The sequence below is a fragment of the Halichoeres trimaculatus genome, unplaced genomic scaffold (genome assembly GCF_033239565.1).
Source record: "Halichoeres trimaculatus isolate MK-OKI-2021-1 unplaced genomic scaffold, fHalTri1.1 fHalTri1_scaffold_13, whole genome shotgun sequence".
NCBI classification, from domain to species: domain Eukaryota; kingdom Metazoa; phylum Chordata; class Actinopteri; order Labriformes; family Labridae; genus Halichoeres; species Halichoeres trimaculatus.
In genome coordinates, this window is record NW_027437191.1 from 11,758,170 (window position 1) to 11,902,348 (window position 144,179).

Consider the following 144,179-nt stretch of genomic DNA (forward strand, 5'->3'; position numbering starts at 1 on the left):
CTCTTTTGACCACCAGGGTCCCCATACAACAGCTGGGCGACACTGCGTCCACATTATTTGAGCGTGACACAACAATCACAAACAATGGAGGCAATAGTAATATAATTATAGTAGTATGACGCAATAGTCATCGTTGTACCAGGGAGAAACTTGACGGGACACCGTTTTTGTTTAAAAATTTTGCATTTTGCAGTTTTTGTTTAAAAATGCCGGATTGCTCTCATCCTCTTATGTCCCGTCTTTTTTTGGGCATCGTGCTCATGATTCATTGATGAGGACATTGTCTGATGTTACGGTCCCGACCTCTGGTGTGACGAGTGTGTGTATCTGAGTGTGTGTGCGTGCGCCAGGTGTGTGGGTTTTTTCCTCCCTCTTCCCAGGTGATTGGGGGTTACGGCGTCCACCAATCAGGAGCGGAGCTCGACCTAGAGGAAGGTTTCATAAGGCCGGCTGGAGTTTGGAGCGGGAGCGGCTGATCTGCAGTGGTCTGTCACCCGCAAGGACCGTCTGAGCTCGGCTCTTTAGGATACCTTGTCTGATTTGTCGCCTCCTAAGTTTTGTTGTAAAATTATTCGTTAACCCGATTCAATTTGTTAAATAAACTTCAGTTTGACTTTCCTTACTGTCATTCTTTCATTAAACATTCCTTATTTGCCTTAACACCTGGCTTATGTTACTCCCTTTACCCTTTTAAGAGCTCTGGCGGTAACATCTGACCAATCAGTAGCCGGCAATCGATGATGTCATCTTTTAGTATCGACTCAGCTCACTTGGAACCGGAGTGGAGTAGGTACCAAAACTAGCTTGTTTTAGGAGCTACCAGGCCAGTGAAAACATGCTGCAAACCAAGAAGGGCCGAGTAGAGTAGGGCCAAGGCGTGCTAGTGGAAAAGGGCCAATAGATGCCTCCTATTAGCTCTCTCAGCTAACAGGAATAATTTTATTTTAACTCAAATTTATCAATAAAGCATCACAGCTTGTTTTGTTTTCGATGATAGAGGGGTACTTTTAAGTTGTTTTCTATATACAAATGTTCATAAATGAAGTCTTAAAAATAAAACCCATAGATTTGTGTCACCTAGTGTATCTAGGGCAAGGTAACAGCCAAAGCAGCACTCTGACTGGAACTCATGACGTTACAACAACCTGAACACCACTGCTACAAATCTGGGAGTTGTATTTAATCAGGATTTGTCCTTTCACTCCAACATTCAACTAAAGACTCTCCAGCTCTTCAGGGTATCCTAAAGCTTGCACACTATGGCTGGTGTGCTGTTGTCACTGGTTACCTTGTAGTGAAAGAGGAAGAGGCCACAGAAGAGGCTGTACAGGTCAGCTGTGAGCAGAGACAGATTAACTGATGCAGCACTCGTCTTCTTCATCACCACGGGCATGAAGCTGTACAGGCTGAACATGAAGGCACTGAAACCCACATAGAAGAGACCTGCACACATGCACACACGCACACACACAAAAAGAGAGCAGTGTTCAGGGTGGATTTCTCTCTGGGTATTACTACCTGTGCACCTGCATGCTCACCTATCTGCCAGTCCCAGGGGACTTTCAGCAGCTCCTTGTGCTCCATGATGGCCCTGCAACATCACACAGACCCATGTTCAGAGCACACAGGACTCTTTGACATGCTCATTTCTATGGATCAGAATTCAAACCCACAGCTGGATGCCGCTGAAGAAGGATCCAAACAGACCCATCATGCCGAGGAACTCAACCCGACTCAAGTTCTTCACGATGAACTCCTCACAGACGTTTGAGATCCCGTACAGAGTGGCCCCTCCCAGAACCAGCAGATCTCCAAACAACTTCTGCTCTCCTGCACAGACGAGGAAGGTCAGAGAGGATGAGGAGGGTCGGGAGTATGACAAACAGCCGGACACGCGTTCACAGAAACTCACCGAGGCCCTGCTGTCGACCCAGCAGGATGTCAGCTCCCACCATGCAGCCGACTCCCAGCAGACACAATCCTGCACCCACAAAGTGAACGGCCTTATACCTCACCAAGAGGAAGAACCAGGAGAGCAGCAGGACCACCGGGATCACAAAGCAGTCCAGCAGCTGGGACCACAGACAGACAGATGGAGCACAACAAGCTTACTTATTTAGGGTTTAAGCCGAAGTGGAACCAAGGTCAAGAGACATCAATTGTCCAAAACAGGGGTGTCCAAACTTTTTCAGGTGGCCACATTTAAGTTTGTGGAAATGACCAAGGGCGAGCAGCTCCTCCTAACACATTTATTAACCCTTTAAGTAAATCAGTCACTAAGTGCGATCAAACACCCTTGTGTCATCATTACAGACTATGAAATCCAACCTCCTTGTTACCAGATAATATGTGATGATAAACATCAGCAAATTCTGGTTCTGACCAAGGAAAATGTTCTCCATTAGGGGGCGATATGAGTAAAATATGTCAGGATGTTTTTATGGCAGGATCTGGAAGTGGATTTTATCATGATTGTTCATCATGTTGAGACGTTTTTTTTTTTACCTGCAGCCAACATTTTTAGCCCCAAACATTTCATATCTTGCATTTTCTGCATCATTTGATAACTTTAACCCCTAAATTCCACAGCATGCACCCAGCGGAGCGCCATGGTCTTGCTCCATATTGTCAAAACTCACTAGAAGCAGCGCGATGTGCCGCTCAATTCGGAGGGGGAGGGCTGGTCCTCAGAGAGTCACAGGCTCTCGTATGAATAGGGATATCACATGATCACCATCCACTCCCATAACTTTTGATATGTCGGTCCACACCTTTTCCTTTCTGCCTGTATCCTTATAAAAAGGATGTTTGGGATCATACAGAATGTTGAACTTCTCCACTTCCAAGATCAGCTTCTCTTCATCCATGCCGTTGTGCTGTGTCTAGGACCCTCTGACCGACTGTTTACCTGATGCACGTGCCTTCAGATGTGACGTATTTATAACATATGGGGGAAATTTACGTTCGAGAGTTCGTTCATTATGTTTTATTTGGAATCTTCCGGGTACTTCACACAGTGACTTCCTGTCTAGTGCTTTCTTAGTGACAGCAAATTTACGAGATTTGGAAGCTGCCACGCATAGAAGACCTGAAGCGTATTTCTTGCGCCTGGGCGCTGTGCGTGCTGTGGAATTTAGGGGTTAGTTGTGTCCTCTGATGTGTTTTTTTGAACTCTGGATGTTCAAGGTGAACATTTTTAATCCTGACAAATTCTTTTAAACATTTCAGCTTTAAGAGTTGTTGGGTTTCTGCAGAGTGTACAGAGCTTTATTCAAGTAGTCCAAATATAGTTAAGTGAGACGTTACGAGACACAGAAAAAATAAATGTACAAAGAATTAAGAATGTGATTAATGTCTGACCTGTACACTGGACAGAGTGGTGTACTGGTAAGCTTTGAGGACCAAATAGTTTGCCTCAATGTCTATTAAACCCAGGATCATGTATTTCCACCAGCGCTGCTTCAGGATGGCCAGCAGGTTTCCCTCACCTGGTTAAAGACAGAGATGGTGACACAGGGAACATCACAACAGAGCAGTTTCAACACGATCAACAAAGCACAGTGGACACATGACTGCAATAAGAATCTAAAGAGCTGAAACACACATCATCCCAAAACCATTCCTGCCTCCTGGTCTGGCGCAAGAATGTCATCCATTGCTGCCACATCATCAACAAAACAAACATTACACAGTCCTTCACAGCATGCTGCCTGAGGAAGAACACATCAGATCACTGAGTCTGATGTGCGTGGTTCATAAATGCTGTGTTGATCTGAACCAACCATTAAAATTCTTCTTTGTGGAGCCTGGTGTCTCTGGAGAGAAAACATCCTCCTTCTGTCGTGGATATAAAAACTACAGTTGTGTGGTGGAATCCAAGGATGTGTAAAGAGAGCACAATTACTTAATATTCACCTTTTTAAGATTTGTTTTTTTGTTGCAACAAACACACAGGTCGGGATGTCCCGATCTGATACACTGATCAATATGGCTACTTTTGGAGGATCGGATAGCTGAGCCGGCCCTCACTAATTTGGTGCCCTTGGCAAGATTTCATCTGGTGCCTCTTGTATTCCAGCACCAAAAACAATTTTTACATACTAAAATAAAACTATCATACAGCGCTACATTTTAGTGACTTTATTTTCATAAACAAAAAACCTGCAAATGAACACTTTTATCAAAATCAAATAAATACACAATAATAAAAAAAACAGTAAAATATCAGGAACTGAAATACAAAGATCTATAAATACAAATTGAAGATTTGAAAATATGTATATCACAAGAACCTATAACAAAATACAATGAACAAGAAATCAAGCTAGTCACATATACAGTGGGAAAATAACTATTAATCGCGTCAACTTTTTTCTCAGCACATTTATTTCCAAAGATGCATTTCAAACAAAATTTCTACCAGACATTGGTATTAACTCAAATAATCCACACATGAAGAGAAATCACAACGTTCAGGTCTACAAATAATGATTATGTGGAATTAAGTGCGATAACACAGGAAAAAAAAGTATTGAACACGCTAACTGAGACTCATCTAATACTTAGTGGAGAAGCCTTTGTTTGCAATGACAGCTTCCAGAAGCTTCTTGTATGATTTAACTAATGGCCCACACTGCTCAGGTGTGATTTTGGCCCATTCCTCTGCAGAGATTGTCTTTAAATCTTGAATATTCTTTGGTGACCTCTGGTGAACCCTTTTCTTTAGTTCTTTCCACAAATGTTCAATTGGATTTAAGTCAGGTGATTGACTAGGCCATTTTAACAGGTTGATTTTCTTTTTTTGAAACCATTTGAGAGTCAACTTTGCTGTGTGCTTTGGATCGTTGTCCTGCTGGAAGGTCCAGCCACGTCTCATCTTCATCATCCTGGTGGATGGCCGCAGATTCATATCAAGAATTTCCCCATACATGGCTCCATTCATTGCTCCATCAATTATATGAAGTTTGCCAATACCATGAGAAACAACCCCATGCCATGATGCTTCCACCTCCAAACTTCACTGTTGGTTTAGTGTTTTTTGGGTGATGTGCAGTGACATTTCTCCTCCAAACATGGTATGTAGAATGATAGCCCAAAAGTTCAATTTTGGTCTCATCTGACCAGACAACATTCTCCCAGTATTCTACTGGCTTGTCAAAATGCTGTTTCACAAACTTTAAACCAGCTTTAACATGCCTTTTCTTGAGGAATGGAGTCTTGTGGGCTGAGTGTCCATAGAGGCCATGGTGGTGGAGTGCATTGCCTATTGTTTTCTCTGTAACAATCGTACCTGCTGCTTCCAAGTCTACTTTTTTCCTGTGGTATCGTACTTAATTCTCATCATTATTAATGGACCTGAACATTGTGATCTTTTCATGTGTGGATTATTTGAGGTAAAACCAATGTCATGTAGACATTTCGTTTGAATTGCATATGTGGAAATAAATGTAATGAGAAAAAAGTTGAAGCGTTCAATACTTATTTTCCCCACTGTATGTAACGTGATGGGGACCAATCCACCAGTTTTCACATACCTTTAGCACCTTCACGCTTTATGGCTTCTGTAAATCAAACCAAATTGCAAACATATCCGCTGTGTGGGACTGCTTCTCTTTGGAAAGCAATGATAGTAAAACAGCATCTTGCACCATTTGTAAAGCGAGTGTTCCTCAAGGAGGTACCAACAGGGGTCACTTAAATACAACAAATATGATTTGTGTTTTGCAATGGAATATCAGGCAAAGGTATTGTATCCGCAAAACATATTGTGAAAGAACTGGATCAGATCGGATTGGAAGTCAAAAAATCTGTTTGGGGGCATTCCTAGTAGACATTACCTTGTCGGACAGCCAGTGTGGTGGTGTAGACCAGGAACAGCAGGATGTAGTTGAGGAAGCTCTGGAACACGGGTGTGTTAGCATGGAAGTCATCAGCAAGGTATTTACTAGTCAGACCAATGGCACAGATCAACAGAGACAGAATCTGACCCATAGCCAGGGTCACCAGCAGGTCCCTGAACACACCAAAACACAGTGAGGAGGACAGATCAGTGTGATGAGTGTGTATCTGCTGACTGTGCCATCCATCATACTTAAACCTAGAAAATTCTTTTTTTCATCACTTGGGGGCAGTGTAGGCAATGAATATGACATGTAAACATACATACATACAGTATATTACTCTGAATTAACCAGGCTATGATATAAATATGAGGGGTGAGGAGTGGAAGTTTCAGATCATCACACATCCAATTATATAAATAAATAAATAAAAAATCCTGCATGATTGGATGAATGTGATTTGATTCCATAGTGGTCCCCGTGTGATAATTATTTTGGTTTTGTTTTCTTTCTCCTGCAGGTATGTGAGTGGCAGGCGGTGTGGCTGGCTTATCCTCTCAGCAGCAGACGAGGCACTCCTGGCTCTTCTTGCCTATATAAGCCTGGTCTTCACTCCACTACTCTTCCAGATAATTTTTTTTTGTTCGGTTGTTTCGCTTAGTGATTTTTCCCTTTGAGTAATAGTGCTGTTTCCTGCTGTGTACTTGTGGTGCTGCTTTGTTCTTACCTGTCTTTCTTGTACTCGGGTACTCCAGTGTGCCTCTCTGTCTCTACAGCTACTTTGCCTGAGTTTCCTGCGTCTCTCTGAGGATTTCTCTTCCAACCAGCCAGATCCCTGCCTAAACTGCCTGCTCCTTCTAAAACATTGAACTGATTTTTTTTCTTATGTATGCCTGCATCAGTGTCTGCTTTGGGGTTCAGTTGAACGAAAACCCTTACATTACATCTAAACAAACCAAGTAAAATCATCATATCTTGACTGTGTTCTTTGACTAGCCTAAGCATTAGCAGGTGTAACCTAATTTTTATATCTGCATCCAAATATTTTTTTATTTCATTGAATTAATATTATTATTACATTATGGCTAGGCGCCGCCCTTTTGGCTATGGCTGCCTTTTGCAGCAGCTCTCTCTTCTTTGTCCGTTTCTTGTAAGTGTTTCGTCTCTTTTTCGTAATCTTTGTATTTGGAGTGGATCATTACTTTGTATGGCTCACTTGTTGGTCATGGACACTAAACTTTTTGTGGCTTCAGTGATATTTTTACTACTTTTTCTCCTGAGTTTGTCTGGAGATCCTACATGTAACCATGGCTGCATTGTTTACATGTGAACTCAGCTGTTAGCAGCCTGTAGCGTGTCAATGCTAACTGGTGTAAGGCCTGATGTCTTCCCACAAGGTGAGGAGGAGGAGGTGAGGACGACGTGCTGGTTCTCAGGTGTGAGCTAAGAAGTGGCGACATAGAACTGTCTGTCCATCCATCGTTATTGGGAATGAAAGATCCAATAAGATGGACAAGCTAGCTGAGCTAACCCAGCAACAGAGAGAATACCAGGAGGCTGAGTAGCATCATGCTATTCACAGACATGGCTAACGGAGCTAACATCAGACACTAACGCCACATTGGAAGAGCTTCACCCGCTGTGAACAGACAGGATCCAGGAGACAGAGACTGAACAGACTGCTGAGGAAGCTCAGTCCTGGACCCAGTGACTGGCTGAACTGGAGAATGATGGACAAGCTGTCATCATCTATTTTCTTATGGACCTTTTTGCACTTTCTGTACACTTTCTTACTTTTGTTTTCTTGATTGCTGCTGTGACTTCAGTTTTGTTGTACTTGTTACAATGACAATAAAGTTCTATTCTATTCTATTCTATTCTATTCTATTCTATTCTATTCTACTCTATTAGTACGTCAATTACTGTACTCACACTTACTGTACTAACTAGTTTAGGTTTAGTCTGTTGTTGTAGTGTCAGTAACGTTGCTCCAATTACTGCTGTGTTTGTAGCTTGTAGAAGTCTTTGTTTATTAAATTACTAAAATAAAAAAGGAAAACATTGACCAGTCATCTTTTAAAGATTTTCCCTTTCAGTGTCACAGGTGGTGGAGCCTATCTCAGCTGTCAGTGGGCGAGAGATGGGGTTCACCTGGACAGTTTACCAGCCTATCACAGAGCTGACATGTACACACAAACACACACCTAAGGACAATCAACCAATCAACCTTGTGAACATGATCTCTATATGTGTCTCCATAGTAACCAGAGAGGTTCGTTTAACAGTACTTTGGTCACTGTAATGTTTCACCTGAGTGACAGGTGAGTTTGTTTGCTCTGTCTGCCTGGTATTAATGAAGGTTTTATTCCAATAGCATTCCCCTGCTGGTGTTTGACGGTAACACACACACACACACACACACACACACACACACACACACACACACAAACACACACACACACACACACGGTGTTGATCTGGTGGTTTTATTTTCACTGATCTCAGTCAGACACCAGCCACGTCCAGCTCTGAGCTGCACACGCACAGGAGAGGCTGACGGTGTGTGTTCGTGTGTGTGTGTGTGTGTGTGTGTGTGTGTGTGTGTGTGTGTGTGTGTGTGTGTGTGTGTGTGTGTGCGTGCGCGCGCGCTTGTGATGCAGGTAGAGATGATGGAGGCTCGCGCAGACAAGCAGCCATTGTTCAGCTTGTAAACCTGCACCGAGTCGCGTGCAGGAATGCTCTCCATAAAACACACACACAAACATACACACACCCACACACACACATCTGTTGCACGTCACGCCTCGTGCAGTTGTGTGAACATGTTACAGGTTGAGAGACAAAGCAGCTGCAGCGCAGCCGCGTGCACTGAATCTAATGAAACATGTCATCATCACCACCATCATCTTCATCATCATCATCATCATCATCATCATCATCCCTGTCACCTTCATCATTATCACCATCATCATCGTCATACCTGGTGATGAGTCTGCGGAGCCGCTGCAGGAGGCTCGGCGGCGGGCTGCCCGCTCCTCTGGGAGCGCTCTCCACCGTGGAGACCACCGAGATCATCCTCACACCGTCAGAGCGAGCATGCCGAGAGAGGAGGAGAGGAGGAGGAAGGAGAGGAGGACGAGGAGGGAGACCGTGCTGGTCGCTGTGAAGCTGCTTACACACACACAGATCTGTGTGTGTATGAGTGTGTGTCTGTGTGTGTGATGTTTTCTCCTCCCCTGGTCAGACTCTCCTGGATCCACAGTCTGATCCTGAATTAATGTGTGAGGACTGGTTCGTCCGCCAGATGGCGTCCTATCACACAGTCTCCCCGTGTAAAGAAGACGTAATCGATCATACACATGGGAAAGTCATGTGACCGCAGGTTACACTGTCAGGTTCCATGAGCTCAACACAAAATTTATCAGAACAAACCTGATTATCGTCTTTTCTTGGTGACTTGGAGTGAAGCTGTTTCAGGGCCTGAAGTTTATCCCTCTAACAGCCCACTGCCACACCCCCACAGCATGTGTGTCTGCAAACTGCTCTCACATGCACTTACACACATAGAGGAAAAAATGCTGTTATTGAAGAGCTTGGTGGTAAAGCTTGGTGTTCTTCTTTTCATGGATCCATGAAAAGGATTCATCACAGCGGACCACAGGTTACTGATCTTCTGTAATACAACACATTAGCATATCAAAACAAGCTGCAGTCACGTTTGCTAAAGACCTGATAAATAAAACCTAATGTGTCTGATAGAGTTGTCTAAAGGTGTGCCCCAAGTTCCTTTTTTATCTCAATAATCTCTGTGATAATTCTGAAAATTAGAGCCCAACCGATTAATCCGGCGGGCCGATAAATCGGGCAGATTATAGCCTGTCACCGATTAATCAACAACGGCCAAAATGTAGCTGATTATAAAAATCTTTTGCTCCGCAGAGATTCTGTTCCTCCTGCTCCTGTGTGTTAATTAATGTAAGGCTACTACACAGTGTCTCACTGCCATGCAGAATTAACCTGGGCTTATAAATTCACAAGTTATTGTCTTCATTGAAATAATTTTTGAAAACGTTTCAATTTATTTTGTTGTAATTGTAAATATTGCACGTTTTGAAAGCATCTACATTGTGACTTAAAATCTAGTTTAGTCCCATGCATTAAATGGAAGATGGAACTTTTCAATAGCTAGTAATAATTTGTGTTCACATACAGTATTTATCCTGTGTATTTCAATGAATTTATTATATATATCAGCAAATATATATGATATCAGTCCATACATCGGATATTGGCCGATATATATCGGATATCGGCTTCTTTTTGCCCCCAGTATCGGTATTGGCATTGGCCCCAAAAATCCCATATTGGTCGGGCCCTCCTGAAAATGCCTTGTAATGCTTTTATGAAGATGACGTTGTTTTCTTTGGCGCTTTTACACTCTGCTTTCAAAGTTGTTCAGTCTTGTCTGCAGAATCTAAAGTTGGTCTTAAACTCTGAGAAAACCAAACTTGAGTCATTCTCAAACCCAGAGTCATCAGTGAATATTCCTGTAAGCCATAGAAAGTCCACAGCAGTTGTCACAAGCTATAAATGTTTGGGTACTTATCAACAAGGAGCTCCTGTTTAAAGCACCATATTACCAGTTAGAGCAAAACACATGCTTGTGCTTTCAGAAAGGATGAGCTCTTAGTAAAGAAACTCCCCAAAACTGCCAGTCTTAACAGTGAGAAGTGAGCTCTGTCCTCTTTCTTAAAGAAAAGCATTTCTTAGATTTATATCATAGCATTGGTGGATGAGTTTATTCACGCTAAGTTCTAAATGCTATTTCTCAGTACCTGTGGTCGGGTCGGATTTTCCCAGGAGAACACGGCCATTTATAGCACATCGACTGTCCCTGTGATGAAACAATGCCGGCTGACAAAGGATAGCTGTGAGGAAACAGATCCATGCTTTTCCCTTCTGAAGAGTATTTCTTATATATGTTTTGCTGGACTGTCAAACAGAAAAGAGACATCAGAGCAGAAGAAAGATAAACGGGCGAGTGATACAGCCCAAGCTAAAGGCTAACATAGGGGCTAAACTGTTTGTGTTAATGTTCATTCCAACCCACAGTCAGCAGTTATTCTGCAGGCATCTGTTCAAACTTGAGAGTCTATCAATAAAATGAAGAGTGAGGTTACGTTAGCTCTGCTTGGTGAGGTTGGAGTTGGTAGATGAGCGCTGGTCAGACACAGGATTCACCCAACAGGTTACTGGCACAATTCAGAGCACTGGGCTGTGAGCAAAGCACATTTAAATTCCCTTTTCATACAACACTGTATAGGTTCTTTCAAACGATGTTACCTTCATTGCTCACATACTTCCATGCATTCTTTACAACCACATTGCTGTTAACCAAATGCATCCAGCAAGGGGGGGCAGCCCAGATACTAAAGCTTATGACAACAAACTCCAAACAAAAATGGCGACTGTGGAGGAGGTATTGCTAATGTACCTCTATCACAAAAGACAGGTGGTCGGTGAGACCGTTACATATCACATAAGTTCCACAATTGTTATTTCTTCTTTGTGTCTCACTTAAGCTACAAATCGGGAAGTAACAGCAACACTATCCCCACGGTTTCTGGTGGTACTGCTCTGTACCTGGCAACTGGTACTGGTACTCAATAGTACCAATTTTCAATACTTTTTTGTGTTCATGTGATAAAGAATATTAATTTGCTTAATAATAAAATATTTTTTTGATTTAACGTATGTATTCTTCTATATTTAACCTTGCAATGCTGTGTTCATGTCCGGCATGGAAAATTGCCCACTCCCCCACAGTCACAAGGGTGCATTTAGGCACCTAAGCATGGTACCTTTTGATTTTATGTGAATCGGTACCCGGTCCTTTTGACAGAATTCAGTCTGTACCTATAGAAGTACCTAATTCAGTACCCATCCCTAGTCTGTATCCAGACCTGTACGTAGCATTGGGCATAAATTGGCCTTAACACTAGATGTGGCCAGCAACAAACTGAGTTTACAAAGTTTGACCCTTGTCACATTTCACACAAAAGCACCCCATAACTAAAAATGAATACATTACCTTGTCTTTCTGCATCCTGCAAATCAGTTTTCTTGAACAAAGAAAAGTAGTGTTAAAAAGGAGAAATGCTCTCCATTCTTTTGCTCCAAAACAAATGCACCTCTCAGCAAGAGTCACATCTTTACAGTGGGTGCTGGTGCTCAAGGGAAACGTTATTTTTTGTATCACAAAAAAACAGGACAGACTCTGGCACGGACGAGTACACGGACGAGGAGCTCCATGAAAGAAGGATGCAAAGGGAGAGAGACGAAGAGCTGGCTCGAGCACAACAAACAGGAGCATGTCCACGACTCAATGTGAACTGGTGGTGCGCTTGTGGACAGTGTTCGCCTATGGCAACAGAAGAGGAGAGTGTTTGTGATAACGATGGATAGCGATGGATGAAAAAAATATAGCCGAAATGAGCGATTTTGCAGAGATTATGTCCCGCGCTGAAGCTCCCTTGCCGTGGCCCCCGCTAAGTGCGGCTAAAATCAGCTGGATCTAAATAACTTCTGAAGGACTCCCAGCTGCACGATGTTTGTCTGAGTGAGTATATGAGCATGCACACACCTATAAATAAGGTCCAGGTGTCAAAAAAACGGAGTTGCCCTTTAATGAAGTAAGTTAAGTTCTTATGTCACAACCTTTCAGCCAGGTGTTTCATGCTTATCAACATACAGTATGAGATATTTGCTGTCTGATGCTGATTTTTTATGTCAAAGAAAGCAGGCTGTGGTGGGTTGAGGCAGGCTGTTAAGCCAAGCAGTATGCAGATCAGTATGTTTTGGAACAGGTTGGATTGGTTAAGCCTGATCGTGTTTGTGTGTCCACAGCCAACCATGCCCCCTCTTGGTAGGTGGCGTGTAAGCTGGATACTGATAGCCAAATCAGTTACATAATAGCAGCGCGACACATTGTACCCTGCTAACAAATCCAATGAAGAAGAAGTACGCGACACAGTAAACGATGGAATTAGGGCTGTCATCTTAACGTGTTAATTAGATTAATTAATTACACCGCAAATTAACGCGTTATAAAAATTAACCCAGATTAATCTGGATCCCAAAACCGCGGGGGGTTCAAAGACACACTTGTTTTCAAATGTCTAGCATTTACAAACCGTTTGTCCTACTTGGAAATAGTGGTGTTCTCGTCAGATTTTCAAATTACCGACGGTCCCTGAATGTATCACACTTGACGTCAGCAACATGCTATAAACAGGGGAGAAGCGAGAGTGATTTTTGCGAGACTGCCGTCCACATCTCGTTTATTCACACATCCTTTTTGAAAATCTGCAGAAAATCAACCGTTTGCTCTATCTCAATTCTGTAAAAAGCAGATAATTTTTCATTCTTTACTGCATTAAACCAGTCCTGAATGATTGATATTTGTTCTGTATCTAAATCTAAAGAATTCTTTGAAAATTGCCTTCCATCAGTCTGGTGTCATGTTTCAGCTTGGGGCTGCTCTGCACCAATCAGCAACAGTTTGTGTGTTCAGAGCATGTAAAACTGAAAATTCTTCACTTTTCTTTGATCCAAGACTTGAATAAAGTGTTTTTTACATAGTTCCTCACAGTTTTTAGCCTTTAGCTCTGGTTCTCCTGACTTCATAGAAGTATAGAAGTTCATATTGCAGTGAAAACCGAGTCAACATCGAGTAAAAATGTGACAGAAGCAAAAAACGTCCTAAAAATCAAATCAGCTTATCTTAGGTGCAGGACTGTGTAGATTTTGTGAAGATAGAACCATAAAACTTTTTTCATGTGTTCCTTATGCCTCAGGGTACCTAAAAATGTGTTGTATATATTTCCACCTTATTTTTAAATGTTTTTTAATGTATTTTAATGTAATTTTAATGTCCTGGAATTCAAATTCTTTATTTTGGGACTTTAAGCAAATATGAGATTAAAATGCAATTAATTAGATTAATTAATTACAAATCCTGTAATTAATTAGATAAATTTTTTTTAATCGCCTGACAGCACTAGATGGAATACATCCAGTATTTTGTCTTCTTTGTGATTGGCATGTGGCTCTTTGATTCCATGGGCAATCAAGTTTTGTTTCATAGAAGACTGTGCTGCGAGGAGAAATACAGCAGCCACTGTCGCACAGTAAGTGAAGATTCTTTTGACCAATCAATGGCCTGCAGTGTTGTAGCTCCACCTTCTGAGATTAGATCGGTTTAGTCTGGCACCCATACAAAAGGGTCCCAAAAAGTTGGGTGGTTCATTTCGGTTATTTAAGGGTCTGTCCTGATTAGTTTCACTGATTAGTCAGTGGAAATCCCACAAAATGCATGTTGTTGAAGTGATCTGTACACCCCCTGTACAGGCTGTGCCAACAGTTTTTTTTAACCAGGTTGCAAACATCTTTATTAATACTGTATAATCGGCTTTTTTGAATTGATTGTACTATATTTGGTTTCTTGTCTTGGAGCGAAAACCATCACTGTAAAGGCAGAAGAAGGTCAGCAGCTCCTGTGCTGGGTGAGGTCCAGTGAATGTTTCTATCAGTGCAGTGTGGTGTCTTTACAGAGAGACATGTAACAAGTTTCTGGTTTGAAAAATTAATCATCTTTCTCTTTTATTAAAAAAAAGGTCTGTATCTGTCATGATACTTTCTGTAATGTTCAGACACTTCAAATATGAATCTGAGTCTGTCAGGGACACACACAACAACTTTTAGTGATCACACTTTGATGCATCGAGGATTATGTTGCAAACATTTCCATTTGTTTCACAGCGGCAGGATGAATGAATCAAAAATCATTTTTGCACCTTTTTGTTATTCAGACTGTAAATAACATCAACGCAGGGCGAGGGTTAACATGAATGTCAGTCTCATCTGAAGTGAACACGCACATAACCAGACAGTGCATCAGTTTATTCAGAGCTCCATCAGTCCCACAGCACGTCTGCAGCAACACCACACATGAACACATGGACATATGAACACATGACTGTAAGCTGGAGTCCACCAAGACGAACACAGAGCCACAGAATCATCTCCTCATATTTACACTTCATTAAGTCTCTGTCTGAGCTCAGAGCAGCAGTCCGTCTGCACACAGCTGTGTGTGCTCTTTGTGTGTTCTCTGTTGTAATGTGTGTATGTGTGACTGTGTGTGCATGTGTGTGTGTGTGTCCTCAGCAGGAAGCAGCAGCTGGAGTCTGCGGGACAAACAGGACGTGAGAGGACAGAGCTCCGTCTGTCTCTGTCTGCTCGTTTCCATCGTCATGGAATGTGAGCTCGTTATGAGTCCAGAGAGTCCGCCGTGTGTGTGCATGTGTGTTTGTATGTGTGTGTCTTTCTCTGTGTGTGACAGAGATCCAGAGAGGACACTCCTTGCCACACGTCCCACACACCTGTTCATATCTGAGACAACCTGCTCCTCACTGTCCGAGTCTCTGCTGGCAGGAACTGAACCTCTGAAGGGCCCCGAACAGGTCCTCATAGGAGACGCCTCTGTGTGAGGGCAACGAGCTGAGGAAGGAGAGACACACACACACTTTACACACTCTGTTCAGGCAGACAATTACACACACTGTACTGCAACAAACAATAGACTTCACACAACCAGAGACACACATCTGCCGAGTGTCAAACAGTGCCACCTGCTGATCAAACTGTGCAGTTACTCAAATACGAACGCTGACGAAGTGAAAACAGATTTCCCAAACTCATCTTCTCTTTCCGGTCTCTCTTTTGTTCTCACTTTATATTACATTTTATCAGCCACTCCCTCCTCTCTGGTCACTCTGCATCCTGAAATATTTGTGACAGACTTTATGTTTATCTTAATGGAAGTTACTAAATGTGCGTTTCTGACATCATACTTCAACTAAGAGGGCTCACACCACCACTCTTGCGAATAAGTGTTTCCATCGCACTTTTGCGATAAACTTCGTTGTCGAAACGTATGAAAAACCACCTCGAGAGAATGTAAAATCTTTTCATTGGAATTTGAGAGTTTTTTTTATTTTGGTGTTTCCATTTCCATTTTTGTTGCGATATTTACGTTTTGTGCAATTCTGGGTGTAATGGAAAAGCAGCTACTGTTGCTTAAACTGGATTAACAAATGAAATACATATAAAAAAACACTTCTAAAAATAAACATTTTTCCCCCATCACTGCAGTGGGTTATTTGACAGACACGTCTGGACACACCACTGATGTTTTAACTTATCTTGCTTTTTACCTCAGAGCTGTCCTCCTTGTTCTTTTAGCCTAAGCACTGTCGTCACTTTTTCTCTTGTTGTTTTGTGTGTCTATAATACAAGAGTACTCACTCACTGTAAACTGCATTTACCCAAGGGTACAATAAATATTCTGAATCTGAACACTTTGATTGTATTTATCTAATATTAAGGCTGTGTTCAGTCATAAATCAGGTCTTTACCCATAGACTGTAAAAAACATGGAAGTAGTCTCGCCGACATCACCCGTCTGTTTCTGAAACGGAAAGTAAACCACATTGGCTATGGCGGCTATATTGGTAGTGAAAGGGCTTCGCCTACAGCTATAGGGCGCCGGTCGTCACATGACCCTCAGCTGTGCCTCTTATTTGGGGAGCTTGCAATTTTAATATCCTTTGAACGGTTGCATTAGAAAAAAATTCACCACCCCGTACAGTGGGAGCGGGTAGTAAAGTTAGCGACTCAGACAGGAGCCGTTTTTTGAACCAGGCTGTAAATAGGTTAATTTCTGCTTTGAAAATGGCTTTTTTTGGCTTGGTGTGAATGTGACTTCCTCTACTTCCGGAGCCAGCCTCAAGCGAACACACGAGAAAACTGCTGATTTTAGTGCTCCCGCATTGTCCCATATTCTCAGTCCAGAGGTTGCCACTTGTCTTTACCTTGTTTTTTCACCCAGCAGACTAAATAGCCTTATGTTATTTATCTTATTTTTATGATGGGATGTTGTTTGTACATGGTTGGGTTCACATTTCCCCTAGCGGAACTTCACCGTGTGAGAAAGATCACGTGATCTTTAGCACACGGCGAAGTTCTGCTCTAACGCGTTTAGACACAGAAACACGTGCGCGCATTTATACAAACACAGACATGCACGTTCCGTAAAGCGGACAGAAGAAACAACACAAGAAACATCTTCCAACGCTTCCTCCGTGAAGATGCAGCGACCCCCACCCCCCTGACAGCGACACCGCATCCCAAGTCTGTAAACCTGGGGGAAACTCTGACACTGTTACACACTATGTTGAGAGGTTAGAATCACACTAAAAAAATAAAAAGCTTTTTTTTTCAGTCACATCTACCGCAAACTAACTAAATGATGCGCTAAGTCTTACAACATGCAGATCCACTTTGGTGGTGTCTTCTTTTATTCCTCCTTAATTTTTGCAAACACAGCTGTGTTGACTCAGTCTGGATTATAGTTAATATCGCTTGTTAAAGACAGGTCACGCTGAGTTTGTAAAGTATAATTATCTACTGACAGTAAACCTGTTGATGGCTGGAACCTGTGAGCTGAGAACACGCTCTGGATTTATCAGACTCATCTCCTTGCTGGACGATATATTGTCCCACAATCATTGACGATAAACAATGTTACTGACAATATTATTCTACATCAAATTAACCACAAAGCAGCATTTATTTTCTGATGTAGCCAACTACACTTTCTGTGTCCTTGTAAATTCTCATCATCATCAGTTATTCTCAATGCTCCAAACTGAGGAAACTGTTCAGAGTTTGTGAAGATGTTTCTCCTCTCATCCATGAGGTTTCATCAGCCTCATCAGCTTCATCCCAAACTATTAACAGTCCAGTTGTCTCAGTTTGAAGCAGTTTGAAGCGTTCAAAAATACACTTTCTGTGAGCACACACCATTTTGGGCTGTTCTGTTCGTTAGTATTTTGTTGATCAAACGCTTCAGTATGTGTTGACTGTTGGAAAGAAGCCTCTGCATCTGCAGGTGCAGTTTCTTCCCCAGCTGGAAAAACTGGGTTGGGTGGTTGTGTTTAGGGATGGGTACCTTTCACATTTGAAACGATACTGATGCACGATACCCGGCAATCTATTCTTTTTTGTGTTTATGTGCTAAAAAATATCTTTTTTTTTTTCAGTTTAACATATTTATTCTTCAATATAAAACCTTGCAACGCTGTGTTCATGTCCAGCATGGAAAATCAGCTTCTCTTTCACTTGCTCACAGTCACAAGGATGTGTTTAGGTACCTAAACATGGTACCTTCTGATTTTACATGAATCGGTACCCAGTACTTTTGACAGAATTCAGTCGGTACCTACAAAAGTACCTAATTCAGTACCCATCCCTAGCTGTGATTTAGGTAAATTTCTACTACGTTAACCTGCGTTCCCCTGACGAGCTCCTGAGGCTCACTCGCTGCACTGTGTGTGTTCATGCTAGCCTGATGCTAGCAGCCCTGCCCCTCCCCAGAGACAAATATTTTGGATGACTGATGAAAGGGTTCACTCTGTTCATTCTGCAGAACAAAAGCCTTCAGGTGTTGAAAGCGATGCACAGCGTGAACTCTCTTGATATGTAGCCTGGGTGGAAGCGAGAGACGGGAAAAACAAACATGCGTGCATTTATTGTACGAATTATTGATTTATTGACTGTCATCCTAGGCCTGTTTGGAGTCAAGGCTGGGAATGAGTCTGGGGGTATGTTGAACTTGCTCCCTAGCAGAGGCTTCTGGTGTAAATTTAAAAACATGAGCTAGAGCAGAAACAGAGGCAAGTTTTTTCCTCCTCTGACTACAGGCGTTATCTGTGCTGATTTAAACTGTTACCTGTGAGTGTGTCACACTCACACAAACACACTTACATGAACTCAGTGAGTCTGATGTGCCAAGGCAGGAAGCCCAGTGTGCTGTCTACAGGACCAAACTTCACCACCAGCTCAGGGTCCGGGACATTTTTAGACTCTGAAACAGACAGGACACTTTATGAGCAGGTTGATCCGCACCCTGTAGACAAGCACACACTGCCTGCATGTTCACAGGGCTGATCGAGTTACAGGTAGTGATGAGGCACCTCGGAGCAAAGAGTCCAGCATGCTGACACTGATGTCCTGAGAGCTTCTTTCTCTGTTCTCCACAGAGCGACAGAGCTGCTGCGCCGCTTGCACGATGCTCTGCTTCCCGTCATCAGGACACAACAGCTTCACAGAGGAGCGCAGCGACAACACTACCAGGGAAAGACAGAGACAGAGTCAAAAAGATTTTCAAAATCAGTCACAGTTAAGTGAATTAAGTCATTTTCTGTATGGAAAAGAACATCTCTTCACTGACAAAAGAAACTAACCTAGGTGAAAAAAAATACAGAAGTGAATTACGAAGTAATACCCAACACATGGCCTATGATTACAATGAAATTACAACACAATGATTTTTTGAAAAACTACTAAATTATAAGACAAACATGTTTGATGCACTTTGATATCTCTGCTATCATCAAAAAGGATGATTAATGTCTGTCCCAAGATTTTTTAACGCCACTATTTCCAACTGGAGGCTGAACGTTTGATAACCCTGACCTCCAGGAGACGCTAATTTAACTTCTTCACTGCTGTTTGTGTTCACTCCTAACCGGTTGTTCCATAAACAACTAAAGTCAAGACTTGTTTCAGACAGAACATTTGTCTTAGAGTGCTCTAACATTGTGTTATTTTATCTTTTCAATAATAACCCCAAAAGACATGACTCTACTTTAATCAACTAATTTAACAGAGTTTGAAAATTCAACAAAAAGTTTAATGTGCAGACTTTTGTTCATGACATGTAAATGTATCTTTTAAAGAGAGGGTATTCCGCTTTAACATATCTTAAACGTGGATATAAAGTCATAATGCTAGATGCTCAGACTAAACGTACGTGCGTACGTTCATACGTTGAATAAAATTACATTTTTAATAGTCGACGCGTCGTATTATTGTTTTTTATTGTTGTTGTCACATTGTGAAATCAAACACTAGGAGGTAATACTCATCTGTAACTTAAGTTCACTGCATACGGCACCACGTTAACACATACTTTTATGGGAAAAGATCACTGAGTTCATAAATGAGGAACATTAATGAGGAAAGATCTCCGCGCCCCCACTGCGATGCGCACTGACGGAGGATCTACATCTCGAGTTTGGACAGTCTGACAGCTCCCGGTGTTTAGCTTTTGACAATTTGATTTAGAGAATCTCCTTCGCTCTCTGTCAGTTTTTCAGGATCTGAGTCAAAATCTAGTATCAAAACTCTTTTTAACTTTTACAATTTTTTAAAAAGAGAGGACATTTATCTGATGGAGCTCTCACTCTCAAGCTCACACTGCACTGGTAACACTCAGCGGGGAGGAGGAGGGGCGGAGTGCGCATGAGCGAAGTGGAAGTAGCGCATGGAGAGAAACGAAACTAAACACGTTGCTATGGAGAGCTGGGAGAGAGCCCGGCGGGATCATACAGAGAGCAAAGCAAACCCCAATGAGAAAATAGAAATTAAAAAACAAGCCCAAAGTCACTAATAAGTGGTCTGTCCAACACTGCAAACAACAACTTAGTTTTATTGTTACCTGCTTCATTCATTTAGACATTTATTTTGTTTTTGCTTTTTTGTATTGTTCTTATATTTTTATGTCATCAAGAATGAAATAAAGACAAACATGACACAGGGCTGAGCAATCAGAGGTGAGAACCTAACTCTGAGTAAATGCAGTGAAAATGCAACACACGGGTTGAATTTTAAAACAATCGTGATTAGTCGACTAATTGAAAAAATAATCAATAGATTATTTGACAGACATTAAAAATAATCGTTAGTTGCAGCTCTAAATCTGATCAAAATGCTCTGGTAGCACAAGATCTTTAGGATGTTTTCACATGACTTACTGTTATGATGAGGTCATCACAAAAGGACGTTCTGACTAGTTCATGACAAATTGGGGGCGGGGGCCTTAAACACAAAGGGGGGGGATTAGCTTTAAGGAGACGGCAGCTAAAAACAAAGAGTTTCAGACAGAGGCTGAAACAAGTGTTTTCTAAAACACCAGAATGAGAAAAAAAATGTATTTTTTTAGCTGTAAAAAAAGACTACAGAGATACCAGAGGGATAAAATAAAGCCTAAAAATGCTCAATACCCCCTCTTTAAAGACATGAAACCTTCTAAAACCTTTCAGTAACAAAGGATCATTAAGATCAGTTAATGTTAATAATGAGCTACTAAAATGTAAATGCCACAGAGACGGAGCTATGAGAGGCAGAAAAACAGGTGTGTTACGAATGTGACGAAACACCTGTGACAACACCAGAAGAAAGGTGCAGATGGATGAGGACAGGTGTTAGACAACAGGAGGAGGATATGAACGGTTATAAAACATTCACTTTGTCTAACCAAGTTCACAAACAAAGAGGACGCTCTATACATGCTGATAAAAGCTTTAAATGGAAAATCCAAAAATCAGGAGTCCAGAGGTGATCTACCACTGCTTTGACAAGTTAGTTTGACTTAGTTTTCAACACAAAATGCAGTCAGTAATGATACCAAGAGCTTTCAGTCGACACACTTTGATCCATTTAGGATTTTACAGCCTGTTGCACTGCTACGGGAAGAAGAAAGTGACTGAAGACATTTTGTAAATCTCTGTAACTGTTAGTCTTCTAAACCTGTAAATAAGAAATAAAAAAACATAGATAAATTTATCTAAATTAATTTTAAAGTAAAATAAAATAGAGCTGAGCTCTAAAAAAAACTCCTAAAAATTCACTCCTTGGGAAAAATCAGATAGTACTCCATTTGAGGTTGTGAAAGTATTTTTGTGAGACCGAAACCCGTGGATGTGGTTCATTTTTCAGTCGCAGATTTTGTTTCCTGGGAGAAAAAAGGACGGGAAACAAGTCTGACGCCTCCAGGGGACTCTGTTCCTGCTCTCCTACAGTCCATTCATCAGGAACGCATCGAGACAGGAAACAACGAAACAAGTAAAGGACCTGTGGGTTTGACTTCTGGTGCTTTTGTGTCCTCCTCATATCAAAACACTTCACTGCCTAGAGGTAATTTAATGCTCAGGTCCAGTGAGTGTTTACAAACAGGAAGGATGTTCTTGTACCTCAGTGTTCAAATCAATATCTGCTCTACGACTTATGGCTGTTACAGCTGCTAAAGCATTGAATGCACTGTGTAATCGGTCGATGAAGGGGTGGAAGTATTTAACATACAGATGGACTGAAATTAAACAACTACAGCTCCATCCACACCCTTTTTTTCTTGTAGGTCTCAATGAATAATATCACAGCACAGCGTTTGAACTATCTGTGATTAATGTTCACACTTTTATTTCTGCAGTGACCCACTCACTCAGGGAATCCAGGTTATATGTAATCTGTGAGTATGTTAATCTGCTTTAAGGTGACCAGGCTACATGGAAGTAATCTGCTTTGTGCCCCCCAGAGTTATTCTGGAAGCACAGCTCATTATAACAACGTGAGGGGATCAATACTTTTTCCTCCTAGACGTCTGAACCTCAAAGTTTTCAGCTGACTGACTCTGAGGAGACACTGGAGAGATTATACGTCTCATCTGATCAGGCAACACCTCAGGTTCCTCAGGGAGGGGGAGTTTCTGACGTTGCTCTGGTTAAAGGTCTGGACTAACTTGCTCAGCCTGCTTGTAGCCTGTGAATAGACACTCAGGAAATAGTTACACTCACAGTTTCACCACAAACACCTTTCTAGGGTTTGGATTACAATCATCACAATATTTTCAAACTTCTGTTCTGTTGATCTCTGATTCTTCTTCATCCACCACTATAGGCTGAGGTTGCTTCAATGTGAACTCTGTGGTTTTTCTCTTTCCCTGGAAGATAATATACACATCACTCAATGTACATGTAATTTTTTTGTGGGCACTGGGACTGTACATGGGTTGCCACTTTCAGATTACAGTGCAGACAAAACCAGGACGGCTGTGGTTTGTTTCAATTCCAATTCAACTTCCAGTGATTGTCATAAAAATAACTATTTTTTGTAAAGTAGATACTAAGGGCGCAATATCAGGCGCAAGCGCAGGCGCACCTGCCCTGCGCCGGCCTCCGCGCGGACAGGGCGTGACCAGCGCACTTTGCAAGTTTCCTGCAGTGCCAAGAGAGGCGCAGTCAAGGCTCAGAGGAGCTTAGAGGAGTGCAGAGCTGCGCGTCCACGCTTCCCTCCGTGCAAACGGCAGAGAGGGAAGAGAAAAGCCGTGAGTGGGTTTAACACAGCCGAGCGCTGTTTTCACCAATCAAATGAGCGCCTCTCCTCGCCTTTAAATGCCCTGCGGCCGAGGCGCAGCATCTGATTGGTCTGAGTGATCCCCAGCACTGCAGAAACAGTGCTGGTAGCGGAGACGGTCAGAGCTGCTGTCCCTGCAGCAGGAGAATGGACAGCGGGGCGCATAAGAGGACACAAAACGTGTCAGCTTGTGGGCCAGCTCCCGGGACAGATTTAATCTGTTCCTTTGTCATTAATAGGAGTACAAAATGAAGAGACAGTTACACAGCTGGCTTATCCATTCAGAATACTTTTGATCCACCTGCACTCCTGGTTTGTCATCGCCAAGCAGAGCCTTTGGTGATACACTGTATACTCTCCCAGCGTCTCCACCTCATCCTCCTTACAATAATGTACTCCATCTTTTAAGATCACGTTAAAAATAAAGACTAAAACAGAGAAATATGGGAAATCACGGGTAAATCCTGAGTGACACACATTTATTTTGTCTCTTTTTTCTTTGTCTTTTCTCTCCCTCTTTTATTTGAATGAAATGAAATGAGAGGAGCCAGATATATACTCAGTATCAGATGTTAAGGCTGTTTATTGTTTAATTGTAAGATGTGCATCAAACTTCCAGCTGCCGTCAGGTTAACTTTCCATTATGACAAACGGCTTTAATCTGACATCAGATATGACGGGACAGTTAATATAGATATAAATGTATATGCTGGTTCAGACGGTTACATTAAATAGTGATTGCTGTGATTGTTTATTGCATCAAAATGTGCCTGACACTCTGGAAACCTGCCTCTAAGACTTTGATGACATGTGCGCACATGCATGGGGTGCGTTCCGCCTTGCGCCGAGGACAGACCAGGTTGGAGCTGGCGAGCTTTCAGCGCACTATTTTGGCACGAAATTGTCCCTGCGCCAACATGAATTTGCTGACACCTCCCCCTGGTGCGCCGTCAACTCCCCCTGGCGCGCCGTCACACCCATCTCTGCGCAGACAGTCTACCAAATTGTCAAATTGGCAGTGCATGGCGGTGCACCGCACGAAATTAACACTTAATTAAGACTCACATATACTTTAAGACCTGATCTTGTTTTTAACTATTTTATCTGGAAATTAATCTGACATCCAATATCTCAGAGGCACTGTGAGGAGTTTCAAAGTTCTGTTGGCTCCCAGCAACTTCAGGAACTTATCAGTATTACTTTTAAAGACATAAAAAAGACTGCATTTCCCATGAGCACCACCACCCTCTGTTGCTACGTTGTGCCTATTGATGAAGATGGACTTGTTTTAGAACCAAATGGAAAACAATCTTCTTAATTGTTTAGTGTTTCAAAGTTTTTTTCAATGATATGATTATGTTATATTTGACATTAGGGATGGGACAGTACTGGTATCGGGTATCGGGCTGATATCAGCTTTTTTCAATGTATCTGTACTCGCCAAGGCAGCCGATACCTGCAGCGGATACTCAAAGCAAAACAAATCTTACGTCGAGTGAGTCATCCTCACCAGCTGTTGCCGCTACTTGTTGCAGTTAAATCAGTCAGGTCCTTTTCAGACAACACTGTTAACATGGGACAGTTAACAGTTAAACTGTCATACTTTGCACTTCAGTGTATTTTAAAAAAATGTTCTGACAGTTGTTAGACTGTGCTGTCTTTGTTTAAAAATTGAAATTTTAGGTATTAGCATTATTGGTACTGGGTATCAGTGAGTACCAAAGAGAGAGTACTCGTACTGGTATCAGTCTGAAAAAAGTGGTATGGAACATCCCTATTTGTCACATATCAACTGCAGACCCTGTGCACGATACTGAAACTAATGGAGATCTATACAAACAAAACCGTGTTATTACTATCAGTGCAATTATAAAATGTTTGCTCTGTTGAACTTTAATTCATCTATTTATTTTACAATCATTCAGTACTTAAAAAACACTTCACCAAACAGCTTTTGAATGCTTTTGAAACTCTGACTCCATTTTTTTTTCTGCAACTGGCCTAAAATGAACTTTTGCTCGGGTCTTCAGTATCTCCTGTGGCCATTGTTTGTGTGTGGGTTCATGTTGAAGTGTTTCAGGGTGATGTGAGGTGAAACTAAGTGACGCAATACTGAGTCTGGTTCACTTTTGTTTGTCAAAGAGGGGAAAGAAAGCGGGGGATTTTTTTTTTTTAGGTATGTCCAGGACTAGCTCTGCTCCATCTAATCTCTGGATCTTGCTCCCTGGTAAAGATTCGTTCAGTTTAGAGTGCTGACTGTGATGAAGCATTTCTTACCCTGGTGCTGCTGTTTCTCGCTGCCATTGCTAAGAAACTCCACGCTGTATTTGGACCCGTCTATACCCAACAAGTCCTGCTGCTGCCTCACGATTTCCTCCAGCACACGGGAGTTATTCTTCTGAAAGATGCCTGAGGATGATAAACGCATTAACAATGCAGCACTCAACAAAAAAGACTAATTAAGACAGATGGAAATTTGACAGATACAGGACTTGGCATACTTTTTTGTGCTCTTCCCACCTCATAACTATATTTTAAAATAGCTTAAATAAAGAGTAACATGTTTCTTGTCTTGTTTGGACATTAATGCTACATTCTTGAGACCTCGTGTCTGTGTGCAAGCACTCAAACTATCAGCCTGTCGAAGAAGCAAGATAAACACACACTTCTTGTGTTCAAGGAATAAATAACTGACACATCACAAAATTTACAAAATTTTACAGCTGGCTAGATCCAAAATTACAGTCTGACAGTCTGTTTCCTCTCTAGACAGAGACATTACTGTACATCCTCAAGTTCAAAATGTGGAACAAACTAATATAACCACAGCTATCATATGACTGAACTGAAATAAAACACAGAGGAGGAAGAGGAGGAGGAAAGGTGTGTTCAGGGGATACAATTTCTTAACTTGTACCCAAAAAAAGAAAAATTAAATAAACTGTATGTGAAAACTAATCAAACATTTGTATTTCTCTGTATATGACCGCAAAAGAGAGGAATGGAAAGACTGCTGACAAAGAGGAAGCTTCACTTCTGCATTAAAAAGCAGATCTGCACTCTAAGCGTGATATGTTTGAGGGCAAAGTTTGCTTTAAACCACTCAGCAGCTAACCATCAAGACTGACCTCGTTTTTTATAGTCTGCCGGTATTTGGATTTTTCAGGAGGGGTCTTCTGGTCTTTGGGTTGAACCAGATTATTTAATCTAAAACGTCCTTAGTAGAAACTGCACTGAGAGTTACATTACTGAGGACCACTCATGGTATATCAGTAAAATGAACACTCATACACAGACGCACTAAATGTATTAAAGTATGTAATCTCACCGTGCTGGTCGTAGACGCTAACATAAGAAATACCCACAGCCATACACCACACCACCAGGTTGGCTGTGTCCGTGTAGCTCAGCTCCTCCTCGGCCATCAGCAGGCCGATGTGTACCGGCAGCTTCTCCAAAGACCTGCCGTCAGACAGCAACCGAGCCCTGCGACCCGCAGCGCGGCTCCCAGTCACCGGATTGGCGTTAGCATCAGGGTTAGCATGGTTCAACTTCTTCTGCTGGTCCGGGAACCCAGCTAAGGCTAACGGCAGCAGCAGAGCGGCCATCGCCCGCTCCCATAGCCGGCCCTGAGCGCTCCGGAGCCGGACACGAAGCCAAGAGACCAGCGCTCTGTTGACGTGGACCAGAAAGAGCAGGAGCCGCCACAGAAGTCCATACAGCAGCGCCATGACCGTCCAAGTACCCCCAGGAAAGAATCTTAGAGGATAACCGACAGAGAGGGTGGAACAGTCGGTTAACTCCTTAGTAAAACCCGCTTCATTAAATCTGTTTCATTGGATGTTACAACGTAGTCCGCCCGCCGCCATCTTCAACTCCCCTTTGCAACCCCTGACCGATGACCCCGCAGCGCGGAGCCTGCTGATTGGCTGAGAAAAGAGTGAGGTGTCACTGGGCCCGCCTTAACTGTCAAAGCCACATAAGCCGCTACAATACATTACTACAGATGGAGCTAAATATAGAAAACACCCAGCGTCCATAATCTGACAGGACAGCTCTCATTCACAGAGACGAAATGAATAATGACAGTTTATCCTATAGTTCTTCTAATTTCTTCTTCTTCTCTTTCTTCTTCTTCTTTCTCTCCTTATTATTATTATTATTATTATTATTATTATTATTATTATTATTATTATTATTATTATTATTATAATTATTACTGCTCTGGGATGCATTATGCAGTAGACTTCACAATATCCTACAAAATCTCTCTCTCTCTCTCTCTCTCTCTCTCTCTCTCTCTCTCTTTCTCACACACACACACGCACGCACGCACGCACACACACACACACACACACACACACACACACACACACACACACACACACACACACACACACACACACACACACTAATCAAAACATCTCATCGTCTCATCCACCAACACAAACCCACACACAGTCAGACCACACAGTCTAATTCAGAAATCTAGGGTGTCATATGGAACCCTTTTTTAACTTTTAACTACTTATATTGAGCATACAAATCATACTACTCATACAATGCATACTACTTAAGCTACTGATACTGCCCTGCTACTCATAGTACCCATACTATTTTACTATAGTTACTACTCATACTTCTTCTCATACTATTAATCCTGCTATTCATACTATGCATACTACTTGTACTACGCATACTAATCATCTTGATAGATGATCTAGTATGCTTACTACTGATGCCACTCACACGTCATACACTACTCATACTTCTTATACTATGCATTTTATGCATACTGCTTCCACTACAGGTACCACACTTACTACTCCTACTAGGCATACTAGTCATACCCATCCTACTTGTGCTATGCATAATGCTATGCACTCTACCCATACTAATCAGACCACTAATACTACTCATACTACATACTACTCAACTACATGTACTATTCATACCGCTCATACAACGCAATCTACTCATTCTCTAATCACTCATACTTAATTACTCATTCCACTTTTACTACCCATACTACTCACACTATACATTCTATCCATACTACTTGTACTACACATATCACACCTAATACTTATGCTTCTGATCCTACTCATTCTTTACATACTCCTCATGCTACTGATACAAAGCATACAAATATTTGGGGCATCACTGAAAAAAAAAATAAAACTGGTAAATGACTGATATCCAACAAAACAACCAGCCTTTTTAATATACAACTAGGTCATTTATTTTTCCGACCTTTTGAATGCAACCTTGTTGTGTTGCAGAGTGCTGTCAAATCAACCTGTTGTCTGTTGTAGTTCTATTTCCTACCACTAGATGGGATACTAATAAACAGTGTTGCAACCTTTAGTGGCAAATACTAATGTCTACAAGTTTGGTTTTTTTTTTCTGGTAACCCGCCAGGTAATTTCATTCAGTGCACTATATAATAATTTACTTCATCCTCCCACTGTGCCTATTTGTTCAACAAGTTAAGCAACGATGGTACTATTCATCTTCTGTTGTGCAAAAGAGTCAAACTGTGTAGTACACAGACAAATAAGTCGTTTGGGAAGTGGTTGTGTAGGCTTTCTTTTGTCATGTGTAATGCATCAGCACATTAACTTTTGGCTCCAACTCATTGATTCAAATAACAAGAGAAGCGTATTAGGTTTACTGAAGCATGTTTAACAACTATTTTAACCATTATTTTGCAGTCAATATACAAAATGTATTCTCATAGGTAAAGTTGGAAATAGCAGCAGAAAAGTTTATTCAAGGAACAAGACAAAGAACAAATACCAAGCAACCACTCCATCACTCAATTTTTATCTGTTCAAATGTAAAAGCTGTCATTATTACCAATCAGATGAGTCACTTTTGCTCTCTGTTCTCAAAGTCATGAAAAAAGTTTTTTTTTTTTTGGTACTCTGCTTCCACAGCCTGAAATTTACTGCAAGACGATTTAAGCTTAAGTGAGCTGGTCTCTCTACATTTTTTAATGGAAGACTGAAGGACCTGGAGGAAGGTTTGATCTGAGAACTCTTATTAAGTTCAAATGCTACTAACTCCAGTACTGAAGATAAAAAAAAAATACACCAGCAATGAGAATGAAGAACCATTGAATAAAATACGGTTTTAGAATGAACATCTGGAATAAAAAAGTGTCTTAAACTGCATTCAAATGTATTTTTTTTTCGTGATTTCGTAAATTTGTAGGAGGGTCTGTTTTCCTGAGATCGCCACACCGGGCTGTGACGCAGCAGTTTCCCAGCATTGACTGCGGCATGATGGCGGACAGCAGAGAGAAGGCGCTGCAGGACTACAGAAAAAAACTCCTGGAACATAAAGAGGTGGACGGACGGTTAAAAGAATGTAAGAGACATATTACTTGGAATGTTCGTGGCCTGAAATAAATATAGAAGACATAAATTGTTGGTTTTTATGTGAGATAAGTGTTATTTAACACACAGTCTGAGTTAGCTACACAGCTAGCTACTGCTTTGTCATGCAGTTAGCATCCTCATAGGAATGAATGGAAGTTAGCCGCTAGCTGTGCTAATATTCGCTCTGCAGTTTTTGGGACAAATTCAGCAGTAACGGTTATGTCAAAGCTGAAGAAACACTTGATATCATACTTTGAAGAAAATTATTTATTTTGAGTTATGGCCGTATTAAAATATGCCCTGAACACAGCAAATATATATTGCTGACATTAATAGCTAGCCTTATAGTGCTAACATCACAGAGGTTGTTATGAGCTAATAAACAAAGGCTTCCTTACTGTGTTTGTTGTTTGTTTCCAGTGAGGGAACAGCTGAGAGAACAGACCAAACAGTATGAAAAGTCAGAGAATGACCTGAAGGCTCTGCAGAGCGTGGGACAGGTAACTTGAACCTCTTTCTATCACCTATGGGGGGCTCACCTGTGAATGCTTTTATGGGTATAGTTTGCTTGTCCAAAAAAAAAAAAAAAAAATCGAACGTTGCGACACCTGTCACACATATTTTTTCATTTACAGGGGGTTAATTTCTCCCATAAGGTCTCCACATTTTAGATTAGCAGTTTGGCAGCTGTTTTAGTCCGAATGTCTGCCTTTTGATAGCAGTACTTGTTTTGTCACACTTAGTCCAGTTTTAAACACTCATTCACTGTACACTGTGGTTCAATTTGTTATCCCCAGCTTCAAACAAAAGTGTGATGCACACAACGCATGGACTGAGTTTTACATTGACAATGATCCTTAAATGTACCTTAAGTGACAGATACATGTTGGACAGAAATTCTTAATAAACGAGCCTGTAATGGGAGCACATTACCTGTATTTTGGCAGATCAGACACACAGTAGGAAAAATATCAATTTCAAATGTCACACAGTCAACCACGCAGATTTGGTCTAGTCGTCATCTTTGTAATCAATACAAAACCTGATCTAATTTTAATCATCAGTGAATTATTTTAGCTTGTCATAGTCCTATAGTGTGGTGACATTTGTTGTCCTGATTTTAATTTAAAAAATAGGATTGTAGACGGACAGATCAACTGATGCAAACATCTCAAACAGTACCTAACACATCCATGCATGAAATGTTAACTGTTTTCCTGAGGTTTTTCCATAAGAGCCCCATTTTGCAGAAGTAATGTGGCTTTTTCTTGACAGACAGGTTGTTAGATCAACACGTGAGAGATGATATCTTCATTGTAAATCAAAATGTTTTAGTAGAAATGAATATTGGGAGTTTCATTGTCAGTTATTTTATGAAGATGCTCAGCAGCAAACAGTGGTAATGACTTGACTGATTCAGCTTTAACTCTGTTTCTCATTCTCTGCAGATTGTTGGAGAGGTGCTGAAACAGCTCACAGAGGAGAAATGTAAGCTCATCCTCATTCTTTTTTGTCTTGTCTAGGCCTGTCACGATGACACATTTTGCTAGATGATAATTTTCCAAAATATTATTGCTGATAAACAATATTATTGTCAATATTATTTTGATTTATTTTTTCCATTTTTTCATTGATGTAAGTATTAAATGGGTTAATAAAGTGAGTACACCATATCAAAAGCAAGAAACTTTAATTTCTTAAGAGTATTTAACTGTAATTAAAAGGTCAGGATCTTTTAAATAAAATAAATTAAACAAAAAATATAATAAATTTAACAAACAAGAAAGAGAAAAAAAATACAATGAAAATGAAATGGACTCTCTTATAGAAAAATATACATGTCAATGAAAATAATTAATACTAATCAAAAACAATACAACATAGACCCTGTCTCTAAAGAAAAAACAAAACTCCCCAAAAAAACAACAACATTAAAATTTGTAGCCCAAATAAAAGGGAGTTTATACAGTTCCTGAATTGTTTGTAACATGTACTTTTTCCCAGTCAGGAGGACACTTGCTTCAGCTCTCTCCATGTGTAGGCGCGAGCAGCCCCGTCTTCACCCCAAAGATCACATTTTTGACAGATGCTCACTCCGCTATAAATCTGCTAAATCTGCTATAGAACCTATGCACCCCGATGTTAGGAAAGATCGACGTAGTGAGCCATCTTCTCATCCAGCCTCTTTGGTCGAAAGAGAGGAGGAAAACAAACGTGCATGCACGTGTCCGTTTATCGAGGCTAGCAAACTTACCGAGGACGTTTTTATTTATCGTTCGGTTAATGGATTTATTGATTATCGTGACAGGCCTAGTCTTGTTTAAAGTCAAAAAATGATACCAAAGAGGGTGATCAGTCACTGAATGATATTTTGCTCTGTCTCTGTATGGTAAACTATGCTCTGCTCACACATGTGATGTTTCTTTGATTCATTGCAGTCATTGTGAAGGCCACTAACGGTCCTCGATATGTGGTGGGATGTCGCAGACAGGTGAGTGCTGAACATCTGGATTTTTCCTTTATCCGTCTGTCATACTCAAGGCTAAATACAGTGAATTCTCTAAACACGAGGAGCTTGACAACTTGTTACAAATACAGATAGAGCTACCTCTGGTTCTGCAGCAGCCATTAAATATGTTTTGTAACAGTCACACATCTGTCAGAACATGAAAATCTTATCTATTTTCCCAGCATGCTCAAAACTTTGGTTTGTGTCTTTTTGGAAAACTAATTTTTCAGATACATAGTCTGGTGTTGCTGGTGTTAATACTGTGTGTTGTGTTTTCAGTTGGATAAATCACAGCTGAAGCCTGGCACCAGAGTGGCTCTGGACATGACCACACTCACCATCATGAGGTACAGTTACACTCGGTACAAAAGGCTGATTTAGGGGCCATGACCTCAACCACAGAGCCTTACTCACCAGTTTTCACTGTTACTAGTTGACAGAAGTTGTCCACAAGACACCAGTTTCCTTAGTTTAAAGTTCTGAGAGCTTTTAATTTTCTTTAATTTAGTGGCAAGAAAGAAGAAACCATAAAATCAGATGCAAGAGATCAGCTCATAGCATTAGCAGCAGCTCTATAGACTTTAAAATCAATCAGTTCTGTTGAGGAGTCCTGTCCCTTCTTGGCCCTGATATGTCGTGATCAACAAATGACATTAATGAGCGTAGTGGTGCTCAGAAAGTTATATTGTTGTCAACCGATTGTGCTGAGACAGAAATATAATAACTTGCTCAGTGTCGTATGGAGTAATATTTACAATCAGTGATATACCTTTTACTGCTCTAACAAAGAAATATTTGCTTTTAAAACTTCATGGTTGTCTGAACTAAACTGATGCGTGTATGCCACAGGTACCTGCCCAGGGAAGTGGATCCTCTTGTGTACAACATGTCCCATGAGGACCCTGGCAGTGTGTCGTACTCTGAGATTGGAGGACTGTCTGAACAGATCAGAGAGCTGAGAGAGGTAACACACACGCACAAAGTGTTCATAACTTAGAGATATGAATTTCTGAAAATGATTTGAGAAATTTTATCAGTAAAATACACTTAAAATTTGGAAAAGCACTTCAATAGAATGGTTTGATATGATAAGAAAAAAGTTTTACATTGTTGTTGATGTGAAAACTTTGAAATAAACACGGATCTGACAAGTGAGCAGAGTTACGTTGTTAAACTTTGTGATGCCTCCGTTTGCCTCTGAGTGGAAGTGTTTTGTTTCTGTGATCAGGTGATCGAGCTCCCTCTGACCAACCCAGAGCTTTTCCAGAGGGTTGGCATCATCCCCCCTAAAGGCTGTTTGCTCTACGGACCCCCAGGTCAGAACTCAGAACTACACAGAGGACACAAACGTGATGCATTAGTTAGCTTTATTTAATTTTATAAACTCAGTTTGAAAAATGTCTGACATCTTCTCCGACAGGTACGGGAAAAACTCTGCTGGCTCGAGCTGTGGCCAGTCAGCTGGACTGTAACTTCCTTAAGGTGGGTGTGTGCTTGGGACCAGGTATGTTAGCACAGCCTCTGTGCAGTGTATAACTGTGTGTGTCTGTGTGGTGTAGGTGGTGTCAAGCTCCATCGTGGATAAATACATCGGAGAGAGCGCTCGTCTGATCAGAGAGATGTTTAACTATGCCAGAGACCACCAGCCCTGCATCATCTTCATGGACGAGATCGATGCTATTGGTATGACACACCCAAACACACTCACTCAGACACAAACGCTGGTTTGAGCTGAAACTGCTCACAGGTAGATTTGACTTTTCTTTTAGTTTTTTTTAAAGGATGAATTGAGTTATGTGTAATAACCTTTATTTTTATTATGAATACAAAGAGTAGACAGGTGGTTGAACTTAAAAATTCAAATGATCACATAAAGATAAAAAAATGCTTAAACACAAGACAGTTTGAACTATAATACACCTGTATGAGTTTGTGACATATGCTCTGTTTTGTGTGTGTGAAGGTGGTCGTCGTTTCTCTGAGGGCACGTCAGCTGACAGAGAGATCCAGAGGACTCTGATGGAGGTAAACCTGACTTCATTTTTCACCTGTTCTGACCATATTTACACAGACCACAAAGGTCTTTATGGCTATATCATGTAATATTAACTTTACCCTGAGAGTAGGGGTGCACTGATTGCAATTTTCTGGCTGATCACTGATCTTTAAAAAGGCCTGACCTGCTGGTACTGGTTTGGACTGATACTGATTTTTATTTTTTATAACTGACAGCATATACCTTCTTCAATGTTCCAATCTTTTTTTGTTGAAAATCTTTGAACAATACCTTTGAAACAATAAAATCTTTATGTTTTAACTTAAACAACCAATAAAGTGTCCTGAGTTTAAGGTCTCAAAGCAAAAAGCAACAGACCTTCTGTCAGACCTTCCTGGAGGTTTATACGATCAGTTTCTTATGTAAGAATGGGCCGATCACCGATCACCCAAAATTAAGGAAATCAGCATTGATCAATCGGCTGACCAATCGATAGGTGCATGTCTATCTGAGAGTCCATGTCCATGTGATAAATAAGGTTAAAAATCTAAAATTAACTCTGATGATGTTGATGTGATGCATCTTGAAGTTCTGTACCACGTAAGTGAGTCACACTAATAAATTCACAACAGTCGTTCTGTGATAATTGATTGAATGTAACAATTTACTAAATTAAACAAAATGATCCTCAAAGATAGAGAGCTGGAAGCAATATTTTGATCAAAAATAATTTCATCAACTACAAATATAAGACAATACAAGACAATAAGACAAGGGGCGTCTTATAATCGGAGTCTAACCATAGACACATGCTGATAGTTGTGTCTGGTCGCTACACAACCGAAACAGCAGAGAGCGCCGGCTTTTTGTAAAGCCAGTGACCACATGGTGGCTGCAATGATCTGTAAATCACAGCAGAGACGCAGCGACGGGAGCTATGGACAGGTGATGAGAAAAGGAGAGGCGGGGTGATCAGAAGTTCAAAGTGGATCAGAAGTAGGACGAGTTAACAGACAACTGAGGCAGAGTTATGATCCTAATTTAAGAAAATGATGCCCAATGCAGCAATGATGTTAAACAACTGTCAGGGAGACAAAAAATATGAAGTTACAGAGTAAAATGTTCAAGATTATGCATCAAAAAACTATCTGAAAAATGCGAGCTGCAAACAAAAAGCTTATCGTGGACCTCAAAGCAGTCGTTTTCAAGACACTGACAGAAGGGTTTGTGAGTTTATTGAGAAATGTATCGAAGGCATGCCAGTTACCAGAACTGTCATTAGAATTACGTTTGAAACACAGATCTTAGTGATTGGATTTAAAGCCAAAAATTAAAGCGGTCTTTTATTTTAAAGATTCTATCAGAATTAAATAAAAAAAGAATAGTTTCTATAAACAAAGTATATTTATGTTATCTGTCTTTTTCTGAAGATTGGTCTTGAAAAAAGTGGTTTAATAATCTGGGGTCATCCTATATTCTGGTCAATTCAGTAGTTTGATATTTAGAGCCAGGGTCAAAATACTTGTATTAATTTGACAATTGTGAGGGACACATATTGAATTTAACCTACAGGAGTGTGAGTAAGAGATTTGTATGTGCTTGCTTTTGTGGTCTGTCTCTTAAAAAAAAATCTGGTCAGTCCTGTTAAAACTGCCAGATAATCACTGAGTCACACCTTCAATCTTACACTTCTAATCTGACACTAGAGTTTATATTGAGGAACTTTCCTTCAGGACTCCTGTCCTTTTTATCAGGAGGAACTAGGATATAACTTTTGTTCTGGTGTTATAGACTCAGTCAGTGGTAGAGTTGGTTGTCTCTCAGTTGAAAGATCCAGGGCAAGATGCTTAACCCTGAACTACGTGGAATGGCTGAGCCATCAGAGTGTGTATGGAGTTAAGTCACGACTGATGGGCTCTTCACGTTTCCTGTGTGAGCTAGATTATCTTTGTGCTAATTTCTGTGTTGTTGTGCTTTTCAGCTCCTGAACCAGATGGACGGCTTCGACACGTTGCACAGAGTGAAGATGATCATGGCCACAAACAGACCCGACACTCTGGACCCGGCCCTGCTCAGGCCAGGCAGGCTGGACCGCAAGATCCGTAAGAGCTCACCTTGTCCTTGATAGTCACCCAACACCGAGATCACACACTTCATCTAACTTTATTTAAATCTGATTTGTTCCTCAGACATCGAGCTGCCCAACGAGCAGGCACGTCTGGACATCCTGAAGATCCACTCCAGCCCCATCACCAAACACGGAGAGATCGGTGAGACTCACTTTTTATTCCACACACAAAAACTCTGTAACACCTCCTTCCTTCAGATGTTGAGTATCTCTCTTCACTGTTTGTTTCAGACTTTGAGGCCATTGTGAAGCTGTCTGATGGATTTAATGGCGCTGATCTGAGGAACGTCTGCACAGAAGCAGGTCAGACTTTAAACTCATACTCACCTTCCTCATGTTACATCATCAGATCTGTCAGTGTGTGCTCAAGCTTTGTGTGTGTGTGTGTGTGCAGGTCTGTTTGCCATTCGCTCTGACCGTGAGTACGTCACTCAGGAGGACTTCATGAAGGCGGTGAGGAAGGTGGCTGACTCGAAAAAGCTGGAGTCCAAACTGGATTATAAGCCTGTATAAATTCATTCTTTCTTATGTTTGCTGTGAAGTTTCTTCAATGACAATAAATCCAATCTTTGTTTATGTTTAAAAGGTCTTTTCCCTCCTGTCACAGTGACTGATTTTTCCATTCGTTGGTGTTCTCACTGAAATACACTCTGTACATTAACTCCATGAAATGAAATAAACATTAGATCCTCACTATCTGTTTATGGTTTTATCTTTGGAAAAAATATCCAGCGAGCAGTACTTCTCTGGGACAAAATGCCTTGTTGACCGAGGTGATAGAAAGACAACAGCAACTCAAATAACTACTTAAAAAAACTTTATTGTAAATATAGACAGTTTTATATTACAAACATACAAATGTGCCAGGGGCTGACAACAAATAAGATAAAGTTGGGGTTCTCAGAGTGCTGGATGGTTTCAATGTGAGCTATTCTACAATTAGGGGTGCATTTCATGTCCATGGCATATACTTATCATTTTTACTGAGGATTAATTTCAAGCAATGGCCAGTTTTACAGTGGGTCATTTGGGTGATATTTCACTTTTATTTAAAACAGAAAGTTAAAATTTTCCATAATTCATTTGGCTAAAAATGCTAATCCTGTTTAGGATTTTGCAGGTTTTGTACTGTCTGATTTCTCAAATGTCAAGTTTGCGCTTCAAAATCAACACTTGAATACATGTTTATGAATATTATTTTCAGTATTATTTGTTTGAAATAAACATAAAAAATATGACAAAGGTGTTTTAAAAACTATTTTGATAATTTATACGACTAAAATAATGCATTTTGTGTGTGTCTGAGAAATCAGCATCAACCATGTTACCCATTGAAAAATGCCTATAAATCAGCAATGACTTAAATCAATTGAAGTCACAACCATTTTGGTGGGAACCTTGAAGAAAGTGTTGCATATCTTAACTCCTCCTCATCAATATGTCATCACAATGATTGTCTGTACATTGAGCGCATCAATCGTTCATCAACCGTGTTATCAACATTTTCTGGTGTTCTCACTATAAATGTTCAAAAGACCAAACTGGGAAGAAAAGGTGAAGAAATATGAGGTGATTGAGGTCAGGTGGTGCCATGTTGAAGGGCTGCAGTTAGGACAAGAGCAAAAAAATGAAGAAAATGTAAACAGTGTTACCATCACTAAATTTAATGTTGTAGTGACAGGATTATCCCGTCAACCGTGTTACCATGTTTTGTCAACTGTGTTACATGTCATTTTTGTACCAAAGTAATTTTAAATTTTGACTTAACTGTGATAAAAAATGATGAGGAACATTTTTAGGAAGTTTAGTTTGCATAGAAATGTTGAATAACTCTAAATTCAGTATAATATAGATTTATGTTGTAAAAACTGATCACAACTTTTGTTCATAATATGGTTGGCAAAATTATGCTCCAATATTTTTTTTGTTACTTTAATATTTAAAAAAAAACACTTAAGCTTAAGCTTGCGAAGTAATGAATTAAGCACATTTTATGTGTATCATTTGCAATCAAATAGAATATGAAACAAAAAAGCGCATTTTTTTTTTTGTATACCTGAAATGTACCCCTAATGGGTAGGCTAGGCGCTACCCAAGTAGCTGCCTGTTGCAGCAGCTCTCTCGTCTTTGTCCGTTTCTTGTAATTTTTTTGTCTCTTTTTCATAATCTTTGTATTTGGAGTGGATCATCACTTTGTATGGTTCATTGTTGGTCACGGACACCAAACTTTTTGTGGCTTCGGCGATATTTTTTTACTACTTTTCCCCTGTGTTTGTCTGGAGATCCTACATGTAACCATGGCTGCATTGTTTACATGCAAAATTAGCTGTTAGCAGCCTGTAGCATGTCAATGCTAACTAGTGTAGGGCTTGATGATTTCCCTCGAGCTGAGGAGGAGGAGGTGAGGACGACGTGCTGGTTCTCGGATGTGAGCTGGGAGGTGACGACGTGGACCTGTCCTTCCATCCATCGTTGTTGGGAACGTGGGATCTAGCCCCGGGGGATGGACGAGCTAGCTGTGCTAACCCAGCGGCATTGTGCTGTTCACGGACGTGGCTGACGGAGCAGACACCGGACGCCGGCGCCACATTGGAGGAGCTTCACCTGCTGTGAGCAGACAGGATCCAGGAGACAGAGACTGAACAGACTGCTGGGGAGGCTCAGTCCTGGACCCCGTGGAGGTGGAGACTGGCTGGGCTGGAGAGTGGTGGACGAGTGGTGAACGGGATGTCGTCATCTAAGTTCTTATGGACTTTTTTGCACTTTCTATACTCTTTCTTACTTTTGTTTTCTTAAATGCTGCGGTGACTCCTGAATTTCCCCTCGGGGATAAATAAAGTATTTTCTATTCTATTCTATTCTAATTATAGAATCACTCATGTACTGCTGCAGGTAATCAAAATAATGTTTGAAAAATGGGTTGTCTGTTATCAATTTTACCTTGCGAATAGAATCAGAATCAGAATCAGAATATTTTATTGATTCCCCGAGGGGTAAATTCCATTTCAGTTACATCCCTTCCAAGACATATAAGAAAACAAACATGGGGAAAAACAGAAATGAGATGAAACCTAGGAGCTGCCAGCTACCCAACGCCCCTTAGCAATAGGTAAGAAATGACAACATTGGGAGAGGGAAAAAAAAGGTCAATTTCAGGCTATGTCCCAGAGGGGGCATAAATTGAGATCAAGAAAAAGAACACCTCAGCATGAAGCACATGATAACAACAGACAAAATGAGTAAGCCAAAATGATAAAAAGATTGATAATATGGTCCTCTTTTACATCTGACTTTCAGAAAACCTAAAAAAAACTTTTTGTATAAGAAATTTAAGTTTTTAAGATTTTTACTCAAATTAACCTCTTCATTTTGGGCAACATTAAAAAAATAGCCCAAAATGAAGAGGTTGACTTTAGCAACTTTCTAAAGTAGTCCAAAATGAAGAGGTCAGTTAAGACTACTTTCAAAAGTACTCTAGTATGGAGCAATTTTCTGGGCTACTTTAAAAAGGTAGTTGAAAAGGAAGAGGTAAATGTGGGCTACGTTCAAAAGTGGTACAACTTGAAGATGTAATTCTGTCAAACCAAAAAAATCAAAATGACCCAAAATTAAGGCTCCGTTAAATTTAATATTGTAATAATTATTATTTTTCCAACTACACAAGCTCTATTTTCTTCAACTTTTTTTTCTAAAAAATATTTAGTGTTTCTCTTAGTGTCTTTCTATTCACAACAGTTGTACTGAGAGAGTGCAGTTTTAAACCGGAGTCAAATTCCTTGTATTCTTGAAAATACTTGACGAATAAAGGTGATTCTGATTCTGATGGGTAACCCAAAAACAAAGAGGTATTTGGGCTACTTTCTAAAGTAACCCAAAATGAAGAGGGAAATGCGTGCTCGTTTTATACGATTAACCTTCAATTTGTCCATTCACTGGGATATTAACAGTCTTACATTACCTGCAGGGTTGTGCTCCCTCTGCTCGGCTCCCGGCAGGTGAAGGGATCTTCTGAGGCCATTTCCCAGACTTGTCAGGTTTCCAAAGTCAATGATCGATCCAGTTATTCCAAAAAAGATGGGCTCATTCTAAAATCACTTGATTTGTCTCAAGTTCAAATTTGTACAGAAGAACAGACACACAGAAACAAGTCAGACTGTCTTCAGTATTTTAATCCTTCCTCTCAGTCTTTGTGTAACAGCCATTTATGCAGACAAATGTTAAAGCTTCACCAATTGGCTGTGTGTAATAAATACTGCTGTGGCTCTTTAAAATATCTAAAGAGCATACAATTATTCCTAAAACATAAAAGTAAAAATAAATAATCTGTACATGAAAGCACTATGACATATCTGTAATTCTTTACACACATAAAAACTGATGTTCTGATAGTCAGCAGTGACGTGCTTGGGGGGTTTAGATGAGACTGATTGAAGCACAGGCTCAAGGCTGAAATGATGAAACTGACACATGGGATCAAATCTGACATTACAGAGAAAAATATAACTCTGGAAAAGTAAGTTTAAAGGGTTAAAATAAATTAGGGTCAGACAGATTCAGCTTCATATCCACCGAGTAACTCATCTGATTCTTGACAGTATGTGATGATGAGTCTCTTTTCACAGCCAGACAGAACTTGTTAAAGATAACCAACAGATACACTGGGTGGGTGTGGGTGGTGTGGGTGTTCAGGGTGAGGCTGTCAGGGTGAAGGACTCCAGGATAAAGGCCCTGCAGATGGGGCAGTGCTGGAAGCGTGACACACAGCCGTCACACACACAGGCGTGTCTGCAGGGCAGCAGCACTCGGTTCACGGCTGCATTCTGACACACCACACAGTCTCTGCCTCTTCCTCCTGCCCACTCCTCCTCCTCCTCTTCTTCCTCCTCTTCCTTCACCCCGTTCTCCTGGACTGGACCCTGCTCTGGACTGCTGGACTTGCTGGGCTCAGTGGGTGAAGGGCTCTGCTCTGAGGTGTCCGACTCTGCTCCACTGTCAGCCGACATGAAAAGAGGCTGAAGGGGACACAAGACAGGTTTGCTTTCTGGAGGTATGTTGGAGCCAGAACAACGGGCAGACTTTGGTGTTTGAGGCTGTCCCTTCAACATGTCATGGACAAGTAAGGAGAACCTTATGCAATTACATAATTTCTGCTAGTCTAAGATCTCTGCTGTTTTCAGAACACACTCAAAAACACAGATTTCAGATGCCGTATAAATATCACAAAAAGTGAGGTAACAGCAGAAATGTGACGTACCTTTAACTCGTACATATTTCCCTGTGAGGTGAGCAGATACTGAAACAGAACTCGAGCAGAGAGGCTGTATTTATCATCAGGAACATGAACAACACTCACACTCACCACCTGGAAGAAGAAATATGAGATGGTTCATATGTACGGTTATGTCTCTGTAGCATCATCTTTCAGTGCGTCTGTATCTTTTCCAAAGCAGAATGTTGCAGAACAAAACAACAAACTCAAAACCAAACACTATACCCTTTGTATGAGCTGTGTGAATGGCGACAGGTAAACTCACAATGTTGTGTGTCTCTCTTGCTTCCTGCTCTGTTAGCGTTAGCACAGCCACCAGGGGGTAGCATTCCCTTGGCGGAGGACCAAAGTCTGCAAAGCCACATTCAGCAGGGATCTTTGTGTGGAGCTCTGTCCTGTCCTCACTGCTAATACTGAGGAGAAGGTGAGTCAAAGACGCTAACAGGAGAAGCTAACACGGACATGAGTTATCATGATGATGTTTTGTTCAATCCATTACTGATTTTCCTCATTTATCTCTACATCTGGGCCTGAAACTTTCTAACTGGTGGAGCGCCCACAGTGTTTTTATTTCCCCTTCTGTCCACAATACGATGACACCAAGCCTGGATGGACTTGGTTTTGTACCTCCTGAACAATGATCTTCTTTGAGCCTGATAGTATGAATGTGTCTCTGTCAGCTCCCGGTGTTCCAGTTTAAAGAGTGACCCTATAAACTGGAGACCTTCAGCTGAAGTCTTTGGAAGGCTGACAATGTTCCCTTTCTCTAATGCATTGGTTCTGCAACTTTGAACAATGGGCAACAGAAACCGTTTAGCTCCTAGAAAATATGTTCCTGGAACTTAAGAGGTTCTTCTGGTCTAAAAGCATCTACTGATCCCCATTTGTTGTATTCCATTTGATAACTCCCACAGACAGACCTGGAAGTCAAAGAAGACACCTGAGATCATAAACTATTGAAGCTTCTTTAAAGTGATACTCCGGGATGGAACAAGTTGGGTACTATCACAAGGTTTAGGGCAGAAATTACCCCTACAGCAGTGTTTTTGTGCAGCAGAAGCCCAGGGCGCTCGCACCAAACACCCCCTCCCTGCTCATCAGCCAGTTTCCTCTGCACTCAGACGGGGCCAATTTTTACTTGACCAAAAACACAAATAAACGGACTCCCACCGAAAAAATCTGATATCGGTCAGCATTCATGCTTTACTTAAAGAATTTTCAGGCTCTAGTTCTCATCGTGTCTCTTCGTCCTGGCAGACTACCTGCGTTTGTTTATATCTGGTAGCCAGCTGTGGCTCTGCAGTGGAGGTAGCGCCATTTTACGACACGATGAGAACTAGAGCCTTATTTAGCGGTGTTTTTGTGTGAAAATAATGCGCTGAAAATTATTAAAATAAAGCATGAATGCAGACTGATATCAGATTTTTTCGGTGGGAGTCCGTTTATTTACGTTTTTGGTCAAGTAAAATATGAACCCGTCTGAGTGCAGAGGAAACCGGCAGAGGAGCAGGGAGGGGGTGTTTGGTGCATGCGCCCTGGGCTTCTGCTGCACAAAATCACTGCTGTAGGGGTAATTTCTGCCCTAAACCTTGTGATAGGACCCAACTTGTTCCATCCCGGAGTATCACTTTAAGGGGAATAAGTAGTTGTTGTGTTGTTTACAAATGTTTATATTTCTTTTTTCTTTAATTGAATCTGTCCATAACTTTTTGTAAGACTAACTCTCATGCTCATAAACAAGTGATAGATTATTAGTTTTCACATTTTGGTCAGTAGCTCTTATTAGAGCTCCAACAATGCCTTTAACACATACTGATATGAACCCAAACACCTCACACATTAAAGAAGAGGCAGCGGTTCCTACTACAGCAGGTCAGTAAAGTGTTTTTTTATGGCTGTCTGATGTGTAGTAACAAGGATACTTGAAGCTCTCACAGTGCAGTGAGTGCAGCTGCAGGGCCTCCTGAATATGATGGGGGGTGCTGATCTTCCGTCCATTTTGGTGAGCATGTAGTGCCCCCTGCAGGGCTCTGACCTTACAGCCCCAGAAACAGGTGAGCACACAGGGCTCCAGACAGCACGGCTTCAGGTTCACTCCATCTGAGGGAGAGGCACACACCGAGGTCAGCACAAGTAAGAACAGCAGAGTTCCCTCTATTAGCTAGCCGCCACTGGTCGTGCCTACTTTTGTTCTCTATATTTCCTGCATATTTCAAAGCTGCTGAGATGTCATTGGCTGATGCAGCTCCAACTTCAAATAGAAAACTTTCCAAACTAAAACCCAGAGGCAAACACAAATGTTACATTTTCCATTAGCCCATAGAAATAGATTTCACTAAAAGAGCAGCTGAAAAAGATGAATTTTTTTGTCCACTTGATGATGTTAGGTGAGTTTCCAGTCAGCTAAGCTGGGTCAGTATGAAGTGGATCTAAAAAGATGCTGGAAACATTTTTTGATTTTGTATCTTAGTTCAGAAGTTAATGTTGAGTCAAAATAAATAAATTTGTGTTTGGAAGATCATTTCTTTGTTGTAAATTTCTTCTCGGATAACAAAAACACAGCCCTTAAAAATGTTCTCAGATCTTCTTCACCATAAACAGTTAACTCTGCCATTGACATGGAGGCATCTGTTAGTCTGTCCCTGTCCTACGTTGCTCCTGTGATCATCACTGCTCTCACCTTTGACAGAGGCCGGCCCACAGCCCACCAGCAGGCTGAAAGGGTTGGTCACCTGGACCATCTGTTTCTCAGGGGTGGGCAGAACAGACTCTGTGTCGTCAGAGCTGCGAAGGATCACCGGGACATCAAAACCAAACCTGCATGGAGCAGTAAACATAGGTGGTTATGTTTTCCATCTCCCTGCTTCTCCTTAGACCAGAAATCATGTTTATCTAAGCCCTTCTGTAATTTTCTTTTCTAAATTTTTATAGCTCATGTCTTGACTTTCCTAGAGATGTATGATGGTCATGGTTCGTGTAACCAGGTTTAAGACAGTACAGGCACATTTTTTTTGTTTACTTTTCATAGAACCATTCTACAACCTACATTTCAGGACGAGTTGGGAAACTGTAGAATGCTGTTAGAAAGACTAAGATAGTTTGATATTCAAGACCCAGTTGTAGTTCAAAATAGGGCAAATACAACATAAACAAGGATAAGATTTTATTTATTTATTTATTTATTTCTGTTAAAAATGGATTTTCATCCTAAATTCAATGTCAGCAACACATTTGAAAACAGTTGGGATAGGGAAATTAAAACACTGACAAAGTTAGGTGACATGGAAACAAACAAACAAAACAGGGTAGATTTCACCCAACTTGTGAGGTTAATTTGCATCAGGTTGGCCGAATCTGAGACCAAAGAGATTCATCCCTCTGTGAGAGGCTGGGCGAGGCAGCCAGTCCAGAACAATGTTCCTGAACATTTAACTACACAGGCCACCTAAGGCACTGCCCAAATCCTAAACTGTGGACGGCTACATGCCTTGTCAAATGTGCAGGTGTCTGCTTGTACTAAGTGCCCTATATTGTAATTGTGGACAAACATTTTCCTTTTGAAGAAATTACATGAAAAGGTTTGTTTGTTGCCATTATATTGTGTTTCTTTATTAAATATAAACTAGACAGAATTAAAACACCATGAGAATGCATGCGGATAAAACATTATTGGGTTCTGGCATATAGATATACGGAAGCGTATTGCATTCACTTGAAGAAAAAAAAACAACAACTCTGGTTTTTCAGAGTTTTCTGTTTTTCGTGGTAATTTCTTCCTCCTGTTTTTATGAGTAATTTTTTGTGGTAATTAATTTTGTCTTTCTGATTATTTTTTTTTATTGGTTTGTTTTTTGTTATGATTAGTTCTGTTTTTACAAGTAATTTTTTTTTCTGTTTACAGATTACTTTTTTCCTGTTTTTTTTCTGAATAATTTTTTCCTGAAGTATCGAGATACTTAGAAATCCCACAAGAACCGCCAACCTGCTGTTTTTCGTGGTAATTTTTTCCTCCTGTTCTCGCGGGGTTTCGAAGTAGCTCGATACTTCAGGAAAAAATTACTCCGAAAAACAGGAAAAAAGTAATCTGAAAACAGAAAATAAAATTACTCATAAAAACAGAAATAATTATTACAAAAAACAAACCAATATAATAATTATAACAAAAAAAACAAACCAATAAAAAAATGTTAATCAGAAAAAAAAAACAAATTAATTACCACAAAAAACAAACCGAAGAATAAATTACTCTGAAAAACCTGAGTTGTTATTTTTTTTCTTCAAGTGAATACAATACGCTTCCGTATAGATAAGTATATGTAAAGGAAACAGTACAAGTATTTAAGTCTCTAGTTATGAAGCCCGTTTCTGCCAGGAAAAAAGAAGTTTTCTGACTTGTTTTTTTTAACCTGACGGAAACAGGCTTTCATATAACTGTCTCATGGTTTCAAATTTTAAGGCAAGCATTATTTTTATTTTGTGGACATATCTAATTGCTTCAGGAGGGTAAATACATTAGTCTGTGCCCCAGACAAGCTTACTCCAATTCTCAGAAAATATAGGACCGGTCATAAGACCAAAGACGGCTCTATGTTCACAAACAGTGACTAAAAACAGACCTCAGACATCCGACTAGAGAAACAGTTTAATAAACTAATGAGCTGTAAACAGGAGGTAAACCGGAAGAAGCTAAACTGTTGTGGTTGTTAGCAACAGAGTGGCTAAGCTAACGCTAAGGTAACCAGGCTAAGTTTGACTTACCAGCCAAGCACCATGGCGGCGGTAACAATGAAACATAAAGACACCACAGATATGTAAAACAGCGGAGAGTACTCGAACAGAGTGACCAGAAACACCGCAGCCATATCTGATTATAACAACATCACATATTACAGTTCAGTAATTGAGGAACCTTCTGGTAAACACTCCACTCAGCAGCCATGACACCCCGACCGGTCGGAGCTACAGCAGCCTGGAAGGTACAAAACGCTGTTTTTATTTTTTTGTTTGTTTTGTTTTTTTGTTTGTTTGTCAAACATTTGGTTTGTTTAGTTTTATATTTTTTTGAAAAAGACCTTAGTTTGAGATCAGATAAGTTAGGTAAGATCCAATAGAATCACATAAAAAGTTAAATTAAGCAAAATAAATATATTTCATATTTTTATTTCAGACCAAGAATTTGTATTTCAAAATAACCCTGGCCCATGGTGAATTACTTTCTGATGTGACTCTCAGAAGAAGTGTTCTACAAAGATTGTGAAGATGATCACAACTTAAACAAGGATACGCTATACAACCGTATTCAAAGTTAATCTAATAATCTTTTAAAGTTGCACTTACTGAATAAAAAATAAATATGAAAACAAAACAAATAAATAAATGAAAAAGTGCATAATTAATAAATAATAAGTGAATAAAATAACTGCAACATTTCTCCTTGTTAAGCTCTAATGTGTATCTTAGTTTTACATATACATCTCTATTTAAAAAATATCTAAATGTGAATGTAAATGTTACAGCAGTCATGAAACACAGAAAAGTTTTTTTCCTTTTTGAAATCAAATTTTGAGAAATATTTTTTCCACATATATTTCTGTAATGAAATATGTAAATAAGATACGACCACTGTTACAACTCACTATAGCTCACTAGAGTTAAATCTAGATCTAGATCCAAAAATAAATATAGTTCTAAATGCTTAATTTAAATGTTAAAAATAAATTTATATGTGAATTCTAAATGCCAAATTTAATCCATGAAACATAAGGGTTGTATACAAACATTAAGTCTTGCCCAGCAATCCTTTAATACTAAAAAACGCTTGACTTTAATTATTCTTGGACTCCATCATGGTGATTTGTCAATCCCAGGTTGTTCCACCTAATAATCTTCACATCTGCTCTGTGGATTATTTGGCACAACATGGTACCATGATTTGATAAAAAAAGAAACTTCTTAATTGAAGCAGAATTAAGGACATACAATAGAAATCCTAAGCTGTAAATCGAATAACTAGGATTTACTTTAATGAAATCCTGTTAAATCCACTGATTATTCACACACGAAAGCTAAAACACTCTTGGGTTGGATGTTATTAAAAAAAAAAAAACACTGTTGGGCTAATCAAAAAATATATCATGTTTTTTTTTGTATTATAAGCACCCGGATGTTGACATTATTTTGAAAGTCTCCGCAGGAAGTTTAATGTGACTCGTGAACTTGACGTTATGGAACAGCTGAGATTACATCCCTAGCAGAGGACCGTTCATTGATTATTTCATTTCTATGATCTTTTAACCTTTGCCTGATGATGTGTGGAGTTAAATAGGACAGTGACGTGTTTACATGTGTGTTTTGAACTAGTATTTATTTTAAACGTGTGTCAGGCAACATGTTAGGACACAGAGTCTGGCCCGGCACGGCTCGGTATACAGATGTTCCAGCTGGGGGAAAAGAAAGCGTTAATGTGTCTCGGTAGTCTGGCTTAGTCCTTTGAAATTTATTATATGTATCGTTCCGTGCTTGTTAGTTATCTTGTTTGCTGTTAGACATGAGTGTGAAGGACAGAGCGGCCATCCGCCAGCAGAGCTCGGAGAATAACTCGGTCAGCAGCTCCGAGTGGGACATGGCAAACGACGTGTTTGTGTCCGGATACGACGACCCTTCGGTGGGGGACGTAGTTTCAACTGAGGGGGACCAGGACCCAGCGCAGCCTGATCTGAACCGACATCTCCCTTTGCTCCGGGCGGACTCTCACCAGCTATCCCAGGAGGAGAGTATGATGCTGGGCCTGCCTGAGGAGGAATATACCGGCTCATCCTTTCTCTCCATCGACCCAGACTACACTGAGAGTGACGGGAACGTGACCACCAAGAAGCGGATCCGCTCCAACAGCTCCCGGCACCGCGGAGAGGTCGTCACAGAGCTGGGACCAGAGGAAATCCGGTGGTTCTACAAGGAGGACAAGCGGACCTGGAAGCCTTTTGTTGGACACGATTCGTTAAAAATCGAAATTGTTCACAGGAGGTTCTGCGAACAGACTACGGGAAGGATCAGACAACCGGACCCGACCGAAGCCGAGGAGAAAGAGGCATCCCGGGCAGACGGGCAGCCAGAGAGCGGGGCGGAGGGTGGAGCTGCCCGGGCGGAGCCGGCGGTGCTCCGGGGAGGAGGACAGCGGAGCTCTGTGTCAGAGGAGGTGAAGGAGGCAGAGGAGGTCACTGTGGAGGCAGTCTGTGTCCGCGGAGGACTTTACGAGGTGGACATCCGGGAGAAGGAGTGCTACCCGGTCTACTGGAACCGTGAGTGTGACTCCAACACTTAACAATTTACCGTAACACCTGTTCGTGTCACAATAATACGATGAACACCTGAAGCCCTGAGAGTGTTCCAACGTAGAGCATCAGTCATACCTCATACTGCACTTTAACAGGAGCCTGTAGTACTGACGGGCCTCACACTGTCAGTTACTGTAAATGTGTGTGTGTGTGTGTGTGTGTGTGTGTGTGTGTGTGTGTGTGTGTGTGTGTGTGTGTGTGTGTGTGTGTGTGTGTGTGTGTGTGTCTGTCTGTCTGTCTGTCTGTCTGTCTGTCTGTCTGTGTCTGTACCATTGTCTGTATACTCTACCAATATTAACTGCCAAAAGCCCAGTCACTACTGGAACAATTCTAAATTGTTGTGCTCATTAAAGGATGTCCAGGGGTTCTACTTTATACAGTCTATGTTTCTACTTTTATGTAATCTAAAATAGGCAAACGAAACACAACAGAAATTAAAATATGCATAGAATAAAAAATCACACAGACTTGTTAATAAGCCTGTCACGATAACAAATTTTGCTAGACGATAATTTTCTATATTATTGTCAATATTATTTGGATTTTTTTTCCCCATTTTTTTCATTGATGTAATTATGATAAATGGGATAATAAAGTGAGTGCACCATATCAAAAGCAAGAAACTTTAATTTCTTAAGAGTATTTAACTGTAATTAAAAGGTCAGGATCTTTTAAATAAAATAAATAAAAGAAAAAATATAATAAATATAACAAACAAGAAAGAGAAAAAAATACAAAGAAAATGAAATGGACTCTTTTAGAAAAAAATACATATCAATGAAAAAAATAAATACTAATCAAAAACAATAAAACATAGACCCTGTCTCTAAAGAAAAAACAAAACTCCAAAAAACAACAACAATAAAAACTATAGCCTAAATAAAAGGGAGTTTATACAGTTCCTGAATTGTTTGTAACCTGTACTTTTTCCCAGTCAATCCGTACTGTCTGTCAAACATTTTTAACATTTCTGGCTTTCAACCGTATTGAAGGGCTGCATTTCTTTGGCAATGTAGCTGTCTTTGAGCGCCCACCATTTGGCGCTTTTATTTCTATTTACTTTGCCAACCAAAAGCCTCAGTAAGAGCGAACTGTCAAAGAACAAGGTTCCGCTGCACCTCCCCTTCTTCTTCTTCGTCGCCACTATTTTCAAACAAATGCGACATATCAGCTCGTTGGTGTTCATGAGCTCACACTTTGTTAATCCTGATAAAAAACAAAATATTTCCACACTGGGACTGTAGCAGGCGGCTTAAGAACCGTATCTTTCGTGCCATCACTTATATTAGCGTGTGTTTCCTCCTTACCCCTCAGGACGCTCGCTTCAGCTCTCTCCGTGTGTACGCACTAGCAGCCCAGTCTTCACCCCAAAGATCGTATTTTTGACAGATGCTCACTCCGCTATAAATCCGCTAAATCTGCTATAGAACCTATGCACCCCGATGTTAGAAAAGATAGAAGTAGTGAGCCATCTTCTCATTCAGCCTCTTTGGTCGAAAGAGTGGAGGAAAACAAACATGCATGCATGTGTCAGTTTATCGAGGCTGGCAAACTTACCGAGGACATTTTTATTTATCGTTCCGTTAATGGATTTATTGATTATCGTGACAGGCCTACTTGTTAATAAGAACTTGTGTGGTCCCTCAGAACAAGACCGGATTCCTGTGATGAGGGGTCAGTGGTTCATAGACGGGACATGGCTTCCCCTGGAGGAGGATGAGAGCGACCAAATTGAGGTGGAGCACCTTGCCCGTTTCCGGGGTCAACAGATGAGGGACACCTATGAGATGGAGGTGGTGACAACCACTGTGGACAGCAAGGATGGTGAGGTGTACCTTTTGTGTGGGTCTGTAGGTGAGCTTTTCCACAGTACAAATTCACAGAGCTTGGTCAGGTGATATCGTTCCATCTGACTGCAGCTGAAACACACCTGAGAGTGGAGGAGGAGTGTGTGTTATGGTGTATATCAGGGGACACACACACACAGACAGTGCCAGGTCTCCTGAGGATGTTACATTAATCATTCTGTAATAACTCTCTTTCTGTGTTAATGCGGTGTGTGTTTCCATGTTAATCAAAGTGTGTGTGTCTCTTAGCCATCCACAGTCTGAAACTGAGCAGGAGTCACGTGGACTGGCACAGCGTGGATGAGGTTTACCTGTACAGCGATGCCACCACCTCCAAGATTGCACGTACTGTCACACAGAAACTTGGTTTCTCTAAAGGTATGTTCAAGAACTCAAGCACAGACATAAACACTGTTTCCACTCGAACTAACTAACGTATGAGTGTCATAATACATGCTGCATCCCTTGTCTATCACTGCAAACAAACAGAATAAGCGCAGGTCAACACACAGCTGTTTACACTCAGGTATACTCCTCCTCCGTCTGTCTCCTTAGCCTCCAGCAGCGGGACACGTCTGCATCGAGGTTACGTAGAGGAAGCGGCTCCTGAGGACACGCCTCCTGAAACCACGCACATTGTCTTCGTGGTGCACGGCATTGGACAGAAGATGGACCAGGGCAGGATCATCAGGAACACGAGCATGTGAGACAGCAGGACGCTTTACTGACAGAGCAACCCTGAGAGCGACTCATAGATGAAGCAACCTTAGATTATAAAATTTATGAAACGACAGTGTCAGCATTAACAAGTAAATTGAAATAGGGTCAGAAATGAATGTCTTAGGTTTTTAAAGGGGCTGTGAGGAGTCTACCTTCTAGATATACGCCTGATCCTAATCCACACTTTAAAATGAGATTATCAGAACCAATATAGGTAATTTCGAAATGATACTTTGTAGCTTCTTTGTAGCTTCCTGATCGGGTCAAGCAAGACTGAACTGATATATGGCACGTCCAAGTCTCTATGACAACACTGACTTAGTTTAGAAGTGGGAGGAGAGATCCGTGTTTTTCTCTGCTGAAAACGATTTCTGCGATTAATTTTGTAGTGATGGTGGACACTGGAGCCTATATGTCAGACAGAAAAGGGAAAGAAGAGCAGAAGAAAGAAAAACGGGGGAGTGATACAGCCTGAACTAAAGGCTAACACACGAGCTAATCTGTTTGTGCTAATGTTCATTCCAACCCACAGTCAGCAGTTATTCTGCAGTGGTCTGTTCAAACTTTAGAGTCTATCAATAAAATGAAGAGAGAGGTTACGTTAGCTCTACTTGGTAGATGACTGGCAGGAAATAACCAGGATTCACTAACTTCACACATTACAGACACATCTCAGACCATTGGGCTGTCAGTGCTACTGTTTGCTTGTTGAGTTGTTAGCAAAGGAAACATCTTAGTTGCTGTTAGCTCTACATACAGTGGGGAAAATAATTATTGAACGCATCAGCTTTTTTCTCATCATATTTATTTCCACAGATGCAATTCAAACAAAATTTCTACCAGACATTGGTATTAACTCAAATAATCCACACATGAAAATAAATCACAATGTTCAGGTCCATGAATAATGATTATGTGGAATTAAGTACGATAACACAGGAAAAAAAAGTATTGAACACGCTAACTGAGACTCACCTAATAGTTAGTGGAGAGGCCTTTGTTTCCAATGACAGCTTCCAGAAGCTTCTTGTATGATTTAACTAATGGCCAACACTGCTCAGGTGTGATTTTGGCCCATTCCTCTTCACAGATTGTCTTTAAATCTGGAATATTCTTTGGTGCCCTCTGGTGAACCCTTTTCTTTAGTTCTTTCCACAAATGTTCAATTGGATTTAAGTCAGGTGATTGACTAGGCCATTCTAACAGATTGATTTTCTTTTTTTTGAAACCATTTGAGAGTCAACTTTGCCGTGTGCTTTGGATTGTTGTCCTGCTGGAAGGTCCAGCCACGTCTCATCTTCATCACCCTGGAGGATGGCAGCAGATTCATATCAAGAATTTCCCCATACATGGCTCCATTCATTGCTCTGTCGATTATATGAAGTTTGCCAACACCATGAGATGAGAAACAACCCCATGCCATGATGCTTCCACCTCCAAACTTCACTGTCGGTATAGTGTTTTTGGGTGATGTGCAGTGCCATTTCTCCTCCAAACATGATATGTAGTATGACAGACGAAAAGTTCAGTTTTTGGTCTCATCTGACCAGACAACATTCTCCCAGTATTCTACAGGCTTGTCAAGATGCTGTTTAGCAAACTTTAAACGAGCTTCAGCTTGCCTTTTCTTGAGGAATGGAGTCTTGCGGGCTGAGCGTCCATTGAGGCCATGGCGGTGGAGTGCATTGCCTATTGTTTTCTCTGTAACAATTGTACCTGCTGCCTCCTAGTCTTTCTGGAGCACTTTCAGGGTGGTCCTTGGCTCGTTGAGTACTTTTCTGACTATCTTTCTGACTCCCTGGTCAGAAATCTTGCAAGGAGCTCCTGTGTGTGGCCTGTTGATGGTAAGGTGGTGCTTCTTCCACTTGCGAATAATGGCCCCAACGGTGCTGACTGGAATATTCAGGTGCTTTGATAGAAGTCTGTAACCAGTTCCATTCTGATACTGAGCAACAATCAGGTTGGGAATGTCTCCAGAGAGCTTTTTACCCATCATGAGGTGTGTGGTATTTAACTGCTTGGTGAAAAAACAACCTTTTTTATAGGACCATCAATTTGCTGTAGCCCAGCTGATGTTGGTTTGCACTAATTGAAAGTTCAAATGTCTGGTAGAAATTTTGTTTGAATTGCAGCTTTGGATATAAATGTAATGAGAGAAAAGTTGACGCGTTCATTATTTATTTTACCGACTGACGTACGGGACAAACTTAAGTTTGCTTGTTGTCATAATTCAAACAATAGCACTACATAACTGTGCTAATACCTTACCTTATTATGTTGTGTCTGGTAAAAAGTTGACTTGAACAAAGAAAATTTGTTCCAAAACAAACTCACACCTGGTTAAAAGTCTCATTTTCACAACAGTGTGTGGAGACCCTCAGCCAGGAGATGCTGGGCAGTCCAATTTGCCTCTTCCAGCCCAAAAAACAGATTCTCCTCGTAGCATCTTTGACCTCATGTTATTTTGTTCCTTTCAAGTGACCTTCTAGTTAAGCTGCTGTTGCATACTCTTGCACTCTGCTGCTGTCCAGATAGAAAACAGTGACACCTTTGCACTCATTTGACAAGTCGAAACTGATATTTACTTTGTGTCAAACTGAATTTAAATAGCACCCATGTGCCAACATGTACAAGCCAAGCATGGAGGTGCAGCTCATCAGCACGTCAGCATGCGACTGTTTGTGAGAATCACCACAGACCTGTAAATGAAAAAGTTCTCCTACTTCTAAGTCTAATTAGTGTCAGCTCTGATACATAGGAGAGTCGTGACCAAGTATTGAAAAACAGTTTCTGTTAAGAATCAATCAGAAATGGTTCAATCTGTTGAACCATTGCAAATCTGTTGTTGATTCTTTACACAACACTGGAGTGGCAGGACCTTAGGTTGACTTTATGTGAAATGCCACATGCTAATCACACTCGACAGTCAGCAGCAGAATTTCCAAGACAAGGTGAAGTGATCGGAAACTTTGCTTTAGGATGCTAACAACACAAAGTGCAATTTGTTCCACACTGTGATATCGCACATTCAAACTGTTTGAAAACTTGAACAATGAAGTTTGACCCAAGCAGTCAATGAGAAATAAAAATCACTTGGCAGCCTCGTTATATCTGACGATGTAAGCTTAAATTTAAAGGAAATATGAGAGGACAAACTGTGTTTTGTTTTCTTTTGCAGGATGAGAGATGCTGCACGGAAGATGGAGGAGAAACACTTCTCTGATCGTAGCACAGAGCACGTGGAGTTCCTCCCAGTGGAGTGGAGGTCAAAGCTCTCTCTGGATGGAGGTACAACTCCAACTACAGCTGTGTTTATACACTGCTGCAGGGTAGCATGAGAGAAGTCCTGCCAGGAAAAAACCCTGACATTACATTGTCTTTTTTCTGCAGTGCATGTTGTGGTTTAGACTTTCATGGATCATTCCTGATTAATGCAGTGCGTTCTGTGTAAATATCAATGAAGGACAGATAGCGGGTCACATTCATGCCTTTTTAATGTCATCTACCATTCTTAATTTTTAATTATATTCATGAAACTGAGTCAGAGCTGAGCAATAAGGCCCAAACTGCAGTGTTTTTAATCCATAAACATCTTCTTTAACTTCTAATTTTAGCTCCTCTGCTGAGCTGTGGAGCTCTCAGTGTCAGACACGTCTCCTGGCTGCGTTCTGTGTCAGACGTTTGAATAAATGAGCCGTACTGATTTGAGGCTATAAGTCCCTTAGCTCAGACACAGGGTCACATGTCAGCACAGCAGCATGATCCAACGTCTGAAACAGTTATGAGCTGTTATAAAACATCTTCTTACTCACCTGAGACAGATTCAGCGCTACAGAGTCTGATCCCAACAAACCTCAGTGCTCGTATGTTTAGAGTGTTTAGTCTGTTGGTTAATGAATCATGTCTTTTTCCCATATCAGTACCTGACTGCCATGTGTTTATGTTTCTGTGTGTGGGTGTGTCCCTGCAGACACAGTGGACTCCATCACCCCGGACAAAGTGCGAGGGCTCAGAGACATGCTAAACAGTAGTGCCATGGACATCATGTATTACACAAGCCCGCTCTACAGAGACGAGGTAACTGAAAATACACCCCACCCCGTTAAAGACAGAGTTAATCTGGAGAGGTGTGCCAACACATGACCATCCCTTCAACCCAAACCAGGATCTGATCCAAACTGAATAAAACTGTGACAGAATTGGGCAGAAAAAGTGGTTGGATTGAGATCATGTTTTTACTCTAAGCTAGGGTCTAAATTTAGATCTGGGGTTAAACATTTACCCCTAAAAACGTCCACACCTGGGGCATTGTACTTTCCAGATGTCCAGATACTTTGGGCAGCAGGGTCTGCAAGCTGAACATTTGTAGTTGGTAGAGCACCCACAGTGTTTTTATTTACTCCTTTGTCCACATTGATATGACACTCAGCTGAGATGGACTTGGTTTTGTACCTCCTGAACAATGGTCTTCTTTGAGCCTGATAGTGTCAATGTGTCTCTGTCCGCTCCTGGTGTTACAGTTTAAAGAGTGACCCTGTAAACTGGAGATTAGTTTTATAAAAATGTAAACGTGTCAAAATCATAGACTGTGTAAAACATGGATGAAGCCTCCGGGACGTCACCCGTCTGTTCCTGAAACCGTGAAATGAAGCCAATCCATGGACTCAACAACATTCCCAATGACGCTGGCTGTGAGTTTTTCTTCCAGCAGCTACAGGGCGCCTGGTGGTCACGTGACCTGAGCTTTGCCTCTGATTGGAAAATCAAACAATCCTTATAACTTCTAAACTGCAGAGATAGAAAAATTCACTCACTGTACAGTGTGTGCTGATAGTGAAATCAGTGTTTTAGACCCAAGCCGTTTTTTGAACCAGGCTGTAAATATATTTTTAATGCCGTAAAAGTCTGTTTTTACTGCTGGGTGTGTACGTGACTTCTGGTCTTTCTGCAGCCAGCCTCAAGCGGATTCTCGACGAACAGCGACTTTTTGCACTTTTCACATAGGCTTCATTTTTACTGACCAGATGTTGCCCCTTGGTCAAAATATGCTCATCAGATAAGTACTTAATGGTTATCCAAATGATGAGAAGGAAAGTTGTCTGGCTGAAAGTTGTCAATAAACCAGGACGCTATTTAAACAGTCTGTGAGGAGTTTGAAAGTGATCTTCAAAAAGTCTCCTTTAGAAATATGCCTGACCGCAATCCACTCTCTAAAATGAGGTTATCAGCACCAATATTGCTGGTTACAAGTGATATTAGATTGCTACTTCTTAGCTTCCAGATCGGGTCATCCAGGACCAGAATGATCTACTGCATGTCTAGGTCTCTATAGCCGCATTTCCACCAAGCAGTCCGTCAAACTACATGTGGCCGAGGGCAACCAGGCTATAGCCGCCGACCACAAGGGGGCACGGCTGGCTGTGGAAACGCAAGCAAGACCAAGCTTAACCATGCCAACCCATGCCGAACCGTACTGATATGAACCGGACTGCTTGGTGGAAACGGGGCTTATGACAACACCACACTAGCTGACGAAGTTTAGTAGTGAGAAGGGATAAAACATAGAGATCTGTGTTTTTCTCTGCTGGAAATGATTTTTGTGATTATTTTTGTAGTGATGGTAGATACCATTGCATGACTGTTAGACAGAAAAAGGACAGAAGAGCAGAAGAAAGATAAACAGGAGAGTGATACAGCTCAAGCTAAAAGCTGAGTAGCCTTTAGCTCGTGCTGCATTCAGTAAAAAGTTGTCTTCAACAAAGAATATTTGTTTCAATCTGATCTCCATTTAATTCCAAAACAAACTCACACCTCGTTTAAAGTAGTTCATGGCATGAGTGGAGACTCTGGACCAGAAGGTGGCGAGGGAGTGCACTCAAAACAGATCCTCTTCATTGCATCTTTAAGCTGAAACGTGGGTTGATCTTTGCTGTCTTCATGCTTTAGAGGTCAAAGTGGTGTGGTACATCGCTGGTTGAAGCTGTTTCAGTGTTTTTGTAGCTGCTTCGACCAGCGGTGGCTTTGTTACAGAATAGTTCCAGGAACTAAAAGCAGACTCAGGTGGACTTCAGTGGACCTAGTAAAAGGCTGAGTTGAGGCAGGCTTAGAGCCTCCCTGCTAAGAGCTACAGGGTGCCTACCTGTCAGTCAATCAGCTGTGTCTCTGGTTATGTATAACTCATCAATTTAATGTCTTCTTAACAGTGAATCTTAGAAAAATCAGTTTGTGACATTAAAGTGATGAGGACCTATTTATCACCTAAGACAGAGACTGACTTTACATGTGGGCAAGAATTTACCTCACCTTAAAAAAAGAAGGTTGACAAACAAAGCTAAAACCATCTCAGCAGGGAGCGTCCATCCTGAATCAGCGTCCCTCTGAAACGCATAAATCCTTCATAATCTGATTTAATCCAACATGGCTGCTCAGCTCGCAAACATGCTCCACTGCCCAACTCAGACAACCCAGATTATTCTTCTTTATCACAGATCTATGCTGTTCATCTGTCTGTGTGCCTGTTTGCCTGTGTGTGTAGATAACCCGAGGTCTGACCCTGGAGCTGAACCGGCTCTACTCGCTCTTCTGCTCGAGGAACCCAGACTTTGAGAAGAATGGGAAGGTGTCGATCGTGTCTCACTCTCTGGGCTGCGTCATCACCTTCGATATCATGACTGGCTGGGACCCTGTTCGCTTTCATCATCAGGAAGCGCCTGATCCTGAGGAAACGAAGGCTCGATGGCCGGATGAGCAGGAGCGCCAGCTGCAGGAGGAGCTGAGGCTCACACACCTGCGGTGAGGAAACTGTGACAGTGAGGGAAACCTCCCTCAAACCTTCAACTGTGTTTTTTTTCCCCAGAGGGGATTTTAACATAATTCTTCACTCATTTGGATTTTGTTCCCCTTGAAATGGAGCTGTTTACCTGCACAGACCATTCCTTCATTTCTTCTTGATGTATCCTTGAATTTGGAGTCTCCATTTAAGTAACTGAAGGATTAATCTACAGTTGTACAGTTTCATTTAGCAAACGCTTTTGTCCCAGGCGACATACGACATAAGCAAGAGTTTAGAAAGAAGGAAAACCTAGTTAGTACAACGACAGTGCTACAAGTTATTCGGCTGGAGGTGCTGCTATTGATTGCAGGGGGGGGGGGGGGGGGTCACAAGCCAACAAACCACAATTAATTGCTACAACAGTATACTTCAACCTTCAACAAAATTCAGAAATAGTGCTGAAGTCTTAGACCTTCTGACTCATTCTACCCCTGAGGACAAAGAGGAGAAGGGTCAGATTAAGTCCACAAGTGTTCCCTAAACAGAAGAGTTTTCAGACATCTCTTCAAGTAGAAAAGGACTCTTTGGATCGTAGAGAGTTAGGTAATTCATTCCATCATTTGGGAACAACAGAGAAGAGTCTGGCTAGTGATTTGGAGCCACGCTGAGCTGGGAACACCAGGCGTCTTTCACAAGCAGTGTGTAGTGGGTGAGAGGGAGTGTAGACCTGGATGAGGGTCCCCAGGTAGGCAGGAGAAGTTGTTGTCAATGTTTTGTAAGCCAGAAGAGGAGCTTGAATTTGATTCGAGCTGCTACTGGAAGCCAGTGAGGAGAGATTAACAGTGGGGTGACATGTGCTGTTTTGGTGTGGTTAAAGACCAGACATGCTGCTGTATTCTGGGTAATCTGCAGAGGTTTAAATGTACAAGCAGGGAGGCTTGCTAGGAAGGAATTGCAGTAGTCGATGTGTGAAATCACAAGGGCCTGAACCAGAAGCTGTGTGGCCTGTTGTGTCAGGTAGGGTCTGATCCTCCTGATGTTATAGAGGGCATATCGGCAAAACCGTGAAATTGAGGTCACATGAACCTTAAAGGTCAGCTGGTCGTCAATCGTGACACCCAGATTTCTGGCAGAGTTTGTGGCCAGTTGATTGGAATCAAGCAGGACACTGATCTGTGGTTGAACCGAGGGACAAGCAGGAAGGACAATGAGATCAGTTTTGGAAAGATTTCAGATCCTCATCCATGAGGAGAAATCAGCCAGACACGCTGATAGCCAAGCCGAGACGGGTGTATCATCAGGAGGAAAAGACAGGAAAAGCTGAGTGTCGTCTGCATAGCAGTAGTATGATCTTCCTAACCGTGATGTTGTTCACAGTATTTGTTTCATTTTCTGCCCCTGATCTGTGTCTGATGTGACCCCTGTAGACTGAGGGATCTGGAGGATCAGTTCCAGGGTCTGCAGACCTCTTCCTGTGTCGCAGTGCCAGCTCTCAAGTTCAAGGTAAAACTATTTGGGAGTGTTGTCATCAGTTTTTACACTCACTCTCTGTTCACCATCACTTTTCTGAACCAAACTGAACACTAAATGTAAAGAGTGTTACCTACTTTTAATGTTTACAAAGTTCCAACAAAATGATAAAACACTTTAGAAACAGACTCACAGAAAGACCCAGTCCTGTCTGACGTGTTCACTCTGCTCTCTGAGCTGCAGGTCGAAAACTTCTTCTGCATGGGATCTCCTCTGGCGGTGTTCCTCGCTCTAAGGGGGATCAGACCTGGGAACAACGGAGTTCAAGACCACATCCTCCCAACGTCTATCTGCAAACGCCTTTTCAACATCTTCCACCCCACAGACCCCGTGGTGAGCCACAGAAAAAGAAAACACAGATGAATAACTTTCTTTGTATCCCACGTTCAATAACGAAGCTGTAGGAAAATTGATTATTTAAACTGTACAGAAACCATCTGACACAATAATGTGTGTGTGATGGTGTTTGTGTGTTTGTGTTTCAGGCTTACAGACTGGAGCCTCTGATCTTGAAGCACTACAGTAACATCTCTCCTGTTCAGATTCACTGGTAAGAAACAGCGGATTATCACGCTTATTTAAATGTGCAGAGAAAACTATCTGTTTGTGACACCTTTGACAAGAATCACTTGTGTTTTCCTGTGATAAAGACTCCATTTCCCATGAGCACCATCACCCTCCTCCATTAAGATGTGACTCTTCCCAAGTGCTGTGTCCCAAATCACGCTTTTTTTTTTGTCAGTACACTTACATGAAGTGCACTTTGTACACTCTGCACTCATTATTTGAACAGAGCACGAAATCACAAAGGGTTGTGTTGTCCCAAATCAAACATTGTGGAAACTATGATCACATTTCACATCCGCTCAGGGTACCGTATTAGGTACTTTTATAGGTACCGACCAAATTCTGTCAAAAGTACCAGGTACTGATTCACGTAAAATCAAAAGGCACCATGTTTATGTACCTATGCATCCTTGTGACTGTGAGGGAGTGGAAGAGTAGGCAATTTTCCATGCTGGACATGAACATAGCATTATTAGCTTACATATTGAAGAATGAATATGTTAAATTGAAAAGAATTTACATTTCATTATTAAACAAATTGGTACCACATAAACACAAAAGTACCGGAAATTGGTACCGATGAGTTCCGATGAGTACCGATACCAATTGCCAGGTACCGGGAATCAGTACCTTATTTGTTTCAAATGTGAAAGGTACCCATCCCTATCACAGGTGTTCTCCTGCTTTTCACTGATTACATCCATCAACCACTGTTTGATCTGTTCCAACCCCTTACTCTACGTAGCCAATATGGTGACCATTGAGGGTAAGAGGTGTCCATTGTTCCACACTCAACTTTCTGACTGTTTTTGGGTGCGCCAGCTGAGAAATCAAAGTGCACTGAGTTTTTTCATACTCGCAGTGTGACAGTATGGAAGTGCAGATCTTCTTTTTAAAACTACTTTTCTTTGTTTGAGACAACTTTTCCCAGGATGCAAAGCGACAAGGTAATATATTCAGTTGTAGTTGCACAGCACATTGTCTGAAACTTGACAGGAGTCAAACTTTGAGAACTCAGTTTGAAGTTTAGTGTCCATAGGGTGTGCAGACTATCTGTTCAGTGTTACTCCACTGCCTGGTGCTCTGAGACTGTAACGTTAGTGAATCCTGTTTATGTCCTACCAGTGCTCATCTACCAACTCCAACCTCACCAAGCAGAGCTAATGTAACCTCACTCTTCATTTTATTGATAGACTCAAGTTTGAACAGAGCACTGCAGAATAACTGCTGACTGTGGGTTGAAATGAACATTAATACAAAGCGTTTAGCTCGTGCTCTATCACTCTCCTGTTTAGTTTTCTTCTGCTTTTCTGTCCTTTTTCTTGTTGATAGTACAGCTCCAGTATCTTCCAATACTACAAAATAAATCAAGAAAAGAAGGACAGATCTTTCTTCCCATGGCTCAACTTTGTTGCTTGGTGTGGTGTAATCAAAGGGACTTTTGGGGTGCTGGTATAGCCTGATGCAGTGATTCTCAAACTTTTTTTAGTGATGTACCCCCTATTATTATTATTTTTTTTTTTTTTCCGCCAAGTACCCCCTAACATACACAAAGCAGTTTTGGTTGGGGAAAAAAAGACCTAAAACACAGTGCTATACTATTTGTGTCTGCTGGATACAATATTCCACTTATGAACTTAAAATTATATAGGAGTCAAACATTGATCAAATAATTGTTGTTGAATTGAATTGAATTTTGCTTGGTTGCTATTTTTTCAATATACGTTTTTGAATCTTGCGTACCCCCTGGAGTGCCCTCACGTACTCCCATTTGAGAACCACTGGCCTAGTGGTCTAGGTTGCGTGCACCATGAGACAAGCCCTTTAATGGACGGTATGGGTTTGAGTCTAGCCTGGGGTGCCTTCCCCAAATCACTGTCCACTCTTGCTCTGTTTCCTGTTCATTCCACTGTCCTATCTTTGCTTATCAAAGGCATTAAAAAAATTAGGGGGACCTTCAGTCTACTTGCTGTAAATAGATTATTTTTCTCAAGGGAAAATCCAACTCAACCAAAGATACAGAGAAATAGGATTTAGAAACAACCAATTTTGGCCACTGATGATCTCATTTCAAACTGTGGCTCATAAACAGACAAAATATTAAAGCCCAATTTTTTTAATAAAGCACTCAGAGAGCACAGACCCCCGCCAAACATACTGTGATTGTCACCAACACTTTAGTCCTACTTTAATGTTATACTCCCTTTCAGCAGACTGTCTGCTACAATTTGGTGTTAGTTGCAGGTTTGTACGATAATTTGTTACCTTACAGTGTTGAAATTATATTGACCCAGTACATATTTCATATTCCAGATCTTAGTATCCAGATTATTGCCAGGATCTGGATGGTACTTTAACATCTGTCAGAAATTATGGTGACCTTGTCTTGTATTGTTTGGAAATCAATTCAACCATTTATGGTGGAGTTATATACACATATGGTGAGAACAGCCCTATCTCATAATACAGAATCCTTTAAAAAAGTCCTGGATTCAGACAGTGATCGGGATCAGCTCCAAAATTTAATCAGTTCTTCCTTATCCCATTTTGAACATTTCCTGAAAATTTCATTGAGATCGGTTAGTTACATTTTGAGTTATGTTGTTCACAGTCAAACAAACATACTCTCCCAAAAACATAACCTCCATGGCAAAGGAAATAAAAATGAGAAATCAATTACATAAAAACAACAAACAGCAGATGTGGTCAAGCTTCAATTTCTTTACACTGATGAAAAATATGCTTTTGACTGAAGGATGATGTCATGTCATGTGATGTCTGCAGGTACAACACCACGAGCCCCACGCCGTACGATCAGATCAGACCCACGCTGCTCAACCTGCCCAAAGAGACGGCCTCAGTGTCCGACTCTGAGAGCATCCCTAGCCCCTGCACCTCCCCTCCTCAGGCCCGACGGCACTATGGAGAGTCCATCACCAGCCTGGGCAAGGCCAGCATCATGGGTGAGGAAGGAGGAAGAAGGGTAGAGTTCAAGAAATCAGTGCAAGCAACAATATATCTGAGTATAAGCAGATAGTTGGAGCATGAAGGCAGGATTATTTTCAGTGTGAGGGCTGAGTGTGAAGGGTCAGCATTTCCAAATGTAGCAGCTGAATCAATACGTCTTTGCCTACACTCTGGAATAAACAGAGGAAATAAACCTCAGAGCAAATCAAACTTTGCAGCCTCACAGCCTCTCACTCAGTGAGTCCTGATCAGAGCGCAGAGAAACAGGAGCTGCTGGCTCGGCTCATATTGTAGCAAGGCAAGCAGTGTGTAGTGAGCACGCTCCAAACAGATCAATAGAAGCAATTAGCTGCTGTCTGCAGGGCTCATCTGATGTTACTTTCCTTTGGGCATTAGAAGTACAGGCCAAAATAAACTGATGATGGACATTTCATCATGTCATAACTCGTCATATTACTGCGCTAATGTTTGGTCCTGATATCCTGATCCACTCCAGACCAAACAGATCTCCTCAGACAGGTTTTAATCAGGAGCCTGACCTCTTCACTGCTGTTCAAGTCTCAACACCTACTGTCAGTGTGTTTAAGATGGATTTAACGACCACTCTCTCTCTTTGAGCTCAATCTTTTCTTTATTTATTTTTAATCTTTTTTCATCTTTAATTTTATATAATTCTGAACACATTCAAACCTGCAGCCCAAAGTGCCTCACAGAAGAACAGAGACAAGAAATAACAGCAACAGGTGGAAAGAGTCATAAAAAAGTACAATCAGTTTAAATTGATTCAATAAATATCATAAAATAAAAGAATAAATTAAAAAAAATTGAACTTAAATGAAATGTCAAATGAAAAGTTAAAAAAGAGTAACAAAATAAGAAAAAATGACAATACTTAAAATGAATAAAAAAAGGTGATTTGAAATAAAAATTAATCAATTGAATTAAGATAAAATAAAAATAAATAAAATGAAATTAATTTAATTAAATTCAAATAATTTGGTTAAATGACAGACATTCAAATGAAAACTTGTACAATAATAATAATAATAATAATAATAATAATAATAATAATAATAATAATAATAATAATAATAAATGAACTTAAATAAAATTTTATTAATTAAAGGTGGAAACAATTCTGCAAAATAACTTGCTGAAATTGATTGTAAATAAAAAAAAATTGGAAAAAATGTTACATTAGTAAAAGAAAAAAAAAGTAGAAACCTACCAGCTGAATGTTACTGATTGGCGGAGCCCTCAGTAGCATCACACACAGCTGTGATTGAACTGGTTTAATAACTTCCTTGTTATGGTGTATTGTAACCCCCTCAGGTGCTGCCAGCCTAGGAAAAGGAATAGGAGGAATCCTCTTTTCCCGCTTCTCCCGCTCCAGCGGTCAGGTCGGCGGTGTGGAGGAGGAGCCGTCAGATTGTGAGGGCGGAGCCTCTGAAGTGGAAAATGTGGCATCAGGAGAGGAAGGAGGAGTGGAGGGAGAGAGTGAGGAGAAAGTGGATGAGGAGAGGAGGGAGGTGGAGTCTGCCATGTCTCAGTCCACCTCAGCTGTCATGGACAACACGGCATGTGAGTTCACCTGAGACTAAACAGAGCTCGTCACGTCCAGGAAATGTGTCAAACTGAATTTAAACTCAGGACACTTGATAAAGTTTCCTTCCTGTTTTTCTGTGTTCCAGTGGAGCTGGAGAAACGCATCGACTTTGAGCTGAGAGAAGGTTTGGTGGAGAGCCGCTACTGGTCAGCAGTGACCTCACACACAGCCTACTGGTGCTCCTACGACGTGGCTCTGTTCCTGCTCACCTTCATGTACCGACCGCAAGAACCTGCTGAACCTGCAGAGGATAGCGGTGACACGTCCAAACAGGAGGGGACACGTTTAGCATGACGCAGACAGACTTTAGATCAAGAAAATGTGTTGGATAATGAAAAAAAAGACACATCATGACACAAAAGACATGAACATAAGACAGATTTGTCAAACATGAAGAGACATATCATAAAAAAGACACGTCGCAACAGGACAGGCCACGTACATCGAGAAAAGACTTTAAAGCATGTTATGAAAACAAGACAGGTGAAAGTAACAGAATGAACGGTAACTTACAAAAAGAGACAAATCAAGAAAAGATCGGTTTTATAACATGAACAGACAATATGTTTGCATCTGGAGCAGGCAGATTAAAAATCCAAAACAAACTCGATATATATCGAGAGTAGACAATCATAAAAGAAGAGACACATTAGACTAGGTAAGGACACATCATGACGAGAGACGGACGTTTTTTCTATACAGGAAAAATATCAATAACAAGAACATAAATCATTAAAAATGTACATATCACAGCGATACTGACACATAAAACCCAGCTACTGACAACCAAAGACACCAAACACAAATCTGACACAACAAACAAGACGTGCTGTTACCAGAGCTGTCACGGCAACATGTTGGTGTCGTTCAATCAATGTTCAGTGGTCACAGAGCAGAAATTTAGTTCGATGCTGTTCTTAATGATCGAGGAAAGCAAACAAGACCATCAGACTGACAGGTTTTTTAAAGCAATAGTTACATCTAATGACACATTTGACTGTTGGAAGAAAGCAGGGGGAGAGTTTCTACCTAGCTATGAGATATTTATTTTTGTCCTGTTTGGGCGCCGAAGTAAAACACAAGCAGGTAGTTCCACCGTGGCTTTAATTACAGAGAAAACAACATGTTAAAGAGGGGGTCTGACTAAAACACTTCAAATCGAATAGAATAGAAAAAAAATGTACTATAATAAGACTGTAGGGAAATTCAGGGTCAGAGTAGCAATACAAGAAACTGTATAGTGCAAAAAAAAGGACCTGTTACACTTCAACGTTTTATCTGAAAGTGCTAAAACACAGTAAAAAAAAAAATCTGCATTTACACGGAAACGCTGAGGGACTGAAATGTTGTAGTAAGCATGCCAGGCCTGTAGGGGGTGCTATAACTCTCTTGTCCAGAAGCAGCTTTTGGGAGATCACCAAAGTAGAGTTAAGCTGATCATCTGGTGTATTGGTGAATGCTAAGAACAGAAGTGGAGCAACAGATGCACATTTTGTTAAAGGACAGTCAGCAGATGCAGCAGATTGAGCAGCACAAGAACACAGTAGTTCACGACGATCGTAACAACAGTACTGTTGTCCTGTTGTATGCGCTCGTGAAATGGAGCGTGAGCATTTCCACTGAAAATGCCGGCTAACTGTTTACACGACAACGGTGTTGGCAGTGTTTCCGAAAAATTCCACTCTGGAGGCTGTTTTCAGAAGTTTGCGTTTTAGGTCGGCTGAAACGCCATTTCTGTAGAAACGCGAGGCTGAAACGCATCAAAGCTTTTGCATTTCACCCTAAAACAGTTGTCATGTAAACGTCTTCTAACAATATATAAATAGGACAATATAGACAGCTTGGCCATCATCTCCTCTCGGTACAGTGTGCATTTTGTGGCTTTCCACTGACTTATCCCGGGACAGATCCCCAAATAAGTGAGACGAGCCATCCCACTTTTTGGGACCCTTTTGTATGGGTGCCAGACTGAACCAATCCGCTCTTGGAAGGTGGAACACAACACTGCAGACTGTTGATTGGTTGGAAGAATCGTCACTCACCGTGTGACAGCGGCTGCATTTCTCCTGGCGGCACACAGACTTCTCTGAAACAAAGTTTGATTGCACTTCGTATCAAAGAGCTACATGCCAATCATAGAGAGGACAAAATGCTGCATGTCTTCCATCTGTGCTCTTTGTTTACTGTGTCACGTTTGCTTTGTTGGATTTATTAGCAAAGTAAACTGTGTCGCGCTGCTATGGCGTCCCGCTATTATTTAACAGCTGCGGCTTTCGGCATCTGGCTTACACGCCGCCTACCACGAGAGGGCACAGTTTGCTGTAGAAACGCAAACGGGATCAGGCTTAACTGTACCAAACTGTGCCAAACCGTACTGAACCGAACCGAACTGCTTGGTGAAAACGCGGCTACAGACTGTAAAAAAATGGACGCCGTGTTGCTCGGCTTGAAGTGAGGTCGCCACAAAAACTGCTCCCCCTGGTGGCTGGCTGCAGTATAGGTCAAAAATCTGACTCTCCAGCCATACCAGATGGGCTGTGGTCAAACTTTAAAAAATGTATACATCTCTTAGAAATGTTAATCACGTCTGATCGCTGTGGTGATTTGAAGATACCAGTTGGTTGCCTTGTATCCAAGTCCTCTTTTTCCTGAAGAGTTTTGTTTTCATTAGTTATAAGAGGTTGAAAACACAGTTTTACACCACATTTAACAATGATTGAGAGCTGATGTTATGTTTTTTTTTTTTTTTTTTTTTTGGGGGGGGGGGGGGGGGGGGGGGGGGGGACTTTAAAATATTTCGAAGGGAGAGTCCAGAAGTGATTAGACTCTCAAAAGAAAAAAAACAAATTTTTGTCAACCGGCTCCACTCAGATTCTCCCAGAATCCCCCACAGTCTCTAATGCGCAGACTCTGGCTGCGCAACACCTACCAATGGCTGCGCCTGTGACAGGGGGTATTTTGGCTTCAAAACCATACAATAATAAATGGCGGAGCCACGCTGTCCACTCTATATACAGTCTATGGTTAGCATAGCTAGCTACTCCACCTTATTGGAGATAGATCTTACTTTCCCAATAACGATGGATGGATGGATGGATGGAAGGACACGTCGATGCCGTGTCTTCTTTGCACACTACAGCACCAACATATTGTCCTTGCATCCTTCCCCTCAGCTTGCAGGGAACTTTGGTCCTAGCCTAAGTTAGCATGGACATATTACAGGCTGCTAACAACTAAAATCTTGTGCGTAAACAATACGACCACGGAAACACATAGGATCTCTGGAAACATACAGGAACAGAAAAAGGAAAAAACACCACTGCACCAGTTTGGTGTCAATGGCCAACAAATGAGCCATAAAAAGGAATGACCAGCTCCATGTACAAAGATAAGTGAAAATGTTAGAAAAAGTCCCTGCTCCCTCTGGAGACCTAGAGGCCGACCTCAGTGTTTAAGGCCTGTGCTTTGTAAAGATCTCATGAAGTTCTTTTAATTTTTTTTGGCTGTTTTTTTAATTTTTAGAGGGTTATGATCAGTGTACAGACAGATTCAGGGATTTCTTTAAAATATGAGTATGTAAAGGTTTAAAAATCTACAGACATTCAGTTTGAACATCCAGCACTGTTACTTCATATGTTCATATGTTCAATGTTTACAGAGCGAGGAAGCAGAATACCCCCTCTTTAAAGAAAACACAGACCAAACAGAGTCAAAATTATGATTCATTGATGTCCAAAATTGGTTTAAAGTTACTAATTTTTGATACCCTGACAGCTCCAGTAACAGCACAGATACATCATTACACATGAACAGAAGTGTTGTAACAACAAAAACACTTAATGACAAAGATTTGAACCAACACATTTTTAAAGACAGACCACTTTTAACACAAATACTGACATGTAATGAAAAGAGAACAGTCATTATTTCTGCCACAGATGCATCACATGCCTTTAAGCATTTAAACTCCTCCCTGTTTACACTTTGACCTCCATGTGACCTTTGCACCCGACTGAGCAGACACAAACTGATCTGAGATCTGTCCTCTGAGACGAGCCCCGAGCCTGTCGTCTGTCCTCTCCATCAGCTGATCCCTGCTGTGATCAGCTGTTTCTTGCAGTGATTGAAGCCCTCGACCGTCTGACTCAAACTGTAGCAAAAAGCCTCAGTGCTCTTTCATCGTCTGACCTCCTCGTTGTCCTGACAGTTTTGTTCTTTTGATGCCTCAGATGACAGGAGGTTGTCCTCGGAGATGGTCAACAGAGACACACAGAGACTCTTAAACCCTGAGCACAGTATGGGATTACACCTCTGGGGGGCAGCACAGAGCCTTGATATCACTGTGATCGTGCAGGGTGTGTGGTTTTTCAGCTCACAGGTTGTGTTCACATGTGTTAGATCAGTGTGAAATATGATGCAGAGTGAGGGTCCAGCCCTGTCAGACAAGTCTTTCCTGGAACAGAACAGAAAACCATGCGGACTCCTCCTCTCTGTGGAGCGTTGGTGTAAAGAAAGAGGAGGTGTCACGATCATCTGTGGACCGTTCGGGACTCAGTGTCAGAAACCACAGCATTGTGCCAAGAACAGACTACGTCTTTTACATGTTAGTTCAGACGTGTTGCAGAGCTAACAGTCAGCATGTTTTAATCACAGTGACCTGAATAATAATATCCTGAAGATAAACACAGCCACAGTGCCAAAACTAGAAACTTATATTCTTAAAATGTTTTTTTTTTTCTTTTTTTTTTTACCTCTTAGACTTTCCTGTACATCCAATTTAATTCTGTAATCCAGATTTACTTTTTTTCACACAGGAAGAACAGCTGAGCGTCTGAACTGTTTCCTGGTGTTGTGTTGGCACATTGATGTCCTGAGAGAGAGTTAGCAACATTAGCATAGTTAGCTCAAAGAGGACTGAAGGACAAGAGATTGCTTCAAAACACAGATTACACAATCCTCAGTGTAAAGTCAAAAACAAACCCAGAGAAAAGCAAATAGTATGAACTCCCAGCCCGTTTCTTTCCACAGCATGAATGATTCCCATCAGCCACCATGATTCTGCTGTTTGTACAGAGGTGACTGTTAAGCCCCGCCCCTCTCTGTCGCCGTGGCGTCGCTCTTCATAAACAGAGAGTGGACTGTTTTCTCCATGTGTCTGTAAACCAGGCAGGATGCTCATAAAGACAGAGTGATATCAAAGTATTCTTTTTACACTTCTGTTCTGATCTCAAGCTTTTATAAGGAATTAAAGCCACACGGGGCCCACTCAAAGCATGATGGGATATGTGCCATGTACGGAGCTGAGGATGAAAGAAGCTTTTACTTTCTGTCAGTGTTTTCACGTGTGCTCTGTGTTGTGTGTTCCCCTCCGTCCGTTTGTTTCTTAGAGGCTTTGAAAAAAGTGAAGTCATGGTGTGAAAACTGTAATCCAAACAACTACAGTACCCAGATCTCTGGAAAATGTTCATATAAAACAATTGTGCAGCAATTATTTTATGTTTTTTTGTGTGGGAAATGTTTCATACGTGACATTTTTTGTATTTTTATTTTAATGTGTATTTGTTTAACTTTATGTTTACATTCTGTCCTGATGAACTGAATGATTGGCTCACAGGCCCAGGGCAGACACTTTCTGTTTTCTGTTTTTGTCGTTCATAACCTGTTTTTCATTGTTATATCACTTTCAGGATGTTAAAATGACTTGATATTATTTAAAACGTGCTTCAAAAATAAATTTCCTGGCTCATCTTTAATAATCACAGACTTAAGAAGTGATCTGGGAATAGTCTCACTTTTATAACTTTAATACAATTTAAACTTAGATAATCCCTCCAATATTTGTTATTCCTTAACACTCTTTTTCGGTGTCCCTGTCTTTCTGTGTCTGTTTTGTGTCCCTGAGAAACTCACATCTTTCGTGGCTTCGCTGTTTCATGCTTATCCATCATTACCTTTAAGACAGTAGTAGTAGTAGTAGTAGTAGTAGTAGAAGTAGTAGTAGTAAAGTTTATTAAGGACAAAATTATAGTACTAAAAATACAGTAATTATAATGATAATATGATACAATGATAATAATGATCAGTCATTTCTTAAATGTGGCCATGCTATATTTTCTTTTTACCAAGTGTTACCAGAGGTGCTCTGTGGACATCCTACCACTCACTGGAACCATTGGCACATCAGGTGATTTTCTCTGTCAGTAAAGTGATGAGACAACAGAGCAGAGAGTTTACACAGGGACATGCTGACAGGTATGTATCGGGCTCCATGTGTTCTGAGAATGTATATAAAAGGGCTGGGACAAAATGCGTTTCTCTCAATCTGATACGATTCTTGTACGATTTTTGGGGTGGTACACTGTAAAAGAGGAATCTACAATCAGTAATTTTTTTAAATTAATTTATTAACATACAAAACATTAAACACGCTTAAAGGAATACGATCCATGCCACAGGGCACAGACAGCAGGTTCATGCCATGTGAAGCACAGATAGCTTGTGGTCTTGGCAGGTTAACATCTTATTGTACAGTGGGGTCTCAGGGTTTGAAATGAGTCAATTCAATAGGCTGTAAAGTAAACTTTACAAGTAGACATAAAGTAAACTCAATTTAAGACTATTCGTCATGTTTACCAACCTTTTTAGTGCAATTGTTTCCCTAGATTCTTTTAGGTAAGCTCAACTTGTCATATTTTAACAGTGCGATAAAGTATAAAAACACCTCATCAGATTTTACTTTGAGGTTTTCCAAATTATTGAGTTGAAACAACTGAAAACCTTTAGTTGGATTGATGCAAAATGTTGATTTGAGAACAATCAAATTTTAAAGTTCATTTGACTTTATCAGTTGTGTTGATGCAACTTATTAACTTCATTTCAAAAAACTTAATTTATTCAGGTGTGACCGATTGAAGCAATAATTCAAGTTGGTCCAACTGTTTTCTTTTTTTCAGTGCAATTCAATTTAAATTGCAATTCTTTGATATTTCCAAATTTTTCAATTTTTACTTGACTTTTTGAACACCAGATCATGTAAAAAAGTTGTATGACAATGATGTCTACAGACTATATCAGGATGCATACCCCCCCCAAAAAAAAAATAAAAAATAAAAAATAAAAATAAAATAAAATAAAAAATAAAATAAAACATGTGAGTCACTTTTTAGGATTACTTCAGGGAAACATCTTAGCTCTTTTTTTTTCAATCCAGCATTTAAAAGAAGACCAAAATGAAGGACTTAGATTTGGAAACAATAATTGATTTTTTAACAAAAAAATAAAAAAAAAACCCAAAACAAAACAAAAAAAAAATCAACCTTCTATAATCATTGAACAAAAAAACCCTGATACTACGATACATTGTTTTTTTTTTCTCCCAGTCCTGATGTACAATGAGTAGAGTCACTGATCTGATTGGCTATCATCTAATTCAGGCCAGATGGTGACATGGTGACGGCTTTGAGGACATCTGTGCAGAGATTCTAATAGAAACTCTGAAACACTGTGATTTGAAATATTGTAACGTAGGGTTCAACGTGTGTTCTTCAGCTTAATGTCTTTGTCCTCAGTAATAAACAGCCTGTAGAGAGACAGCACATACCCCCCCCCCCCCCCCACACACACACACACACACAGTAAAAACCCTGTGCGTCTCTCTTTGTCTCGGCCACAGCCTCTGACTGTTCTCTGTCTCTGACCACGCGCACAGGCGTGCGTGTCGTCCTCTTGAAAAGGGAGGGATGGTGATTAATGTTCGCCTTCACAGCAAGGCACGCCGTTTGGTGTGCGGGTATAAAATCCTCACAAAGTGCTGGGACACTTTATGAATCTATTTTTCTTATTTAGTTAGCTTTATTAACAGACTAATCTACAGTTTGGACTAACAGTCTGTGTCAGGAGGGGACCAGGACCAGAACAGGTAAGGTTCATCTTCATTAAGACTTTGACATGTAAAATTAATTAACACAAACTTTATTATTATATTATTTTATGTTATATTATATTATATTATATTATATTATATTATATTATATTATATTATGTTATATTATATTATATTATATTATATTATATTATATTATATTATATTATATTATATTATATTATATATCTATTTATTTATTTATTTATTACCGCACCTGAAAAGTCTCTATGCTGTTCATTAGAAAAGGTAAATCAGTTCTATGTTGAATCAGGTTTTTAAAAGCTTTGTTTGAAGTTACAGAACTTAAGATGACTGATGTTTGGGAGCATTCCTCTTCTTTTCTTTTGTTAATAAAAGATGCTATCCCATTAAAAAGAAAAAATTAGGAAAGGCAATTACAAAGATCCCAGGCCAGGGTGTTTCATTGAGTTAGTTATTTCAAGAGTCATGCAGGACTGATCGAATACCTGATTCATCCTGCAGTCCTCTGGAGTAACACCAGTGTAGCAGCATCCTCTGAAGAGACTTAACTGAAGAGTCATTTTGTAAAGTCTGTAACATGATACACTGAGAAAGATATAACTTTAGGAAGATTGTAGATGTGACAGCTCCCCAAAAGTGAAGCCAAACTGTTCAGAAGTCCCCTTCTGGCTGGCTGCAGTATGGACTCATTTATTGGCTGTGAACTGTTACAGCTGTGCACGCATTTTGGCAACAGAAGTACCAGAGAGTAAAGTGATTTTTTGAGCTATGTGAGGAATTGATAATTAAGAGTCATTTTTGGTTATAACCTTGACTCCAAACCAAATGTTTCATCAACTGCACAAAGGAAAAACTAGATTTATGATTTTATCAGTTAATATTGTTCATTTACGGTGTAATGTCATCATTGACAGCTGGGTTGACCAAAGAGCCTCCTAGCATAAAAAGCTGTCTTCTCTCGCACTAAACTCTAAAGCATACTTTATGACTCTGACCTATCACTAAACGTTCACTCATTGTGTTTACGTTTGTCCATCACCTGCACAGGTCTCACAACGACAATGAACATTCAGTCTGCCATCAACAAAGAGATCTTCATCCCTCGTGATGAGCGGCTGCTGGTGGCGGTGGAGGTGCAGAGGAGGAGGAGGAAGAGGATGTCCTTCCTCCCGCCCGGAGCCAAAACAGAATACAAAACATTCATCTGTCTATCAGGTCCACTCTATCCCTCTTTCTCTTTATTCACGACCATCCACAGTCACAGGCTGTTACTCACGAGGCTCATTCACAGACATCCTGTAATGAAAGGAGGCCCAGGCACTATCAGTAACAGAGGATTAACTGATTGGTCAGTTCTCCACGTCTTCTTGATTCTCCCACTTTTTTATTCTTCAGAGCAATCTGATATGTACAGTGTGGACTTAACAAAAACTTCTATGTGTATTTTAGGGTAAAATATCGGCAGCTGTGGTTGCCAGAAAAGTACCATAAAAATTAGGAAAAAATGTAAACAGCTTCACAAGGGAACCTGTCAGTTTTACTGTTTAAAACCCTTGTGATTTACAAACAAATGACATTTTAAACCATCAAAATCAACAACTATTCTTAGCTGAATTAGCATGACCACAATGCTAATTCCACTTTTTCTTTCAGTTAGACTGACATGCAGCCTGTTCACTTTCAGTTCAGAGTAAAGTGATTAATTCTTGACTGAAATGATACAGATAACTTTTTTAAACAATTCCATAAGATGAAATGTCAATGGACAGACCCCATCATTAAAAAACCTCTGAAACACAAGGTGGCCCCATAAATGCTGCCCCCTTCTCACTCATGGTTGCAATGTTTGTTCTGTCGTTACGTTAAACTGTTTGTTGTTTTGCACTGTTAACCCAGAATTATTTGCAATCAAATCTTTTAAGTAAAGTTGAATAAGAAACAAAGGTCTTGTAGGATTACTTTAACTATTTTAGTGCATTTTACCATAAGACATTATTTTGTGTTATGACGTTTTGTAACCGTAAGTGAGGAGGGAACACAGTGGATATAAGACTCTGGTGAACATGAGGCCACTGGCTGTTTGTGTTTAATGCATCAGACTACTTGTCTGTGCTTCACAGCATGGGCTGGCTGTCTGTCTGTGTGTCACATGGCATGGACTGGCTGTCCTTGTGCTGCATGACATGGACTGGCTGTCTGTGTGTTAAATAGCACAGACTGGCTGATTGTGTGCTGTATGGCACGCTGTGTCTATGCTCCACCATGCTTCCTCTGTTCCATCTCATGCACCAATGTGCTCCAAACAAACTACTTTCTTAGCAGTGTTAATGGAGAGTCAACTGAAAAGGCTTCACAGTGTAATACAGAGCACAGACAACCAGTCCATGTTATGAAGCACAGACATCTGGTCCATCTCATGTGCACAGCACAGACAGCCAATCTGTGCCATGGAGAATTGACCAACAATTGGTGTAATGTACAGAGCACAGACAGTCTATGCACTCGTGAAATCACTCAATGCTCAGCAGTTCGGTATATCCACTGTGTTCCCTCCTCACTCAGGGTTACAAAACATCATCACAATACAAATTTATGTCTAATGGTAAAATGCACTAAAGTAGTAAAAGTAATGCAACAAAATCTTTTTTTCTTATTCAACCTTACGCAGAAGATTGGATTGCAAACAATTCTGTGTTAAAAGAGCAGATCAAAGAACGGTTTAGTGTAATGACAGAACAAATATTGCAACCATGAGTGAGAAGGGGGCAGCATTTATGGGCTACCTTGTGTTTCAGAATTGTTTTACTGGTCAGGTATGTCCATTGATATTTCATCTTATGGAATTGTTTAAGAAAATAAAAAATAAAAAGAGTTTTGGGTATAATTTCAGTCAATAATTAATCACTTTACTCTGAACTGAAATTGAACAGGCTGCATGTCAGTCTTACTGAAAGAAAAAGTGGAATTAGCATTGTGGTCATGCTAATTCAGCCAAGAACAGTTGTTGATTATAATGGTTTAAAATGTAATTTGTACCGTATTTTGACGGTACTGTTCTAGCAACCACAGCTGCAGTTTTTTTGTTTTGTTTTGTTTTACCGTAAAACACCCCTGTTTTTTTTTTTTTTCACTGCTGTTGCTTTAAGAATCGATTTTTAAACTTTTATTGTTAGTTTTGAAGGCTTTTAATGGCCTAGCCTCTCTTGGTCATCATGTCCTTGCTGGGACACTGAGATCAACCGGTCAGCTGTTTCTAAACAATCTGCATCTTCATTTCCGCTCTGTGGGGTCAACTGTGGGTTTTTTAATCTTCTCTCAAGATTCAGCTCTTCTCCTTGGCTCTTAATTAAAGTTGTTTGGATATCTGGTGTAATTTCAATTGAATTTTAATTTATCTTATTCTATTTTACTCATTTTATATTTTCTCTGGTTTTATTTTTTTATGTATCTTAGTAATGTATCTTGTGTTTCCTTGTTATTTGTGCTGCTTTTAATCAGTACAGCACTTTGGTGAACTTTGGTTGTCTTAAATGTGCTCTATAAATAAGGATTGAGTTGAGCTGAGTTGTAACATATTGTGTTCAACTGTATCTTATTGTATCACACCGTTTTATGTTTTATATTGCATCATATCGTATTATGTTAAGGTATGTCTTTAAATTCTGTTTTATATCATAATGATTTTTTTCCTTTTATTCCCTGTTTTGTTGAATCGCATTTTTGTAACAAATAATTATCATGACAGCCTTCGGTGATGGTGATTTCTTGAGCTATGATGGCTCAGTCTTTGATAGTTTTCAAAAGTCACCACTTCAGTTCACTCTTATGATCTCCACCTGATCATGCTGCTGTTGAACTCTTCAGACTTAACTAATTAAACACCACGTTGAAGAAAATATGTGTATGTTTTTGGGGAGACTTTGGTTCTTTTGATGGATTATTGATTCATGAATTAACACGTCCCTTAACGCCTGACTGTACCCTGACATCCCATCATGCTTTACAGCATGTGTGTTCTCAGAGTGTAACATTTTTTTGTGCACAATTTCTTCATCTAGTGACCAACAAGAGACCACATCAGCTCCTCATCACAAAGGTGAAGCAGTTTGAAGGCTCATCTTCCTTCCAAAGCAGATCCCAGTGGACAGTGGAGCAGCTCCGTCAGGTCAACGGCATTAACCCCAATAAGGTCAGCAGCACCCAAACTCCCTGGTCCAACCCACAGAGCTCTATCAACAGATCTGTGAGATATTCCTCCAGTCTTATCCAGAGACCAGTGGGAGGGATAGTTTCTTATATCATAGTCAAACACACGCAAGGTTTTTGACCCTGTTGCTTTTTGGAAGCCAAACAGTGGGGCAAAGCCTCTGATATTTCTTAAGAGTCAGTAACAGACAGAATGAGAGGGAGCGATGTGTCGGGTCAGAGCCAGGAGAGTGGAAACAGTACTGTGTGTGTTTGTGCATGAGTGTAAATGGCACTCCCAAGAGTGTGTTTAGGAGTTCTACAGTTTACAGTTTCATTTAGCAGACGCTTTTGTCCAAAGGGACTTACAACACAATCAAGAATTTAAACAGAAGGAAAAATCCTAGTTCGTGCGACAACAGTGCTTCTAGTTATTTGGCTGCAAGTTCTGCCATTAAGTGCATGATTTTTTTAAGGTAGTGTAGAATAATCTAGTCAACAAACCAAAATTAGTTGCTTCAACAATATAGCTCAACCTTCAACAACATTCAGTAGTAGTGCTGAAAAATCAATAAGAGCTGGGTCTTAGACCTTCTGACTCATTCTACCCCTGAGGACAAAGAAGAGAACGATCAGATTAAGTTCCTAAGTGTTCCCTGAACAGATGAGTCTTCAGACATCTCTTAAAGTAGAAATAGACTCTGCAGATCTTATAGAGTTAGGCAATTCATTCCACCATTTGGGCACAACAGAGGAGAAGAGTCTGGCTAGAGATTTGGAGCCATGCTGGGCTGGGAGCACCAGGCGTCTTTCACAAGCTGAGTGTAGTAGGCCAGAAGGAGGGTAGACCTGGATGAGGGACCCCAGGTAGGCAGGAGCCATTCTTGTTAGTGTTTTGGTATTTGGTAAGTCAGAAGAAGAGCTTTGAATTTGATTCAAGCTGCCAATGGAATCCAGTGAATCCACCACTGACGCCCATGTTACATTGAATTTGGATAGGCCAACTTACACAGTTACTACAGTGAGCTTTATATACATTTGATTAATATAAATTGAACATTGTGGTGAAAGAATAGTGCACACGTAGCAAACCTTGCTTGTATAGAGCTGAGTCTCTCAGGGTGTCTCTCAATATGCTACTCTGCTAGATGGCGGTAATGCACGAAGAAGCCCGTGAAGAGAATCGCAGTTGGGCCATAACGACACTTGCCCATCCAGCGTCCTGACTGCAAGCAGCTGAGGGGGGGTTGAATGAGTGGGGGTAAACTGGGGGTAGCTGTTGGTCAAGCGTGCGCGAGCATCAACCCAACATGTTGGGTAGTCCGAAATAACCCAGCACAAGATAATGAAAATTACAACCCAACAGCTAATAACTCAACTGCCAACTACAATAACCCAGCAATCTGGGTATTTAGATTACGCAATTTAATGAAAACAACCCAATTAAACTAACCAACAGTCTCAACCCAGCTGTTGGGTTGAAAAAATAACCCAACAATTTTTTGTGTGAAGGAGCTTAAGTTTTGGGAAGACCAGATGAGCTTAACATACTAATTAATTACCATGAAAGTACGTTGTCATGGGTGGGATTCCTGCAGGAACATGTGGTTCTCCTGAGATCTTGTGATCTTGGGTATCCAGAGTGTGCGCGGTGCTCATGCTTTATGTGTGAATCAGGGGGTAAGGCTGATAAAGGGTTTGGATGTTCGGCTCGACCACACGTCTGTCTTAGAAGCAAAAAAACCCCACTAATAATAACGTAGCTTTCACATCCTCCTCACGTGTTTTCATAGCCTGGTTGTATTTGACCGTGTGTTTCAGCTTTAGGTGGTGGAACATGTTTGTGGTTTGCCACCCTTCGTGGTAATAGTTCTTCTGCACATTTTTCATTTAATGTGTTTTACTGGGTGTCTGATCTTTGTACAGCCAAACCACCTCCACATCACTGAGGTAGCTCCTCTTTTAGGCTCTAAATCCTCATGTGAGGACGAAGTTGATGCTCCCGTGCTACTTTCACTCTCGGCCATTGTTGTTTTGTACATAGCACGGAGCCTCATACATCACTGCATCTCTGCACTTTAGGTATCACGAAGTGACAAATTTAGATGGTCAAAAAAATAAACGGGTATTATCATAGACAGTATGATAAGGCACATCCCTACTGGGGCATTTGTTTTCTCACTGGGCTCAAATGGAAGCTCAACCCGCTTGTTTTGTCCCGCATCCGAGTGCGATTGCTGTGTTCACATATGCCCAAACGAACCAGGATTTTGGGGGGGCTGTGCACCGTTTCAGAATAAATTGGTCAGCTGTAAGAGTTCTCAGATTTCTGCAGAGTGTACAGAGCTTCAGCTTCATAAAAGTAGCCTTTGCACAGTCTGCGTGTAGTTTAGTGAGACGTCGCAAGTTTGGCTTTGTTACACAGTTGACAGTGGACATACTTGCTTTTGCATCTCCATGCTCGGCTACTGCTTTAAAGATGCACCAAGTGATCCAGCAGGTAAAGGAGCTGAAAACCTCAAGTCCACCTGGGAATAAAAAACAAAAAAAAACCCAGGTCAAACAACTTGGGACACCTCCACGTTCAGTGTTTCTTTAACCATACCCAGTTGTTTTCGCCTTTAACTTACACAATTAAACTGAGACTGCAGACTATTGTTGTCCAGTGAACTTCTAAACACACCCTTGGGAGTGCCATTTACACACATGTGGGGCTGTGGACTGTTTTGGAACAACTGCCCCAAACGGTCCAGGTGTGAATACACCCTTAGTGTCAACATTACAACATAGCCATTTTGCTGCATGTTGAGAAACAAAGACATGAGAAGTCAGTTAATGTTGTGCCTAAATTCAAGTTAGCATTGAGATCTACAGTTACTGTCTCAGGTATTATTGAGTATAGACATAGACTTTAAAACACTCCTGATGGTCTACAAAGCTCTGAATGGATTAGGGAAAAAATATATCAATAATCTTTTGATCCCATATGAACCATGAAGACCAGTTAGGTCTGCTTTCAGTCCCCAGAGGCAGAACCAAACATAGAGAGGCAGCATTCAGCTTCTATGCTCCAAAGATCTGGAACAAACTGCCAGAAAATATCAGGTCTGATAAAACTCTGAGCTCATTTAAATCCAGATCGAAGACTCACCTCTTTAAGGATAACTTTTATTAGATAGATAGATAGATAGATAGATAGATAGATAGATAGATAGATAGATAGATAGATAGATAGATGGACGGACGGACGGACGGACGGACGGACGGTCAGACAGACAGACAGACAGACAGACAGACAGACAGACAGACAGATAGACGGATAGAAGTATAGATAGAAGTATAGATAGAAGTATAGATAGACAGACAGACAGACAGACAGACAGACAGATAGATAGATAGACAGATAGATAGACAGATAGATAGATAGATAGATAGATAGATAGATAGATAGATAGATAGATAGATAGATAGATAGATAGATAGATAGATAGATAGATAGATAGATAGATAGATAGATAGAACTTTGCCTCCTCTGCAGAAAAAACAGAAATTTGTCTTTGACACGGCTCCAAGTACAAATTTAAACACACTTACCAACACAGCAAGTCTCGCTTTGAAAATTGGAAGTGTATGGATTTTTACTTTATGTCATTTCCTCTATGTGTGATAGGAAGTGCGTAAAGTAAGAACCAGAATGCTTACGATGCCAAAGTCTTGTCCCGTGATGGATACAAAATCTGTGTTAACCACTCTGAGTTTGAAAGTCCAGGATGATGAGACACTGAAGGTTTTGAATAAGTTATGAAGCATGATGTTTTGAGGACTTTTTTATTGATACAGTGTAGAGACAGTTGTGTGTTGTGTTGTTTCTGCGCTTAATCCCCTATCCTCTGCTCTTTCAGGACAGTCCTGAGTTTGACCTGCTCTTCGATAACACAGAGGACCAATGGGTGGCCAGCTCCTCTGCAGAGAAATGCATCTTTGTTCAGATCCTGTACCACGCCTGTCAGACCTACTGGGAGGGGAAAGCAGGGAGTCTGGGGAAGACTGGGAAACTGAGTAAAGGGAAGGGGAAGGGGAAACCAGGTCAGAGTACTCAGCAGGGGGTGGGAGCTGGCACCAGTCAGACCCCACCTGGACCTGCATCCAGAACCCTGCAGGCCCGACGCAAGAGCTACGTTCCCCCCAAACAGACTGAGTTCATCAACTGCCAGTCCAAGCTCACAGGAGGTGCATTCATATTTTAGTACAATAACCAAAAGAACTGAAAAGTTCATCAGAGAATGGTCCAGATTCAGATCTTTTGTCTCATGGTCCTGCAGACGCCTGCACCATGAACCTGGTCATCTACCGCTGCAGAGCCTTCCTGAACCGTATGAAGACCAAGATGGTATCAAACCAGAGTCGCTCAGGAGGAGGTAAGACACCCATCTGTCCATATTTACACAGATATAAGTTTACTGCACACTGTCAGAGACGCTGACCCTGGAGTAACAGGTGTGTGATACTCTCTAAAAGACCTTTTTCCACTTCCTGTTGTACTCCCCCTGTCAGTTCAGGTCCTCACTCTCATTTTCTGTCTTTGGGTGGTTTTGTCTTCAGTCTGTGTCTCTGTTTGTCCATTGTGTCTGCGAGCGGTGGCAGAAAGGCGTCTCTGTGAGCGGCGGGTAGATCAGAGGACACTTTGTGTGTTTTCGGGGGGGACGGTACAATAGTGGGTCTTTAAAGGGACTCTGGCTGTGAGCGGCTCCCATTGAACCCTCTGACGCGCTGTAATGATGGGAGGCGTGCCAGCTGCAGCACGGCACCGAGTCACAGGTCAACAAAACGTTTGCCCTCAGACGACCTGTGACCTGTGAGGCTGTCGTGATACCACAGAGAGGTGCTGCAGAGAACCAGTCTGCCCTGATCAGAGCTCAGAGAGTCCTGCTGGGCATAACTCTGTGTGGAATGAGCAGCTTCACTGTCAAAGATAAGGATGATTTCACTGCTTTGTGAGAGATGTCTGTTATGTGGTGATTGCAGTGACACCTTTGGCCAGAAACTACAGTGTTTTTCCAGGATAAAGATTTTATTTCCCACGAGCACCAACACATGTTGTGGGAAGAAGAGAGATCTGGGCATCTCTGTGTTCGTGCAAACAGTGAATAAAAAATCAAGAAGACTTCTAACTCAGTTCCACTGTTGAGCATGAGTCTGTGTGGAGTTTGCATCTGCGTATATGTATGTGTGTGTGCTTTCCCTCTGGCTCCCTCCCCACGGCGCTGAAACATGCTCAGCTATGGCCACTTCAAAGCTCGGTTACTTGGTTGCTTGATGCAGCTTCATACAGCTTCGTGCAGCCTTGTGCAGCCAGGAAAAGTTTCCACTTTGTGCACATCTGAAAATTTGTAGAATCCACACGGAGACACATGGACAAACAGGAGCTCCTCATGTCTGAAGTTCAAAATATACTGGCATTTACATGATTCATCAGTGGGATCACCGTGGTGACCAAGTGACAGACATTTCCTGGCATTTGTGGAAAAACTCAGGAGAGAAGAGGAATTGACGAAAAAATGTTGTACACAACTTTATCCACTCTAGTATGATACTGTGGCGACATATACACTGCCCCCTTCAGTTTGGGAATGGAGTGTTAAAAAGTATAAATGTTAAAAAGTATAAAATCTAGATTTGTACAGAGTTCAGTCAGCTAGGGCAAAGGTACAAAGTCTGGCAGGCAGAAAACAAGAAATGAGAGTGAAAAGAAAAAGGTCGAAACGCGAGGAGCTAAACTAGAACAAAATGCTGTCTGTATCGACTTTCTGCAGGGAAGTCAAGGAACACCACGCTATACACACGCTACAGGACGATCTGGCTTATTTTTGTCCAGATCTCCTCCCGGTGTGGGGAGTGTTATGAATGATTTTATCTGATTCGATCTGCTCGGAAGGCCTCAGAAGGAGAAATCATTTGACATTTGTGACTGGAAAGCCTTTAGCGTGTGGGGGGCTGACCACAGACTGTATATAGAGTGGACAACGTGGCTCGGCCCTTTACCATTGTACAGTTTTGAAGCAAAAATACCCCCGTCACAGGTGCTGCCATTGGTAACTGTTGTGCAGCCAGAGTCTGTGCAGTAAAGACTGTGAGTTTGACCACAGCCCATCTGGAATGGCTGGGGAGTTGGATTTTTTTACCTGTACTGCAGCCAGCCACCAGGGGGAGCTGTTTTTGTGGGAACCTCACTTCAAGTCAAGCAAGATGACTTCCATTTTTTTCTTACAGCCCATGGTGCTTACTGGCGGAAAAGGAAGTAAGAAAGGAAGAAAGCCCAGCCTCCTATGCTGTCTGTAATACTTTTTTTTTGGACTTTTTCCATAACCATGTTTCGTTTTTGTATTTTTGTATTTTTTCTTGTAGCTCATTCTTTTCGCCATCTTTTTGGGCGCCATGTTGGTTGCGGTGAAGCTGGTAAAAATATGCAATGCATTCTGGGTAGTCCTTACTCCCAAGGGTGGTGCCAGAAAATCTCAATTTGAGGGGCCGTACAGCCCTCAGACTTGTCCCTTGACTTAACATTCTGAGAATCGGGACAGCACTGGCACTTTGTGGGATCGCACATTTTTGAGATTGAGGGTTAAGATTGAGGGTTAAGGGAGGAATTGGAATTCACCCTTGGTCATCCTTTCACCTTATAGTGCTGGCCTGCAGCAACTTCTGAGAATCTGTTCTAGCTAAGGTGTGCAGTTTTATGTTAAATACAACTGTCAGTAGAGTGTGATAATGATAGTGAGGACAAAAGATGATCAGAAGCAGCAGTTTCCGTCCTTCCTTATCTCAGACCAAGTCCTCAGTGTGGTGGAAAAAGTCAAATACCTGGGGCACATTATCATAAGTGATATGTGTGATGATGATGATGATGTCCAGCGTCAGTGCTCTAAATTGTATGTACAAGCTAACGTAAATTTCAGATGTGTACAGAAAATGTTAATATTGAGATTTTTAGAGCTTACTGTACTCCACTGTATGCTGCTCATTTATGATGCAACTACAGAAAAGCTAAAATGAAAAAACCTACAGGTAGCTTATGATGATGCTTTGAGAATATGTCTTACATTACCGCGATGGCCGAGTGCAAGTCACATTTTATGCTGTTCTTAGAAACTACATGCACAAATTCATAGGTCGTCTGGTTGATTCAGACAATGGAATAATAATGTCACTTACTCAGCTCACAATGAGCGGCACAAGGTTCACATCCTGCTATTGGAAACATTGGTACAAATGCCTCTGTGTTTTAAACTGCTGTCAACATATGAACTGTATTTTTCCTTTTTTAATTCCTTTTTATTAATTATTTGTTGTATTTATACGGACCTAAGGGTCTGGAAAAAAGTACAACTAAATGTAAGTTAAAGTTACTTGTTACTTCACATGGTACATAATTAAATTCTTTGCTTTTATTAACTGACTGAAAGTTTTAATAACTTAAAAATTCACAGTATGATAACACAAAATCATTAATTTGATTTACTTACTGTATGTTGCTGTCATAAACTGTATGAAACATGGACGTAGTCTTGCTGACGTCACCCGTCTGTTTCTGAAACAGAAAATGAAGCACATCAGCTGTAGCCGCCATATTGGTAGTGGCAAGGGCTTCGCCTACAGCCATAGGGCGCCTGTCGGTCACGTGACCCTCAGCTGTGCCTCTTATTGGGGGAGCTTGCGATCTTTATATCCAGTATGCCAAAAAGTGGCTGAGTTAGAAAAAAATTCACCCCCGTATTACAGATGCAACATATACATCCAAGACATTTGTTTAATTTGAACTGTAAATGCATTTAGTACACCTGTCCAGCTCAAACCGGTAAACAACAACTGTTGGTAAGTCAGGAAGATCTGGACGGACAATGGCCTCTTTCACTACTACTCTGGTTTTAAGTTTCGGAAGACAGAGCTACAGGTGATGATTTATTTCTTATTCTCCCTTCAATGGAATTTTTCCTCTTCAAAAGACAAGGAAATGCATTTGTCACAGGAAAATGATACTCATGAAAACTATTTAAAAATCTACTTTTAAAAGTAAAAAAAAGAAACAACAGTTTCTCAGAGCTTGTGAAATATTGTAATACATTTAGTATTAGTAATTTTTTACATTTAGTGTATGTTCACAGCTCCTAAAGGTCAACCTGTGTGCAATAAAACTAAAAGGCACGTGTGACAACAATTTAACTTTCTGCACGAGCTGTTTCTGTAGGTTTTACATCATGACGTGTGGCACTTCACATCATACTCACCTTCATGTGGAGTGGAGAAATAACTGATCAAGATCCCTAAACACTTGCTATGAATCACCCTTTCAACCTTAAAGAAACGTGTTCTCAGCTCTTTTCTTCTCCCAGGAATTTTCAGGTTTCTCCACCAAAATCTGCAGTTTGGTGTCTGAGGCTTTTACCTTTCTATTGCGTGTCAGTGGGCGGAGGTAAGGAGGACGCAAGTGACAGGTCGATAAACTCCTGACGCCACATGTAGGTTTATCTTGATTGACAGCGGACAAATGTAATGGTAATAGCCCTCTTTCAGCTATGGGATGAATAGCTGAAAGAGGGCTTTCAGAAAAGAGACTGCCGCACTTTGGAGAGCAAGAGTTGATAAAATGTGGGACATTGTCCCAATTTGTAGGGTGTGGGAAAAGTGATTAAAATGTTGTGCAGTCCCGCACAAAGTGGGACACCTGGTCACCCTACAGCTGATGGAAAAAACACTGCTATATAATCCACCTCTTTACAACTAGAAGTAACAAGATTTACCAGTGTTTCTTTCTCTTCACTTAACTTCATGGACCATATAACATTATTGTTGTTGTGTTGTAGTCTAAGTGCTGACTCATTCCACTAGATGGCAGTAATTCACCAAAACCTGCCACCTGCATTGACAAACAATGTTAGCACTGTGAATTGTGGGAAACAGTATGCCAGGTAGACTTGTTGCATACTGAAAAATTTTCCTGGATCAGTAGGACATCCCGGGATTTTTGGCATACTGCAGATTTTGCAAGTTTTTGCATACTGACCACAACAGACTGAATTTCAGTGAAAAAAGTAGGCACTGTTAGTGTAGTAGGCAGTTTTGGAAAACAGTCTGAGGCAGGGCAGTGATTTTGAACCTACAGTGAGCTAATTGCTAACTCAAAAAGTTGGCTTCCCCGCATTTTCCAACAAAAAATTTAAGTTAAATTAATGCTCATTGTAAGGAGCTGTAACCTTAAAAAAAAGTTTCGGTGACTCATTAAAGCCTTTTACAGCGGGCAAGTGGCTCAGTTGGCTGGGCAAAATAACATTATTATACTAAATGTCAACAATTCATATTGTCACGTCTTTACAACTGGAAATTCTGTTTTAGGCTAAAAAACGGACGTTGAATTCTTTTTTTTTTTTTTTACGGTGTGTGTCCTCCTCTGTGTATAAACAGGTGCTTCAGGGAGCACCATGGCTAATGTAGTCCAGAGGATGAACGTGGCTCTGGGAGAGAGAGGAGACAGACTGAGTCGAGCTGAGGATAAAACTGTGGATCTGATGCAGCGAGCTCAGCAGTTTGCAGACACTGCACATAAGGTGACCACTGATCTGTTGTATTACATCATATTACTTTCACATTTTAATTTATTGCTTGTTTTATTCTCCCTGCAGCTGGCTCTGAAGTATTCAAAGTAAAGGATAAAACTCAGGGTTCTGAGATGTCGTCTCTGTCAGGTCTGATCCAGTCTGGACCTGCTGTTCAAAACCTCCTGGAGGACCAGAAGAAGACTGAAGAAGACTGTGAAGATTTAGACTGTCACTAAAAGCTAAACTCTCTAATATTTGTCCTGATGGATACACGTCTGTCCCTCAGATTCTGTCAGATTCTCTGTTAGGAGAGAAGGAAAGCTGGACACAATTATTAAAGATGCAGCTATTAAACTTTTCACTTTTGAACACTTCAGTTTAATCATTTCTTAACTCCACAGTGTTTCTGTCAGATGAACTGAAGTCTTATTGGTCATTTATCACTTTAACTGATCTGAGATCTGTGTGAGAGGTTATTCTTAGTGTAAAATGTTGGATCACTAAATGTTTAATCTGACTCTGTGTGTGCGCTCATGTTTTCATGTGTATCTGTGTTCTGCCTGTCTCCTGTACATCTCCTGTCTGTCTGTCTGTCTGTCTGCCTGTCTGTCTTGATCTTGTGTCTGTCTCCTGATCAGCACCCCTGAACCCTCAGACGGATGTTCCTGAGATGATTCTTCAGATGGTGAAGCTGATCTGTGCTTTTGTGTCTGTCATGAAGAGTTTCACTCTTTAATCCAGTTTGAACTTTTTTCCTCCATCAGTGAATTAACTGTGACTAAAACTTGAAATTCTGTGTCTGGCTGCAGGTCACTGTCTGTAACATGGTGACAAAAACTCAGCCTGTCTGTCAAACATTAAATACATCTCGTCTGGATGTGGATCTGTACTCTGGTTTTTAACACTGTAGGGACTTTCACCAGCAGAGGGAGCTCACGGACAGCATGAACACAGCACCACATAGCTCTAATGTAGCTGTTTATGCTATGGGTGTAACAAAATGGTCAACTCACAATTTGATATATAATAATGATACGAGTGAAGATGCACGTTTGTATCGCTCACAACTGTGTTAAACGTCTCACACAAGTCTCTTACAAATCACCGGGCTTAACATGTCCCATACAACAATAGCACTGGGGCTTTCTAGTGATGTCAAAGAGAATAGACCAGCAGTGATAAGCGGCCCCTGCAGCAAGCATTCATGAACTCGACCTCATGTGAAGGAGTTACAATGATTTCCTGGTTCATGGCTAGATATCAGAGTTTGACTTGACGCCACAGACACCCTTTAACTATAGAAAATGATGTAACACATGATGCTTTATGAAGGCTTAAAAACATTTCTGAGCACAAATAAAGAGCAAGACCAAAGAAATGGAAGAGTTTTAAATGACAGATAAAAACATATTGCTTCCTGTTGACAACATAATACAAGAGAGCTATTGAGGTTTTCCTGATGCTGAAGAAAAAGTCAACTTTGACAATTCTATGGCCACACCTAGTGAGTTACAAAAAAATCCTAAATAAATTTTCATAGTGAATGTGTGTAGCATGTACAAGCAAAGTTTGGAGTTGAAAAGACGAAAAACCTAGCACTAGTTCAATGAACTACATAGACTATAAATCATAAAAATCTGATGAGTCTGTCCAAATTGCGAACTTCGTGGTTAGAAACCACAATGGACCCAGGGACTTTTGTGTAGGTCTAGGCATGATAGTTATGGGCAAGAAATTTCAGGGCTGTGGCTCAAAGTCGAAAGGGCTGCAGTTTTGAACCCCTGGGTGGTGCTATTGAGCATTAACATTTGCAATAGCAGTGATAAAAATGCACTCAGGCTGTGATGGAGAACACTTGTGTGCATTTTGGTCCTGATCCAACTTTGTACAAAAGAGATATCAAGGTTTTCATGAAGCGTCCGTAATGGTCAAATTTTGCGGCCATTTGTTGCCGCGCCCCTTGAGTTACAAAAAATCTTTTAATAACTTTTCATTGTCAATGTGTGCAGCATGACCAGCCAAGTTTGAAGTTGATTAGATGAAAAACCCGAGAGTAGTTGGTTGAAATACATACCTGTAACTGTAAATCTTCCTGTTGCCATTTCGGGGCGCTGTACTTTCTGGTAAAAAATAATGACATGGTTGTGTCCAAGCCATTACACTGAGCATGTGTGTCGGTTTTCCTGAAGATCGTACGTAGTTGGAAAAAAAGCGTCAAACTTTTAGCCCTTGTCCTGCCCATGCCCATTGAGATTCTATAAACATTTAAATAACTTTTTGACATCAATGTTAAAAACCCTATAAATTGTCAAAATCCAGCGTTAAAGGGCAACTCAGTTTTTTTTTGACACCTGGACCTTATTTATAGGTGTGTGCATGCTCATATACTCACTCAGACAAACATTGTGAAACATAAAAAAAAATAAAGCCGAAATGAGCGATTTTGCAGAGATTATGTCCCGCGCTGAAGCTCCCTTGCCGTGGCCCCCGCTAAGTGTGGCTAAAATCGGTTGGATCTAAATAACTTCTGAAGGACTCCGAGCTGCACGATGTTTGTCTGAGTGAGTATTTGAGCATGCACACACCTATAAATAAGGTCCAGGTGTCAAAAAACCAGAGTTGCCCTTTAAGTCCAAATCATGAACTTCCTGTCCGGAATTCACCATGGTCATAAGAGACTCTTTTTGCAGGTCTAGGGATGATAGTTATGCTTGCAAAGTTTCAGGGCTCTAGCTCAAAGTAGCCCAAGGGGCTGCAGTTTTAGGCCACTAGCGGGCGCTATGGAGCACTTTTTTTTTTTTTGCGCTGATACTGGATGCATGAATTTTTAAAGCCGAACTTTTTTTTTTTTGGCTAGGTGCGTTTGCATACCAAAAGGCATGCAATTTGGGGTTAAAAAGAGAGAATAATCCTTAAGCTTTCAAGGGGGCCTTCACCCCAATTCTCAGGCTCAGGCCTTAATTACAGCATCCGCAAATGACCAATAGGCTCATAACACAATACCAAAGATTGTAAAGGGCTCAGGATAGGAGATTACTTTTGTTCACAATATGACAAAAAAAGATTCACGTTAAAAAAAAAGAAATAAAAAGAAATAAAAAGCAGCCTAATTTTTTTTCACTACTTTCTCCAAGAACTAATTCTTATGTCTGTCTGACAAATGTGGTTTCATCAATTTTAGATTTCTGAGTAATATTAGGATTTATGATATTTCTATTGTGTTACAGTATAACAAACAGCACAGTGTTTTTGAAATTAATGTCCTTTCCTCATAAAAATTACACTCTTCCACAGTAGCTATTCCACTGACAGGGCAGGCTGGGTGAATAAATCAAACGCACCCTGCTCAACACTGTGTGTGTTTATGAAGTAGCCGACAGCTCTCAGATGATCAGCCCGAAGACAATCAGTGAAGTCATGTCTCCTGTTCAGACCCTCTTAAAAGCCAACACCTTTGAACAAACAACCATCACCTGTTAAAGACTTCAGCACTGAAGGGTATAATAGTTTAGCGCAAGTAGATGTAGCTTGTAGCTGTAGCTCACACGAGTATCAGCTTGATGACACTACACTAGCCAGCCAAATTTAGCAGTGACAAACAGAGCTGTCTTTTTTTCTCTGCTGAAAAGTTTTTTTTAATGTCCCCAACAGCCACAATACCTCTGTAACAAGTAAGGCTCTTACATCGGCTGAACGCAGTGACTGTTTTTATTAGCTGAACTACACAGGCAAATGTCACATCAGCGTGGTAACCAACATTTTTTACTACTTTTTACTACTTTTTCTCCTTGTCTACATGTGAACTCAGCTGTTTGCAGCCTTTAGCATGTCAATGCTAACTGGTGTAAGGCCTGATGTCTTCTACAAGGTGAGGAGAAGTAGGTGAGGATGACGTGCTGGTTCTCAGGTGTGAGCTAAGAAGTGAAGACATTGACCTGTCCTTCCATCCATTGTTATTGGGAATGTAAGATCTACCTCCAATAAGATGGACGAGCTAGCCATGCTAACCCAGCAGCAGGGGGAATACCAGAGAGCAGAGTAGCATCATGCTATTCCCAGACATGGCTAACGGAGCAAACATCGGACATCAACGCCACATTGGAGTACTCCAGACAGGATCCAGGAGACAGAGACTGAACAGACTGCTGTAGGAGCTCAGTCCTGGACCCTGTGGAGGTGGAGGCTGGCTGAACTGGAGGATGATGGACAAGCTGTTATCATCTATTTTTCTCATGGACCTTTTTGCACTTTCTATACACTTTCTTACTTTTGTTTTCTTGATTGCTGCTGTGACTTCAATTTCGTTGTACTTGTTACAATGACAACAAAGTTCTATTCTATTCTATTCTATTCTATTCTATTCTATTCTATTCTGTTCTAAGTTTTTGATGTCTAAGGAAAAAAAAGGGAGAGAGCAAAATGTGAGGAACAGGAGTATTAAGAGTAGGAGTGAAAGTAGACAATCAGACTCGAACAGAAAACGCAACTGGTCCCAATTCAGGGGCTGCAGCCCATGAAGGCTGAATTTGTGGACCGATTACATCAAAGCGGTGTGATGAAGGCTGTCCCGTTTCAAAGGCTCCTCCAAAGTGAGGTTGATGTGGCTCACAAATTTGGCCTCTTTTATGGGTGCCGCGAAAGACGGATTCGGTGAATCCTTTATAGCCTCACATATCCCAAGATCCATTGTGCGTGAACGCCAAAGATGATGCACACGGCCAAACACCAGAAGCCGTTGTATCCAGTTGTGAAGGATTTCTGGCAACAACCATGAGAATGTATATCTAAAACATTAAAGAAGATTTTGTTTAACTGTGTAAAAATATGTTTTTTGGACTCCTTTTGAGTAAAAAACCGAGGAAAAAAACTTCTTTATAAATCTTGCCATTATGGAAAAGTTCTATGTTCATAAATGTAAATTCTCTGAAAAAAAAAGACTTTTATTATTTATTTATTCTACAGGGATTCAAACAATACATTCAATCAATTCACTTCTCCAAAAAAGCAATTGAAACTAAAACATCTTGCATTTTATACTTTCTTTTCATGTCTTTTCTTATTTTTTTATCTAACATCCCCCCTAGTGCTTGTTCAAATGCTAAAAATGTACATTGTTGCTTAACTCTTACATGTACATTGTGGTCCCATACTGTACGAATAAAGAAAAAAATAATGATAAAGTAAAATATTAAAGTTAAGAAAAATCATCCTGTTTAAATGTAAGGTTTTGGTTCAAATATTTGGTTGACATGTTTTTCAAGAGTGACAAACAGGAAATGCTTCATTGACCAGACAGTCTCAATTCAGTTTGGCCTTTGCGGTCTATGCATGCTTCGAAGAATGGGTCCTCAAAAGGCTGCAGACCCTGAACTGGGACACAGCTGTGGTGTGCCATTGAGAAACAAAAGGTCAGTGGTCAGCTGCTGAAAAAGCACTTCCTGTTTCATACTCTGATCTGATTGGCTGTTTGTTGAGCTGACCCAGTGAAGATTTTTCTGTAGAAAATTGCACAACAAATACAAAACTACACAGAATTGCAATACCCAGAAAAAGACAGAAAAATAGAGCACATTTTTTCTGTTTCAATGCCACACAGTCTGAAGTAGGTATCAGCAGAACTGACCTGGTAGAGATTGAATAAAATGTTTTAAGTGTTTTTAAATCAGCCTATAATCACTTGTGTGAAAAAGTATTTGTTTTTGTGAACTTAATACAAACCTTTTGAATCAACATAGGAAGTGGGTGCCCTTTTTTCTGCAGGGACACAGAAAGGACAAACTTGGGCCTTGCCTCCTGAGCCCCGTTTCCACTGAGCAGTCCGGTTCGGATCAATAACATTTGGTACGGCTTGTCTGGGTTAAGTATGGTCTTGTTTGTGTTTCTACAGCCAGCCGTGCCCCCTCGTGGTAGACGGCGTATAAGCTGGATGCCGACGGCCACATGCAGTGTGACGCTATAGAAGCGCGACACAGTGTCCCCGGCTAATAAATCTGAAGAAGAAGAAAAACGTGACACAATAAACACAGAGCAAGAGCAACGATGGAAGACATGCAGCATTTTGTCCTCTTTGTGATTGGAATGTAGCTCTTTGATACAAAGTGCAATCAAGCTTTTGTTTCAGAGAAGACTGTGCGCTGCCAGGAGAAACGCAGACGCTGTCGCACGGTAAGTGACGATTCGTTCAACCAATCAACGGTCTGCAGTGTTGTAGCTCCACCTTCTGAGAGCGGATCGATTCAGTCTGGCACCCATACGAAAGGGTCCCAAAAAGTAGGACGGCTTGTCTTGGTTATTTGGGGATCTGCCCCGGGACAAGTCAGTGGAAACACCACAAAATGTGCGACATACAGAGACAAACTGAACCAGACTGCTTGGTGGAAACGCTAAGCAGGCGTTTTGGTATTGGTAGCCCCTTTAAAATGCACTGCTTAGAATAAAAAGAAACCTCTTTATTGTGTTGCATGTTCACACTCATGAGATCAAGTGACTGTGTGCATTTTATGTATTTATGCCAGCTGCTGCTGTGGTGTCTGCGGTAGTGTCTGTGTGCTTGCAATGGGTTTAAATAACAAAATGAGCTTTATCCTGAAATGTTTTTGTATTCTGCAAAAAACAGACATCTGACAGGCTGTCGGGGAGGAGGGGCATAAAGTATATAAACTTTTTAATTTGGGGGAACCTTGGGGGGAGGGGTCAATTACCAGGTCATGTGACTTCATGGCAGCTTTCAAAATTATATATAAATATTAATTTCTATCAAATTTCAAAATGGCAGCCTATGTGGAAAAAGACACTGACCATGAGGCAAGTCCTAATTTTTTTTCATGTAAATTACATTTTGGCAGGACTTGCTTTAATAAATGATTGTATGTATTGTTTTAGAGATAATGAATAACATCTACACAGTTTTGATAATCAGGTGTTGAATGTCTGTATCCCCCAGGATACATTGTCCAGATGGGGGTATAAAATTGGAAAACTTGATCACAGATATAAACGTGGTTTGAGGACTAGACTTTATAGATCCTCATTAATATAAAGCTGTAAAATATTGTTTACTCTTTGTTTTCCAATAAATGTTTATTACTGATTAATTCACCAAAAGTGTGTATGTATATATATATATATATATATACACCGTAAAATACCAAATAAACGCCGGGTTCCAAATAAACGCCGGGTGTAGCAGCACGTTTAGCAAAATAGACGCCTGTTCCAAATAAACGCCGGGGGTATGGTAAGTTACTCGGCGCAGCCTACAAGCCGCAGTCAATTTCTTTTGTTTTTTTTTTCATTCCACGGTCGTAGGAACACACATGCAAACGCTGAGCTCACAACTGACAGTTGACTCTTGAAAACTGATTTTTGTAAAAGAAACATAATCAGACTGCACCTTATTAGTAGTGGTGCAACGGATCATGATTGATCTGTGATCCGTTAGGAGCAACGTAATCGGTTCGGCACACACATGACCCTACAGCAGTGTTTTTGTGCAGCAGAAGCCCAGAGCGCTCGCACCAAACACCCCCTCCCTGCTCGTCTGCTTGTCTGCTCGTCTGCTCGTATGCCCCGTCTGAGTGCAGACTCAGAGAGGCCCATATTTTACTTGACCCAAAACGCAAATAAACACTCTCACCGAAAAACTCTGATATGGGTCTGCATTCACGCTTTATTTAGAGAATTTTCAGCGCGTTACTTTCGCACAGAAACACCGCTAAATAAGGCTCTAGTTCTCATCGTGCCGTAAAAAGGGCGCTACCTCTGCTGCAGAGCCACAGCTGGGTACAAGGCACTCGCCGCTTAGTGCATCAGTCCACTCGCGGCGTGCCAGATATAAACAAACGCAGGTAGTCTGCCAGGACGAATTATGCAATAACAACGTAAAGATGAGGAGGCTTTGAAGAGTCAAAGACGAAGACGTTACCACTTCCGCTGAATGTTATTTTCTGGGAAAGAAATAAACGCCCGGTCCCAAATAAACGCCTGGTCTGCTCAGTGATTGAAACAAATAAACGCCCCTGCTACTATTTAGTATTTTACAGTATATATATATATATATATATATATATATATATATATATATATATATATGTATATATATATATGTATATATATATATATATATATATATATATATATATATATATATATATATATATATATATATATATATATATATATATATATATATATACACATATATATATATACATATATATATATATATATATATATATATATATATATATATATATATATATATATATATATATATATATATATATATATATATATATATAATCACCACAATGTAACTCCAAGTAAATCTTACCTGCTCAGTTAAGAAGTAACACTGGTTCTGAATCAATTACATTTGCTGGTGTGCAAATGAAACACAAAACGTGTGTGAATGAGAGGCAATACACAAGACAACCCCAATAAAGGAATTATTATGCAGGTTGTGGCCACTAACCACTTCCCTGTCACTGTCTGTTTTGATTGATGATTTTGATTTCAAGTAGCATAGTATAGTATGGTGTAGTATAGTATAGTATAGACTCATTGCATAAACCTGTTTCCACCGCTCAATACATACATAAAACACATCAATTGTTCAGTTTTTTCCAATTTTTTCAAAAAGCTGTGTGACAGATCTAAAAGAAAGCTGAATAATTGATTTTTATATATGTTTCGTAAAAATGTCATATTTTATAAATTGGAACATTTCAAATTTGTACCCCTAAATGGATGTTTCCCCAGAGAATACAGAGTGTAAAATTGAAAATAAAGATCATATTTAGAAATAAAATCATGGAAGGGTGTTATTATAGCCTAAATATATTAAGAAATAGCAATTAAGTAATTTTCATAAATATTTATATGTGCATGACTATTTAGGGGTTTTTACTGCTTTATTAAATTAGCAATGGTGTAAGTTTTCAGCATCCACCAGCTCAAACATATTTTGCCTGTGGCCTAGATACGGGGGGTGGGTCAACATACCCCACATTCCTCTTTACATGTGTATGTATGTGTTTGCTTGGTTTTGTGATTTCAGGGTCAAGCTCACCAATGTGTAGGAAGTGAAACCAAGCACACCAGTTAAAACCTCCTCCATCAGAGTCCACTTCAGTCGTCAGAGTCCAGGAGGGTGAACGGAGCTCTTTTTTCTCCTGCAGGTGAGACAGTTTCATGTTGTATACTTCATCTTTGATTTGTCAGAAGAAAAGAATAGTGACACATCAAAGTAACAGGATTATTGGAGTATTGAATATTTTATTTTGTACCTGTTTTCATATCAGGACATATCGCTGTCTGACCACAGAGATCCTCCTCCTCCTGTTAAAGCTGATCTGAAAGTGTGAGTACGCTGAGGCTGAATCATCCTCTAAATTTGCCTTTTCTCCTCTTCAAGGTCGGTGTCAGCTAAGAGTTTGAACTGAAGGCCCGCCATCTTCATCTCCAGGGGATGATGTTTAAAAGCAGCTGTGAGTGGTTGCTGACATAAGAGCAAGGTAAGTAATGTGACTCTTGACACAGCTGAAAGGGGGATTGATGTGGGATGAGGAACACATTATTTCTGGCATTCTTCACAATAAAAGTCCTTACTTATTTTGTTATTTGAGTGCCTTTATTATGAAACAGCCACATTATGGAATGGGGTCATTTCAGTGTCAAGCACTTGACACAAAACTGTAAATAAAATTGTTGTGTGTGCTACATGTCAACATGCATTTAGAAGTGCGATCACAAGATGATGAAGGTTTCACCACTGGATTCTTGTACCTGGACCATTCAACCCAATTGGTTCAAATTCAGTTGGAACTTGTGTGAAATTTTCATCTTATTTGGGGAAATCTTTTACCATATTCATGTTGCCCGGCCCACATCTAAGGGGCACATGTATAGTAAAAGAACACTTAACTTTCAAATGATATTTTCTAACTTCAACCACATTTTTCCTCTCCTAAATTCGTTATCACCAAAAACACAGAATTACATTAAAATTAAGAGAATTACTTTTAGCAAAATACTATTCATATTTTTTTTTTGTTTCCCTGCTGTACAGAGTATCTTTAAAAATGTAACATACCTATTTCTCAAACCATTCATAAACAGTGGTGCCAGGACTTTTCTTCTGGATGACATCGACACTTACAGCAACATGAATACTTTGCTTTAACAGAATGAAGTATCCATTTTGAACAAATGAAACAAATGATCTTATCAACTAAGTTTTGCAGTTTGTACTTATTGTTTTGAGAAATGCACTAACTGCTGTGCAAATGTTAACAGTGATGTGATAAATGCACCAAAGTGACCACAAAAAACTGTAAAGACATAACAGCAGTTTCATCTTCCACAGGTCACAAGTACAGAACATAGTTTAACCATTAGTTAAGTAACTGCTGTCAGGCGCTTGCTAGCCCCCAACTTAGACACTGTGACAGCTCCCAGTGTTAAGCGCCGGATAACATGATTGAAAAGTTCACCCACGTCTTTTTCGCTCTTCATTGTAAAGAGATCCCAAGATTTGAGTCACAAACTAGTGTCAATACTCCTGTAACTTTTTAAAAGTGAGGACGTTCATCGGATGGAGCTCACTTAAACTCACACTGCACCGATCTCACCAGCAACACTCACCTAGAGCAAGGGAGGAGGAGAGGAGCGCACGTAGAGAAGAGAAACTGGTCACAGACATGAGGAGCTGAAGGAATAATATTTAAACCTCCTTATATAAAAATTATTTGACTAGTATGACTTTAAAAAAATTTATGATTATAATATGGAGCAACCTGTAATCCAGAAAGTATGGTGTTATTACTGAAAAAATTACTGTTGTAAATAAATATTCAAGCAGACATTTTTTCTTGCTAGTTTTTTTCAGTGTAGTTTTTATCTTTTCAGCTAACCTTAAAGCACAACAAATTTCATTAAATTTAATAATAAACTACTGCATTTATGACTTTGTCTTAATAGACTGCATATTTTCATGTAAAAGAACAACCTTCCACACAAGCGTTTCAAAACTGAATACCTGATAATGACCTGTAGCTTTAAACATTTATGTAGTCTTGATTTGAGTGTAAACAGAGGTCGTTACATTTAATAAGGTTGTAAATCTATTGCAAGTAAATTTTTAGCATGTCATCCACTTTAATCCTATTAAACATAATTATCCAACAACAAAATTGTGGCAAGTGAAAACGCTGAGTGGCTAGTGACTTTGGGAAACCACTAGCCACAGTGGCTTGTGAGCAAAAAAGCTAATGTCAAGCCCTGCATACAGGGATTCATGTATTTGGGGAATTAGCTTGAGGGATATGGTTTAAAGCAATGATGACTGCTAGAAAAATGAAAAAAAAAATGTAGTGAAAATTGAATGTGAACTAGTTCATTTTTTTGGACCATGAACTAAGTTCAAAATTTTCAGGAATTATCTCTGAATATGAAATAGTTCCTTTTAAATTGGTGTGAACTAAACTTTGAGCTAGTTTACTATTCGTGTGAGCTGGTACAGCACCGCATGTCCTGTATACTGAACTAAAAAAATAATCAAATTAATTACAGGATTTGTAATTAATTAATTTAATTAATCTAATTAATCACATTTTAATCTCATATCTTCTTAAGGTCCCCAAATAAAGAATGTGATTTCTAGGACATTACAATATTGTACTGCATGACTAATCAAATGAATACACGAAAAAAAGATTTTTTTTTTTTTTTTTTCGACTGGTCAATATTAAAATGTACGAGTTCACTGCCATTGACGTCTGTGGAGGAAGGGTCTAGCAGAGCTTGTCAATCAAAATCCTACTTGTAAACTACTGTGGGTGAGAGCGGTGCGCTTTTTGGATGAGAGCTCAGCATGGATATGAGGAGAAGATGTGAGATGACAGAGGCATAGCGAGACGCTGCAAGCCAGAAAAGTTCAGGCAGCTCACGCTCCAACTGAGGATGTGTCACGGTAGTTCAGAGAGAAAGAGCGGCATGATCATGAGAAAAGACAACAGAGAAAATGGAGAGAATCAAAGGATGGACAATCGAGATAAATGCAATCAAAAAAAGTACGTTTTGTCTGTTTTTTGGCTCAAAAACAGGAAGAGAGACATAAAGGAGGAGAGTCCACTCTTTTTGAAAGATCGTTTAAGATGTGCTGAAAATAGCTGGCAGCCAATAAGTTAATTTGTGTTAATTTTTACAACACATTAATTTGCGGTGTAATTAATTAATCTAATTAACACGTTAAAGTGACAGCCCTAATTAAAATGTGTTTAATGTAAAAGACAAAAGCCTTAACCAAAACTGAGCGCTTGTCTTTCTTGAAATGTATTTATTGCAAGGCAGGGTCTCACATCAGCAAACACAACTCATGACCAACACAGGATGTTCAGCAGTATTTTCACTTAAGCAAGGTTATGATGAGTAAAGGTTGCACACTGAATTTCTGCTTGTCTGACTCATTTGGGACCATGGCCTGTATAGTTGCTCTATAGGGGCCATGGTGTGTCAACAGTGGTGATGGGTAGATGAGGCCTCATGAACTTTTGCGGCACATTACCCAATCACTGTGTCGGTACTGTGTAACTGTGTATCTCATGCTGACAGCTGCTGGATCTTAAACATTATTGCAGGCAACTGAGTAGCAAGGCTTAATTGGTGTACTGATTTAATGACCTAGAATACACAAAATTATTTCAATTATTTTATTTTACAAGGTTTCTATATAAGTCAACCTGATACCATGGCCTAGATACCCCTTCAAGGCACCCTGATTGACACACATAAGGGCCATGGTCTGTGTACTAGTCCCTCAGTTTCTCTGCTTGACTTTTTGCATTTTGATGTTTTATCTTTTTATTTTAAAACAAAGATATATATATATATATATATATATATATATATATATATATATATATATATATATATATATATATATATATATAGATATATATATAGATAGATAGATAGATAGATAGATAGATAGATAGATAGATAGATAGATAGATAGACAGATAGATAGATAGATAAATAGATAGATAGATAGATAGATAGATAGATAGATAGATAGATAGATAGATAGATAGATAGATAGATAGATAGATAGATACTTTATTGATTTCCTAAAGGAAATTCAAGATATCCCATTATTGCTCCTACAATCAAGTTAAAGACACAGAAAGGTTGGGTACACAGGTTAAAAAGGTGGGATACACATGTTAAAAACAGTTAAGACCAATATATTAAGAATTTTTTAATCAGAAATATCTATGTATGATTTGTGTACCTATGTATTATAGTAAATAAGACTATCTTTTAATAAAAAAAATGAAAAAAAATATACTGTTACAACCATTTTGTGCCAGTAGTTAGCATAACTCAACACTGCCAGGTACAAAGTGTCTACCAAACACAGTTTTGAACATGTGCAAAGAGAAAGAAAACACTATGATAAGCTCTGAAATCAAAAGTGCTTTTCGGTTTTAAATGTTTAGTAGCGACCAGGGCTTGACATTGCACCCCCAACCCGCCAAATGCGGGTGAATTTCAGCTGTGGCGGGTAACACTGTCACTCCTACTAACCACTTTGGGGGGTTGAATTATTTAATTGTAGTTTTCTGAAATGGCATCTGAAATACTAAACCCATTGCAGTATGAGACTATGACACTACAACTCCCATGAGCACTGCCTGCACACAGTGCTAGCTCATTGGTCCATTCTCAAAGTCTTCTGCTGATGTAATTGCTGTCAGGCGCTCAGACTTGCTCATATACAGCCTCCGTCTTAGACACCGTGACAGCTCCCGGTCCCTGATAACATGATTTAAAAGTTCACTCGCGTCTTTTTTGCTCACTGTTATAAACAGATTCCAGGGTTTAAGTCACAAACTTATTTCAAAACTCCTGTAAATTTTTAAAAGTGAGGATGTCAGATGGAGCTCATTTAAACTCACACTGCACTGATCTTACCTGCAACACTCGCCTAAAGCAGGAGAGAAGGGAAACTGGTCACAGATTTGAGGAGCTGAAGGAACCACATTTAAACCTCCTAATATACAAACATTTATCACAGTTATATGTAAAAAGTTCACTTTGGAAATACTGTAAACAAACCAAATCATTCTAAATAAATGAAACTTATGGTCCATTGTGACTTATATCTGTTGTTTTTGTCTTCATGACGCATTTTTTGACTGGTTCAACTTAAAAAAATGCGTGATTATGCTTCACAGTGACTTATAGTCCAAAAAGTATGGTGCTTAGTTTATTGCTGAAAAGTCACTGTTGTAAATAAATATTTAAGCAGACAGTGTTTCTAGCTAGATTTGAAGGTTCAGTTTTTATTTTTCCAATTAACCTCCAACCTTCACAACTTTTATTAAATGCAATAATGGACTCCTTCTTTTATTAATTTGTTTCAATAGTCTGCATACTTAAATATTAAAGGAGCACAACTGTTTCAGAGCTTAATACCTGATTTCTGTACTCTTTATTTGAGTGTGCACAGGAGTCTTTTACATCTTTAAAGGTTGTTACTCTATTATATGTAGACTTTAGCATGTCATCATCAGCTTTAATCATATTCAACATGATTATCCAACAACAAAATTGTGGCAAGTGAAAACACTGAGTGGCTAGTAACTTTGGGAAACCACTAGCCGCAGTGGCTGGTGAGCAAAAAGGTTAATGTCAAGCCCTGGTAGTGACGCTCATTAAAACCACACACTGATTTTCTGACTTTGGAAAGCTCTTACTTAATAATGTTGTAATAGAAAAACTCACCATGGAGCAGATAGGAAACCAGTTTAAATATTTTTTTCAATTAATTGAAATTTGGGAGTTAAAGGTTGAGACTGCCACCCAACAGACAGTGACAAAGAAAGTATGGCAAATGGTAGCTGGACCAGTACTTATATAGAACTTTTCTAGTCTTTCTGCTGGTCTCATTAACCCATTCACATCACAATCACACACTGATAGCAGGGACTGATGCTATGTTAGGAACCATCAGTTTATCGAGCACCTTTTTTTACATTCACACATCACTGACCAACAGTGGGAGCAATTTGAGGTTCAGTGTCTTGCTCAAGGACACTTTGGTGTGTGACTGCAGGGGCTAGAATGGAACCACTGACCTTTTGATTGAGAGGCAACAAGTCTACCCAAGCCGCCCCAAGTATAAAAGAAGATTTTTTTTTAATATAAATTAAATTAAATGGTATCTTAATATTTGCTTTGTGACAAAATAGATCATAACATGGTATGAGTATGTGTGCAAGGTCTGACCACTTTTTTGAAAATGTGACTTGTTTTTATTGGGGAACAGCAGTTTCAGTCAATTCAGTAGAATGGCTTATAGGCTTTTTTGATATCAGGTCAAATGTCAAGGAAAATAGGAATCATATTACTCTTTAAAGACCCCATGCCCCATAAATATAGGGTGGGAGGGTGGGTGGGATCCTCTATTTTCATCTGTATCTCCCTGATCTGCTTGTTTATTTTAATGTACAGCACTTTGTGATACATCTCATGTATGAAAAGTGCTTTATAAATAAAGTTTGATTTGATTTGATGCTGATGAATGAAACATTAAGAACAATAGAGGAAATACAACAGGTGTGTTTTCTCCCACAGACTTTTCTCTTACATGATTTCCATAAAGAAACCCACAGGAAAATGAATACAGACAGCATGGCAGCACATGCCAGCAACAGGGCAGCAAAATTTAAAACATCTTCACAGCTTCAGAGAGCAGCTGGATGTTTAGCAGTCACAATCCTACTCCCAGGGGATGTACAACAAAATCCTGGACCCAAAGTCAGCTGTCCTGACTCTGGGTGTGACTCTCCTTCTTTTGACATCCTCATAACACAACGTTCCATTTAAGTAGTACGACAACAAAACTCACCACACCTTAAATCAGTGTAACCCAACCCTGGTCCTGGAGGACCTGCATGTTTTAGATGTTACCCTACTCCAGCACACCTGATTCAAATGAATGGCTCGTTATCAGGCTCGAGCAGAGCTTGATGACAAGCTGATCATTAAATATAACCTATTTAAATATCAGTCATTTTCCATTTCCTTTGCAGTTTGGTTAAGGTAACACCATTCAACTGAGGCAGCAATGTGCTGTTTTACAGAACAAATTAAATCTAGTCTTGACAGTACTGTTGCTGCGGTTTTCCTTGATTTCAAAAAAGCTTTAGATACTGTAAGTCATTATCATAATTCTTTAATTTCTCTCGTAAAGCACCAGCATGGATGGAGTTGTACTTGTGCTTAAGAAAACAGTGTACAAAACAGCAATGTATTTTTTAAGTTCCTGGGCACAGTTGGCTTCAATCTGAATTTTAAGAAACATGTAAAAAAAAATACTGACACTTAAAATAATAGTAAAATACTTTATTTACATAGCACCTTTAAAAACAAAAAAAATAAACAATAGTGGTATGTTGTTGAAAGTCCTGAATTAGAGCTATATTGGGAAATGTTACCTAACTGCTTCGCTGAGACAGCTGCGGCAGACTAGTCGACATAAGGTCTGGCATAAGGTCCAGCGTAATGTAAAGAATCAGTGAGAGAATTGTTAAACACAAAGGCTAAAGTATCGATGGACTGAAACATTTCTTATCGATTCCCAACAGGGGGCATCCGTGCGCAGTTAGGGGGCGTCGGTGCGTAGTTGGATAGTGCGCTTGGTCGGTGATCGGAAGGTTGCAGGTTCAAGCCCAGGTCTAGGCGACACGTGGCGATGTGTCCTTGGGCAAGACACTTAACCCCAAGTTGCTCCTACTGCTGCGTCAGTGGTGTGTGAATGGGCATGAAAGGGCATGAATGTGTTAGAGAACTGATGGATATGTAACATAGAAAAACTGTGATCCATCAGTGAGTGAATGTGAGGGCGAATGGGTGTGAATGAGTAAGTGTGACCTGTGGTGTACAGCAGCTTTGAGTAGTCCATGACTAGAAAAGCGCTATATAAGCTCAAGTCCATTTACCATTCACCATTTGCCAACCAGTTTTCGATACCCATCCCTATGCACCAGATGACCAAAACTTTTTATGAGATGCAGATCATGTTTAATAACATGGTGCTTTGGTCTTCATCTTAAAGATGCTATGAGGAGGATCTCTTTTAATTTCACTCCCTCGTTACCTGGCCTGGAGTCCTACTCTCACTGTGGTGAATTACGTGGGTGTGGGTTTGTTTTGGAGTTAAATGGAGATCAGATCAAAACAAATTTCCTTTTTCTCAGACAACTTTTTTGCTGGATACAATGGGCTGAGGTAAGGTATTTATCAGTATGGTTACGTAATGCTACAGTTTCAAACGGTACATCAAGCCAGCTATTTCTTAGCGACATCAGCAGCTCAGTGCTCCGACGTATCTGCAGGCTAACATGACAACAAGCAAACACTGCCAGTTTGTATGTAGTTTAGTAGCTGTTTATATTTAGCGCAGCTGGCAGCCCGGTGCTCTGAGACATGTCTGTAATGTGTAACATTAGTAAATTCTGGTTATGTCCTGCCAGTCATGTACCAAGCAGAGCTAACGTAAACTCACTCTTCATTTTATTGATAGACTCAAGTTTGAACAGACCACTGCAGAATAACTGCTGACTGTGGGTTGGAGTGAACATCAGCACAAACAGATTAGCTGTGTTATAGAGTGATACAGCCTGAGCTAAAGGCTAATTAGCCTTTAGCTTAGGCTGTATCACTCTCCTGTTAAGCTTTCTTCTGCTCTTCTGTCCTTTTTCTGTCAAAAAGTTTTGCTCCTGTGTCAATCATTACTACAAAATTAATCACAGAAATCGCTTTTGGCAGAGAAAAACACAGATCTCTGTGTTTTATCTCTTCTCTCTGCTAAACTAGGACGAAAAGGACCGACCTCGGATTGAATAAAAACCTCTGATTGGCTAGGCGGTTTCTCTCTGACTGGCTGAAAAGTCTGTCAATCTCAGAGCAGGACAGATCGTTTTGTAGTTTAGCACCCAATATCTCTGCCGAACCGGAAGTATGATTTCTGTTTTGCACTTGTAGAAAACAGAGAGCGTGTAACTCGTGGGGAGGATTCGAGTGGTTGTAAGTAGCAATTTGTGTTCATGTGTTAGAGGACACAGATATTTTCTTGGTAAATTATTTCACATAACTTATTGCACAAGTTCACATTCAGATTTGGACATATTCAAATTCTCACTGCAACTTAACTTCATACCATACAGGCACACAAGTATGTTTTGCACCTGGTGCGCTGCAACAATAGGTGCAAAATGTAAGCGTGTCAGTGTTGAAATATGTGACTTGTAGAAAAGGATTTGTGCACCAGTTAATGTGAATTGTGCACCTGAAATTGTGATTTTGTGAGCGTGTATTTTTGTGTTGTATTTGTGGGAAGAAAAAAAATAGACATATACAATAAATTATTTTACAAGTACACAACTCATAGAGTGTGGGAAATCAGATTGACTGATACACATACAAATTCAATGCACACAACTACAAATTCGATGTTACAGGTGCTCAAACATTTTGCACCTGAAATACCTTCATAACATAAGTGGCAGCTCTACTCACTGACGGTCTCTCCAAATGTCTCCATTAATCAATTAAAAGAAGGTTGCTGATAATATCGATAGTTAAGGACATAGTCTGTGATACATGTGTGTGTGTGTGTGTGTGTGTGTGTGTGTGTGTGTGTGTGTGTGTGTGTGTGTGTGTGTGTGTGTGTGTGTGTGTGAAGGAGAGAAAAAAAACCCCGAATGAACTCCATTCTGCCTTCTCTGAACGAAAGTGCTCAGTTCGGCAGATTGCTGACTGTTCTTGACTGGAAAACCGATAGAAAATGACATACACAGCCTAACTGAGCAAAGGAAAGTGATTCTTAACCAGCTAGCTTCAGTTAGCAAATGCCTACTAGCTTAATGCTAACGTCAATAGAAAATCCCATTGACGTGTTAACGCGATTAGCACCGTGACTATCTTACTGTCCATGAACTTATTATAGCTTTCACAGATAAACAAAAACAGTCCTTATCAATACCCACAGAAAAACATTTTCTTGGCTCGGGAAATGAAAAGAAATGTTTTAAACTGAACTAAATATTCAGGAGCTGCTTGTTGCTGCTTCTCTGTAGAGTTTCTCTGTCTGCTCTATGGAAGCCCTAGATTTCCACTCGTGAAAATTAAACAGAAAAATGTTGCAAATACAATATATATATATATATATATCAGTGGCGAACCGTGGCCCCAGCCACTGGGCCTTCAGTAGGGCCATGGGACCACACGTGGCAATAAACAATCAAACCAAGAAATAAAAACAATAGCCAAAATCATGTGACATGGAAGTTTAGTATACTGATAGTTTTGTGGGATTACAAATTTATCATGTGCCTGAACACTGCAACACTTAACACAACTTCAAACAATTAAAAAAAAAGATATAAAATTGAAAAAAAAACAAAAAACGGAGTTTCAAGTAATCCAGCAACCACACAGTCTTCTCCATTACTTTCCGCCATTTCTCTTCACGTTCTGCCTACTAGATCTTCTCTTTTCTCTTCACTCACTCACAGCTACAGTTCGGCGCTTATCCATTAAAGTGATACTCCGGGATGGAACAAGTTGGGTCCTATCACAAGGTTTAGTCAGGTTCTTTCCTCTGCATTTAGACGGGGCATATTTTACTTGACCAAAAACACAAATAAACGGACTCCCACCGAAAAAATCTGATATCGGTCTGCATTCACGCTTTATTTAGAGAATTTTCGGCGCGTTACTTTCACACAAAACACCGCTAAATAAGGCTCTAGTTCTCATCGTTTCTCTTCGTCCAGGCAGACTACCTGCGTTTGTTTATATCTTGCACGCTGCGCGCGGACTGATACACTAAGCGGCGAGAGTCTCGTACCCAGCTGTGGCTCTGCAGCGGAGGTAGCGCTGTTTTACAACACGATGAGAACTAGTGCCTTATTTAGCGGTGTTTTTGTGTGAAAGTAACGTGCCGAGAATTCTCTAAATAAAGCGTGAATGCAGACCGATATCAGATTTTTTCAGTGGGAGTCCGTTCTATTGTGTTTTTGGTCAAGTAAAAAGTGCCCCGTCTAAGTGCAGAGGAGCAGGGAGGCGGTGTTTGGTAGGTATTCGCGAATACCCGGAAGATGTCAGGAAATGATCCCGCCCACAACTTAACAAAATATGATTGGCTAAGACAGCTGTCATTGTCAAATTGTGGCCACATTCGCTTGAGTTACACAGGCATTCGTTGCAGTTACTGAAGGCCCTGCCTGCCAGAATGTGACGCTGATTTACCCAGATACCATCAACAGGAAAATTGTGATTGGTCCATTTTCCATTTAGTTATATTAACCCATTGTTGCCAGGACAAGTTTATAAAAATAATATAAAAGTCATTGCTATGATTTCATTGAGTAAAATGAATAAATAAAAACAAAATAAAACAAAATAAAGAAATAAAATAATTATTTAGGATTACAAAAATTCTTTCAATATTTTTTATTAGGCCTTCACTGAATACCTTGAAGGCCCTGAGGGTTCCCCACTGATATATATATATATATATATATATATATATATATATATATATATATATATATATATATATAAAGGCAGCACAAACTCAATTCAGTTCACTTTTACTGCAATTTCATTGACATTATAGAAATTTTATTCACTGTAGAAACTTGAGCTATCTCTTTACAAGTTTTTATTCAACTTTAAAGTCTGGCTCACACTACAGGATTTTAAAAATCTCAAAAGATTCTGAAATCGGGTTCGGAGAGTCACAGATCATCTTCTCTTAAACCTTAAGCACACTCTAACAACAAAATTTGAAAATACTGACCAGCACACGCTACAGGATTTCAACAAGATTATTTGACCAGAGAGAGTGATGGACCACATGTGCTCAGTTGTTTGATCTGACGTTTTTAGCGCACTGGTGGGACAGGAGGAGAGAGAAGCTGAGCTGTCTGCAGCTGTGCCTTTCATCCATTACGCACACACAGAGGGACAGAGGTGAAACTGTTGCTGTATCAGCCAATAATGGCATGATCTCACACCCATCACTGATAAAACAACAGTTTGCTACTGTATGAAAATGGCGTGGTTATGTGTCATATTTAAAGGCATTATTGAACTGGCTCGAGTGGGCCACTGGAGTGCACAGTCAGCTGACCCGGAGCCTCTCAGTTTCACTTTGAGCCTGCGTTTGTTGTCTGTTGTCCGGTCTCTGGGGCTCTTTCTAATTGTCTGTTGTCATCCTCAGTGAGAATGAATGTTGTAATCATCCAGATAAATATCAAACATGTTTAAAAATTACTCTGCTCCGACGAGTCTGTGAGACGATCGTGGGGCTAAAGATTCATCTGTCAACCACTCACACTAGAAGATAATCTTGGCCGAACCTGTGTCTTCCTCTGACATTAAATCACATTTTAAAAAATAGTCAATAGTCAGCCTTCTGGTCAATTCAAGTCAATTTCATTATTGTAGTGCTGAATCATCAAGCAACAATTATCTCAATTTTTCTTATGGAGTAGGTCTACACTATACTCTGATATTAATTCTAATATTTACTCAGTGAACAATCCTACCTGCCCACTCTGCACCTGTGGTGGGCTGTTAGCTGGTTGGTGCTGCTGCATCTCACTTCTGAGGGGCTACAAGACAAAGTTTCCCCAGTTATGTGGTGCCGTCTCATCACATGGTGCAAGCTGCATTTTATCCAACATCTTGCCTTACCAGTTTCATCACTGTCCTCTGCTGTTTCAAACCACAAGCTCGTTGACGTTTTATTTAAAAAAAAAAAAAAGATTCTATTTTTGCGCATTTTGCAGTGTCATTTTCCAGCGCTTTCCTCTTTTTAGTTCTAAGCTTCTCCGCGCCACCCATGCTCTTTTGAGCCATCTGGCCGCCAGTACCTATGAGCTGGCTCAGTGCACAGACTTCGACTGGCGGAGCTAATTGTTTTTAGCCTGCACGGATGTGCTGTTACGTCAGGATGCATCTGAGAAAAAAAAAAGCTGCCGATGGAGACGGCCCACAGGGACAGCGGTAATAGCATGTAGGTAACACTCATTCAGGGCCTCGAATGAACACCGAACCAATAAATTATAAAAAATTATATTAAAAAAATTATATTTTATATTATAATCTTTAAAAATGTATATTTCTACTGGCCCTCGCGGCCCAAACTTCAGGCCGGCCCACCAGGAATTGTTCCAGTCCTCCCAATTAGCCACTCCGAGTATGTTTGTTGTAATGGTGTTTATTTTGTGCATTTGCATAAGCCCCATCAAAATCTACTCCTTTAATAATCAATAATCAACAAAAAAAAAGCCTGATGGATTGCTTAGAACCCCTGGCTTTGAATGAAAACAAATCAAAACAACTAGATTTAGATCATTGTTATGAATCTGCATGTGCTCACACATCTAGTCTAAGTTTTTTTTTTTTTTCTATCACAGATTAATTCTTCAAATCTTTGTTTTCTGTCTTTCAGGAACACAGGTTTTCAAAAATAATCCAACAAACTAATCTGACGAAATGGGGAACGTACCATCAGAGAGTAACATGGGCGACAGTCTGAGATGTTACAAATGTAACATTGTCCTGCCTCCATGTACAACCTTTAACGACCTTTATCAAACTACTATTCATGGAGTGTACGTGCACGTATTCAACGGAGGTGAATACTTCAGAGAAGTAGGCAGAGATAACATGTACCAGTGTAAACATTGTTTCTATCAGCCAATCAGAGATCAAGAGAGGAGACAAGAAGAGGAGAGAAGGAGACAAGAAGAGGAGAAAAGGAGACAAGAAGAAGAGAGGAAGAGGAGACAAGAAGAGGAGAGAAGGAGACAAGAAGAGGAGAAAAGGAGACAAGAAGAAGAGAGGAAGAGGAGACAAGAAGAGGAGTTAAAAAGAAAGAGACAAGAAGAGGAGAGGAGGGGACAAGAGGAGAGGAAGAGACAAGAAGAGGAGAGAAGGAGACAAGAGGAGAGGAAGAGACAAGAAGAGGAGAGAAGAAGACTAGAAGAGGAGAGGAGGAGGCAATTGGCGGAGTGGAAGAGGCGATTGTCGGAGTGGAAGAAAAAAGAAGAAGAGAGGAAGAAGAGACAAGAAGAGGAGAGAAGGCGACAAGAAGAGGAGAGAAGGAGACAAGAAGAGGAGAGAAGGAGACAAGAAGAGGAGAGGAGGAGGCAATTGGCGGAGTGGAAGAAGAGACAAGAAGAGGAGAGAAGGAGACAAGAAGAGGAGTGGAAGAAGAGACAAGAAGAGGAGAGAAGGAGACAAGAAGAGAAGAGAAGGAGACAAGAAGAGGAGAGAAGGAGACAAGAAGAGGAGAGAAGGAGACAAGAAGAGGAGAGAAAGAGACAAGAAGAGGAGTGGAAGAAGAGACAAGAAGAGGAGAGAAAGAGACAAGAAGAGAAGAGAAGGAGACAAGAAGAGGAGAGAAGGAGACAAGAAGAGGAGAGAAGGAGACAAGAAGAGGAGAGAAAGAGACAAGAAGAGGAGAGGAAGAGACAAGAAGAGGAGAGGAAGAGACAAGAAGAGGAGAGGAGGAGAGAGGCTGAAGAAAAGAGGAGAGAGAAACTGAATCAGAGATTACAGGACTCACTACGTGAAGCTGAAGAGCAGAGGGAGGAACAGTTCAGCAGCACCATCTCAGAAGATCTCCAGTCAAAGAGACAGATTGTGAAAACTAATTTAGATGAGTTTGAGGTGAACGATGATCAAAGCAGCAGCAACGATGAGCTTCTAGAGATCCTCTCCTCTAGATGCAACATCCCACTTCAGACTCTGAGCCTCAGTGAGCTGACAGCCCAGGATCTGAGGAGCGTCCTGTCGGTGCTGGACACACTTCTGTTTGATGAATGGATCAGTGCCCTCCCCTCCCTCAGCACTCTGCAGCACACTCAAGTGTTCCTCACAGAGCTGTGTGCCCTGTCTGTGGAGTTATCTGAGGAAGTCTCACTGCAGAACATCTCCATACATGTGCAGCAGCTGGTCGACTCCATCAGCCAATCAGCTTCTAATGTGTTTGAGAGTTTCCTGCTGAGCCAGGCCCTGTACCTGACCCTGATGCACTTTTTCACAGAGTATGGGGATTCTGATGTTGATGCAGTGCTCATAGCCAAACAGTGGGCTGAAGATGAGCTCTCTACTGATCAAGTCTTCATCATCGAGTTTCTGAGCTCCCTCATATCATCACTGCACGACGTAGTGGGAAGAGCCTCTGTCTTCATTTTAAAGATAGAAATCAAGAGCCTGAAACTTCTCTTATCCACACTCACAAACCTCGGTGTCAAAGAAACCCACTCAGAGTGCACCAAGATGATCCTGGGTTTGGTGAAAACAAACCAGTGGTCCCCGATGGAGGCGGTGACTCTGCTCGGTGCGCTGTCACAGAAATATGCAGAGGAGGATTCAATATGTAAAGTCCTGACACTGGTCCAAGTGTATGACTTGTCTCCAGAGTGGACAGACGAGTCTGGACACTCTCTCATCCAGGCTCTGGACTCGACCGACCCTGAAAGATTTAAGGAAGACCTCCAGAACACGCTCAGAAGGAGAGATGAGAGCAGTCTGAGTGCAGCTTTAGCAGAGTTAAAGATGTTGTGGGATTTGGATGATTCTGTTTTGGATCTGATTAAGAACATTACCACAAATGTGTTGCACTCCATAGAAAACACATCAGAAGTTGTTCCTCTTCAAAAAGGTCACACTCAGGGTGAAACATTAGATACAGAGGACGTGCAGAAGACTCTCTTTCAGCTCTGCAAAGCAGTTTTTGACACCAAAGGCTGGTGGCCCACCATGAGGACCATACTGCGCTGGTGTGCATTGGTGCTGTCTGAGAAAAGTGCAGCGTTTGAGCCGCTTGGATTGGAGGCAGACCCATGCGTCACAGCCATGTTTGCAGCCAGACAAGTGCTCATGGGAAATAAGATGGACATTGTGCTGAGCTCTGATGGATGCCCAGAGAAGAGAGCTGAGGAGTGGTCAGACTTCTTCAAGCACCTGGGAATGTCCGTCAGTTCAATCATGAAGAAAACTGAAGCATCCGTCATGAACATTTATGAAGTGGACGTAGTGTACGGGACAGCTGATGCCTTTTTCTCTGATTACATTCAACACGGCCTGGAGCTGATGGAAACAGAGAACCCACAGCACAGTCGTGGATTTGTCTTTGAAGGACAGAGTCCCCGATTTTCCCAAAACCTTGACCTTTCAGGACTGAAGGGCAGTGATTCTCAGGTACTTGCAGCAAAGATCCTACAGAGCATCGTGGATAATTTTCACAGTGATGATGAAGAGGAGAGACACAGATTTATGAAGGCTCTTTTCCTGGATCTCCACACCAACCGTAACAAAGAGGCAGCCTCAGACATTAAAATCCTCTCTGTCTTTGAGAAGATAACTGGAAAACAACTTTCTTCCACTGAGGTCTTTATTCTGACTTTTCTGGAGAGGCTTCTGAAGGAGGTCCCTGAAGAAAGAGAAAGTGAGAAGCACATCAAATCTTCTGCAGGAAAATGGTGTTTGGAGATTTTATTTGACAGTGTGCAGAAGTTTGAACCCTCAACAACTGTTAAAGACCTCCTCCAGATGGTTTCAGGTCTCACAGCACAAAGACTTTGGTCTCCAGTGGAAGGTTTAAGTCTCCTGAAAGCACTAACTGATCACCACCATGATAAAGACTGTATCAACATCATGAAGATTCTACATTTAATGACAACATATCAGGTATCTTCACGGTGGACTGATGACAACAACCAATCTCTCCTGAACCTCTTGGACTCATGTAAGACCAAAGATCTGATCCAGCATTTAGAAAAGAGCCTTCAAGGTGAGAAGATAAAAAGCACTGACGCTCTCTTTGAAGAAATACGGCAGATGAAAGACATTGATGATCAAATGCTGGATAAATCATACGCTGTGGTGACTCATGTCAGAAACCTGATCAACACTGGAGAAATTGAAAAGCACACAGATGTGCAGAAAGCAAAGTCTCTGAGCCACAGCAGAGAGACACAAGACCTTCAGGAGGTCCTGGCGGTCTTATGCAATGCTGTGTACCGCACAAATGCACCGCCGTACAAAGAGGGAAAAGGGTGGTGGCCCAGAGACACCCAGATGATCAGCTGGTGCCTCCTAGCCCTGTCTGACACTGGCAGGCTGCTGGAGATGGGCACTGGAGAAGGGAAGTCTTGTGCTATAGCTATGTTTGCAGCACTGCACGTGATGCGCGGAGAGAAAGTAGACGTGGTGTCCAGCTCCTCTGTGTTATGTCAGAGAGATACAGAAGAATGGAGAAACTTCTATGAGCTCTTAGGTATGACAGTTGACACAAACACCAATAAAACTGAAGATGAAGAGAGAAAGAAATGCTACCAGAGAGAAGTGGTCTATGGGACCATCGAAGCCTTCGCTGCAGATCATCTTCGTCAGATATTTGAGATGAAGGACGTGAGGCCTGAGCGCAGATATCAGTGCATCATAATCGATGAGGTGGACTCTCTGCTTCTGGATCAGGGTGTGCAGCTGACATACCTGTCCAGCCCCATGGTTTCCATGGAGCACCTCAACACTGTTCTGGCTTTAATCTGGGGCTACGTCAGCCAGTACGGCTTCTTGTCTGCAGCACACCAAACGTTTGTACGAAGTCCTCCTGCTTCATTCTTCAAGGCCATCTTTGACTCAATGGACACAGAGGGAAGTGAAATCAAAGATCCAATAGACATACTACGGATCGCTGAAGAAACAAACACTGTGAAGACAGGGTTGACAGAGGAAATACTTAACAGTAACAAAGACGGACTTCTTCAGAAACTGAAAACTGTGAGTCAGGATGCTATGGTGAATTTCTTCCAAGAAATTGAGGACTATGTCCCCTATGGATTCACTGTGTACACCTTGGACGACAAGGGACTGCTCTGTCTTAGAAAACGCAGCCCATACAACCAGGACGTTCCAGAGCTCAAATTTCTGGTGTTGGATGAAGGCATGTGTTGTACTCTGTACGATTCAGAAGACGATCTCATCAAGCCCATTGCAGAGTTGATCTCACAGAAAGTTCAGTACACCCCATGTTCAGACAACAAAGATAAAATCAGCATTCCAGGGTTTCTGAACAGTCTGATTGGGAAGAAAGTGTCTGTGTGGGTCCAGAACGCCTTTTTGGCAATGCAGCTGAGAGAAGGGCGGGAATATGTTGTTCAGAACGACAGCGTCTGTCCAGTGGACTTCAGATCTACTGGTATCATCGAACTGAACAAGAAATGGGGCGACGGTCTTCAGCAGTTTGTTGAGATAAAACACAAAATCAAACTGAGCACAATTTCAATCGTGACAAACTACGTTTCCAACATTTCCTTCTTTGAGATGTACGGAGGAAAAATATACGGAACAACTGGGACTCTAGGGACCAGAGCAGACATTCAGTTTTTGCAGACACTATATCCAACTCTCTCTGCCTGCAAAATGCCAACATTTAACAGGAGGAAGTTGTTTGAGGTCAAAGGAACTCTGACAACCTCAGCTGAAGAGTGGAAATCTGAAATAAAACGCGTGGTCATGGAACAGATTTCCTCTAATTCACACAGAGAAGGACGAGCTGCTCTGGTGATCTGTGAAACTATCAACGAAGCCGAAGCAATCTATGAAGAGCTGAAAAGCAGCATTCCAGGTGAAATCATCCTCTATTGTCGCAGTGATCACAACAGTTTGAGCAAAATAGAGAAGGAACTGATCCCTGGGGATGTCGTTGTAGCTACAAACCTTGCCGGGCGAGGTACAGACATAAAAGTGTCCAAATCAGTGAACCAAAACGGAGGGTTGTTTGTGGTTCTCTCCTTCCTCTCTGAGAACACAAGAGTTGAACTTCAGGCATTTGGTCGAACCGCACGCAAAGGAAAACCTGGATCTGCTCAGATAATCATGTCCACAGAACACCTGCAGCCGTCTTTCAGGACTTCTTCTTCTCTGGAGGAAGCTAAGAGCGCCAGGGATCGACTTTCAGCAGAAAATACACAACAAATGATGAACGATGTTGCTGAGTTGAGACTGCGGGAAGAACTGTTTTCAGAGTACTGCAAAACTCTTCAAGAAATTAATGCAGACACAGATGGAGAAGAGAAACGAGCTGTTGTCGCCATCATGAACGAGTTCTGGGGAGTGTGGCTGCAAATCAAATCAGAGGAAATTGACCAGCTGAAAAGAAATGAACTGCAAGAGAGTTTGAAAGCTGATTTGTTGGTGGCAAAGAGTCAGTGTCAGAGCCAGACTTCCCCGTGTTCAAGCATTTATCACTACATCAAGTTTGGAAATATCACCCTAGGTGAAAAAAAATGGAGTGTTAGCAGCAGGCTTTTTGAAAAAGCCATACAACAAGATGAAAGCTGGGCAGCCATAGCTTTTTATAGCCGTGCATACTGCACCATAATGCAGAAGAATGAAGATTACCTCACCAAGGCCATTGATGATCTCAAGAAGGCACAGGAGTCTCTGAAGTATCTCACTGAAGAGTCCATAGTTGTTCTGCAGGTGGTCAAAATGTCCTCTCCAACAAAAAGTGATCAAAGCAGCCTTGAAAAGCAGTTTTTGACCAAGCAAGAGATGTTTATGTGCCTTGACAAAAACATTACTGAGGCCATCAACATGCTGGAGGAAATAAAGAAAGAAGGGCGGAATGCAATCGCCAAAAAGTCCCCGATATCCTCCCTGGTGACAAATTCTGAGGAAGCCCTCCAGGTGGAAGCTTACAACCTCTTCAGACGAGGTCTTCATTATGTTTTTGCTGTTGAAAAGGAGCCTCGTTTCCCATGGGAAGCTCTGCTGGTGTTCCTGCTTGGAGCTTTACAGATCATTGGAGGTGCTCTGCTGACTGCATTCACATGTGGCACATTCGCTCAAGTTGGCATGGGACTCATCATTGAAGGAATTTCTGACTGTATCTACGCTGTTGAGTCCATGGTGACAGGAGAATTTAGCTGGAAATCGTGGGCTATTGAAAAAGCCATTTCTATTGGCATTTCTCTCATTGGATTTGGAGTTGGAAAGCTGATTGCAAAGGGTTTCACTGCTTCTAAAGCTGCATTGAAGGCAGTTGGTAAACAGCTTAAATCAATGCCAAAGTTTCTCACCAGGCAAGCTAAAGATGGCTTGAGTGTTGTTGCAAGAACTAATATGAAGAATGCAGTCAAACATACTGCCAAAAAAATAGTGGAGGAAACTATCATCTATGGGTTACAGAAAGGAGAAGAGGAATTACTCAAACAGATGTTACAAAGCATCGAAAATAAGGTGAAAGAAGGAATTGATGATGACGTGAAATCAAGGATAGAGACAAAAGAGCTGGGTTCACTTGTAGACTTCATCATCCTCTCACATGTTGATGACAAAGAGCAACTTCAGGATCTCCTCAAAGACAAATGGAGAAAGACCAAACTGCTGAGCACATTCACAGAGCTGAGCAACGCAGCAATTCAGCCGTTCACTGCAGACCTCAGCTTGCAGAATAAGCTGAACTCATCCATTTACAAAGTAATTGAGAAAGCAAAAGCTGAGGTCAAAGGAAAAGTAAAAGGAATTCTGACAGCCATCCAAGCTGCCCACATGACAATACTGGCAGCAGAGTCCACAGCTGCAGCACTAAGTCTCTCCAGCAAGTTTTTCACAAACTTTGAGACACAGCTGAGTTCATTCAAAGACAAAAAGGATTCACAAGAGAAGGAGAAAAAAATGAATCTTTCTCCTCCAGACACTGAGTTGCTAAAAGGATTCAAGCAGGAGTTAGCTGACAGTATCAGCCGTCTGTTGGCTGCTGCTTTGGTTGAAGTGTTTCACCAGAAGTTCTCCAGTCACATGGTTTCTATTGCTCAAAGCAAAGCACATCAGGCCATTTCTGGACTTGTAAGAACTGATCTCAAGAGTGACCGAACAGACGAATTACTCAGAGCTGGGCAGAACAGCAGCTACATTGCACACATGCCAACTTCTAAACAGCACCCTACAAGAGAGGCAAGTGAACGGTCAAAGTCCTATGCTGAGAAGATCAAGGACTCGATGACTCCAGGAACCCTTCTGGATGCCAGAGTTATGTCAGAAACCACCGGCACCAAAGTTGTCATCCTCACTGAGGACAGCCGTGGCAGACTCACCACAAGGCAGAAGCTAAGTCCAAGCACAAAGCCTGCCCGTCAAACTGTGACCCTGATCTACAGACCAAAGAGTGAACAGTACCCAGATGGTCATTATGACGTCTTAATCAATAACAAGATAGTCAAAATAGACAGCAAGGACAAGAACTGCCTGTTTCATGCCATGGCTCGAGGGATGAAACCAGACGCCAGTGAAGCAGAGATCACAGAGAAAGCAGGCAGTCTGCGACGTATGGAGGCCGATGCTCTCCTCAAACACCCAGGCCGATGGGATTCCTTCATTGAGAGGAAAGAGTTGACTCAGTCCATCAGAGGAGGGGACTGGTTCATGGCAGAGGGAGCTATGCCACCCAAAAAAATAAAAAATGCAACCAAAAAGTTGCTTAAGAAGGAGGTTGGAAAAGTAGAATTATACAAAACATGGAATATATACAAGACACAAAACCCAGGACTTGGACAGATCATCAATGCAGACCATCAGCCACCAGTGAGCAGCATACTGGAAGCAAGAACACTGAACCAAAATAGCAAATTAGCTGAAGCCATGCTTGAAGTGGCAACAAACTCGTCTCCTCTGGATCCCAATCTGATTCCAAATGTACACAAAAATCATGGCCGTGAACTTCCAACTGTTTATGTGCCCAAAGAAGTCCATCGTGAGTTTCCCAGCACAAAAACACAGGCATTCAGAAAGCTCTTAGCCAACGCTATAGCGAATGACAAAGTTGTTGACACTTTCAAACTGACAATTATCGGCTCAATGATGAGATCAGACCTGGATAATTCAGGGAAGTACAAGTCCCTTCAGAACATCCCCAAGTGTAAAACAAGGTGTTCTGCTTTTGAAGACAGTTTTCAGCAGCACAGTACAGAGATGGTTCAGACCTGGTACAACCAGGTAAATGGAAAGGGGGTAATGACCAAGAAAAATCTTAACACCATCACAGCATGGATCAATAAGAAAGGCTACAATGATCAAAATGATCCACACAGGAACCAGGTCTCCAATCTGCTGTAATGAAAAGGTAAGATCACATAGTGATGACACAATCATGAGGCATGTTTAAATCAATCACAAATCAATAACAATAGCTATTTTCACTCATATTTACAAGACATGCAGCTCACTGTGTGTCAGTGAGTGTTATGGGGGTCTGAATTGAGACTGAGTGAAGTTAAGGAGCTTTATCTTCGATTCTAGAAGACTTTCAAACATTTTTTTTTCATCTACTGTAAAGGAAAACATAAAGAGACTGTTTTCTGCGTTAGTGTTTGATTCGTGTTGAGCAGTTCACCAAAGTGCTTTTCTTTTTCTCTCTGCAGACAAGAAAAAGAGAAGAAAGTCTGAAGAGTATGTAAAGAGAAAATGAAGGGGATCATCCACCACTTTGATAACCATTCAGAGATCGACCTGGACCTCAAACATGAAAACTGCCTTTACATATGGTTCACTCTACAAGTGACTGCAATTTATCACGTGGTATTCCTTCAAAAGAGAAAGCGATTTGGTAACTGTTTTTATTTAGCCATAAACCTGTATTTAGAGAACAAAACACTTTCAAAAAAACAGGTCTAGACTGGCTCATTTTGAGACCCAACAAGTAGACAAGATGAGGAGTCCGATCTCATCTTATCCCACCACGAGTAGAGCTCTTAGCAGCATTTAGTTAGTTACAGTGGTGAGAATGAACTTCCCTCAACAGACAGAAACCTGGAGCAGAACAAGACACACAGACACACACAGACATCGGCTGAGACTGTGTTCTGTCCAATTCAGCCAGCCTCCACCTCCACAGGGTCCAAGACTGAGCTTCTTCAGTCATGCTCCATCTCTGTCTGCTGTATCCTGTCTACTCACAGCAGGTGAAGCTCTTCCAACATGGCGTTGGTGTCTGATGTTAGCTCCGTTAGCCATGTTTGTGAATAGCATGATGCTACTCTGCCTTCTGGTATTCCCTCTGGGTTAGCATGGCTTGCTCGTCCACTGTATTGGAGATAGATCCTACGTTCCCAATAACAATGGATAAAAGGACAGGTCCATGTCGTCACTTCGTAGCTCACACCTGAGAACCAGCACGTAGTCCTCCTTCTCCTCACCTTGTGGGAAGACATCAGGCCTTACACCAGTTAGCATTGACATGCTACAGGCTGCTAACAGCTGAGTTCACATGTAAACAATGCCATGGTTACATGTAGGATCTCCGGACAAACACAGGAGAAAAAGTTGTAAAAATAAGACAAAGAAGAGAGGGCTGTTGCAAAAGGCAGCCATAACCAACAGGGCGGCGCCTAGCAACAGCATGGATTCATTTTTCTGCATCACTCTGAGACAGAAAGTGTCTAATTTTTCATAGTTTTTATTTTACCATAACTTTAAATTTTATGATAATAACTTTGGGTTAGCTTTGGAAGAAATACTTTGGTTATTATATAGCTTTGGTAGGGTTCTGTTGTGCTGCTCTTAAAATTTAAAGGGCATACTGCAGGTTAAAGAAAACTGTTAAGAAATTGATAGGAAAATAAATTAAAAACAATATCCTGTAAGAACTTCGTAAATTTATAAACCACAGGGTCTCCTGGAGACATTTTAGTCCGGGTTTTTGTACCTCTACGTTAAAAACTGGCACTTAAACATGACGTGACAACAGGTTCTGCCTCTATTTAACATTAATAAACATGGATCAGAGTGTCACTCCTGTTAGTGAAGCAGAAGAAAATCTGTATTCCTTTCCATATGATGGTTCTCAGGGTTATAAGTATGATCCTGTTAGGAAAGATGGAGTGTGGGAACAGGGCAGGATGAGGGGGAGTGACAGCCGTAGAAGAGCAGTGGAGTTATGTTGTGAGGAGAACCAGAGGAGAACAGAGCAGGTGTCCCAGTGAGTGAGCGCTGTTAGCTAGCGATATGTAGCCTAATGCTGTGTTCACATCAGGGTATTTAAAGTTTCAAATCAGATACACTGACTTAATAAATAAGTAGTACGGGTGAGAGCTGATCATAAAGCAACATGCTCTGAGCTGTCATGATAAAGCCCATAGAGAGACGGACAAAGAGGTCTATCAGAGATCTACCCACTGACCTAGAGTCAGAAAACCAAGACTTAGCTACGGTGCTCAGCTCACGTTTCTGTCGGGCTGAATCTCTGGCAAACCTTGTTTACGTCTGTCACCAGGAGCTGAGGTGGGAACTGCTGCTGCTGGTGAACCTGCAGTTCTCTGACAGGACAGCAGCTGCGTCAGTCTCTCTTAGCTCCGGTATCCCATACTGAACCCCATCCATAGACTTTATAAAATAGACTCCATCATATCAGTCTTCCTGTCGAGAAATGGGCACCGTGGATGACTGTGTTTTTTTGCGACTGATGCAGAAATAAAGTCCCATCTTGTCATCTGCACAAAACGAATCCTAGCTCAACAGCGAACCCACCGAGTCCTGAAAAGTGGACTCCATGTCCTGTTAAGCTAGTATTTCTGCATCCATCCATCCAAACGCCTCTGAATCATCTTTATGAATGGTCATATTAGATAATACTTTGAAAGAAACACAATAAACACAACCTGAAATCCCTGATCTCACCGATGACAACCTGGTATTCACATTGACTCAAAGCGAAGTGAGGGAATCCTGGTCCCTATTGTTATTGTCTTGGTCAAGTGACATGATGTTGAGAAATAGTGTTTTAAACAGCTATACCGAAAACAGCCACTTCTCCTTCTAAATTTGTGCCTTTTTTGTTGAACAACATACAAAATCAGTGATTGATTTATTTTACTGCCATTATCAGACAATATTAAGTGTTAATCTAGAAAAAAAAAAACCCTTCAATATGCCCTTTAATTTTGGATGTTGGCTTCTGTAGATTTGTCAGTTATCATTTATGCACTCTGATTAAAAGAAAGATGGGATGAAAAATGAAACACAGGGTTCAACAACCTGAGTGTCTGACTGGTAAAATCTTTATGAGGAAATTAAAGATGAATTTAGAGATGTATATCGTGGTTAATCTTTTCTTTTCATCCTTTAATCTTACTTCTGTTGACATATATGCATTTTTATAATATCATGTGCTTTATGCTACGCTTAATTCTCCCTAACCAGTTTGATGATTTTTTGCTATTGATTATTTGAAACATAACTTTTTTTGTGTGTGTGGGTAGTTGGGGGTTGTTGTGGTGTCTGCATCTTTTAAGAAGTCAAAGATTATTTACATTATGTATGGATTTCTCATAATCATGATCTGATAATTGTTTGATTTTCAATTAAAATCATTTATCACATTAATAACTGATCTCTGATTTGCCTTTTGATAACTTTCTGAGTAAGTCCTGGTCCAACTGCACCTTTTGAATTTGTCACATCTGTCCATAGATTCACTTCTTTGATAAACATGCCTGAATTAATTAACGGCCATCATCAGATACCGGTGCATGAATCTGTTGTGATTTATTGATAAGGTTTTTTTTAACGTTCAAAAACGAAGACTGTCCAATCTACAGAGACGTTTATGCCTTTAAGATTTTTTTCTATTATTATCAAGACTGTTTTTTTCATTAGTTCAGAGACTCAGTTAAGAACTGTTTCAATCCCAATGATTCATTGCCTACAAGAACTTTAACCCTTCTGCTTCATAATCTAGAAATTGTTGTTAACCTGACGGTTTCTTAGGCAGACTCTTGGTTCAGTCTTGTATTTTTTTGGTTTGAGATCTGCTCAATCAGGGGCATCACTAGGATTTAAGGACGGGGGGGCTTCAGCCCCAAGAGATGCAAATGATCAAATGTGTAACAAACGAAACACAACACATAAGAGTTAATAACTCCTCAACACAGAGGCTAATGCCATGACTTTTGCAGACAACACAATAATAGTTTTGTATTTTGAAGTCAGATTGATAAAATTTTGGCACATAAGTAACTACAAAAGATTTAGAATAGAATTTAAGGTTCTTTTATTAGTCTAAAAACCTCTTAATGGTCTTGCTCCTTTATATTTATCAGATTTGCTTTCACCAGTTGAGCCAAGTAGGGCTCTCAGGTCATCAGGTAGTCGACTTTAATGGTACCTGAAGTTAGAATTAAAACACTTGGGGAAGCCTCTTTCTATTATTATGTCCCCCATCTGTGGAACAGCCTACCTAAAGCCCTGAGGGTAGCTCCTAGTGTTCATATCTTTAAAAGTAAACTCAAGACCTACCTTTTTAGTCTGGCTCTCAGCTGATTGTGTTTAGAATAATTTATTGTTGTTTTATTTATTTAAATCCTCTTAACCTGTTTCATTTCTCCTTTTTTAGACCAGATGTATTACTTCTAATTTTATGACCTGCTCTGCTTTAGCTGTTTTTATAACCAACCGAGTTAGGCTATCTCATTTTCACCATATTGCTTTTTCAAATTTTATTTTATTTATTTTCAGTGTCCTACAGACAAATTACTCTATCTTTAGACTCACCTTTCCAGTGGAGGTCTCTCCCCTCTCATTCCCTGTGCTCCTCTGCCCTGACTCCTACAGATCAATAGGGATGGTGGAGTGATTATTGTTAATGAATTATTATTGTTATATTCATCACAATAATATGATGATAATAATAATCATAAACTACTGTTAGCGGGGGGCTGGAGTCAATTGTTAACTACCATCAGTGATAAATACTTACTTTTTGGAAAAACTTCCTGATATCCATTCTATATTGATGGCTTAAATAAAGACTTCTTGTGTCTTCCTTTACTCCTGAGTCCATGACAAGAAGATAGCCTCCATCCTCTTGACTGTCCGTCCAGTAACAAAGAAGAAGAGACGGATAAAGCCTGCCCACTGCTCCTAGCTTAGCTCAAACGCTGGGAGTCAATATGAAAGTTTAGACTGTCTCTGCCTCATCAGATAAACTCTTCAGCCCTCCAAACGGTTGAGTCTTGAGTGCCCTTTGTGAGACGTGTTTACCTCATTAGGTAAGCTAACTTCTACTATCAAAGTGTTATCTCCTTCCACTACGAAAAAGAGGCTTTGGTTCGTAACTTTCGTTGTCCTATAACCGGGATGGTTTTCGCGAGAGATGGGACGTTATCGAACGAGTCGACTCTTTTGAACAGCGCTTTTCAGTGAACAAAAATAACTGATTCGCTGCTCTGTGTCAGCCCTTTGTTTGCAGGCCATTACTGAATACAAATTGCCTGCACGTTTCAGAACGAACAGCTCACTCACAACTGTCAATTGGTTCTCACCGTTCATTTGGAAAAGCTATACAAAAGACTCAACTCGTTCGCGATTTCACATCTCCCGCGAAAACCACAGAGGGTGTGAGTAGTATGTTGAAATCACCTGAAATCATTCAGGGGGGCTTGATGATACTTTAGGGGGGGCTTCAGCCCCTCAAATTAGGCCTAACGACGCCACTGTGCTCAATACATACCCCCAGTCTGAACATTTACAGCGAATGAAATATTCTTATTAAATACTTTACATAGTTGAATTTGCTGACAAGCAAATCATACAAAATTTATTTACAGAAATCAAATTAGTTAACCCATGGAGGTCTGGATTTGGAGTCACACTCAAAATTAATGTAGAAAAACACACTATAGGCTGATTCAACTTTGAAAACATGTCAAAATGAGGCTCAGTAGTGTGTGTGGCCTCCACGTGCCTGTATGACCTCCCTACAATGCCTGGGTGTGCTCCTGATAAGGTGGCGGATGGTCTCCTGAGGTATCTCCTCCCAAACCTGGACTAAAGCATCCACCAACTCTTGGACAGTCTGTGGTGCATCGTGGCGTTGGTGGATGGAGCGAGACATGATGTCCCAGATGTGCTCAGTTGGATTCAGGTCTGGGGAACGGGCGGGTCAGTCCATACCATCAATGCCTTCATCTTGCAGGAACTGCTGACACACTCCAGCCACATGAACTCTAGCAATGGCGTATTACTGCCCTCCACAGGACTTTAACGCTGACTCATCAGCGTATCAGATTCTTCCATACAATCCGGTTGAATGAAGAAAGTTAATGAGGGCTTCTGCCGCCCATGCCTTTCCCAGCTGAGAAGTGGCTTCAGGGAAGTATCTTTAATCCCAGATGCTACTATGCATGCATGCATGATGGATCTCTCTGCATCATAATTATTGCATGCTGTCAAAGCATAGGTTACAGTCTCTGTCTCACCACAGGTGCATTTTCCATCAGGATGTTTACCAACCATTGCCAGCCCATGATTTAAAGGGGACATATCATGCTTGTTTCTCCTTTTCACTATACCAGACTAGGATGCCTGTAAAGCATTTCTGCCCTCAATACAAGTCCTTTAGTTCCTTCATTGCCCCACAATAGCGTTCTCAATATCTTCATTTTAGGCCATTCTGAAGATCTCGTTGAAACGCTCCGTTTGGAGAATGACCTCCAGTAACCTCGCAATGTCACAGCCCTTTGTGCTCTGATTGGTCAGTTCTATCAAAGGGGTGGAGGGGGTAGAGCCAGGGGGCGGTTTTTACAGCATGGCAGTATTTACAAAATCGCCACATTGAATGGAGCAGACCGAGCGAGTTTGCTGTTTGTCAAAACTTCACCGTAAGGCATTGATAGCACTAATAAAATGGCAGAGTGTAGGATACGTCCTTTTGTATTGGACCCCGAGTCAGACCCGGAAGGTTCTGCAGCTCAGGATGAAGAAAATCCACCTGGACACAGATCATCTCAGGACGCTTCAGTGTGGTGAGTCAAACCGGTACTGTAACATGTATAGTTTATACGTGGAAATATAAGCAGACTTCACCAATAAACTATTTCTATAACAGGGCTCCATCCTGCTCCTTCACTTTTCTCTGTCTGTTTTATCCATCATGCTGAAAGTGTAGTCTAAAGATCGCCTCTACCGTCAGTTCCTCACTATGTTAGCACTCAGTCAAGTTAGCCAGAGCTAGCAGGGAGCTGTATTTATACTTGGCTCTTGGTGGGTGTATTCCTCAGTGGCGGCTGTGTGACTAACTGACTTCACAGAGGAGGAGCTGCTTTATCAGATTACTCCAGTAAAAAGAGAGGATCCTCGTGTCGTCTCGACGGTCGAAATCTCGAAGCCAAATGTCAATGACCTATTTTCAGAGGCATCAAATCTCGTTCTAGGATATCAGAAAAAATACAATATCTCATTTTTTGAAAATTCAGGGGGTGAAAGGTCTTGTTTTCAACTTTATTATATTATATGTAAGTATTAAATCACGGATCAGCATGATATGTCTCCTTTAATGTTAAGATATAAAATCAACAAAACTATATAAAAGATACATTTAAATAAAAAAATAAAGAATATTTTTGGAAAATAATAATAATAAAAATAATAATGAGAAACATAAGATACAAGGATTTTAAGACTTGTTGACCTGCAGACAACATTTTAGCCCCAAATTTTTCTTAACCTACACCCTGAACCATCTAATGCACGTTTTTTTTTGCTTTTTTCTTTTTTTTTGCTTTTTCTGCGTCATTCATAATGCCAGTCTAGTTTTGTGTCCTCCGAGGTGTTTTTTAAACTCTGGGTGCATGTAGCCCAGGCACAGTGCACATGTAGTTTAGTGACATGTTATGAGATACTTTGCTTTTGTTTGTGACCAAACAGAAAACCTGAATGTACTCAGGATGTAGAACATTATTAATTTCAGTGCCATGGTTAAACGGCAGAGAACGCCCCCATCACAACAGAAGCATTGACAGTTCATGGACAGGTTGAGTCACACAGAGAGACAAATGTCTCCATGTGGACTGAAGGTCAGACTGCGAGCTTCATTACCTGCCGAGGATAAATCTCCTTTTCATCAAACACAGCTGCAGCCTGTGGCGTGGAGGTTGTGAACATAACTCATGCTTGGACTCTTGGAGGAGGCTGGATTAACCTGAGAAGAGAGCGAGACGAAACTGACCAGGAACCTGCTCACTGAAAGGGACTGGGCCAACCACTGTACCATCACCTGTTACTGTTGTCTCTAAGTGCTAAATTTACCATATCCACTGTGACCGTGCTCCAGGTTTGTCCAAATTATTTCAGTTATGCTGAGGGAACCAACTAATTCAAATCCCCAAATTGGCATTGACCGCAAAATGTCAGTAAACAAATCAGAGGCAGAGACAAAGACTGGTTTTCAAGCAACTCTTTTGTTTTGATAAAAATAAATAAATAAGCAATAAATCCCTAAAACTGTAGAAAAATATTTGTTTTATTTGTAGATCTATTTGTAAAATAGATAGGATTGAAATAACCCCACTAACTTATTTTAACTAAATAAAGAGTAAATGAACACACCTCTAAGTGAAATACTGCAAACTAATGGTACGGCCACACTTGGCGCAAATTTGCGTTGAGATTACATACGAAGTCAATGCAAAGATGCGTTTAGACGCCGATTATCCCTGGACGGCTTGTGGATGCGTTTCATTATCCCCAGGGAGACCTCCGGTAACATGGGTCGGGGTCAAGGATGAGGTCACAGGGAACAGCTAGGCAGGGCCAGTGGAGGTGGATTACCAGGAGAGGCAGCAAGCCCCTGAGGGACTGAGTGTAGAGGTTTGTTGAGATATGAAAAAGCACACACATAAAGCGTGTCACCCCTCAGCTTGTCAAAATAGTCCAGCGTCCAGCCTTGGGCATTAGCCCGGCGTGTCACAGGCGTGACAAGCATTTAAATTCACCAATTCACGTCCGGTGTAGCCGCAGCATAAGAGAACCAAAGAAACCAATACAGAAGGGGGATTAAGTATTGAACCAAGCTAAAGCTTTTAAAAGTAAAGAAAACAAGCGCTAAAGCAACCTAAACAAACCAACAAACTAGCCTAAACAAAGCAGCAGTGGCAATCAGTCTATAAGAGATTAATATAAATTAGTGATGGGTCCGGAGGCACCTTGGTGATGCCTTGGTGCATGTGTCGACTTCACAGAGTGCGGTGCGCGTCTCGCTTTGACAAAGTCACGTGACTGATACAGCTGCTTTGTCACCTGTCTCACTGAGGCACCAATCTGTGTTTACAGATTGCATATGTCAACGAGATGCGTCTTTGCCGAAACAATCACAGATAACTTGAAGCACAACTCTTTCCTTCAAGCCATTGAGATACGGAGCCTGAAAAAAGTAAGATTTCCACTGTATGGGACCATTTTGATCTTATATTGGCAAATAAGGTGTTTCTTTTTGTTTTCCTTTTTTTTCTTAGTTTCTGCTTGATCTGAAGCTGGAGATCTTTCTCTACAAACAGAATTGCCAAGACTCAAAAATATATGTTTGTTTGATTAAAACTTTATTTTAAAATGAAACCTCCCCGCCTCAAAGATATATACATAAGCAACATCATCATTCACAACACTTTAACTTTGATTCACATGTTAAAACCTGTGTTCACATTATGAAAGATATTTTCAATTTAGATTACTATACAGTATAAAATGTTATAATTTAAATAATTTTGTGTATTCTGGGTCATTGAATCAGGACACCAGTTGAGTCTTGTCACTCTGTATCCTGCAATGATGTTTTAGATCCAGCAGGTGTCAGTATTGAGCGACACAGTTACACAGTCCTGACAGTATCAATACAGTTTGGTTCATGAGGCCTTATCTACCCATCACTAATATAAATGTTAGCACTCTGCAGAATGCAATAAAACATTGTCTTCTTAAATTTCTACATTAAAACTGTTTAATTACCTTAGAAGAGCAGCAACAACCTGAACCAGCTCCAACTACCACCTGTCTTACCTGCCTGTAAACTGAGAAAGTTGGAGGTTATGGACTGAGCTGTGTAAGAAGACTACGGAAGCCTATAATGTACAAAAAGGCCACTATACTGTATATACACCACAATCTAATTTGATGTTACTGCAAGTGAATAATGATGGTTTGATGTGCTCTGTCCTCATGTTTCTCATGTAGATAAAAAAACAACAACAACATAACACCTGATCGATTGTTACATGTCAGGATATCATTTACAAACAGAAGGTCAGAGCTCTCTCTCTGTCTCTCTCTCTCACACACACACACACACACACACACACACACACACACACACACACACACACACACACACACACACACACACACACACACACACATACACGCGCACACAACTGTAGGGGGGTTCAGAGTAATGATTCAGGATCACAGCACAGATATAAATAGACTGAGAGGAAGTCAGTGTGATATCAGATGCTGTAAGTGTGTGTGTGTGTGTGTGTGTGTGTGTGTGTGTGTGTGTGTGTGTGTGTGTGTGTGTGTGTGTGTGTGTGTGTGTGTGTGTTCCTTTTCCCTCTGTCAACGTTTCTCTGATATGACTAAACCAGTACATATCAGTTGGGAGCCTGTCCCTCCATCTCCCTCTTATGTCTCCAAAATCGAGAAAAGTGTAATGAAATTAGAAGTGCTCTTCATAACTTCCAGAGTTGTAAAATTAAGGTGATAAATTTGTTTATATATGAGTGAATAAGTAAAATATTTAATAATTCTACTGAATGTTTAGACTGTGCATAGTTGAAGATCAGGAGAGTAGCTTTCTGAACTTAACTGAGACTGAGAATTTTTTAGATGATAAAGTTTTCAGGTTTCCAGAAAGAAAACCAATGTCTGCAGGAAGCACTGAAATAAAAGAAGTAAGTGATGCTGCCAAGTCGGATTTCGAGAATAACAAACACAGTAAACTAAATCAGCTGTTAGAAAAGTGCTGTGATGGGGTTGTTGAAAATCCCGTGGCCAACATTGAAGAAGTAGAGCTTGACATTCTCCTAGTGGACAGGAGTGTGAATTTGCATATTGGCTATTTATAAGAAATCGTACCTCAAGGTTTAGAAATCTTGACTACATATTTATTTACATATTTAGAAATCTGAGCAAAATAATTGGAAATCTTTGCTAAAGATTTGAACTAGAAAAGCACTCAGAGAGCGCAGACCTCCACCAAGCATATTGTGATTGTCACCAACACTTTAGTCTTACTTTAATATTATACTTCCTTTCAGCAGACTGTCTGCTACAATTTGGTGTTAGTTGCAGGTTTGTACGATAATTTGTTTCCTGACAGTGTTGAAAATGATGATGACCCAGTTCATTTTTAAAATTCCAGATCTAAGTATCCAGAATATTGCCAGGATCTGGATCGTACTTTTATATCTGTCAGAAATTATGGTGACCTTGTCTTGTGTTGATGCAAAGCAATCTGACCATTTATGGCGGAGTTATATACACATATGGTGAAAACGGCCCTATTGTCATGAATCCCAGGTAAAACAAAAGAGGAGGACCCAATAGCAGATGAAACAAAAACTCTTATTTTAACTAGACCCAAAAATCCAAAACCAGAAACTCGAACACAAGACAAAACAGAAAAACGTACACGAAAAACTTACACCAAAAAGCACAAGGCAACACAAAGACACGAGGCATGACTGAATACGAAGACTGTGACAGCAACAGTGAACCAACACAGAACCAAGGAAACACAGACTTTATACACTGGGGAGTGATCAACACAGGTGTGAAACAAGACACAGGTGAAACGGATGAGGAGCAGTTAACAAGTAAGGAAACAAAAGGGGTGTTTCTCAAAGCGATCATTTAATGCCTTCTCTGGGTGCATCTCAATGGCTGTTTTCGAATTTGCACACTATACTAGCAGTGCCTACTGATTCGACCAAAATGCAGTATGCAGTATGCAGTATGCGAACAAATGTCAGAGTTGTAGTATGAGAAAAACACCTGGATGACGTACTGAATCGGGAAAAATCCACAGTATGCATTTTCACTTCTGATATGGGACCAGTCTGCTTCGCCTACTGTTACCCACAATGCAACAGGCCTGGTCCCATATCAGAAGTGAAAATGGCAGAGAGTGGAGCAACAACAACTGGAGTAGCAGAGGAATATAAATGTAAGAGCCATTTCTTTTTTATCTTTAAATCCTCATAACCTCCACCACTGAAAGTTAATATAAAATGCTCTTTCTGGCAATACATTTGCAGATAAGTTACTCGTGGTTTGTTTATTTTCTACGTTTTCAATAAAGTTTTTTGGGGAAAAAATGTCAGCCGTAGCCAACTTCCGCTTTCTTCGAACTGAAGACCAGCGTAGCATACTACAAAAATTAACCCAACTGAACAGTCATACTACATACTGCTTATGAAAGTAGTATGTAGTCCTATCTCCTCCACGACACCGGAAGTACTTTCCCAGTCGCCATTTTGAAGACTGTCCCAAAGCGATGATAACGCTCAGAGGAGAGAGGATGGAGGAGACTGATCGGAGGAGCGATGATGGAGGAGACATGAGAGCCGGCTTTGCGGAAGTCTTTTCAATGACCAACACACCCCCATATGGAATATCACTCTCTGATTGGACGCTGCAGCGGCTCAGACTTTACACGAAACTTCACAAAAACACAGAATTTAATGAGAGAAAAGATGAGCCGAACACAGGTACAGAGGATTGTTTAGAAACTGATCATAAATCTGGTAACGAAGTGTTCGCTGTGAGTTTAAAGCACAAAACACTGAACAACCATCATCAAATCAATATAACAGAGGATTAATACAGAAAACTGAAATCTAATAAACAATATCTTCCTGAGACACAATAAAGTGGGTTACATCAATAAGCTTCAGAGGTCCCGATCGGATAAAGGCTAAATAATTAATAAAAAAATCTCACAATTATGCATTTTACCGGAAAAGTGATCCATGAGCTTCTAAACAGCACACACAGAGAGCAGGTTTTCTTCATGGTAACTTGTTTGTTAAACAGGTTAAAGGAACAGACAAACCTCTGTTCCTGTTTATGTTTTATCAGAGTTATTACAGCGCACATGCCCAGACGTGCATACAGCTGTTATAGCTGACTGACAGATGATCCTGAGGTGATCAGCTGATGCTGTCATCACTGAAACACGTTGCTTCATGTGACGTTCCGAAGGAGAGGATGTCCCATTGCTCTAAAAACGAATCTCCTCCATCCTCTCTCCTCTCTTCATTTCCTCGTGTCTCTCCATCATCTCTGGTGGAAGGGACGAAGACGCAAGTGAACAAGTGGAGGAAAAAAAGATGGAACTTTGGAGCTTTGAGACGTACCAAATGAGAACCAAACACAAACACAGGAAAATTCAAGACAGAGACTAATTACATTAAAGACACCAAAACACAAAGAATTACAAAAGAGACATACACAAGACAGGCACTAAATCAAAAACCACTAGGAATACAAACTAAAGAAAAAAACAGGAAACACAGAACACTTAACAAGGACAGCTAAAATTAACACAAGACAAGAATCACCAAATAAACCAAGAACCTCAAATCCAAAAATACACAAATCAAAAAAACCCAAACCATGACACCTACCTCACAAAGAATCCTTTAATAAAATCCTGGATCCAGACAGTGATCGGGATCACCTCCAAAATTTAATCACTTTTTCCTTATCCTATTTTGAACATTTCTTGAAAATGTCAGCAAGACCTCAAGCTCATTAGTTTTTGAGTTATGTTGTTCACAGACAAAAAGACAAACTCTCCCAAAAACACAACCTCTTTGGCAAAGGTAAAAATCTTTGATAAAAAGATTTTAAAATCTTGACTGAATATTTAGAAATCTTGAGCAAATATTTGTAAATCTTTGCTTAAGATTTAGAATAAAAACTAAATGTTTGTAAACGTAGCTTAAGGTTTATGTGGCGAGCGGAGGGGGTGAAAGAAACCAGCCCGAACACACACTCTCTCTAGAGTGGGCAAGGTATGAGTTACCTTTAGTTTTACTTGTAATAATAGAGCCGGTCAACGCCACCCTGGGACTTGTACCCAGGGAAATGTTTCACTGGTACTTCATGATAGGCACACATGTCAGTCCACAAAAGGGAGCCAGAGACGTGGTTCAGATGAGAAAATATATAATAACCTCATTTTTCAAACAACAGATTAAAAGGTTTAGTTCAATAAAAGCACCCGCACACACCAAAGCAAAGAAAAAAAGGAAAAAGGGGACCTAACAGGACCGGGCTTACCAGTGGGCTGGATTGGGATGTGACGGGGAAGGAAACACCCAGTAACTTGTGAAAAACAAACACTGAACTGAACTCAAGAAGAACCACACGACACACGAGGAGGGGGAACACCACCAGCAGGAACCCAGGACCACCACCACCAGACTCCAGTCCTGTAAGGAGTGGGAGAGAAAATTAATTCAATTAACACAAACCAAAAACCCAGCTAATCCACAAATAAATCAAAAATAAATCTAAGGCCACCAAAGTTAATAATTGTCAAAGTAGCTTGAACACAATTATGACACTAGATAATAAAGAAATACCAAAATGAAAAGAGAAAACAGATAATCCAAACTCAGGCTGAAACAAACAGAACCAAAATGATTTAACCCACAAATAAACTTGTCAATACAGCAGTACCCTAGGGGGAAAGGTACCCAAACCAACCCTCAGAAATAACTGTTATTCAAAAGAAACAAACCAAAAGGAATACTGTGTCTAAAATTCTAATATGACAACAAAAGAATAAAGGCACAAGGAAATAAGCAAATAAACCAAAAGAGAGAAAATAAAAATGAAATATCAAACCAGAAAGAAAAGGATAAACAGAAACAAAATGAATGAAATCAGTGCTTAACCAAAATCCAGTGGAAGAAATCCAAATTAATTAATTAATTCACGAAGGAGGCGGCCAAGGAGGGGCAGAGCCTCAGAGCTAAAGAGGAAGAGGCCATCAAGAGAAGTCTGCCTGCCTATATAACATGTCCTCATTAGCTGATTGGCTAACGAGGCCATACCACACAGAGGCAGAGATGAAGAAGCTCATCCTGCTACATTTAAAATCAAGACATTTCTCTATAACAAATATATATTACATTTAACATTTAGATAAAACATTTTAGAAATATATTTCACAAATATTTCTCTAAAACGTGGTGTTTAGAGCTAAATGTGGAGAAATGTTGTTATTTGTAGTGTGCAACTTTACAATCAGCGCCCCACATTTGCTCTGTTCAGTGTTATCTACAGTGAAGTCTGTTGAGTTCAGTCTCGTGGCCTAGTTCACCTGACAACAATGAGACAGACAGACAGACAGATGTTAATCTGATAATCCACACATGCTGCTGCACTGCAGGATGATTAAAGAGGACAGATATAATTCTGCTGTAAATAAAAACCAGAGTATGCCCTGTTGGTTTGCAGAGGGAGAGGACAGATGTGACCGAGGCTCAGCCTGTTGGAGTCAGACGTTCAGACAGACGGTGGAACATGATGCACACTTCGTCTGACCCCACAGACCCCAAACCTTCTCCGTCCCTGAGTGAAAGACAATCACAAACAGTATGTAGGTCAGTGGCACACATAAAAGGATCATTCCACCAAAATTCAGATTAAAGAAAAGCCAGCGAAAAACTAATCTCTAACAAAATGTGAAGTCTGAGGACTGGTCCCTGCAGCAGGGACAACCTCAGCTCTGAGAGGACTGTCAAGCAAACCCAATCCAAGAGCTTCACAATGGTTAGACTGAAGCCTTGAGTCACGGCATCAAGAGCCACCACCCACAGACGGATCCAATGATTCAACTACAACTGTCTCAGGCCGCGTTTACACGACGCCAAAAACAGTCAAATCCGATGACATTTTGTTGCGTTTTGGCCTTGTGTTTGGGTGAGACTGTGATACGATTCGTCCGAAAATGGAAAATTTTGAAAACGCTTTCCAGAGTGGAGACTTTTCAAAACACTCCCCACTTAGCCTCGTACAAACACAGAGCAGAGCGTTTCAGGGTACAACGATGACGTCACCGCATGCGCACTCGCAGTTCCAGGTGAAGGTTGCGCGCGCAGCCACAATTTCCAGTTAAGCCATTTAGGTCCAGTTGGTGGCAGTGATGAGCCTCAAGGTTGGATTGCCGACCGTCTCACACAATAAAACGGCAGAAAAAGAAAGAACAATCTGAACAATGATGGCTGATTTCCGAATAGCACATATACACATATATATCCACATCGCCAACTACTGGCCTGGCATGGCCACTACATCGTTGTGACTTGTCCCCTTGGAGTCTAATGAACACGGATCATTTTCACACCGTCCTCATGTAAACGCAGGTGGCTTTTGGAAACGCACAGGGAGAATCTTTGCTGGAGTTTCCGTGTGAACATGGCCTCAATCTCATGTCTCATGGATTGGAGAGGCTCAGAAACCAAGCTGCTTGAAGTCCAGAGTAGAGTTTCCATTCAGTGATGGTTTGGGTTTGCCTTGTCCTCTGCTGCTATTGGTCCACTGGGTTTTCTGAAGTCCAGAGTCAGTGCAGACTTTTACCAGGAAACTTTAGAGCACTTCATGTTTCCTTCTGATGACAAGCTTTATGGAAATGCTGATTATACTTCCCAGCAGGACTTGGCTCCTGCCCACAGCACCAAAAGTACTAAAGCCAGTCCAGTGACCATGATATGACTGAGCTTGACTGGCCAGCAAACTCACCAGACCTGACCCTCATAGAGAGTCTGCGAGGCACTGTCAAGACGAAGACTGGAGACTCCAGACCCAGTGACTCATACGAGCTGAAGGTTGCTATCAGGGCTCTGTTGACGCCTCAGCGACCCTCAGAACAGCGGCATGGTTTGAAGTTTGCTTCATTGTATGACAGATATATTTATTGTAGTGTGTGCCACGTAAGAGCAGATTTAGTTGAACAGTGTTTTTGTGAGGATGAACTCAGACCCTCCTCCCTGGGGACCATGCTCTGGTCAAATTCAAACCTTAAACACTCAGTGCCTTTACATGCAGTCAGTAACTCTTTCATATCAGGAATATTAGCAACAACGCAGTTGCGCAAGGGCAATGTAAACACTAAAAACCCTTTTGAAAAACCAGAATATGCTCATATTTCAGTTTTAAAAACCTGAAAATCACCCCTGGGTTACCCCTCTTCTAACCTGAATGTTTGGTCATGTATACGCCTATCAAGATGTCCCCATCCAAAGCAGCAATCATTTGTGTTATACACATGTTCTGTTTGCAAAGAATCTTGGTCTTTTGTGTACATGAAGCTGGTGCTGCTGCTGTTGCTATGGATACAGCAAGATGAAGCAGAGATGACTTTTTCCGTGCGTCAAGATGTTGCCAGTGTGTCACCGTTTTGATTGGGATACCATGCAAACAGGAAGAACCTTGTTGCTCCAAGATGTATTCCGAACATTCCAGAAACCAGAAGATTGACCTTAACCTGACTGAATGTAGCGTAGTCAGTTTCACTTAATGGTTCAGATGAAGTTTAACCTCAGATCACTGCAGATCAGCTGACGTCTGATCACGTGAGGAATGAACCATCTAAGCTCTGTCAGGCGTCAGCAGGTCACACCTTGAGGTGTCAGAGAAGATATTTCACCCAGAACTCCAGAACTGTCTGCTTATGTCACTTAGGAGTAACCTCAAACCACAGTGTGTGTGTGTGTGTGAGTGTGTAGGACTAATTGAACTGTCAGCTGAAGAAGTTTAATCAGCTGATTTATCACAGCTCAGGGCAGCAGCAGAGGTCAGTGGTGTGAACAGTCACAAGTTGCCACAAAATGAATTTCGCAATACCGTTATTACCAAGGTAAGGCTTTGTTTCACATAATTTAGTCCAAGTACTGGTTAATCTATGTGGTAGATTTATCTCCCCCCAACGTGAAAAGACACAGCAATCTAAAAATGCACCTTTGAGTCCAGTAGCATTGAGTCAGTGATGTGACGAAGTAAACATTTACCGTGTGCAGAAAGCAAAACAGCTGGTGTGCATGATGACAGTTAGCATGTTCTGGACACAGGCTGTACATCGCGATAGGTAAGTGTTTATGGTCAAACCTTAAAACCTGAAACGTGAGACAACCATTTTTCAACAAAAGTAGTGGCATCAAAATAAACATTTGAAGCAAACTGAAACCGTAGTTTGCGGACTATAAGCCACTGCATGTTTCACACGCTTTGAACCCTGCGGCTTACACAATGGTGCGGCTAAATTATAGATTTTTACGGTCTGACGAGCTTCATACCCTCGTAGCATTATAACCAATAAATTCCTCAATTCATTTCATTATCAATAAAATGTGTGCCAAGAAAAAATATGATTTTTGGCGAGCTTTGAGTTAAGGCATAAATAGACAGCCTGCTCCGGTGCGTTCGGGCGGAGTGTCCGCTATCATGCCAGCAGGTGGGACAACAAGCGTTGTGCTAGTTTGCTATAAGTTTGTTTTCACTTTTTTTGACCAATAAACATTACACCACAAAATGCCTTTGATAGTCTTGTTCTGAGGATGAAGCCTGAGCACTGTCTAGCGCCACATCATGTTGTTCCGCTGGGACAGGTTATTGTTTTTACTCCTTGTGAGTGACGATGATAATTATCTTAAAACAGCATTAAATGATTCAGGAATCTTACCTTCGATTGATAAAGCTGTAGATAGAGTACCTGCTTCAAAAGTTTTTGTTTCTTTGGTCGTGGTTCAGGCTCTGAGTCCAAACTCTTGCCCTCTGTTTTTCTGTCAAAATCACTGCCAACGATCTGTCAGTATCTCTGTGTTTGTTTGTTGTCCGAAAAACACGATGGTGGCGGAAAAAAACATGTCAGTGGAATGTTATGTCTCATGCCACAGCCGTCTGTATTACAGCAGCAGTGTTTGGAGGAGTAAAAGCTCAAGTGCTTCATTAGACAACCTTACAGGCTTCAGAAAACATACAGAACATTTGGGAAAATTCATGGAACTAAAAACTGGTAATGTTCATTCATTCATTCATTCATTTTCTAAGCCGCTTAACCTGTTCAGGGTGGCTGGAGGCTGGAGCCTATCCCAGGCATTCCCAGTCATTGGGCGAGAGGTGGGGTACACCCTGGACTGGTCGCCAGTCAATCACAGGGCTGACACAGAGACAGACAACCATTCACAAACACACTCACACCTAGGGACAATTTAGAGTGCTCGATCAACCTGATGAGCATGTTTTTGGACTGTGGGAGGAAGCCGGAGGACCTGGAGTGAACCCATACTGAATAATAAATCCTGACCTGGGTTGATCTTGGGCTTTCTTAATGGGGTCAAAATTCTCTGAAGCCCTAGAAGGTAAACAGAAATTTATTTGCATGTAGAAAAATGCAGCAAACATGCAACCAACCTGAAGCAGACGTGTGGCCGAGAGTCAGTAAACATAAAGCCAACATCCAGCAACATGCAACGGAAACTCAGCAAATTTATTGCCAGCATGCAGGAAACAACAAACAAGCAGCAAGAAACAAAAATGCAGTTGAAATGTAGCAAATGTTCAGCCAACATGCATCCCATATAGAGTGAAAAAGCAGCCAACATAAACCAGAAAACATGCTAACAGCTAAAGGTGGGTACACACTACAGGATAAACTGGCTGAATTTTGTCCCGATCTCCCCCTAACGATCAAAGCCAGCAAAGGCCCGATTGTCTGATGACATCATGTGATTTTCCTGTGGTGTGGGGTGTGTTAAGAGTCATTTCTTCTGGTCGGAGCCGCTCTGAAGGCCTCTGATTCAGTGATCGTAGATGATGAACATGTTTAATATTTGCGTTTAAAAATCCTGTAGTGTGTGGAGCTTTCTGAGAGGAGCTGAGCAGGTACAGCCACATGTCACGTGTACTGGAGCAAAGCCAATCAAGACACAAGCTGACTCAGCTGACTGACCGAAGAGGAAGTAAGAAATCTATCTGTAATACTTAAATCGACTTTACTCACCTCCAACTTGCATTGTTATTCATTCAGCTCATATCCCTGCTGTCTCCACAACCTTTTCCATAATCATTTTTCCTTTGTGTGTTTTTTCCAAATTCTAGAGTCCAACATCGTTGCTTTTTCCCCACACGTCTGTCATGTTTGTTTACACCAAAGTCACGTTTTACTGTGCAAGATTTGGAATATTGAGTGCAAAAAAGCTGAAGCTCTGCTAAAGAGTCTGTTAGTGTGTGGTGTCCTCGGAGTGTTACCACACACTGTAAGATCAGGAGAGAGAAATCTTGTGCGATCTGTCTTTTGTCATCATCAAGTGTGTGCTCTCTAAATGTGTGAAGTTTTGGAGAATCCTGTAATGTGTACCAGCCTCCACTCGTGTCATTTGTGAGTGGTCCCTTCAAAAGCTGCCACAGTCTGTTGTCAACTAACAAGGCTGACGTTGGGAATACAAAGAAATCCTGTGTCTGTTTCTGTCTTCACTCTGTTATGTTGTGGCTGTGTATTTAGTCCAGCAAGAAGCAGGACTGCTGGACAGCCTGAGTTACAAACATATTCATCATTAGCCTTCACATTAAACTACAGCTTTTTACTTTGACTTTGTTTTTTGTTAGTCTACCTAAGGGGTCCCCTGTCCGGCTATAAAAGATTTTTTGTAACACTTTACACTAAGGGTACCTTAATTAACATTAGCTTAGGTATTATTAAGCATTAATTCTAAGTTAAATAAGCATTGTAATGTGTTACCTAACATTAATTAACATATTAGTTAAGCATTAATAAGCAGGTAATATCTACTGTTCAGAGATAATTAATACATTATTAAGCATTAAAAGTTACAATATATATTTAGTTATTTTAACATCAGTTACCTGACATATATCTCAATAAATGTAAAGGAGTGTCTTATAAGCATTATTTAACCACAGTTAACCATGACTGAATGCTTTTTGACCCTTATTGTAAAATGTAACACATTACACTTAATTAACTACATCCTATTTAGCATTAATTAAGCATCAAGTTAGCACCTAACTTATCACCTGTAAAGCATGAGTTACAAAAGCAGTTATTAATAAGATTTAAAACCAGCAGCACCTGAAGACACAGATTTTAAAATTCAACAGAATAAAGAAAAAGTTACAACTAAAACTCAAAATAAATGTAACATTTCTTGCATTTATTCCAAAAAACAACAGTAACATTCTGTGTAATGTAGTTTAACATTCTGTTATACAAAGGAGAAAAAGTGTTACCATTAGCAAGCAGTTGTTTCAATTGCAGGGGTTGAAAATCAGTTAAAGAGAATTTATTGTGACGAGGGGAAGGAGGGGTGTAATCCAGTGTCCAAAAAGGAAGACAAAAAGATTTAACAGGGCAGGCAAATCCAGGTAGATATGGTATTTCACAAAAGTGAGTACACCCCTCACATTTCTGCAGATATTTAATTATATCTTTGCATGGGTCAACACTGGAGAAATGGCACTTTGAAACAACGAAAAGTAGTCAATGTACAGCTTGCTCCCTCAAAAAAAAAAACCTCAAGATACAGCCAATAATGTCTAAATCACTGGCAACAAAAGTGAGTACACCCCTAAGTGAGAAATACCCAAAGTGTCAATATATTGTGTGGCCACCATTGTTTTCCAACACTGTCTTAACTCTCTTGAGCATGAAGTTCACTAGAGCTTCACGGGTTGCCACCAGAATCCTCTTCCACTCCTCCATGACGACATCCTGGAGCTGGCACATATTCAAGACCTCACGCTCCTCCACCTTCTGTTTAAGGATGCCCCCGAGATATTCAGTAGGGTTCAGGTCCGGAGACATGCATGGCCAGTTCATCACCTTCACCTTCAGCCCCTTTAGCAAGGCAGTGGTCATCTTGGAGGTGTGTGGGGTCATTATCATGTTGGAATACTGCCCTGCGGCCCAGTTTCTGGAAGAGGGGATCATGCTCTGCTTCAGTATGTCACAGTACATGTTGGCATTTATGGTTACTTCAGTGGATTGTAGCTCCCCAATGCCAGCAGCACACATGCAGCCCCAGACCATGACACCCCCATCACCATGCTTGACTGTAGGAAAGACACACTTGTTTTTGTACTCCTCACCTGGTTGCCACCACACACGCTTGACGCCATCTGAACCAAATAAGTTTACCTTTGTCTATCAGACCACAGGACATGGTTCCAGTAATTCATGTCCTTACTCTGCTTGTCTTCAGCAAACTGTTTTTGTGGGCTTTCTTGTGCGTTTTCTTTGGAAGACGCTTCCTTCTGGGACGACAGCCATTAAGACCAATCTGATGCAGTGTGCGGCGTATGGTCTCAGCACTGACAGGCTGACCCTCCACCCCTTCAACCTCTGCAGCAATGCTGGCAGCACTCTTACGTCTATTTTCCGAACACAAACTCTGGATGTGACGCCAAGCACGTGCACTCAGCTTCTTTGGTCGACCATGGCGAGGTCTGTTCCGAGTGGAGCCTGACCTGTTAAACCTTTGGATGGTCTTGGCCTCTGTGCTGCAGCTCAGTTTCAGGGTGTTGGCAGTCCTCTTACAGCTTAGGCCATCTTTATGTAGAGCAAAATGTTATTTTTTTCAGATCTTCAGAGAGTTCTCCACCATGAGGTACCATGTTGAACTTTCAGTGACCAGTATGAGAGGGTGTGAGAGCTGAAATACTAAACTTAACAAGCCTGCTTCCTATTCACACCTGAGACCTTGTAACACGAAAGAGTTACATGACACTGGGAAGGGAAAATGACTAACTGAGCTCAATTTGGACATTTTCACTTGGGGTGTACTCACTTTTGTTGACAGTGATTTAGACATTAATGGCTTTATCTTGAGTTTTTTTTGAGGGAGCAATACATTTACACTGCTATATAAGCTGTACATTGACTACTTTTCGTTGTTTCAAAGTGTCATTTCTCCAGTGTTGACCCATGCAAAGATATGATTAAATATCTGCAGAAATGTGAGGGTTGTACTCACTTTGGTGAGATATTGTACCATTCAGTTCTACAGAAACTCAATAAACTCTGTTGACCATATACTACTTGAAAAGCTGGAATACTCTGGCACTGCACAGTCTGTGAGCAGAGCTTAAACGCAGGTGCTGATTGCCTGGATGAGAAACAGGTGAGCAGGTGGAGGAGGAGCCAGTGCAGAAGAGAACTGCCCAATCTCTGTGAAGAAAAAGAGAAACTCCAAACACAAAAAAGACTCTAACAGGCAGTAAACACCACAAAAACAATAAAAGAGGGAGATCATTTTTGATGTAAACATGATAAAATACACAAGAATGCAGGAAATTAAACCAACTTCTTTAATTTTTTCTCGGGGGGGGGGGGGGGGGGGGGGGGGGGGCAAGTTGCAAAGAGTGGAAATAGCAGCTAAACCTTTAAAGAAATAACGAAATAACTAACCATGACAAACAATAGATATCACTCACTTACAGTTTTAGTTTTCTTTACACTTCACTCCAGTGAATGAACCATTTGAAACTTTTATTTATTTATTAAATTATTTATTTATTTATTTATGTATATATTTATTTATGTATATTATATATTCCAATCATTTATTTTTTTTATTTCATACATAAATATATTTATTTATTTTATGTTTTTGTTTTTGTTTTGTTTTTTTTATTATGCATGTTTGGGAGGAACATAATGGAGTCATTATCTTTCAGTGATTCAAACTGCATGCCCCCTTATGTGTCACTCCTTTTATCATGGGCTTGTTTTAACCTTTTGGCTGCAGGTACTTTGTGTTAACATGCTTTGTCAGCACAGAATATGTGCAGTACAAGAGGTTTAGGGAGAGGAACAGGGATTTGGGAGGAGAAGAGAGGAGAGGAGGGGGGAGGAAAGGAGAGGTCCTCGGAGGCTGTGTCACTCTCAGGAAGTCCCAGGGTGTCCTCCAGATTGGTTCATGTTCTGGACGAGGAGTCTCTGCCTCTCTGTGAGCCTCTGGTGAGCTGATTTTAAAATCTCCATCTCTCGTTTGATGGCGGCGTTCTGCTTCCTCTCCTCTAAGATGGCAGCTTTAAACTGTTCCTCAGTGGCGCTGGTCCTGGCTCGAAGCTCCTCGAAGTCTTTTTGGATCTTGCTTTTGGCCTGGAGCTGAGTTTGTAGCTTCTCCATCTCTTGTAGTAGCGTTTGCTCTCTGTGGGCAGCAAACTGCCTCAGGGAGGTCATCTCCTGGACCATCTTCTGGCAGGTGGCTTGATGTTCAGCTTTTAAGGACGTGATGGTCGACTGGTCCTTGGAAGCGTTGTTACCATCTTTCTGCTGCTGAAGCTCACGCTGTAGGGTCTGTAGCAGCTGCTGAGCGTGCTGCATATGGGCCTGGTACGTCTGGCTCTGCTCTGCCATCGTCTGACGCAAGGCGTTTTGTTCTTTGGCCATAGCTTCCATGGCGACCGTGTCCTGTGACACCTTGACAGCATGAGCCTGTGTTTGTTTCTGAAGCTCTTGTTTAAGGGTGTCAACTGTCTGCCTGGCAGTGAGCAGATCAGCTTGGTGCCTCTTTGTTTCCTCTGCTGTCCTCTGAAGGAGAGCTTGGTGTTCAGCTCTGAGGGATGTGAAGGCTCCCTGATTCTGAAGAGCATTGTTGTTGTTGTTGCTCTTCTGCTCCTGGAGCTCCCGCTGTAGTCCCTGTAGCACCTGCTCAGCGTGCCTGAGATGAGCCTGGTAGGTTTGTCTGTCCTCTTCCATCTTTTGGCGCAGGGCGTTGTTTTCCCTGGTCATGGCTTCCTTGGTAGCCTTGTCCTCTGTCGTCCTCTGAAGCAGGGCGCTGTGATCGGCTCATAGAGATGTGAAAGCAGCCTGATCTTGGGAAGCTTTGGCAGCGTTGGTCTTCCTCTGCTCCTGAAGCTCGCGCTGTAGAACCTCAATCCTCTGCTCTGCGCTTTTCATATTGTTCCTGTTGCTCTGGCTCTCTTCTGCCATCTTCTGCAGCAGGGCGTTATGTTCTTTAGTCATAGCCACCATGGTGGCCTGGTCTTGGGCCACCCTGTTGGCATAGACCTGAAGTTGTTTGTTGAGGTTGTCCACCATCTTCCTGGCCTCATTCATCTGAGTTTGGTGGAAGGCTTGCAGCTGGCTGTGGGCACCTTTGATATTTTCCAGTTCCTGCCGCAGGTGTCAGTTCTCCCCCCTCTTTAGCTCCAGCGCAGCATTGTCCACCTCCATTCGGTTATTCCCACCATTAGTTTCTTTTCTGGTCTGCAATAGCTGCAGCCATTTATGCAGCTACATAAATGGCCATCCATTTAAGGGATGTCAAAGTATTGTCTAGTAGTGACACCATTAATGTAATGTCTAGTGCCTACTACAGGCCTATTGCTTTTAAAAAGATCTAATCTAATCTAATCTAGGCCATTGGGTGGAGTGCATCGCCTATTGTTTTCTCTGTAACAATTGTACCTGCTGCCTCCAAGTCTTTCTGGAGCACTTTCAGGGTGGTCCTTGGCTCGTTGAGTACTCTTCTGACTATCTTTCTGACTCCCTGGTCAGAAATCTTGCAAAGAGCTCCTCTGCGTGGCCTGTTGATGGTAAGGTGGTGTTTCTTCCACTTGCGAATAATGGCCCCATTCAGGTGCCAATATTCAGGTGCTTTGATATAAGTCTGTAACGAGTTCCATTCTGATGCTGAGCAACAATCAGGTTGTGAATGTCTTCAGAGAGCTCTTTGCCTTTACCCATCATGAGGTGTATTGTATTTAACTGCTTGGTGAAAAACGAGCTTTTTATAGGACCATCAATTTGCTCTAGCCCAGCTGATGTTGGTTTGCGTTAATTGGAAGTTCAAGTAATAATTACAGATTTCAGGTGGTATGGTGCATTTCCTTGCCAAACTATGTAACAATTCATACTATTTCTTTGAGCAATAAATAAATTGTCACTGCGCATGGGCAGGCGGTGAATATTCTAGCACCAGCAAATAGTCACACCTGGCAGGATAAAAGAAATCAATTACCTCCCTCGTGCCCTGCCCGCTCACCACCACTCTACTATGTCTTCCAAAAACAGAGTTTTTAATAACGAAAAACACGCTCAAAGTGTGAATAAGTGCAGACTGTATTTTAAGAAACACTAAACAAAAGAAACACCATACAGGAAAACTCCCATACCCTTCCGCTGTAAACTTAAGTTACTTATAGTCCCGAAGAGAATGAGTCCCAAAGTCCATAGTCCTTCCGAAAGTAATCCCAAAGGTAATGAGTCCTGTCTCAGTCCAACGAAAAAGTAATCCACAAAAAAAAGGAAGAGGAAAAATAAATAATCAGCGACTGAGGAAGACGCGTCCGCCGCCGCCACCACAACTGCTGCGTCGTCCCGGGGAATCAGCGCGACGCCACCGATCTCCTCCTCAAAAAATGCTTCACCAGTATTCTGGTGCTCCCTTCCCAGAGAAAACTCCTGCAGCTTCCCAGGGTCCAACCAGACTTGTTATCGCTGTGGAATTGAGTTTCTTTCTCTGCATGTTGGAATGACAGACTCTCTCCTCCAGCACCGCTCAGGTAAATCTCCTCCCTCCTCCCTTAAATCACCTCCCCTGGGAGTGGCCCTTACCCACAAATATTACCTTACAGAACAATAATTCATACAAACGAGGGTCAATCACGACTTGAAAAATACAAAAAAAAAATTAATAAACCCCCCTCACACACCCTCTACCTGTGTTTGTGAGCTGCCTATCTTTACCATGGGCCTTACAAGTATACAGCCTTTCCACGGTGTGTTCAACACTTTTTTCCTGTGTTATCATA

The 144,179-nt window shown here is 40.9% G+C and overlaps 6 protein-coding genes across 6 annotated transcripts in view; 3 read left to right on the forward strand and 3 right to left on the reverse strand.

Moving 5' to 3' along the window:
• The window catches only part of slc35f1 (solute carrier family 35 member F1), a 12,316-nt gene extending 3,177 nt beyond the window's left edge, over positions 1-9,139 (reverse strand). The window contains exons 1-7 of the mRNA XM_074685567.1: positions 8,821-9,139; positions 5,838-6,013; positions 3,361-3,488; positions 1,913-2,072; positions 1,674-1,830; positions 1,539-1,591; positions 1,289-1,443 (exon numbers count right to left, since the gene is read on the reverse strand). Of these exons, the coding sequence (XP_074541668.1) occupies positions 1,289-1,443; positions 1,539-1,591; positions 1,674-1,830; positions 1,913-2,072; positions 3,361-3,488; positions 5,838-6,013; positions 8,821-8,915 (924 nt within the window). The 5' untranslated portion in view covers positions 8,916-9,139. The remainder of the gene's footprint in view (positions 1-1,288; positions 1,444-1,538; positions 1,592-1,673; positions 1,831-1,912; positions 2,073-3,360; positions 3,489-5,837; positions 6,014-8,820) is intronic.
• A 5,339-nt stretch (positions 9,140-14,478) lies between these two features.
• nus1 (NUS1 dehydrodolichyl diphosphate synthase subunit) lies at positions 14,479-27,057 on the reverse strand. Its single transcript, XM_074685179.1, has 5 exons — positions 26,485-27,057; positions 25,434-25,565; positions 18,938-19,090; positions 18,729-18,828; positions 14,479-15,401 (listed from the first exon to the last, which is right to left on the reverse strand). The coding sequence occupies exons 1-5, from the start codon at positions 26,885-26,887 to the stop codon at positions 15,311-15,313; spliced, it is 879 nt and encodes a 292-aa protein (XP_074541280.1). The 5' UTR covers positions 26,888-27,057; the 3' UTR covers positions 14,479-15,310.
• Positions 27,058-29,376: 2,319 nt separating this feature from the next.
• psmc6 (proteasome 26S subunit, ATPase 6) lies at positions 29,377-36,865 on the forward strand. Its single transcript, XM_074685914.1, has 14 exons — positions 29,377-29,528; positions 29,960-30,039; positions 30,988-31,027; positions 31,978-32,030; positions 32,328-32,395; positions 32,898-33,012; positions 33,277-33,364; positions 33,469-33,530; positions 33,608-33,731; positions 34,012-34,073; positions 36,026-36,146; positions 36,234-36,314; positions 36,404-36,475; positions 36,567-36,865. The coding sequence occupies exons 1-14, from the start codon at positions 29,441-29,443 to the stop codon at positions 36,683-36,685; spliced, it is 1,173 nt and encodes a 390-aa protein (XP_074542015.1). The 5' UTR covers positions 29,377-29,440; the 3' UTR covers positions 36,686-36,865.
• Positions 36,866-40,323: 3,458 nt separating this feature from the next.
• On the reverse strand, positions 40,324-46,394 carry cgrrf1 (cell growth regulator with ring finger domain 1). The gene is made up of 6 exons (XM_074685221.1): positions 46,200-46,394; positions 44,122-44,258; positions 43,364-43,541; positions 41,707-41,854; positions 41,427-41,534; positions 40,324-41,184 (listed from the first exon to the last, which is right to left on the reverse strand). Exons 1-6 carry the CDS (start codon positions 46,301-46,303, stop codon positions 40,858-40,860), a joined length of 1,002 nt encoding a protein of 333 aa, XP_074541322.1. The 5' UTR covers positions 46,304-46,394; the 3' UTR covers positions 40,324-40,857.
• Positions 46,395-47,662: 1,268 nt separating this feature from the next.
• ddhd1b (DDHD domain containing 1b) lies at positions 47,663-67,502 on the forward strand. Its single transcript, XM_074684565.1, has 13 exons — positions 47,663-48,739; positions 50,423-50,599; positions 50,872-51,000; positions 51,178-51,325; positions 54,521-54,630; positions 55,313-55,419; positions 57,878-58,134; positions 59,542-59,617; positions 59,828-59,977; positions 60,130-60,194; positions 62,996-63,174; positions 64,511-64,759; positions 64,870-67,502. Exons 1-13 carry the CDS (start codon positions 47,989-47,991, stop codon positions 65,076-65,078), a joined length of 2,607 nt encoding a protein of 868 aa, XP_074540666.1. The 5' UTR covers positions 47,663-47,988; the 3' UTR covers positions 65,079-67,502.
• Positions 67,503-72,496: 4,994 nt separating this feature from the next.
• Positions 72,497-87,345, forward strand: stxbp6l (syntaxin binding protein 6 (amisyn), like). The gene is made up of 7 exons (XM_074685598.1): positions 72,497-72,702; positions 73,738-73,905; positions 76,749-76,879; positions 80,778-81,105; positions 81,198-81,293; positions 86,335-86,477; positions 86,553-87,345. Exons 2-7 carry the CDS (start codon positions 73,752-73,754, stop codon positions 86,574-86,576), a joined length of 876 nt encoding a protein of 291 aa, XP_074541699.1. The 5' UTR covers positions 72,497-72,702; positions 73,738-73,751; the 3' UTR covers positions 86,577-87,345.
• The last annotated feature ends 56,834 nt before the right edge of the window (positions 87,346-144,179 follow it).

What these genes read in the sequence shown, in the direction of transcription:
- stxbp6l (XM_074685598.1), top strand. Translation starts at nt 73,752, where the DNA reads ATGAACATTCAGTCTGCCATCAACAAAGAGATCTTCATCCCTCGTGAT. An exon ending in CCAGAGTCGCTCAGGAGGAG is followed by an intron (nt 81,294 to 86,334) that starts GTAAGACACCCA and finishes GTGTATAAACAG; the next exon opens with GTGCTTCAGGGAGCACCATG. An exon ending in TTGCAGACACTGCACATAAG is followed by an intron (nt 86,478 to 86,552) that starts GTGACCACTGAT and finishes TTCTCCCTGCAG; the next exon opens with CTGGCTCTGAAGTATTCAAA.
- psmc6 (XM_074685914.1), top strand. Translation starts at nt 29,441, where the DNA reads ATGATGGCGGACAGCAGAGAGAAGGCGCTGCAGGACTACAGAAAAAAA. An exon ending in AGATCAGAGAGCTGAGAGAG is followed by an intron (nt 33,013 to 33,276) that starts GTAACACACACG and finishes TTCTGTGATCAG; the next exon opens with GTGATCGAGCTCCCTCTGAC. An exon ending in CACCAAACACGGAGAGATCG is followed by an intron (nt 36,315 to 36,403) that starts GTGAGACTCACT and finishes TGTTTGTTTCAG; the next exon opens with ACTTTGAGGCCATTGTGAAG.
- ddhd1b (XM_074684565.1), top strand. Translation starts at nt 47,989, where the DNA reads ATGAGTGTGAAGGACAGAGCGGCCATCCGCCAGCAGAGCTCGGAGAAT. An exon ending in TGCCAGCTCTCAAGTTCAAG is followed by an intron (nt 59,618 to 59,827) that starts GTAAAACTATTT and finishes TCTGAGCTGCAG; the next exon opens with GTCGAAAACTTCTTCTGCAT. An exon ending in GGGCAAGGCCAGCATCATGG is followed by an intron (nt 63,175 to 64,510) that starts GTGAGGAAGGAG and finishes TAACCCCCTCAG; the next exon opens with GTGCTGCCAGCCTAGGAAAA.
- nus1 (XM_074685179.1), bottom strand. Translation starts at nt 26,887, where the DNA reads ATGGCGCTGCTGTATGGACTTCTGTGGCGGCTCCTGCTCTTTCTGGTC. An exon ending in GCTGGACTCTTTGCTCCGAG is followed by an intron (nt 18,829 to 18,937) that starts GTGCCTCATCAC and finishes TGTCTGTTTCAG; the next exon opens with AGTCTAAAAATGTCCCGGAC. An exon ending in ATCAGACTCACTGAGTTCAT is followed by an intron (nt 15,402 to 18,728) that starts GTAAGTGTGTTT and finishes CTCCTTCCTCAG; the next exon opens with CTCGTTGCCCTCACACAGAG.
- cgrrf1 (XM_074685221.1), bottom strand. Translation starts at nt 46,303, where the DNA reads ATGGCTGCGGTGTTTCTGGTCACTCTGTTCGAGTACTCTCCGCTGTTT. An exon ending in TGGGCCGGCCTCTGTCAAAG is followed by an intron (nt 43,542 to 44,121) that starts GTGAGAGCAGTG and finishes CCTCTCCCTCAG; the next exon opens with ATGGAGTGAACCTGAAGCCG. An exon ending in CTGCACTGTGAGAGCTTCAA is followed by an intron (nt 41,855 to 43,363) that starts GTATCCTTGTTA and finishes CCTTCTCCTCAG; the next exon opens with TATTAGCAGTGAGGACAGGA.